Genomic DNA, 144,179 nt, shown 5'->3' with positions numbered 1-144,179 from the left:
GAGGGGGAAGCGGAGATAGTGGTGGCGATGGATGCCGAGAAAGCATTTGATAGAGTGGAGTGGGATTATTTGTGGGAGGTGTTGAGGAGATTTGGCTTTGGAGACGGGTATATCAGGTGGGTACAGTTGCTGTATAGGGCCCCGATGGCGAGCGTGGTCACGAATGGACGGGGGTCTGACTATTTTCGGCTCCATAGAGGGACGAGGCAGGGATGTCCTCTGTCCCCGTTATTGTTTGCATTGGCGATTGAACCCCTGGCCATGGCACTGAGGGGTTCCAGGAAGTGGAGGGGAGTACTTAGGGGGGGAGAAGAACACCGGGTATCTCTGTATACGGATGATTTGTTGCTATATGTGGCGGATCCGGCGGAGGGGATGCCAGAGATAATGCGGATACTTGGGAAGTTTGGGGATTTTTCAGGGTATAAACTGAACATGGGGAAAAGTGAGCTATTTGTGGTGCATCCGGGGGAGCAGAGCAGAGAGATAGAGGATTTACCATTGAGGAAGGTAACAAGGGACGTCCGGTACCTGGGGATCCAGATAGCCAAGAGTTGGGGTACATTACATAGGCTTAATTTAACACGGTTGGTGGAACAGATGGAGGAGGATTTCAAAAGATGGGACATGGTGTCCCTGTCATTGGCAGGTAGGGTGCAGGCGGTTAAAATGGTGGTCCTCCCGAGATTCCTTTTTGTGTTCCAGTGCCTCCCGGTGGTGATCACGAAGGCTTTTTTCAAAAGAATTGAGAAGAGCATTATGAGTTTTGTGTGGGCTGGGAAGACCCCGAGAGTGAGGCGGGGATTCTTGCAGCGTAGTAGGGACAGGGGGGGGCTGGCACTACCGAACCTAAGTGAGTACTACTGGGCCGCCAATGTTTCAATGGTGTGTAAGTGGATGGGAGAAGGGGAGGGAGCGGCGTGGAAGAGATTGGAGAGGGCGTCCTGCAGGGGGACTAGCCTGCAAGCAATGGTGACGGCGCCGTTGCCGTTCTCACCAAAGAAATACACCACAAGCCCGGTGGTGGTGGCTACATTGAAAATTTGGGGGCAGTGGAGACGGCATAGGGGAGGGACGGGAGCTTCGGTGCGGTCCCCGATAAGAAACAATCATAGGTTCGTTCCGGGGAGAATGGATGGGGGTTTTGGAGCATGGCAAAGAGCTGGGGTAGTACAATTAAGAGATCTATTTGTAGATGGGACGTTTGCGAGTCTGGGAGCGCCTACGGAGAAATATGGGTTGCCCCAAGGGAATGCATTTCGGTATATGCAATTGAGGGCTTTTGCGAGGCAACAGGTGAGGGAATTCCCGCAGCTCCCGACGCAGGAAGTGCAGGATAGAGTGATCTCAGAGACATGGGTGGGGGACGGTAAGGTGTCGGACATATACAGGGAGATGAGGGACGAGGGGGCGATCATGGTAGATGAGCAGAAAGGGAAATGGGAAGAAGAACTGGAGTAGGAGATTGAGGAGGGGCTGTGGGCTGATGCCCTACGTAGGGTAAACTCATCGTCCTCGTGTGCCGGCTAAGCCTGATACAATTTAAGGTGCTACACAGGGCGCATATGACTGGAGCACGGCTTAGTAAATTTTTTGGGGTAGAGGATAGGTGTGCGAGATGCTCGAGAGGCCCAGCGAATCACACCCACATGTTCTGGTCATGCCCGGCACTACAGGGGTTCTGGGTGGGGGTGGCAAAGGTGCTTTCGAAGGTGGTGGGGGTCCGGGTCAAACCAAGCTGGGGGTTGGCTACTTTTGGGGTTGCAGAAGAGCCGGGAGTGCAGGAGGCGAGAGAGGCTGACGTGTTGGCCTTTGCGTCCCTTGTAGCCCGTCGCAGGATATTGTTAATGTGGAAGGAAGCCAAACCCCCGGGGGTGGAGACCTGGATAAACGATATGGCAGGGTTCATAAAGTTAGAACGGATTAAGTTTGTGTTAAGGGGTTCGGCTCAGGGGTTCACCAGGCGGTGGCAACCGTTCGTCGACTACCCCACAGGAAGATAGAGGGAATGGAAAAGAAGTAGAAAACAGCAGCAACCCAGGGGGGGGAGGGATCGGACGGTCTCTCAGGGAGGTTATTGTATATTGTATTTGGTATATGTAATTGTATATTGGATTGCTGGATTGTATTTTTGGAGAGTATTTATTTTGGACAAGGCAGTTGCCATTTAGTTTTGTTTTTTGTTTTTGTTTATATATTACTTATTTATTTGTTTAAAACTGGCCACGGTTATTTATATTGCTTTATTGTTGTGTAAAAGAAACACTACGTATTGTTATGTTTGGCCAAAAAACTTGAATAAAATATATTTTAAAAAAACAAAAAACAAATGAGTTGTACAGTTCGAGCGGTTGTGGACCTGCTGCCGTTAGCAACCATGTGATTCACCTATCATCAGGCTGGGCCTGTAGGCCCAAGGCCAAAACATAAAGTTCGAACTGCTGTTTGAACAGCCGCCAATTCTCATCTACATTAACGGCCATCTGAAGCTGGTGGAGGCCCTGAGTCCGTCCATCTTGAGCTGCAGCTTTTTCTTACGCGTTGGGGCACCTCAGGCTGCAGTTCACCAGATCGGTCTTCCAGCCGAATGCCTAATGTTGTCACTGTCGTCGCAATCTTTAAATCTTCAGCACTCATGGTACCATGTTGTGTTTTGTCCTCTATACCTTACGAAGGAATCCACCAAACACCGAGACTTGTCCAAACCAGAATCTTTATTGAGTCTCGTGTGCTAAGATAGCAATCTGTTACAGAGCACATTATCATGGAGTCTGCTTATTACTCCTCTGGAATGTGCACCTAGCACCGTTCCTCCCCTTATATGGGAGGCATTGCTCACATGACCTTGGTTGTGAGACCGCATGCTGTGTCTGCACCGCCATCTGCTGGTTGGAGGTCGCACACCATCCATCAATGATATAGCCCATAGGCATATCACCAAACATATGATAATCTGTACCTGTAATTCAGCAATTGTATTTACCACACTCTGTGAATTCACATACATGCACAGTAACACTGATCGAGACTCTCTTACTTTCTCCTTTACTCTGACCAAACCTATTAACTTACTATTTCCTACTCTAATACTATCTATCCCTCCAAGTAATCTGTTCACCTTGTTATTCCTCTCTGATATTATATCCTAGTTCCCACGCCCTTGCCAAGTTAATTTAAACCCTACCATAACATTAGGAAATTGCCCCACAAGTAACTGAGTCCCGATTCTGTTTGGGTGCAAGCTATCTAGCCTGTCCAGGTACCATCTCCGCAGAACTGGTCCCAATGTCCCAGGAATCTAAAACTCCCACCTGCACTCTCTTTCCAGCCACATCTATTTTATCCTCCTACTTCTGTACTCACCTGCATATGGCACTGGGAGTAATCCAGAGATTACTACTTTGAGGTCCTGTTGGATAATTTCTCACCAAGCTCCCTAAATTCTGACTATAGGACCACATCCCTCTTTCTGCACATGTTGTTGGTACCAATGCGGGCCACAGGCGGCATGGTAGCACAGCGCTTAGTACTGTTGCTTCACAGCGCCAGAGTCCCAGATTCGATTCCCGGCTTGGGTCACTGTCTGTGTGGAGTCTGTACATTCTCCCCATGTCTGCGTGGGTTTCCTCCGGGTGCTCCGGTCCTCCAACAAGTCCCGTGCGGTTAGGTAATTTGGACATTCTGAATTCTCCCTCAGTGTACCCAAACAGGCGCCGGATTGTGGTGACAAGGGGCTTTTCACAGTAAATTCATTGCAATGTTAATGTAAGCCTATTTGTGACAATAAAGATTATCATTATTAACTGCTGGCTGTTCACCCTCCCCCCCTTAGGATTCTCTAAAGCCATTTAGGGGCATCCTTAACCCAGGTACCAAGGAGGCAACACCTCATCCTGGATTCATGTCTGAATGCAAAAAACCCGTCTATGCGTCTAACTATCAAATCTCTATCCAGTTTTCCTTGTACACCCCCTGTACAGCTGAACCACCTGTGAAGCCATGGGTGCACTCCCCAGATCAGTATTCAGAACTGAATACTGGTTGAAGAGTGGGATTTATTCAGTGGACACCAACAGTGTTTTTCCTGACTGTCTGGTGGTCACCCATTCCACCTCTCCCTACCTACTATTATGCTGCAGAGTAACCACATCTAACAATGTGCTATTCACGTAACTCTCAACCTCATGGATGTATCACAGTGATGCCAGCTCCTGTTCAAGTTCCGAATCCCAGAGCTCAAGCTGCTGCACTTCCCACACAGACAGTTATCCAGAATATGGGAAGTGTCCTAGAGTTCCCACATAGCACGGAAGGTGCACTCTACAGTTCGGAGCAACCTTGCCATGTATCTATCTATTAGCTACTAAACATTTTTATTGCTAATAAACTTTATTACTGCTAATAAACAAAATGACTATTGATAACCCTTTTATGTTAATCTTTATTATTATTATCACAAGTAGGTTATTTAACACTGCAATGAAAAGCCCCTAGTCGCCACACTCCATCACCTATTCGGATACACTGAGGGAGAATTTATAAATTACCTAACAAGCACGTCTTTCGTGACTTGTGGGAGGAAACCGGAGGAAACCTACGCAGACACGAGGAGAACGTGTAGACTCTGCACAGACAGTGACCCAAGTGGAAACGAACCCGGGACCTTGGTGCTGTGCAGCAACAGCGCTAACCACTGTGCTACTGCTACCATGTACTACCGTGCCGCCAATACTAATATACCTTACTATTATTAATCAACCTTTACCTCTTCTAATAAACTTTACAACTATTTAAAAAATCTTTACCAACACTAATAATAAGCTTAACCAGTACTGATTCCCGGCTTGGTTCACTGTCTGTGTGGATTCTGCAAATTCTGCTTGAGTCTGCGTGGATTTCCTCCGGGCACTCCTGTTTCCTCCCACAAGTCCTGAAAGTCTCTTGCATTTCTTGGTAGGTCTCCTACCCACCCACCAACTCTACAACCCCATCTCTGTGAGCTACAAGAGCCCAGGTCTGCCTCTTCAACCCAGATCTCTAGTTCAAAGTGCAAAATCCTCACTGTCCACTCTCTCCCATGATCTGCCATTGTTCATTTTGGGGAATAGTGTGCTGTGTCGCGGTCTCAGCATCTGCAGCAAATAGAATGCACTTTCCCTTTTACAAGATGTGGGCTAGGTGTAGGTCGTGCTGAGCACTCACAATATCGGGCCCTCTGTTAATGCGTGCCGCTAATGAACAGTTCAGGAAGTGCTGGCTGCAGGATGAAATCATGGTAATGCATGGGAAGTATGAAGCTGGCATCCTGCCTGCAGTTCAATTAGTGAGTGCAGGATAATCATGCATTACGATCCCTTTGCCCACTTTAGGTCATTATCCAATTTAATCTCCAGTAACTTCAATTGTGAATAATTTGAGTGCTCACCTATTTAATGTTCAAAATGTCCATTTTATCTTTCTTTCATGTAATACTGGAAAAATAATCCCATAACTTCCTGGTTCCCAGCATTGCATTTAAAGGGTTCCCAATGGTGCTCTGGGGAATCCCTCTCGGAGATTCCCATTTAAGGGTTTACCCAGTAATTGTCCAGAAGCGCTAACTTCCCCTGGACAATTCCGTTGGGAACCATAAGACAGAAATGATTTAAATCGCTAACTTCACATGGTTCAGCTATTTTACCCTGATAGTTACTCTGAAAGAATTAGAAGGAAAAAAATTACTTCTAATTCCAGAGTATCTCAAACCAGCCTGGCACAGGACAGCACCCCTCTGTGGATTCCCAACCACCACCCCCTCCCCGCACCAGCTCGATCCTGTCCCCCCCCCCTCCCTCCCCGATTGTCTGAACCACTTACCTTTGAAACTTACCTTCTCACTTTAAATTTAAATTGTCCCTTTAAGCATCTCCTTTACGACAGCTAGTGCTGTACAAAAAAGGAGGGGGGTTCCTTTCTTCTCTGTGCCCCAGTTATTCCACACTGAGGCAGCCAGTGGCGCACTTTGTTGTTCCTGTCTCATCCAGGCTGAATGAGGAAGGTTGGGCGAGCCAGAGGCTTTGAAACATCAATATGGATATATCCATCCAGTCCATTCTGAGGGCGTTATGGGCCTATGTTTGTGTGAGAAACACAATGAAGTGCCGTAGAAATGTAGAGGAAGTGTATTTTTATTTCAAAACATCAGCTTCCATCTAATTTTTATTTCAAAACATCTGTTCACATCTATTTTTTTATGATTAAGTATGCTTAACTGGACTGCTGCGTTCTTTTCAGAAACCTAACCTGTAAAGTTAGGGGCTTTTCACAGTAACTTCATTTGAAGCCTACTTGTGACAATAAGCGATTTTCATTTCATTTCATTTCAAAGTTGAATCCCAGCCAAGCTTATATCAAAGCTCCAAAACCTAAGACTTGGCTCCTCACTCTGCAACTGGATCCTCGACTTTCTAACCAACTGACCACAATCAGTAAGAATAAACAACAACACCTCCTCCACAATAGTACTTAGCCCCCTACTATACTCCCTGTACACACACGACTGCGTTACAAAATTTGGTTCCCACTCCATCTTTAGTTGCTGACGATATGACCATAGTGGGCCGGATCTCGAATAATGATGAGTCAGAATACAGGAGGGTGATTGAGAACCTAGTGGAATGGTGTAACGACAACAATCTATCCCTCAGTGCCAGCAAAACTAAAGTCATTGACTTCAGAAATCAAAGTACTGTAGATACCCCTGTCAGCATTAATGGGGCTAAGGTGGCGATGGTTAGCAGTTTCAAATTCCTCGTACACATCTCCAAAAAATCTGTCCTGGTCCACCCACGTCGACGCTACCACTAAGAAAGCACAACAGCGCCTATACTTCCGCAGGAAACTAAGGAAATTCGGCATGTCCACGTTAACTCTTACCAATTTTTACAGATGCACTATAGAAAGCATCCTATCTGGCTGCATCACAGTCTGGTATGGCAACTGCTCGCAAGAAACTTCAGAGAGTCATGAACACCGCCCAGTCCATCACAAAACCTGCCTCCCATCCATTGACTCCATCTACACCTCCCGCTGCCTGGGGAAAGCGGGCAGCATAATCAAAGACCCCTCCCACCCGGCCTATTCACTCTTCCAACTTCTCCCATCGGGCAGGAGATACGAAAGTCTGAGAACACGCACGGACAGACTCAAAAACAGCTTATTCCCCACTGTCACCAGACTCCTAAACGACCCTCTTATGGACAGAATACATGGGAAGCAGGGCAGTAATGTGGGGGTTGTTTAAGGAGCACTTGCTGCGAGTGCTGGATAGTTTTGTCCCACTGAGACGAGGAAGAAATGGTAAGGTGAAGGAGCCTTGGATGACAAGAGAAGTTGAGCTTCTAGTCAAGAGGAAGAAGGAAGCTTACGTAAGGTTAAGGAAACAAGGATCTGGGAAGGCTCTAGAGGGTTACAAGGTAGCTAGGAAGGAACTCAAAAATGGACTTAGAAGAGCTGGAAGGGGGCACGAAAAAGCCCTGGCGAGAAGGATGAGGGAAAACCCCAAGGCGTTCTACACTTATGTGAGAAATAAGAGGATGATCAGAGTGAGAGTAGGGCCGATCAGGGATTTTGGAGGGAACTTGTGCCTAGAGTCTGTGGACATAGAGGATGCCCTAAATGAATATTTTGCTTCAATATTCACTAGAGAGAGGGACCTTGTTGCTCATGAGAACAGTATGAACCAGGTGAATAGACTCGAACAGGTTGATATTAAGAATGAGGATGTGCTGGAAATTTTGAAAAGCATCAGGATAGATAAGTCCCCTGGGCCTGACGGGATACACCCAAGGTTACTACGGGAAGCGAGGGAGGAGATTGCTGCGCCGTTGGCAATGATCTTTGCGTCCTCACTCTCCACTGGAGTAGTACCGGATGATTGGAGGGAGGTGAATGTTTTTCCCCTGTTCAAGAAAGGGAATAGAGAAATCCCTGGGAATTACAGACCCATCATTCTTACGTCTGTGGTGAGCAAAATATTGGAAAAGATTCTGAGAGATAGGACTTATGATTATTTAGAAAAACATAGTTTGATTCAAGATAGTCAGCATGGCTTTGTGAGGGGCATGTCATGCCTCACAAGCCTCATTGAATTCTTTGAGGATGTGACGAGACACATTGATGAAGGTCGGGCAGTGGATGTGGTGTATACGGATTTCAGTAAGGCATTTGATAAGGTTCCCCATAACAGGTTCATTCAGAAAGTTAGGGGGAATGGGATACAGGGAAATTTAGCTGTCTGGATACAGAATTGGCTGGCCAAAAGAAGACAGTGAGTGGTAGTGGATGGAAAGTATTCCGCCTGGAGGTCGGTGACCAGTGGTGGCCCGCAGGGATCTGTTCTGAGACCTCTGCTCTTTGTGGTTTTTATAAATGACTTGGATGAGGAAGTGGAAGGGTGGGTTAGTAAGTTTGCCGATGACACGAAGGTTGGGGGAGTTGTAGATAGTGTTGAGGGTTGTTGCAGATTACAACAGGACATTGACAGGATGCAGAGCTGGGCTGAGAAGTGGCAGATGGAGTTCAACTTCGATAAATGTGAAGTGATTCATTTTGGAAGGTCGAATTTAAATGCTGAATACAGGGTTAAAGGCAGGATTCTTGGAAGTGTGGAGGAACAGTGGAATCTTGGGGACAACGTACATAGATCCCTCAAAGTTGCCACCCAGGTTGATAGGGTTGTTAAGAAGGCGCATGGTGTGTTGGCTTTCAAAGGGATTGAGTTTAAGAGCCCCGAGGTTTTGCTGCAGCTTTATAAAACTCTAGTTAGACCACACTTGGAATATTGTGTCCAGTTGTGGTCGCTTCATTATAGGAAGGATGTGGATGCTTTGGAGAGGGTACAGAGGAGATTTACCAGGATGCTGCCTGGAATGGAGGGTATGTCTTATGAAGAAAGATTGAGGAAGCTAGGGCTTTTCTCACTGGAACGAATAAGGAAGAGTGGTGACTTGATAGAGGTGTAGAAGGTGATGAGAAGCATGGATAGAGTGGATAGCCAGAGACTTCCCCAGGGTGGAAATGGCTGTCACGAGAGGACATAGTTTTAAGGTGATTGGAGGAAGGTATAGGGGAGATGTCAGAGGTTGGTTCTTTACACAGAGAGTGACGGGTGCATGGAATGCATGGCCAGCGGAGGTGGTGAAGTCTGAGTCATTAGGGACATTTAAGCGACTCTTGGACAGGCACATGGACAGCAGTAAATTGAAGGGGTGGAGGTTAGGTTGACCTTAGATTTGGATAAATGGTCGGCACAACATCGTGGGCAGAAGGGCCTGTACTGTGCTGTACTGCTCTATGTTCTATGCTCTATGGAGTGGCAGTCAGCAATGCCACCGGGGGGTTGCGGCCTGGCTGGGTGACTTATATGACTTTCTTCGGTTGGAAATGATTAAGTCCGAATTAAGGGGTTCAGTGGAGGGCTTCGAGACAAGGTGGGTTTTATTCGTGACTGTGTTTGAGGAATTGTTCGTTGCGGGCTGAGGGGAGGGAGAAGGAGGGTGAAAAAGGGAAAAATTTGTACAAACTGTATAGTTGTGTGTTGGGGAGCTTGTTCCCCGAATTGTTTGTGTTTTGTAACCTTTTGTATAAGTTTGGAATAAAATATATTTTCTTTAAAATTCTGGTCTCAGTGGAGGGGGTGAAGGCCAAATGGGTGCAGGAGATGGGACCCATACTGGAGAAGAGGTGTGGAGTGAGATCCTCCGTAGGGTGAACAACAAGTCATCCTGTGCGAGGCTGAGCTTGGTCCAACTCAAGGTTGTGTTTAGGGCACCAAGGCCAGGATGAGTCGTTTCTTTGTGGAGTTTGAGGATAGGTGCGAGCGCTGTTCAAGAGGGCCCTCGAACCACATGCACATGTTCTTGTCCTGTCCCAAGCTTGTGGGTTTCTGGGTCTCCTTTTTCAGCACGGCAATCCTGAATGTTGAGCTGGAGCCCTGTCCTTTAGCTGCTATATTCGGGGTATTGGACTTGCCGGACCTCTGGACTGGTGCAGGGCAGGTACCCTGGCATTTGTCTTGCTGGTTGCTCGGAGGTAAATCCTCCTGAGGTGGAGACTGGTGACGTCACCTAGTACCTCAGCGTGGCTAGGTGACTTAAGTTTTTGTACCTTGAGAAGGTCAAATATACTGTGAGAAGGTGGATTGAAGGGTTCTACCAGAGATGGCAACTGTTCATGTTATAGTTAAAGGATTGCTCACTGTTAGCTATTGGGGGGGGGGGTGGGGATTAAGGGAATACGGGGGGAGGGGAGGGAGTAAAGCGGGGCTGGTTTACTAGATTATTGTTCTGGTTATTTGATTAACTGTTGTTTGTAATTTTGCACTTCATATGTTTTGGTGTAAAAAGTTGAATAAAAATATATACGAGTCAACCACATTGATGTGGGTCTGGAGTCACATGTAGACCCGCGAAGAGAAGCAGATTTCCTCCCGTGAAGGACATCACTGAACCAACTGTGTTTTTTTACAACAATCCAGTAGCTTCATGAACGTTATTAATTTGCCAATAGGAAATGTAAATGTTTCAGAGATGACTGCATAAATCAAAATTGCATTTAATGTGTAAGTGTTGTGAAAAACTCGAAAGTGTTTGGTTTCTGTGACGTAACCACAGCAGCAGTCACGTTTACCACACCTGACATGTATAGATTCTTACTTATTCACATTTACATGATGGGCAATAAACAGTCTCGTGAAATTATTACATTGTAGACAACTTTGACAATTATCAGTCTGAAAAGCTAACATGAAATTATTTAATTGTTTATACAAGGTGGTAATTAAAATAGCACCTTTCTCTACTCTTTCTCAGGTCAACGACCATATTTTAATGATTTTAAATTTTCTTGTACAAACAGATGCAGCACAATGTAAACAAACTAACCACATGCGAGAACCACAGAACCCGAATCAGTTCGGGGTTTGCTTCAGTTCTAGCTCAATAAGCTTATTTTTTTTAAAAAGCTATTAACCACTTAGTACATAAAGATGTCACAGAAATTACACACTACTGTTTGTCCAAATGAACGGCCTTCTTCTTTGTTTTATACTCGATGTTCCAAATTTATGGATCTCTAGCAGATCTCCTATGGCATTGCTCATAAGCTGGTTTAACACAAGGCGAAAGAGCTGGCTTTTAAAGCAGACCAAGGCAGGCCAGCAGCACGGTTCAATTCCCTTACCAGCCTCCTCGAACAGGCGCCGGAATGTGGCGACTAGGGGCTTTTCACAGCAACTTCACTGAAGCCTACTTGTGACAATACGCGATTTTCATTTCACAAGTTGTGATGAGTGCAGGAATTTCAGATATATTGTATTATATGTAATTGGTGCGGCAAGGGTGCATGAAACACCTGCAGAAAACGTGGAAAACGGCTGGAGAATTGCCGGGTCACGGGCCTCACATGCGTAGGGCTGACAAGCTGCAGCCGCACATGCCTACACCCCCCACATACGCACCGGTCATGCCGGAAAACATGGCACCGGCCGTGCTGGACCGCGTACCCGCCAACCCTATCCCCACAGCCCGCCTCCTGGCCACCCCCAACCACTCCCCCCCCAGCCCTCGCAGAAGCCCCCCGGCCAGCGACATGGATCTTGGTCGAGTGTGGTGGCGCTGGACACTGTCCGCAGCCAACACGCCAGGCACACGACCATTGGGGCCACACGTGATCCGCGTCATTATGGGTTGCGACTGCGAGCGTCTCAATGACGATGATTGCAGGGTGCGGTGCATCGTGAACCGGCGTGAAACTGGCACCTGCCCCGATTTCGGCGTCGGGAGCCATTCTCCACCCGATCACCATTTCGGCGTCGGGCTACAGAGATTCCTGTCCATTGTGTTTCCCTTCGTAAGATAATGTAGTTAATGGGAGGAGCCAGGGACTGAAGCAGTCAGGTGTTGAGTCTTCAGTTTTGAAATTCATTTTTAGATTGGGATGTGGACAGACAAGCAGCTATTCTGAAAACAGTAAGTTTTGATCTGTCTGTGAACAGGACAGTTGCAGTTTCTCAAAGACTGAGGTTAAACAGCAATTTTAGACAGGCAAGAATCTCAAAGCAGGAGTTTTCAAGCCCTCCCTATTAAGCAAGTATTCCTGGGTCTGCTAACTGTATTTAAAAGTGGATTTTGACCTGCGATGGGTGTTGTTTGAGTGGAGATAAAGGTAGCAGTTAAGGGTCATTGTTTCATTGTATTAATATTTTTATGAGAGGCATTTTCAAGTGTATACAAAAGGAAGAAAAGCAACATCAATAATCAAACAGCACCCACATCCTAACTATCCCCATCTCTCCATCCCAGCTCACTCCCACAGACCCCCCCTTTTTAATTACCCCCAAAAGGAAAACCACCCTCCGTCCCCACTGATGTTTTACTACTTCTTAAGGAAGTCGATGAAAAGCCTCTACCTCGAGAAGAGCCCCCCATCCGTACCTCTAATTGCAAACTTTATCTTTTCTAAGTGAAGAAACTCTGCCAAGTCGCTCACCCATACCCCGACTTTAGGTGGCTCTGGATCCTGCCATCCCTGCAATATCTGCCTCTGGACTATCAGGGAGCCAAAGGTCAACACATCAGCCTCTCTTCCCACCTTGTTGCGACTCTTATTTTTCCTTTTAATAAGAATCGGTAGTCCGGTTGGTGGGAGGTGTCAAAAATAGAACTTTATTTTTGGTAATTACTCACTTGAATAAAAACTGAATAAAAACTGAGAAACAAAATATCAAACAATACATACAAAGGTCAAGCACATGGCAAAAAGCATAATGCACAAAAAGAATTCACTTTAACACAAACAGATAGATGATTCAAGAATTCAGGAACAAAGACCTCAACTGCAAGGTCCTACGTTTAAGGGAATGCTTACCTCTGGTTTAACCCCTCTTTTACTTTCATTGGTTTCTAATTCTCACCTGAGACCTCTTGGTTTGTAAAATAAATGAATGTCTGTCACTTGGAGGATGATTTGTTGATCAAACGTTGGACATTACTTAAGATTGGCTGGTGCCGGGCAGCACGGTGGCACAGTGGCATAGTGGTCAGCATTGCTGCCTCACGGTGCCGAGGTCCTCGGTTCGATGCCGGCTCTGGGCTGTGTGTGGAATTTGCACATTCTCCCCGTGTTTGCGTGGGTTTCGCCCCCACAACCCAAAAGATGTGCTGGATTGGACACGCTAAATTGCCCCTTAATTGGAAAAAATGAATTGGGTACACTAAATTTATTAATAAAAGATTGGCTGGTACCTATCAAAACTAGCTTAGCATCTGCGTGCACAGTTTTAGGAAAAGTACTGCAGAGGTTTTCCCACGCTTGCCATGTTACACAGCTCGGCGGAGACCTCTACAACTGATTAGTTGATTAGACAGAGAACAATAAGTTCTCAGTGCTCAATACTCTGGAATACAATTGTTCGTTCATTATATCAGACACTGACTGAGTTCCCACAGTCAAGACACTTTCAATATTTTGTCTCTTCGCTACATTCATTCAACTAGCTCCTCCATGAATAAAACTCTGAATATAACTAGACTCTATCACACCTGCACTTCTGGATCCTCCGAAGGTCCAAATATTGCCATCCGTGGGTTCGGAGCCACCTTCACCCCAAGATCTTTGATATTGTCTCTGCAAAATCTTTCCAGAACTCCTCCAACCTTGGACATGCCCAGATCATTCACCCCCCCCCCTCCCCTGCACACAGCCCACACATATCCTCTACCCTGGGAAGAACTAATTCATCCTTGACACCGTCATGTGTGCCCTGTGCATCACTTTGAACTGAATGAGACTTATCTCGCACATGACGAGGTTGAGTTAACCCTTTGCAGAGCGTCACTCCAGATCCTGGCTTCAAAGGCCCCCCTAGCTCCTCTTTCCATTTGTGTTTGACTTCCTCCATCGGAGATCTCTCTCCATCAGCTCCCTGTATAGGTGCGAGATCTTGCCCTCCACTATCTCGCCCTCTGACCGGAGGTGGCAATTTCAGGAACAAAGCAAGCTCCTTCTTAACAAAGTGCCTAATTTGCAGGTATCGGAACTCATTCCCCCTTGGAAGCAAGCACTGCACCTCCAACTCCACAAATTTTCCCCCTATGACCAGGTCTCTAAAGCATTCTATTCCCGCCTGTCCCAGAGCCTAATCGGAGAGCCTAACTCAGCTGGGATAAACCTATGATTGCCACAAATCAGTGCACACAGCGACATACTTTCAATCTTGAAATGCTATCAGCATTGGTTCCATACCCTCAACCGTGATACTACCACAGGGCCCGTGGAGTACTTAGCCAGTGAGAACGGAAGAGGCACCAGCAACAATGACCTCAAATCCGACCCTCTGCACGAGGCATGTTCCATCCGTCCCCACAGCCACCACTCCTCCACTATTCACTTCCTGACTTTCAAAGTTTTCTGGCCACTAATAATTCAGCAGGCTTTGCAATGCAAACCCCACTCTCCGTTTATCTCCCTCCAGGAACACCCTCCTAGTCTGAGGTACCTTACCCACCCATATGAATTCTGAAATCATTTTGTTAACCCTACTCAAAAAAGACTTGGGCACAATGATCGGGAGGTTCTGGAAGGTGAAGAGAAACTTCGGAAACACCGTCACCTTTACCGTCCGGACCCTTCCAGCTAACGATAACGGCAGAATATGCCACCTCTTAAAATCTTCCTTCATTCCTCTCCACCAAATATGCCAGATTCAACTTGTGCAGCTGGGACCAACCATGCGCCACATATTCTATCGAAGGCTCACCCCTACCAACCAGAATGGCAGTCTCTCCAAGCACTTCCCTTGCCCAGTGTGTTGATCGGAAATACCGTACTCTTCCCCATGTTGAGCTTATACCTCGAAAGCGAACGAAACTCCCCCAGTCGCCCCATAATCCTGTCAAAGCTCTGCACTGGGTGTTTGAAATATGCAGATCGTCTGCATACATGGAGACTCGACGCTCCACCCCCACCTCACCCCTCCACCGCCCACCCCCATTCCACCCCCGAGGCTCTAAGTGCCATTGCCAACAGCTCACCTGCTATAGCGAAGAGCAACAGGGAGAGCGGACATCTCTGCCTCCTCCCCTGGTGCAACCCAAAGTACTCTGAACTAACTTCATTAGTACACTCGCCTTGGGAGCCTAAGCCAATTCACAAATCCCTGCCCAAACCCAAACTGGCCCAACACCTCAAACAAATTCAACTCGGTCAAATGCTTTCTCTGCATCAATTGACATTACTACCTTTGTCTCTTGGCCTCCCTGAGGAATCATAATCACAGTTAATAATCTAATATTTGACGACAGCTGCCACCCTTTCACAAACCCCATTTGGTCCGTCTCGATCACCCCAGGCACACAGTTCTCTATAAATGAAAAATGAAATGAAAATCGCTTATATTCACAAGTAGGCTTCAATGAAGTTACTGTGAAAAGCCCCTAGTCGCCACATTCCGGCGCCTGTTCGGGGAGGCTGGTACGGGAATTGAACCGTGTTGCTGGTCGTCTTTAAAAGCCAGCGATTTAGCCCAGTGTGCTAAACCAGCCCCAGGTTGCCAGCACCTTTGCCAGCACATTTAACAGCGATATCGGGCAGTATGATGCATATTGCATTGCGTCTTTATCCTTTTTTCAAATGAGTGAGATAGAAGCCCGAGACAGCGGGAGCTCTCCCCTACCAACCGATTCATTGTTCATCTCGACCAATAACGGCCCCAATTCCGAACCAAACGTTTTATAAAACTCTGCTGGTATCCTATCCAGGCCTGGGCATTCCCCAACTGCATTGAGCCCAAACACCCCTTTACTTCCCCAAACCAATCGGGGCACCCAACCCCTGCACCTTCCCCATCTGAATCATCCGAAACTCCAGTCCATCGAGAAACCGCCTCATGCCCACATCCCCCGCTGGGGGATCTAATTGCCGGTGAAAGGCCTCAAATATTCCATTTACCTCCCCGACTTAGTAATCATCCTGCTTCCCCGTGTCACTAATTCGCCAATGTCCTTCGCCATCGCCTGCCTCCTCAACTGATGCGCAAGCATCCTGCTAGCCTTTTCCCCACAATCATGCATCGCCCCCTAACCCGGCTCAGTTGACCCACTGCCTTCCCTGTCGACATCAGCTCAAATTCTATTTGGAGCTTCTTCCTTTCTTTTAGCAGCGCCTCCTCAGCGGCCAAGTACCTCAGATCCACCGCCAAAATGGCCGCCATTAACCTCTGTCTCTCTAACCTCTCCACCTTCTCCATATGCGCCCAGATCAAAATAAACTGCCCTTATTACTGCCTTCAATGTCTCCCACACCCTGGAGACTCAGGCCTCGTCGATCTTATTGTGCTCCATTTGGCCTCGAATAGCCACCCCTATCTTTTTGCAAATCCCCTTTGCCACCCGCTAGTCCACCCAATGTGGCGTGTGGTCGGACACCACTATCGCCGAATATTCCAACCCTCACCCCACCAACAAGGTTTTGTCCTGGACAAAGAAACCATTCCGGGAATACACCCGATAGGCATGCGAATAAAACGAAAATTCCTTTGCTCTCGATTCGCTCTATAAACCCCAATAGTTCTTTCGGCATCGTTAACACCTTCAGGGACCTAGGACATGACCGATCCAACCAAGGGTCCAACACTGTATTAAAATCCACCCCCCCCCCCCCCCCCCCCCCCCCCATAACCAGCCAGTGCGTACTCAAGTCCAGAACCTTTGCCAATACCCTCTTCATAAATTCCACATCATCCCAATTTGGGGCATAGATATTCACCAGCACTCCAGGTGCCACCTCCAGCCTCCCATTTACCATTGCAAACCCGCCCTCAGGCTCCATCACTATACCCTCCGCTGCAAAAGCCACCCTCAGTGTGCCACCTTCATTCCCAGCCCCGAACACCTCCTGGTGCCTAGATGTCGCAACGCTAGCGAGTTTCTGCTCCCCGGACCTAGAATACCTGATGCTAAAATGCCGCCACTACTACCTTCCGCGGGAGTTCAGCTCCGTTATCCTGACGGCAGTTTACATCCCACCCCACGCGAACGTGAAAATCGCACTTGACGAAATATTCACCACCACAAATAGCCACGAAATGAAACATCCCGAGGCCTTGTTCACTGTAGCTGGGGACTTCAATCAAGCCAAGCTCAAGAGCGTACTACTAAGTTATCACCAACACGTCACCTGTTCCACCAGAGGCCCAAACAACCTGGACCACTGCTACACAAATATCAAACATGCCTACCGCTCTCTCGCTCGCCCACACTTTGGCAAATCTTACCACAAGGCTGTGCCCCTGCTCCCGGCTTATAAGCAAAAACTAAAGCGGGAGAATCCGTCAAAGAAAGTCGTGCATTGTTGGTCTGAGGAATTGTATGATCTCCTTCGGGACTGCTTAGAGTCAGTGGACTGGTCAGTATTTAAAAACCCTTCGACCAGCCTGAATGAGTACGCCACTACATTAACTGACTTCATTAGTAAGTGTGTAGAAGACTGTGCGCCAAAGAAGCAAACCCGCGTGTTTCCCAACCGGAAACCCTGGATGAACAGGAATATTCACTGCTTGCTGAAGTCTAGGTCTGAGGCGTTCAAGTCAGATGACCCTGACCTCTACAAGAAAGCCATATATGATCTAAAGAAATTCATCAAAGATGCCAAAAGATAGTACTGGACCAAGCTCGAGTGCCAGGCTAGCCACACGGATCCCCGTCGTCTATGGCAAGGTCTGCAAGAATAACGAGCTACAAGATGAAGACATGTAAAATCGTCGGCTCCAACGCACCCCTCCCTGATGAGCTCAACACATTCTATGCCCGCTTTGAGCAAGAGGTCAGCGAGAGCGAGCCCTCCACCCCAGAAGCCGCGACCGAACTTGTATCTGAGATCACCACTGCAGACGTTAGAGCAGCCTTCTCGAAGGTCAACCCATGGAAAGCCATTGGCCCGGATGGGGTACCCGGACGAGCACTCAGGTCTTGCGCGGATCAGCTGGCGGGGGTATTCGCAGACATCTTCAACCTCTCTTTACAACAATCTGAGGTCCCTATCTACTTCAAGAAGACAACCATCATCCCTGTACCCAAAAAATGTCAAGCAGCGTACCTTAATGACTATCATCCAGTGGCTCTGACATCCATCATCATGAAGTGCTTCGAAATGTTAGTCATGGCACAAATCAACTCCAACCTCCCGGATTGCCTTGATCCACTACAGTGCGCCTACCGCTGCAACAGGTCCACAGCAGACACCATCTCCATGGCCCTGCACTCTACCCTGGAACACCTAGATAACAAAGACACCCATGTCAGACTCCTATTTATCGACTACAGCTCAGCCTTCAACACCATTATTCCTACTAAACTCATCTCCAAACTCCGTGGCCTTGGCCTCGGCTCCTCACTCTGCGACTGGATCCTGAACTTTCTAACCCGCAGGCCATAATCAGTAAAGATAGGCAACAACACCTCCTCCACGATCATCCTCAACAACGGTGCCCCAAAAGGCTGTGTCCTCAGCCCCCTTCTATACTCCTTATACACCTATGACTGTGTGGCCAAATTCCCCTCCAACTCGATTTTCAAATTTGCTGATGACACCACCGTAGTGGGTCGGATTTCAAACAATGACAAAACAGAGTACAGGAATGAGATAGAGAATCTGGTGCGACAACAATAATCTCTCCCTCAATGTCAATAAAACGAAGGAGATTGTCATCGACTTCAAGAAGCGTAGTAGAGAACGTGCCCCTGTCTACATCAATGGGAACGAAGTAGAAAGGGTCGAGAGCTTCAAGTGTTTAGGTGTACAGATCACCAACGGAAGAAAGCCCACCAACGACTACTTCCTCAGAAGACTAATGAAATTTGGCATGTAAGCTACGACCCTCACTACGAGCCTCCTTTCTGATTGTATCACAGCTTGGTATGGAGCCTGCTCTGCCCAAGACCGCAGTAAACTACAATAGATCATGAATGTAGCCCAGTCCATCACTCAAACCAGCCTCCCATCCATTGACTCCATCTATAATTCCCGCTGCCTCAGAAAGGCAGCCAGCATAATTAAGGACCCCACGTACCCTGTACATACTCTCTTCCACCTTCTTCCATCAGGAGAAAGATACCAACGTTTGAGGTCACGTACCAACAACTCAAAAACAGCTTCTTCCCTACTGCCATCAGACCTCGTATTAAGTTGAACTTTTCTCTACACCTTGCTATAACTGTAACATTATATTCTGCACTCTCTCCTTCCTTCCCTATGTACGGTATGCATTGTTTGTACAGCATGCAAGAAACAATACTTTTCACTGTATACTAATACGTGACAATAATAAATCAAATCAAATCAAATCAGAATGTAATACCTGTCCCATCCAACCTTTCCTCAACCTTGTCTGATTCATGATCTTCAAATGGGACTCTTGAAGGAACACTGTCTGCCTTCTTACTCTTCAAATGAGCAAAGACGTGCAACGTTTTAATCGGCACATTTAACCCCCTCAAGTTCCAAGAGACGGGGGGGTCGAGGAGCTCCACACGTGCCCCCCCCTCTTGATCAGCCATACCCTCTTTAATGGGGTCCTCCACGTCCACGCCTCACACATCCCCAGTGCTTCCCCAATTTGACCGCCACCATCCCCCCTTAACCAACTGTGCCACACCAACTCCATCCACATCAGCAGCCCGCCCCTCCTCCAACCCAGTCACCAAACAACCTGCCCTCCTAAATCTGTTCTCCAACCCCAGCCACAAACAACAAAAACCATCCTAACCCAGCCCCCCTCCACAACTCTACCCTCCACTTTGCTTCCGTTGACTAGCCTACTTTCTAGCATGACCCCATCCAAGGCAACCACTTCCTCCATCCCAAAGCACCTCTCGGTCCCTTCTGTCCAACCCGGCCTTTGTACCCTCCCAAGTTTCTCATCTCCACCTCTCTCTCTCCTTCCCTCCCCGCCCCCGCATTACCCACCGAACGCACCACATGTGAATACATAGCTAACACAACTCCCACTACAGGGAAGGTAAAAAGAAATACAACATATTCTATTTTAACACATAACTAATTAAACATAGTAGGTAGAACAGCAACATCAAATATTATGAACCGACATAAATGTAAACAGTCTCCTTCCTCCCGAGCCCAGCACCTCTAGTCCATCCATTTCACAGGTGAATGCACCCAAATGTTTGCATCAGTCCCCCAGTCCGTTGTCCGTCAAAAACGTACTCGTCTCCACCAGTGTGTCAAAATATTGCTCTTGGCCCTCATATGTGACCCACAAACGAGCAGATGCGACACCCCAAACTGCATGCTGATTCTGAATAGGGCCGGTTTGACCCTATTGAACCCGGCCCATCATTTGACCAACTCCACTCCCAAGTCCTGGTGAACCACGTGGCCCTTCCTAGGTACACTCGCTCATCTTTTTTGCCCACCACAAAATCTTCTCTTTATCCAGGCATCGGTGCAGCCACACAATGATCGCCCTCAGAAGCTCTTTTTCTTTTGTCCTCCTCCTCAGTGACCCGTGCACCAGTCCACTTCAATAGGTTGGGAGACCCCCTTCCCCTCCCAACATCTCTAACATCCTCACTACATACTTTGTGATATGCGTTACCTCGGTCCCTTCAGCAGCCCCACGATCCTGAGATTGTGCCTCCTCGAGCAATTCTCCAGTCATCCACCTTCTCTCTCAACTTCTTCTGGCCTTCCACCATCAGCAGCATTTCTGCCTCCAACGAGGTCAACTGATCTTCATGGCCAGCCAACTTGTGGAGCAACACATTCTGTGCCTCCAGCCTTTGCTCCACTCTCTCTATGGTTTCCGAATCGGCTCAGCCAACTTGGCCAGGTCTTCGGAGGCCTCCTTTCTCTGCTGCTGAAATTTAGCCGTCAGAAACTCCACCAATTGTTCCGTTGACCATTGTGTGGGCAACAACGTCACAGAGCTCTCCGCCATCTTTCCCTCTGTCACACTTCAAAAGTCCTCCTGGTCTGACTGTTGCCCCTTATTTATTGCACTCCTGATTTGACAGATCCTATGCATTGACTACCGAAGGAGACTTCTCCATCGCTGAAGTTTTACACTTTCCACCCGTGTAACCCCCCCCCGCCCCCCCGTGAAAAGGTAAAAGGTCCAAAACAATTGCACCTTGGACAGGAGCCACCTTACATGCGTCAACTTACTCCGCGGTAACCACCGGAAGTCACTGTTCCATTGTATTGTTATCATTGTTCAACTGGTAATTGTAAGCTATTGTCTTTATATTAAAGTTAGTAATAAAGTTTGTTTTAATATACCCTATCCCTATTTGTGTGGCATCACTGGTGGGAGTAATTTAATTGAAACACCCCCCAACAGTAGCTACATTTTAGGACAGTAGAAATAGTGAGCGCTTGTTAGAAAAGTACTGCAGACTTCCGGGTGCGGCGATGACCAGCTGAGTCGCACGTTTCGGCAGCTCCCGGTGAAACGGACTTTTGGGCTCTTGATAGGAGCCCCAATGGCAATTTTGACGGCTAAAAACACTGTGCGGTAAACCAGAAGGGAATCCCCCCTGGATACGGATGAAAAAAGGAGAAAGTGGCCGGATTGCAGTGGATCCTTTAGAACAGCGGCAAGGAAGGCAAGCAAAAACCAAGATGGTGTCGGAAGGTGGCAGTTTAACATGGGGCCCTGAACAACAAGAGTTCTTGAAATGCTGTGTGGAAGAGCTCAAAAAGGAAATGAAGAAAGAGCTGTTGGCCCCGATACTACAGGCGATCGAAGGGCTAAAGGAGGAACAAAAGACCCAGGAGCGGGAGCTTCGGGTCGTGAAGGCAAAGGCAGCCGAGAATGAGGACGACATACAGGGCCTGGTGGTGAAGACGGAGACGCATGAGGCACATCAGAAACGATGTGTGGTGTGGTGTTGGGTGTTCTGACACACAGATGAGCCAACACGGTTGTATATGGTACAACGCTATTTTATTTAAACTTACTATGTACAGTTTTGTCTTGACACTCTGCACGTGGGGATTCCCTGTTTGTGATTTTGTAACAGCTCTTCTCCGTGTCTTTGTCCCCAGACCTACTGACCACCAGGTGTCGTGCTCGTGCTTTTTATGTGGTTGGTGTTCTTGTGTGTGATTGGTTGTGGTGTTGTGCGCTCTGATTTGCCTGTTGGTGTGTCCATCATGATGTGTGTGTTTGAATATCATGACATCCCCCCTTTTTACAAAGATATGTGCCTACGGGGTAATAAATATGATCGCGTCGTGAGTGCATCTAAGAGTGTGTGTGTGTCGTGTACAGCATGTGCATATGACGGAACTATTTACATGGGGCGATGTCGGGTGCGTCACATGAACCAAGTTGTACCATAACATAACATGAATGCGAACGAGAGAAAAAAAAACTTGAACAGTTGTCCAGTCAGACGATATCTGGAACGATAAACAACAACAGGTTATCATGTAAAATTGTGCAACTTGTTAGACATATGAACGGTATTATAAGTCCAGTCTAATGGGCTTGTGACGAGTTCGGGTTGACCGCCTCAAGGGTGGATCAAGAACCACCGGCTGCTGTGCAGGCATGGCCATGGGTGGCGATGGAAAGGGCGTGATGTGCGGCAGCTCCACAAAGTCATCCTCGGAAGCCTGTTGAGGATCTGGCGTGTGCGTACTGTGTGGCTGTGAGCGTGGAAGTCGGCGAAGGGCGCGCCGATTGCGGCGACGCACTGAACCATCCGGCATGCGAACCAGGAACGAGCGGGGAGCCACTTGTCGGAGGACTTCGGCCGATGCTGACCAGCCACCATACGGTTGATGGACGCGTACTTTGTCTCCGGAGGACAGGGGGGGCAGGTCCGTCGCTCGTGTGTCATACCGACTTTTCTGGCGATCACGCTGCATTTGCATGTTCCGAAGAACCGTCTCATGGTCTGTTGTTGGTGCCAGGATGGAAGGTACCGTCGTCCTGAGGGAGCGACCCATTAGTAGCTGCGCTGGCGAGAGACCCGTGGATAGCGGGGCCGATCGATAGGCCAGCAAGGCGAGGTTAAAGTCCGATCCGGCAGCAGCCGCCTTGCACAGGAGCCGCTTGGCGATGTGGACACCCTTTTCAGCCTTCCCGTTCGATTGTGGATGTAGAGGGCTGGATGTCACATGAGTAAAACCATATGCTGCGGCAAAGGACGACCATTCACGGCTGGCGAAACAGGGTCCATTGTCTGACATGACAGTCCTTGGAATGCCATGGCGAGCAAATGTTTCCTTGCAGGCCCCAATGACTGCGGACGACGTCAGATCATGGAGAGGCATGACTTCCGGGTAGTTTGAGAAGTAGTCTATAATAACGATGTAATCTCTGCCGAGCGCGTGAAATAGGTCAACACCCAACTTCGCCCAGGGGGACGCCACCATCTCGTGTGGTAGAAGCGTCTCCGGAGGATGCGCCGGCTGAAACCTCTGACAGGTTGTGCAGTTGAGCACCATGTTGGCTATGTCTTCATTAATACCCGGCCAATATACCGCCTCTCGGGCCCTTCGTCTGCATTTTTCGACGCCCAAGTGGCCTTCGTGTAGTTGATGAAGAATCATCTGGCGCATGCTGTGCGGAATAACGATCCTGTCTAATTTCATAAGGACCCCGTCTATGTTGGTAAGGTCATCTCGCACATTATAAAACTGGGGGCACTGCCCTTTGAGCCACCCTTCCGTCATGTGGCGCATCACTCGCTGCAGAAGGGGGTCAGTCGCCGTCTCTGCGCGTATATGGGCCAGACTAGGATCATCAGCTGGCAGATTTGCTGCTGTCAGAGTTACGTGTGCCTCAATTTGACGCACGAACCCCTCCGCATCTGGTGGTGTGCTCACTGCTCGGGAGAGAGTGTCCGCCATGATGAGATCCTTCCCCGGAGTGTAGATCAGTTCGAAATCATACCTCCTGAGTTTAAGTAAGATGCGCTGGAGGCGAGGGGTCATGTCGTTCAGGTCTTTGTTAATGATGTTGACCAGGGGGCGGTGGTCAGTTTCAACCGTAAATCGTGGCAGGCCATACACATAGTCGTGGAACTTGTCCAGTCCAGTTAACAAGCCCAGGCATTCTTTTTCTATTTGCGCGTAGCGCTGTTCGGTAGGGGTCATGGCTCGTGAAGCATATGCAACCGGGGCCCATGACGACGTGCTGTCTTTTTGCAGGAGTACCGCTCCAATACCAGATTGGCTGGCGTCTGTTGAGATCTTTGTAGGGCGAGTCGTGTCAAAGAACGCCAGCACTGGTGCCGTGACCAGTTTGTGCTTGAGCTCCTCCCATTCCCGCTGATGCGATTGGTGCCAGTTGAATTCTGTCGATTTTTTTACGAAATGGCGCATATTCGTTGTATGAGAAGCCAGGTTGGGAATGAACTTCCCAAGGAAGTTGACCATGCCCAGGAATCTTAGGACAGCCTTCTTGTCAGCCGGCCGTGGCATGGCTGTGATGGCGCTAACTTTGTCTGCATCGGGACGGACCCCTGACCGTGAGATGTGGTCCCCGAGGAATTTCAGCTCTGTCTGGCCGAAGGCACACTTCGCACGGTTGAGACGCAGGCCATTTTGTCGTATGCGGGTGAAGACACGTCGTAGACGATGCATGTGTTCCTGCGGAGTGGTGGACCAAATGATGATATCGTCCACATATACACGTACCCCTTCGATGCCTTCCATCATCTGCTCCATAATGCGGTGGAAAACTTCAGATGCTGAAATGATGCCGAATGGCATCCGGTTGTAGCAGAATCTGCCAAAAGGGGTGTTGAATGTGCATAGTCTTCGGCTGGCCGGGTCCAATTGGATCTGCCAAAATCCTTTGGACGCATCCAATTTGGTGAATATTTTGGCTTGCGCCATCTCGCTGGTGAGGTCCTCTCGTTTCGGGATGGGATAGTGTTCCCGCATGATGTTGTTATTCAGATCTTTAGGATCTATACATATGCGGAGCTCGCCAGAGGGCTTCTTTACACAGACCATGGAGCTGACCCATGGCGTGGGCTCCGTGACCCTGGATAGGACCCCTTGGTCCTGAAGATCCTGCAGTTGTAACTTGAGGCGGTCTTTGAGTGGCGCAGGAACCCTGCGAGGTGCGTGAACGACAGGGATGGCGTCCGGTTTGAGTCGAATCTTGTACGTGTATGGCAATTTCCCCATGCCTTCAAAAACCTCCTGGTTGTGAGCAAGGAGGGAATGGAGATTTGCGTGGAACTCAGCATCCGGGAAGTCGGATATCTCATCTGGAGAGAGAGACATAATGCGCTGTACCAGGTGAAGGACCTTACACGCCTGTGCGCCCAGTAACGAGTCTTTTGATGAGCCGACAACTTCGAAGGGGAGTGTGGCCATGTGCATCTTGTGAGTTATCTGTAGCTGGCAAGATCCTATGGACGGGATGACGTTCCCGTTATAGTCAACCATCTTGAGCCGGGATGGCGTGATGGGTGGTTTGACGTTCATGGCCTGGACTGCAGAATATGCAATCAGGTTGGCGGATGCGCCGGTGTCCAGACGGAAGGTGACGCGCGATCGGTTGACCGTCAGGGTGGCACACCACTCATCGGCTGGATTGATGGCATTGACCTTGTTGACATCGATGACGGAAACGCGGAAGGCATCCTGGTCATCTGCATCACTTAACTGGAAGTCTTGATGCGTGGGCTGGACGGTCCTGACTTGTCTGCGGGATTGTCGGGGATGTGCCGGATCCATGGGTTGAGCCGAACGACAGTGGGCAGCGTAGTGGCCCATCTTGCCACATCTGAGGCACTGTCGGTTTTTTGCAGGACATTGCCCTTTTAAATGTAGAGCTCCACAATTGCCGCATGTCATGACGTCACGGCGTTCGTTGCGCCACTGCGCATGCGCAGTGCGATCTTGCGGTGGGCGCGCCTGCACAGTGTGTCCCTCGATGTGGCCGTTATTTTTGGCGCGCACCAGCGCGGGAGACCGCGAAAAGCGCGGGAAGCGGCCGCTGTCGTCCGGGCCGTGGGTCGGGAAGTAATCGACGGCCTGGATGCGTTCGACGTCGTGGGCGGCCTGGCTTGCCGATTCGACGGCTGGGGACCCCCTCCGTGCCAACTCGGACGCCTGAAATCGGGCAAAACGGCAGGTAGCATTTTCGTGGAGGACACAGGCTTCCACAGCAGATGCAAAGGTGAGGCTTTTTATTTTAAGAAGCTGCTGGCGTAGGCCACTGGAGGCAACGCCAAAAACAATCTGGTCCCTGATCATGGACTCTGTGGTGGTGCCGTAACCGCAGGACTGCGCTAGAATCCGGAGGTGCGTCAAAAAGGGTTGAAAAAGCTCCTCCTTACCTTGCAGGCGTTGCTGAAAGAGGTATCTTTCAAAACTTTCATTTACTTCAACTTTAAAGTGCTGGTCCAGTTTGAGGATGACCGTGTCATATTTGGATTGGTTTTCGCCTTCTTCGAACACCAGTGAGTTGAAGACGTCGAGGGCGTGCTGACCTGCGTAGAAGAGGAGCATTGCAATCTTCGTTTTATCCGAGGCACTCTGTTTTTCGGTGGCACGGATGTACAGGTCAAATCGCTGCCTGAAGAGCTTCCAATTGGTACCTAGGTTCCCCGCGACTTGCAACGGCTGCGGTTTGTCGGTGCGGTCCATGTCCAGAATGGCAGGTTAGTTGGCAGGTATCGATCCACTCGTGTACCATGTGGTGTTGGGTGTTCTGACACACAGATGAGCCAACACGGTTGTATATGGTACAACGCTATTTTATTTAAACTTACTATGTACAGTTTTGTCTTGACACTCTGCACGTGGGGATTCCCTGTTTGTGATTTTGTAACAGCTCTTCTCCGTGTCTTTGCCCCCAGACCTACTGACCACCAGGTGTCGTGCTCGTGCTTTTTATGTGGTTGGTGTTCTTGTGTGTGATTGGTTGTGGTGTTGTGTGCTCTGATTTGCCTGTTGGTGTGTCCATCATGATGTGTGTGTTTGAATATCATGACATGTGGAAAGGTTGGAGGCACTGGAGAACAACGTAAGGAGGAACAACCTGAGGATTCTTGGTCTTCCTAAAGGTGCGGAGGGAGCGGACGTCGGGGCATATGTGAGCACGATGCTGCACTCGTTAATGGGAGCGGAGGCCCCGGCGGGTCCGTTGGAGGTGGAGGGAGCATACCGAGTGATGGCGCGAGGACCGAGAGCAGGAGAAATTCCCAGAGCCATAGTGGTGAGATTCCTCCGTTTTAAGGATAGAGAAATGGTCCTTAGATGGGCAAAGAAAACTCGGAGCAGTAAATGGGAGAACGCGGTGATCCGCGTTTATCAAGACTGGAGTGCGGAGGTGGCGAGAAGGAGGGCGAGCTTTAATCGGGCCAAGGCGGTGCTTCATAAAAAGAAGATAAAATTTGGAATGCTGCAACCGGCAAGACTGTGGGTCACATATCGAGGGAGGCACCACTACTTTGAGACGGCGGATGAAGCGTGGACTTTTATTGTGGAAGAAAAACTGGAATGAGCGGGTTATTAAAAAGAACGTTTGAACAAAGTGGTGGGGCGAATGTGGGGGGCGAAGAGGGGGGTAAAAAGGGGGGAAAGAGGAGTTTTATGTACTAATCCTGCGATGTGGTAACTTTTCTCTCTTCCACAGGTGGTGATGGGGGGAGGAGGGGAGGTGGAGGAGATGGAGCGTTGGCCATTGGGGGCGGGGCCAAGGGAGAAGCGCGGGCTTGGTTCCCACGCTATGATAATCATGGCGGGAATAGAGAAGCAGGAAGGAGGGGGCGTCGCACGGTGCAAGCCGAGGTCACGGGGGGAAGCCGAGGTCGGCCAGAGTTTGCTGACTTCTGGGAGCAACATGGGGGGAGTAATTACGCTAGCGGGGGATCTAGCGGGAGGGGGGTGGGAGGAGGGAATTACTGGGTTGCTGCTGCTGGGGAGAGGGGGGAGCTGGTATGGGATGGGATGGGCGGGGGGGCACCGCCTGGGGGAGATACAGCTGCGTGGGAACCGGGTGAGGAGCTGGAAAAAGGAGATGGCTAATCGACAAGGGGGGGGGTAGGAAGCCCCCCAACCCGGCTGATCACGTGGAACGTGAGAGGGCTGAATGGGCCGATAAAGAGGGCACGGGTACTCGCACACCTTAAGAAACTTAAGGCAGATGTGGTTATGTTACAGGAAACGCACCTGAAACTGATAGACCAGGTTAGGCTACGCAAAGGATGGGTGGGGCAGGTGTTCCATTCGGGGCTAGATGCGAAAAACAGGGGGGTGGCTATATTAGTGGGGAAGCAGGTAATGTTCGAGGCAAAGACTATAGTGGCGGATAACGGGGGCAGATACGTGATGGTGAGTGGCAAACTACAGGGGGAGATGGTGGTTTTGGTAAACGTATATGCCCCGAACTGGGATGATGCCAATTTTATGAGGCGGATGCTAGGACGCATTCCGGACCTAGAGATGGGAAAGCTGATAATGGGGGGAGATTTTAATACGGTGTTGGAACCAGGGCTGGATAGGTCGAAGTCCAGGACTGGAAGGAGGCCGGCAGCAGCCAAGGTACTTAAAGATTTTATGGAGCAGATGGGAGGTGTAGACCCGTGGAGATTTAGCAGACCTAGGAGTAAGGAGTTCTCGTTTTTCTCCTATGTCCATAAAGTCTACTCGCGAATAGACTTTTTTGTGCTGGGAAGGGCGTTGATCCCGAAGGTGAGGGGAACGGAGTATACGGCTATAGCCATTTCGGATCACGCTCCACACTGGGTGGACTTGGAGATAGGGGAGGAAACAGGAGGGCGCCCACCCTGGAGAATGGACATGGGACTAATGGCAGATGAGGGGGTGTGTCTGAGGGTGAGGGGGTGCATTGAAAAGTACTTGGAACTCAATGATAATGGGGAGGTCCAGGTGGGAGTGGTCTGGGAGGCGCTGAAGGCGGTGGTTAGAGGGGAGCTGATATCAATAAGGGCACATAAAGGGAAGCAGGAGAGTAAGGAACGGGAGCGGTTGCTGCAAGAACTTTTGAGGGTGGACAGACAATATGCGGAAGCACCGGAGGAGGGACTGTACAGGGAAAGGCAAAGGCTACATGTAGAATTTGACTTGCTGACTACGGGCACTGCAGAGGCACAATGGAGGAAGTCACAGGGTGTACAGTACGAATATGGGGAGAAGGCGAGCAGGTTGCTGGCACACCAATTGAGGAAAAGGGGAGCAGCGAGGGAAATAGGGGCAGTGAGGGATGAGGAAGGAGAGATGGAGCGGGGAGCGGAGAGAGTGAATGGAGTGTTCAAGACATTTTATAAAAAATTATATGAAGCTCAACCCCCGGATGGGAGGGAGAGAATGATGGGCTTCTTGGATCGGCTGGAATTTCCCAAGGTGGAAGAGCAGGAAAGGGTGGGACTGGGAGCACAGATCGAGGTAGAAGAAGTGGTGAAAGGAATTAGGAGCATGCAGGCGGGAAAGGCCCCGGGACCGGATGGATTCCCAGTCGAATTCTATAGAAAATATGTGGACTTGCTCGCCCCGGTATTGACGAGGACCTTTAATGAGGCAAAGGAAAGGGGACAACTGCCCCCGACTATGTCTGAAGCAACGATATCGCTTCTCTTAAAGAAGGAAAAGGACCCGCTACAATGCAGGTCCTATAGACCTATTTCCCTCCTAAATGTAGATGCCAAGATCCTGGCCAAGGTAATGGCAATGAGAATAGAGGAATGTGTCCCGGGGGTGGTCCACGAGGACCAAACTGGGTTTGTGAAGGGGAGACAGCTGAACACGAATATACGGAGGCTGTTAGGGGTAATGATGATGGCCCCACCAGAGGGGGAAACGGAGATAGTAGTGGCGATGGATGCGGAGAAAGCATTTGATAGAGTGGAGTGGGATTATTTGTGGGAGGTGTTGAGGAGATTTGGTTTTGGAGAGGGGTATGTTAGATGGGTGCAGCTGTTGTATAGGGCCCCGATGGCGAGCGTGGTCACGAATGGACGGGGATCTGCATATTTTCGGCTCCATAGAGGGACAAGGCAGGGATGCACTCTGTCCCCATTATTGTTTGCACTGGCGATTGAGCCCCTGGCGATAGCGTTGAGGGGTTCCAAGAAGTGGAGGGGAGCACTTAGAGGAGGAGAAGAACACCGGGTATCTTTGTATGCGGACGATTTGCTACTATACGTGGCAGACCCGACGGAGGGGATGCCAGAAATAATGCGGATACTTGGGGAGTTTGGGGATTTTTCAGGGTATAAATTGAACATGGGGGAAAAGTGAGTTGTTTGTGGTGCATCCAGGGGAGCAGAGTAGAGAAATAGAGGACCTACCGTTGAGAAAGGTAACAAGGGACTTTCGTTACCTGGGGATCCAGATAGCCAAGAATTGGGGCACATTGCATCGGTTAAATTTAACGCGGTTGGTGGAACAAATGGAGGAGGATTTCAAGAGATTAGGAGAAAGACTGGAGCCTTGGGGGGGTCCCCGATAAGAAACAACCATAGGTTTGCCCCGGGGGGAATGGATGGGGGATATGGAATGTGGCAAAGAGCAGGAATAACGCAACTGAAAGATCTGTTTGTGGATGGGAAGTTCGCGAGTCTGGGAGCGCTGACCGAGAAATATGGGTTGCGCAAGGGAATGCATTCAGGTATATGCAACTGAGGGCTTTTGCGAGGCAACAGGTGAGGGAATTCCCGCAGCTCCCGACACAAGAGGTGCAGGACAGAGTGATCTCAAAGACATGGGTGGGGGATGGTAAGGTGTCAGATATATATAGGGAAATGAGGGACGAGGGGGAGACTATGGTAGATGAACTAAAAGGGAAATGGGAAGAAGAGCTGGGGGAGGAGATCGAGGAGGGGCTGTGGGCAGATGCCCTCAGCAGGGTAAACTCGTCGTCCTCGTGCGCCAGGCTAAGCCTGATTCAATTTAAGGTATTACACAGGGCGCATATGACTGGAGCACAGCTCAGTAAATTTTTTGGGGTGGAGGATAGGTGTGCGAGGTGCTCGAGAAGCCCAGCGAATCATACCCATATGTTTTGGTCATGCCCGGCACTACAGGGGTTTTGGATGGGGGTGACAAAGGTGCTTTCAAAAGTAGTGGGGGTCCGGGTCGAACCAAGCTGGGGGTTGGCTATATTTGGGGTTGCACAAGAGCCGGGAGTGCAGGAGGCGAGAGAGGCCGATGTTTTGGCCTTTGCGTCCCTAGTAGCCTGGCGCAGGATATTGTTAATGTGGAAAGAAGCCAAGCCCCCGGGGGTGGAGACCTGGATAAATGACATGGCAGGGTTTATAAAGCTAGATTAAGTTTGTTCTAAGGGGGTCGGCTCAAGGGTTCACCAGGCGGTGGAAACCGTTCGTCGAATACCTCGCAGAAAGATAGATGGAATGGAAAAACGAAGGCAGCAGCAGCAGCCCAGGATCGGGGGGGGGGGGGGAAGATGGGGGGGGGGGGGGGGGGGGGGGAGGAGGAACCAGAAGGACTCTCAGGGTTGTTAATATATACTGTATAATATGTATAGGTCGTTGCGACAGATAATTATATATTGGACTGTTAAATTATATTTTTGGAGAGTGTTACTTGTGATAAGGCAGTTGCCAATTAGGGTTAGTTTTCATTTTTGTTATTTATTATTTATTCATTTTTTGTTTATAAAATAGGTCATTGTTATTTGTGTTGTTATAATATTGTGTAAAGGATGCACAATGTACTGTGTTGGTTGACCAAAAATTTTCAATAAAATATTTATAAAAAAAAAAGAAAAGTACTGCAATAATCCTGGGCGATTGCAACCCCATATAGTTCAAATCAAAATGGCAACGGTTGCCTCGAGGACAAGTTCATCTCATAACGAAGAATCCTTGAGGGAAGAGTGATCACAACATAATGAATTTCACATTCAGTTTGAGGGTGAGAGACTTGCGTCTTAAACTTAGACAATTACAAATATACGAAGCCAAAATTGGCTAAAGTGGGCATGGAAAATAGGTTACAAGGTAAGACAATGGATAAGCAGGAGCTAACATTTAAGGAGATATTCCATAACTCTCAAAGATATATTCCACTCAGAAAAAAAAGAGTATTCAAAGGATGAACCATTCCTAACTGACTCATTTAAGGATGGTGTCAAATTGAAAGAAAGGGCAGACAATGCTGCTATGATTAGGAATAGGCCAAAGATTGGGAAAAAATTCAAAACCAAAGGATAACTAAAAATATCGGAGGGAGAGTCAATGAGCAAGAAATATAAAAACAGACAGTAAGAGCTTCTACAAGTGTATAAAAAGATAAAGGAGTAACTACAGTAAATGTTGGTCTCTTGTATGATGAGACTGAGGAATTCATGGGAAACAAGGAAATGGCAGAAAACAAGTATTTTGTATCTGTCTTCATGGAGGACGACACTAAAAGCAGCCCAAAAGGATTAGACCTAAAACAGTCACTATCACTCGAGAAAAAGTACTGAGAAAACTCAATGGACTAAAGGCCAACAAGTCCCCTCGATCTGACATTCTGCATCCAAGGATGTTAAAAGCAAGCAGCTGCATAGATAGTGGGAGTATTGGTTGTGATGTTCCAAAATATCTTAGATTCAAGGAATGTCCCAGTGGATTGGAAAACTGCAAAACGTAACACCTAATCAAGAAAGAAGAGGGAAAACAGGATATTTTAGGCCTGTAAGCCTAACAACTGTCATTGGGAAAATGCTAAAATTGATTCTTATGGAAATAGTAGGACAGTTAGAATTGTCATGGGAGTGTCCCTTTAAGAAAGGTTTTTGTCTTATCACATGGCTTCAGTAATGTAATTTTGTGGGTGGAGCTGAGCTTTGGTTGAGGTTTTTTTAAGTTTCATTTTCAGTTTGACTTCTGTGGACTACAGACGGAGAAAAGAAGTGTTTTGGCCTGTCTCTCCCTATTTTCATTTTACATATCTGTTCCAATAAAAATCACCTTGGTGGTGGCTTTGGATATATAATTGCTTTCCGGAACGAGTTGAATCTGCTGGTTAAAAATTGTATCAGAATTTCAGTAACAAGACCAGTCTCATTCAAGTGAGAATACAGAGGGGACTTCCGGTTGCGGCTTTGCCTAGGTAGGGCGCACGTTCGGAAGCTCCCACCGGGAACGGACTTTTGGGCTCTCTAGAGGGGGCCCAACGGCAATTGTTCGACGGCTTCCAGTGCGGGAAGGTGACAGAAAGGTCCCCCCGACATTATATGGATTGGACCAGGAGTGGAGCGGTGAAAAAAGTGATCTTGGAGCAGCGAAAAGTGAGAGGGAGAAAAAACAAGATGGCGGCGGGTGGAGACCAAGCAGCATGGGCGCAGTGGTCGCAGGAGCAGCAGGGGTTTCTTAGACGCTGTTTTGAGGAGCTGAAAAATGAAAGGCTGGCGCCAATGAAGGCAGCGATTGAGGAGCTAGTGGAGACCCAGAAGGCCCAAGGGGCGGCGATCCTGGAGGTGCGGAAAAAAGCCTCGGAGAACGAGGACGAGATCTTGGGCCTGGCGGTGAAGGTGGAGGCGCACGAGGCGCTGCACAAGAGGTGGGCGGAAAGATTTGAGGGCCTGGAGAATAGGTCGAGGAGGAAGAATCTTCGGATTCTGGGTCTCCCCGAAGGAGTGGAGGGGCCCGATGCTGGGGCATATGTGAGCACGATGCTCAATTCGCTGATGGGCGCGGGAGCCTTCCCGAGGCCTCTGGAGCGAGATGGGGCTCACCGGGTCCTAGCAAGGAGACCCAAGGCCCACGAGCCGCCAAGGGCTGTAGTGGTGAGGTTTCACCGCTTTATGGACAGAGAGTCTGTCCTGAGATGGGCCAAGAAAGAGCGGAGCAGCAGGTGGGAGAACACGGAGATTAGAATCTATCAGGACTGGAGTGCAGAGGTGGCTAAGAAGAGAGCGGGTTTTAATCGGGCTAAGGCAGTGCTCCATCGAAAGGGGGTGAAGTTCGGTATGCTGCAGCCAGCGCGATTGTGGGTCACGTTCCAGGATCGGCACCACTATTTCGAAACGCCTGATGAGGCGTGGAGTTTTCTACGGACTGAAAAGTTGGACTCAAATTGAGGGTTTGTTGTGGGGGGATGTTTACTGTGTATATAGTGTTTGTTCCGTTTAGAGAATGTTCCTCTGGTTTGGGTGCTGGATGGGGATGGGTGAAGGGATTGGATGGGGACACTGTGGGAGAGTGTGGGTGTCGGTGTTGGAGGGGCAGACCCCCACGAAGGAAGAGGGGGAGTGGAGGCCCGGGGATGGGGAATTGGGGTAAGGCCGCAAAAGGAGCTGCGCCAGAGGGGGCGGGGCCGGCTCAGGAAAGCGCGGGCTTTTCTACGCGCTCGGGAAGGACGGGGGTGGGGGCCAGGCGGGGGGGATGGGCGGTGCTGGAGAGGAGTGCACACTGACTGCCAGGGAGGGGAGGGGGGATTCTCACACTGGAGGGGGTCGATGGAATGGCGGGAGAGGCCGGGGTCAGCACAGGAGTCAGCTGACTTACGGTAGTGTTATGGGGGGAGCGAAAGGGCTAGATGTGGATCTAGCGGGGGGAGGGGGGGTAGAGGGGGGTATAGGGTTGCTGCTGCATTGGCCAAAGGGGAGCTGAAAGCAGGAGAGGTGGTCGGGGCGGGGGTCCGCCGTCTTGTGGACTGGGTGGTGCGGGAGGCGCGGGCACGTGGCTGGCCTAGAAAAGGAGATGGCTAGTCAGCGGGGGGGGGGGGGGGGGGGGGGGGGGGGGAGCAGCCCCCCGATCCAGCTGATAACTTGGAATGTGAGGGGCCGGTCAAGAGGGCCTGGGTGTTCGCGCACTTAAAGATACTGAAGGCAGACGTGGTTATGCTCCAGGAGACATTTGAAGGTGGCAGATCAGGTTAGGCTGAGAAAGGGATCGGTAGGACAGGTATTCCATTCAGGGTTGGATGCGAAGAACAGAGGGGTTGCAATACTGGTGGGAAAGTGGGTGTCGTTTGAGGCAATAAATATTGTAGTAGATAATGGAGGTCGATATTTGATGGAGAGCGGTAGGTTGCAGAGGGTGCGGGTGGTACTGGTGAACGTATATGCCCCGAACTGGGATGATGCCAGATTTATGAAACACATGCTGGGTCGGATCCCGGATCTGGAGGTAGGAAGCTTGATAATGGGGGGGGATTTCAACACGGTGCTGGACCCAGCACTGGATCGCTCTAGGTCCAGGACGGGTAAGAGGCCGGCTGCGGCCAAGGTGCTCAGGGGGTTTATGGACCAGATGGGGGGAGTGGATCCATGGGGGTTTGTCAGGCCCCAAGCCAGGGAATTTTCATTCTTTTCCCACGTCCACAGAGCCTACTCCCGGATAGATTTCTTTATTTTGAGTAGGGCGCTAATCCCGAAAGTGGAGGGAACGGAGTATTCGGCCATAGCCATCTCAGACCACACCCCGCATTGGGTGGAGCTGGAGTTAGGAGAGGAGAGGGACCAGTGCCCGCTGTGGCGTCTAGATGTGGGATTATTGGCGGATGAGGTGTACGGGCGGGTGCGGGGATGCATTGAAAGATATTTGGAGGCCAATGACAACGGGGAGGTGCAGGTGCGGGTAGTCTGGGAGGCGCTGAAGGCGGTGGTCAGGGGAGAGCCAATCTCCATCAGGGCCCACAGGGAGAAGAGAGAGAGCAGGGAGAGAGAGAGGTTGGTGGGGGAGATCTTAAGGGTGGACAGGAGATATGTAGAGGCCCCCCGAGGAGGGACTACTCAGGGAGCGGCGGAACCTCCAGACGGAGTTCGACCTGTTGACTACAGGGAAAGCAGAGGCACAGTGGAGGAAAGCGCAGGGGGCGACGTATGAGTATGGGGAGAAGGCGAGTCGGATGCTGGCACACCAGCTTCGTAAGAGGGAAGCAGCGAGGGAGATAGGTGGAGTTAAGGATAACGGGGGGAATACGGTGCGGAGTGCGGTGAGAATAAATGAGGTATTTAGGGACTTCTATGGGGATCTGTACAGACCTGAGCCCCCAGCGGGGGAAAGAGGGGATGCGACGATTTTTGGATCAGCTGAGGTTCCCGAGGGTGGAGGGGCAGGAGGTGGCTGGTTTAGGGGCACCAATTGGGCTGGAGGAGATGGTTAAAGGATTGGGGAGCATGCAGGCGGGGAAGGCCCCGGGGCCAGATGGGTTCCCGGTCGAGTTTTACAGGAAATACGTGGACCTGCTAGGCCTGTTGCTAGTGAGGACTTTCAATAAGGCAAGGGAGGGGGGGATCTTGCCCCCGACAATGTCCGAGGCGCTGATCTCTCTGATCCTGAAGCGGGACAAGGACCCACTGCAGTGTGGGTCGTATAGACCAATCTCGCTCCTCAATGTGGATGCTAAGTTGCTGGCAAAAGTGCTAGCTACGAGAATTGAGGACTGTGTCCCGGGGGTGATTCATGAGGACCAGACGGGACTTGTGAGGGGCAGGCAGCTAAACACTAATGTGCGGAGGCTCCTCAATGTGATTATGATGCCCTCGGTGGAGGGAGAAGCGGTGGTAGTGGTAGCTATGGACGCGGAGAAGGCCTTCGACCGGGTGGAGTGGGAGTATCTTTGGGAAGTGTTGCGGAGGTTTGGGTTCGGGGAGGGGTTCATCAGCTGGGTCAGATTGCTATATAGAGCCCCGGTGGCGAGTGTGGCTACGAATCGGCGGAGGTCGGAGTACTTTCGGCTGTACCGAGGGACGAGGCAGGGGTGCCCCCTGTCCCCCTTGCTGTTTGCATTGGCAATTGAGCCTCTGGCCATGGCACTAAGGGAGTCCAGGAAATGGAGGGGACTGGTCCGAGGGGGAGAGGAACATCGGGTGTCGCTGTATGCGGACGACCTGTTGCTGTATGTGGCAGATCCAGTGGAGGGGATGGCGGAGGTCATGCGGATCTTAGGGAGTTTGGGGACTTCTCGGGGTATAAGCTTAATGTAGGGAAAAGTGAGCTCTTTGTGGTGCATCCAGGGGACCAGGGCAGGGGGATAGACGACCTGCCGTTGAAGAGGAGAATTTTGGGTTACCCCTGGGAAATGCTTTCAGGTATATGCAAGTGAGGGTGTTTGTGAGGCGGCAGCCGAGGGAATTCCCACTGCTCCCGGCACAGGGGACTCAGGACAGGGTGATTTTGGGTGTATGGGTTGGAGAAGGCAGGGTTTTGACGATCTACCAGGAGCTGAAAGAAGAGGAGGAGGCCTCGGTAGAGGAGGTAAAGGGCAAGTGGGAGGAGGAGCTTGGGGAGGAGATAGATGAGGGTCTGTGGGCTGATGCCCTGAGTAGGGTTAATTCTTCCTCCTCTTGCGCCAGGCTCAGCCTAATACAATTCAAGGTTATTCACGGAGCGCATATGACAGGGGCGAGGTTGAGTAGGTTCTTAGAGGTGGAGGATAGATGCGGGAGGTGCTCGGGAAGCCCGGCGAATCACGTCCACATGTTCTGGTCGTGCCCGGCATTGGATGGGTTTTGGAGGGGTTTCGCGAGGACTATGTCCAAGGTGGTGAAAGTCCAGGTCAAGCCGAGTTGGGGGTTGGCACTATTTGGGGTAACGGACGAGCCGGGAGTGCAGGAGGCGAAAGAGGCCGGTATGCTGGCCTTTGCGTCCCTGGTAGCCCGGCGGAGGATCTTGCTATTATGGAAGGACGCAAAGCCCCCCAGTGTGGAAGCCTGGATAAATGACATGGTTGGGTTCATTAAGCTGGAGAGGATAAAGTTTGCCTTACGAGGGTCTGTGCAGGGGTTCTTCAGGCAGTGGCAACTGTTCCTAGACTATCTCGCGGAGCGTTAGGAGGAGGTCAGCAGCAGCAACCCAAGGGTGGGGGGGGGGGGGGGCTTCCCTACGGGTATCTTTGAATGTCATGGGGGGGGGGGGGTTACTGTATACGGGGAAACCCAATGTAAAAGTTATGTATAATTTTTGACTGTTGTGTTTGCGTTTCTTTCTTTTTGTTATTGGGGGGGGGGGGTGGTTTGTTAAAAATTGTGTTGGAAAATTGAATAAACATTTTTTTAAAAATAAAACAAAAAAAAAGTGAGAATACAGAGTAAAAGCAAATTACTGCGGATGCTGGAATCTGAAACGAAAGAGAAAATGCTGGAAAATCTCAGCAAGTCTGGCAGCATCTGTAGGGAGAGAAAAGAGCTGACGTTTCGAGTCCGATGACTCTTTGTCAAAGCTAACAGGCAGAGAAAATGGAAAATATTTATACTGTGGAGTGAGAATGAAAGATGAGTCATAGCCACAGAAACCTAGGGAAACCTGGTTCTAATGGCCACAGAAACAAAGGGGAAAGAGTGCTAATGGCAATCCCCAGAGAGGACAAAATATGTGAAAGGTCAAACAGCAGGGAAACGATCAGAGGATGAACTGTTGATGTGGGGGAGGGGGGGAAGCAAAGAGGAGAAAAGTGAAGGAAAGGTGGATAAGTTGGGGGAGGGAAATTAAATGTATATTAAGAAAGAAAGAAATGGTAAAAGACAGTTAAAATTAAATGAAAACAAATGGGTCGAGTTGGGGTAGAGCTGGTCATCTGAAGTTGTTCAATTCGATGTTCAGGCCGAAAGGCTGTAGCGTGCCTAACCGGAAGATGAGATGTTGTTCCTCCAGTTTGCGCTGCGCTTCACTGGAACATTGCAGCAGGCCAAGAACAGACATGTGTGCATGGGAGCAGGGTCTTTTGTTAAAATGGCAAGCAATAGGAAGGTCAGGGTCCTGAATGCGCACAGACCGAAGATGCTCAGCAAAGCGATCACCCAGAATGCAGAGTGCTGGGCCACACCCTTGAAAAGGAGTTTTTGGTTTATTGGATTTTGTTTTTGAATTGGAACAGTTAAGGGGGAATTCATTCATAGATCGGTATAGCTGTGTGGCATCTTTGTGTTTGTAATTGATAAGAATTCTTGCTGTGTGTTTATATATATATATATATATATATATGGGTTAGCTAAGTTCTTACAATAAAGCTTGTTTTGATCTTGTGTCTCGGAAGACTGATGAATCACACCTGAAGGGAAGGCTCTTGTGCTCATCCTAGCCAAATTCGACATAAAGGTTGTAGGTCAGATGGACGTCACAATATACATTGGAGCTTCTAAGCCCTGGCCCATAACAGAATATCGTAATACAATCAAACAGAATTAACATGGTTTTATTAAAGGGAAAGTGTTTGACAAATTTAGGATGTAATAAGTAGGTGGATAAACAGGAAATCCATAGGTATAGTGCATTTGGATTTCCAAACTGCATTCAATAAGGTAAAGAGATTACGACATAAGAGCTTATTATGGTGGGGTAATATATTAGCTTGGATAGAGAATTGGCTAACTAAGAAACAAAATGGTGGGGTAATATATTAGCTTGGATAGAGAATTGGCTAACTAAGAAACAAAGGATCAGGACAAATGGATCATTTTCAGGTTGGCAAATTTCAACATGGGGTATCCCAAGGATTAGTGCTAGGCTCAACTATTTAAAATCCAAATTAATGACTTGATTTAAGGAACAGAGTTCATTACAGCCAAGTTTGCTGGCAACCAAAAGATAGATGGGAAAACAAGTTAGGAGGATACAAAGTAGCTGCAAAGGAATATAGGTAGGTTAAGTGGACAAACATTTGGCAGATTGAGATTAATGTAGGAAAATGTGAGGTTGTTCGCCTTTTGTTAAAGCAGATTATTTAAATGGAGAGACTGCAGAACTTCATGGACAAAGGCATCTGGGTGTCTTTGCACAGGAATCAAAAGAAGGTTAGCATGTAGGTGTAGCAAGTTATTATGAAGGTAAACTGAATGTTGGCCTTTATTTCAAGAGGGATGGAGTATAAAAGTACAGAATTCTTGGCAGAACTGCACAAAGTATTTGTGAAACGACCCCAAGAGTACCACATTGTGTTCACCTCCTTCTCTTTTTAAAAAAAAATACTTTTATTCTCCTTTTTCACATTTTCTCCCACATTTACACCCATCAACAATAAACAATAATCAGCAAGATATGTCAGTCCCCATAACAACAATCCCATCCGCCCACCAACCCCCAAACCTCAGCCCGCATGTTTACATAAACAAATGACAAAAAGGAATCAGGGATTACCCGTAATCACCCTTAATCTACACAGCCCCCCTCCCCCCCACCCCACCCTCCCCCCCAACTAATGTTCGATGTTATCCAGTTCTTGAAAGTGCATAATAAATAGTGCCCATGACTTGTAGAGCCCCTCCGAGCTTCCCCTCAGTTCGAACTTAACCTTCTCACGGGTCAAGTATTCCAACAGGTCCCCCCGCCACGGCACTGGGTGGAGAGGCTGCTCTCCATTCCAGCAGGATCCGCCTTCGGGCGATCAACGAGGCAAAAGCTATGATATCTGCCTCCGCTCCAGTTTCCAACCCTGGCTGGTCCGACACCCAGAATATGGCCTCCTGGGGACCCGGGTCCAGTTTCACACGCACCACCTTGGAAATTACCATAAACACCTCCTTCCAGTACTCCCCTAGCTTTGGACAGGACCAAAACATTTGAACGTGATTTGCGCGCCCCCCCCCCCCACCCCCCCACCTCCGCAACGCTCACACACATTCTCTACTCCTTCAAAAAATCGGCTCATCCTCGCCCTCGTGTGGTGTGCTCTGTATACCACCTTCAGCTGTATCAGCCCCAACCTCGCACATGAGGTGGAGGCATTCACTCTCCGGGGCACCTCACACCAGACCCCCTCCTCTATAACCTCTCCCAGCTCTTCCTCCCACTTTGCTTTGATCCCTTCCAGTGGTGCCTTATCCTCTTCCAGAATAGCTCCGTACACCGCTGACACTGCCCCCTTCTCCAGTCCCCTTATCGTCAACGCCTCCTCCAGCAATGTGGAGGCCGGTTCCTCTGGGAAGCTCTGTATCTCCTTCCTGGCAAAATCCCGAACCTGCATGTACCTAAACGCTTCTCCCTGCTCTAGCCCATACTTCGCTTCCAGCTCCCTCAATCCGGCAAACCGACCCCGAAGAAACAAATCTTTTAGCGTCTTAATCCCCTTCTCTTCCCATTTCCTAAAACATCCATCCCACCTCCCTGGCTCAAATCTGTGGTTCCCCCGTATCGGCATTTCCCTTGACCCTAAACCCAACCCAAAGTGTTGGCGAAACTGCCTCCAGATTTTCAATGAAGCTATTATTACCGGACTCTCTGAATATTTCCCCGGAACTAACGGGAGCGGCGCTGTTGCTAGTACCTTCAGCCCCGACCCCCTGCACAAACTCTCCTCCATTCTGACACACTGAGAATCAACCCCTCTGACCCAGCTCTGCGCTTTCTCCACGTTCGCCGCCCAGTAGTAGTACAACAGGTTTGGGAGACCCAAACCCCCTACCTGCCTTCCCCTCTGTAGCAGCACCTTTCTCACTCTGGCCACCTTTCCTCCCCATATCAATGAGGTAATCCTTCCCTCAATCTCCCTGAAAAAAGACTTTGGCAGGAAAATCGGTAGGCATTGAAAAATAAATAGGAATTGTTTCATAGATTCATAGAATTTACAGTGCAGAAGGAGGCCATTCGGCCCATCGAGTCTGCACCGGCTCTTGGAAAGAGCACCCTACCCAAGGTCAACACCGCCACCCTATCTCCATAACCCAGTAACCTCACCCAACACTAAGGGCAATTTTGGACACTAAGGGCAATTATCATGGCCAATCCACCTAACCTGCACATCTTTGGACTGTGGGAGGAAACCGGAGCACCCGGAGGAAACCCACGCACACACGGGGAGGATGTGCAGACTCCGCACAGACAGTGACCCAAGCCGGAATCGAACCTGGGACCCTGGAGCTGTGAAGCAATTGTGCTATCCACAAGGCTACCGTGCTGCGAATTGTGGCAACACATTCATTTTAACCGTCTGTACCCGACCCGCCAGTGACAGAGGAAGGCCATCCCACCTTGCCAGATCGGCTTTCACTCTCCCCACCAAACTAGTGATGTTGTACCTGCGAAGCCTCCCCCACTCGCAGGCAACCTGCACCCCCAGATACCTAAAATGAGTCCCTGCCCCCACCCCCGGCCGAGACACCACAAAGTACTCACTCTTGTCCAGGTTCAACTTGTACCCCGAGAAAGACCCAAATACCCGCAGTAGCTCCAATATTCCTCCTATCGACGCACTCGGCTCCGACACATACAGCAGCAAGTCGTCGGCATATAAGGACACCCTATGCTCTATCCCCCCCCCCCACACTATTCCTTTCCATGCTCCCGAACTTCTCAATGCGATGGCCAACGGCTCAATTGCAAGTGCAAACAGCAGGGGGGGGACATAGGACATCCCTGTCTCGTCCCACGGTGGAGAGAAAAGTATCTCGAACTGATATTATTTGTGCGGACACTCGCCTTCGGTTCCTTATATAATAGCTTTACCCAGTTCACAAACCTTGGTCCAATCCCAAACCGATCCAGCACTCCCATCAGGTACCCTCATTCTACCCGGTCAAACGCTTTCTCGGCGTCCAATGCCACAACTACCTCTGTTTTCTTTCTTTCCGCCGGTGCCATAACAACGATCAAAACCCTCCTAATGTCCGAAAACCGCTGCCTCCCTTTCACGAACCCTGTCTGATCCTCCCCTATCACCTTCGGAAGGCACTCCTCCAGCCTACCTGCCAGAACCTTCGCCAACACTTTTACGTCCACATTCAGAAGTGATATGGGCCGATACGACCCACACTCCGTCGGATCCTTATCTTTTTTTAATAACAGGGAAATCGATGCCTGCCCCAAGGTTTGCGGCAACACCCCCTTCCCTATCGCCTCCTCAAACATCCCCCACCATCAGGGGTGCCAACCTATCCTTACATTTTTTTATAATATTCCACCGGAAACCCATCCGGCCCTGCCACCTTCCCCGGCTGCATCCTCCCAATCGCATCCTTTATCTCCTGCTCCACTATTGCTCCTTCTAATGTAGCCCTGTCCCCCTCCCTTAGCCTCGGGTACTCGAACCCATCTAGAAATTCCTGCATCTCACGGTCTCCCCCGAGTGGCTCTGACGTGTACAACCTCTCATAAAACTCCTCAAAAACCTTGTTAATCAGCACTGGGGCCACCACCAACTTCCCTGCCCTATCCTTCACCTGAAGAATTTCCCTTGCCGCTGCCTCCCTCCGGAGCTGACCTGCTAACATACCTTATCTCCATGTTCATAAACTGCACCCCTTGCTCGTCTCAGTTGGCGCACCGTCTTCCTGGTGGACAGTCGGTCGAAGCTCGCCTGTAGTTCATTCCTCTTTTCCAGCTTTGCCAGGTCCCCATCCTCTGCATACCTCCTGTCTACCTCCAACATCTCATCTATTACCCTCTGCCGCTCCAACCTCTCCTCTTTATCCACCCTGGCCTTAAAACGAAATTACCTCACCTCTCACCACCGCCTTTTGAGCCTCCCAGACGACTGCCTTCGACACCTCACCCGTACTATTGAAACTTACATATTCCTTAATTACCTTTTCAATTTTCTCACAGAACACTTGGTTCCCCAAAAGCCCCACAGCCAGTTTCCATCCCGGTCTCTGCGCTGCCCCCTTCTCCAGCACCATATCCACCCAATGTGGAGCGTGATCTGACACTGCAATTGCAGAGTATTCCGACCCCTTGACTCCAGCCAGCAAAGCCTTCCCCACCACAAAAAAGTCGATCCGCGAGTATACCTTATGGACCGCTGAGAAAAACGAATACTCCTGTTCCCTTGGGTGCAGGAACCTCCAAGGGTCCACCCCTCCCATTTCCACCATTAGCCCAGCCAGCGCCTTCGCCCCCCCTGATGGGACCAGCGAGCGCGGCCGTGATCTGTCCAACCTTGGCTCCTGCACCAAGTTTCAGTCCCCCCCACAATCAGCTCATGCGTGTCCAAGTCGGGAATAGCCCCAAACACCTTCTTCGCGAATCCCACATCGTCCCAATTGGGACCGTATACACTTAACAGCGCCACTAATCTCCCCTCCAGTGCCCCTGTCACAATCACATATCTACCCCCCGCCACCACGTTCTCCATCTGGAAGCGTACCCTTTTGCTGACCAGCACCGCTACTCCTCGAGCCCTTCCATCAAATCCGGAGTGAAACATTTGGCTAACCCAGCCCTTTTTAAGTCTCACCTGGTCCTTCACCCTCAAGTGAGTCTCCTGCAAGCATTGCTACATCGGCTTTCAAACTTTTAAAATGTGCAAGCACCATTGACCTTTTGACCGGCCCTCCTAGCCCTCTCACGTTCCATGTGATTATCCTTACTGGGGGTCTCTCACACTCCCCCCCCCCCCCCCCCCCCCCCCCCCAACCTTTCTTATCCACCATCACCATACGCCCGGGCCCTGCCCCATAAGCCTGACCCGCCCCTGTCCATTGTTAACATCGAACCCCTTCCCCCCCCACCCAAGAACCCCCCCTACAAGAACATCCCCCAACATCCATCCCTCCACCTCCTCTTGCTCGCCGCGTAGGCCCATTGAAGCCTGCTATCCAGGCTCCAACGTCCGCAGTTCTCCTCTCACCTCACCACCGTTCACTAACTGACTTTAGTTAGCTAGCGCGGGTGGCACCCCCCGCCAAGACCTCTCGCCCCCTTCCGCCCAGTCCCAGAGAAAGAAACACTAAAACAAACCCAACAATCCAACCCCTACAATTCACTAACATAACATTTAACCGTCGCAACACAGAACGCCATTAACTTGAACTCTGTAACAATGCGAAGAGAAGTAGATTTCAATACAAATCAGTAAAAAGAAAGTTGTAACATTTGTACATTTTCCAGCCGCTCAAACACAGTCCACAGCCTCTCTTCCAGTTCCGCTCTTCACGTCTGTCCCAAGCCTTCACGAACGTCTCAGCCGCCTCTGCTGTCTCAAAATAAAAGTCTTTGCCGTTATATGTTACTCTCAACATCGCCGGGTGCACCACACCAAATCGCACCCCTTCTTGTACAAAGCCGCCTTCACTCGACCAAACGCCGCTCGTCTTTTTGCCAACTCCACCGTCCAGTCCTGGTAGATCCGAACAGCAGTACCATCCCACAGCACCTCACGCTCCTGCTTCGCCCAGCTTAATACTTTCTCCTTCATGCAAAACTTATGGAAGCAGATAATTACTGCCCTTGGCGGCTCGCTGACTTTGGGCTTCGGCCTTAATGACCGATGAGCTCGGTCTAGCTCGTACAGGGTGGGGCTCTCACCCTCCCCCATCAGCTCCGCCAACTTCTTAGCAAAGTATTGCGTGGGCCTTGGGCCCTCTGCCCCTTCGGGCAAGCCCACAATTCTCACATTGTGCCGCCTTGAGCGGTTTTCCAAGTCTTCCAGCTTTGCTCGGAGTCCTCTGTTAACCTCCACCAACCTCCGCAGCTCATCCCCCATCGAGGTGACCTGGTCGCTGTGTCGTGCCACGGCCTCCTCCACCTCCTTCATCTTCTCGCCCTGCCCTCTCACCTCGGCCGATACCTTTGCCACCTCCACCCTCATCGGGCGATTGCCTCCTCCAACAATGACCTCAACACGACCGCCATCTCTTTCCTCAGGACCTCCATGTGCCTCACCAAACGTTGTTCCAGTTCCACCACCATCACCTCGGTCATCTTCTCCACCGTAAGTAGTGCGGCCCCGACTTGCAGTTTGGCTTCCGCCATCCTGTCAACACTTTTGCTCGTCTTCTCCTTCGGCGGCGAACCCGCGTTTCCTCCTTTCTTCAACGCTGCTTTTCGCATCCTTTAGCGGCTTATTGTATTTTATCTTCTTTCCTTTCTCCTCTCTCCCCCTTCACCCTCCTGCCCTTCATCAATCTGACATTCTTTTTTGGAAAAAAAAAACTTTTACCAAACTTCCTTAAATCTTTTTTCTTTCTCCTCTGCATTCCCCTGGGACCAGGCTTCAACCTTCTTTCTTCTTCCTAGGTGGGAGCCATCCGACGTGGAGCACCCTCCCTACATGGTGCCCTGGCCTCGGGCCTGCCGCCTCGGCCTCCTCGTAGCTCCGCCCCCGCTGCTACGACCTGCCGGGCCCGGCGCCTCAGCCCCCGCCGCCTGACACCCGCGCGGGGGATCTTCGCCGGTTTTTAAACCGGCCCCGCTGGCTGCTCGTGGCGGCCCCAAAGGCCGACGATAGTCGGGGGGCGCATGAAGACTCGGGGATTTCCCCGAAATCTCCGCGAATCGCGGCCACCGGCGGGAGCTCTTTTTATTGCGGCCACCCTGCTCGCCCACGCCACCGGAAGTCCTCACCTCCTTCTCAAAGGATGAATATTCCTGCATACAAAGCAGTTCAGAGAAGGTTTACTCGGTTGATTCCTGGGATGAAGTTGTCATCTTGTAGGGAAGGTTGATCCTTGGAGTTTAGAAAAATAACAGGTGATGTGATTCTGTGGGGGTGCCTGACAGGGTATATGCTGAGAGGATGCTTTCCTTCATGGGGGAATCTAAAATTCGGGGACACAGTTTCAAAATAAGGAGTCTCCAATTTGAGGTGAAGGTGAGGAGGAATTTCTTCTGAGGGTTGTTATTTTGGAATCTGCTCCCACAGAGAGCAGTGGTGCTGGGAAATTGAAAATATTTGAAGCCGAGTTCGACATATTTTGGACCTCCAAAGGAGCCAGTGTGTGGGTAGGCAGGCAAGTAGAGTGGGGCCGCAATCAGATCATCCATGACCGTATTGTGAGGTGGAGCAGGCCCGTGGGGCTGAATGGACTACTCCTGCTCCTATTTCTTAAGTTCTTTTGTTCTTCTGGAAAAAGCATTTTCCTATATTATCAAGACATTAATTTCCACAGGTAATTTGGGTATGAACACCTTCCTTTAACAGCCATTATGGTAACCATATAATTCCAGAAATCACAATTATTTGTATTTCAATTAAAATTCCACAAATCACATTTATTTGCATTTCATTTAAAATTAAACTGCATATGCAAACTTCGCTCAATCCCAATTATCAATACACAGACATGACAAGATAAACACAGAACACTTTCAGAATTTTGTATCTTTATTATAATTGATAAACTTTAGTGTAAAACAAGGGACTTCTGAATCTCTGGAGCAAGATAAAGACAAAAGGAAAGAGTTCTATAGTCTTTTGAAATGTATAACAGAAGCTTGATTTCATGGAAAGCTCAACAAAATCACAAGCTCTCTTCAACATACTCAACATTTATGATCTTTTGTTTATAAGTAAACATAGGATATTGCTGAATTAAACTAATATTACTTTAAGCCAAGATGGATATTTGAAAAAGCCACTATGCTTTCACTTTCTTCTGGGACAGGTTGATCTTGTCACCCAAACTGAGAGCCATTCCCTGTAAGATAACAGAAACATAGTAAAGGGGAGATGTCATTCAAGGCAATTGCTGTGTTTATATTTTAAACACAAATGCAGTTTAAGATTCAGTGCTTATAAAAACAAGCGTCTTCTGACAAAAACTATTACAGTTACCTATTGTGGATAATGTAGTCACCACTTACCTGACTCTTTGCCCTAATGCGTATGTGACCAGTCACGGGAGCATCAGGCCCAAGGTGAACTGGTTTTTCTATGCTGACATTTGCAAGTGCATCTTCTCCAAATATGGAACGAGCATAGAGATTGGCAGCCATAAAACCACAATAACCAGAAAGAGCCTGAAATACAAGAAAAACTCACATGAAGTTGTCAAGTTGTGCATAACCCAAGACTGATTTATTTACTTGCCTTCAAGAATCTGAAAACAAACGAATACAGGAAAAATCCCTGAACAAAAAAATTTTCTGAAACACAAATGTGATGCTATGAGGCATGCCAAAGGTGCAAGAAATGGAGAAGTTAATGTCAGATGAAGGAAAAGTTGAGATCCTAAACTGTCAAAAATTTGCAAACAAAGGTTCCCCAAAAATATTGTATTCACAGAATTTTTTTTTTTTTTTTAAATTTAAGAGTGTCCAATTTTTTTTTCCAATTAAAGGGCAATTTAATGTGGCCAATCCATCTACCCTGCACATCTATTGGGTGGTGGGGGTGAGACCCACGCAGACACAGGGAGAATGTACAAACTCCACACGGACAGCAGTGACCCAGAGCCGGAATCGAACCTAGGACCTCGGCGCCGTGAGGCAGCAGTGCTAACCACTGCGCCACCATGACGCCCAAGTACTCATTAATTACTCAGAATTAAAGAAATCCTTTAGAAACTGTGATTCAGTTTGAGTAAAGAAGCAACCCATCTTATCCTCAGTAGATTCTCAAGGCTAAATATGAAGCAGAGATCATTCCTCAATGAGAATGTGATTGCCTCATATACAAAAGCAAATAAATAACATTGATGACTCACAAGAATAATGCACTGCTGTACATTCCAAATGTAAATAACGGTTTCTTAATGAAGGGGTTAGTTAACTCAGTAATTTTCAAAGTGGGGATTGCAACCCGGGCGTGGGTCGCAGGCGGGTGTCGGGAGGGGTGCGGAGCCATCCATCGCAGCGTTCCCGATCATGGAAATTTGTGAGCAACAGCCGCAGTAAACGGCTTTTAAAAATGCCGGCCACAACCGGCTTTCAGAATGCAGGCTTGCTGAGCAAACGTGCCCGATCATCAGTGCACATGCCCGGAGCCCAGAGAGGAACAGCACCTCCTCGTCACCTGACGTCAGTGCGCTGACCCAGGAGATTTTGTTTTTAAAATTCTATTCAGTCTTCCTGCCTGAAGAGATGGCAGAGTGAGGGTCACGCGCCCCAAACGCTGACGTCACGTGCTCTGGGCGCGACTGAGATTCCTCCATTTTGTCAGCAGCAAACAAGCAACAGGGCTCTAAAATTTAAAATGGATCGTATTGTAATAAGGAAGAGAGGGCCAGAGACACAAACAGGCCAGGATCTCACAACTAAACCTGCTGGAGAGAGTGGCTCAGGAGAATCCACAGCAGGACAAAGCAGTGGTGATGTGAGCTGTTCAGTAGAGTCCACAATAGGACAAAGCAGTGGTGGTGTGAGCTGTTCAGGAGGGTCCACAACAGGAAAAAGCAGTGCTGGTGTGAACAGCCTATTAAGAAGCTGAAATCAGGCGCAAAGCAGTATAAAGATGATTTTTTAAGATATGGATTTATTAATTGTGCCAATGCAAATCAGGATGCGAAGCCCATGTGTGATAAATGCAGGGACGTACTGGCAAAAGAAAGTTTAAAACCCTCAAAACTTCAAACGCATTTGAAGACTAAGCATGGAACTAAGTTCTGGGACAAACCTCTTGATTTTTTTTCCAAAGGATGCAACGAGGACTTCAATCGTCAGCTGAAGTCCTCAGCAGAAATGTTATAATGAACGACAAAATGCAATTAGCCTCTTACAAGGTAGATTACCATGTAACTAAAGAGAAAATGTCCCACATTGATTAATTCTCCCTGTGGCATTAGATATAGTTCCTAGGGTCCTAGATGAGGGGTTTGTTGAAAAAGTGAAATGCATCCCACGGAGTGATAACACAGTGGCTCGCCGAATTTGTGATATTGCTGAGAATTTAGACGTCCAGCTTATTTTTCATTTAAAATCAGCACAGGAGTACTCAATAAAATTGGATGAAAGTACAGACATTTCATATTGTGCAACCTTGCTAGTTTATGTTCAGTATGTTTGGCATGATGAATTTGTTGAGGATTTGCTGTGCTCCCTGACTTTATCAACCCACACGACTGGCACAGAGATTTTTGAAGCATTGAATAGTTTAGTGGTTGGAAAGTGCGGGCTTGATTGGGTTTGTTGCAGAGGAATCACAGCGATGGAGCAGCTAACATGACTTGGAAAAACAGCCGAGTTATAATAAGGATTAAGGAGACAGCTGGTCAGGACATTGTTTGGAATCATTGTTTTATTCACCGTGAGGCACTGGCATCGAAAGGAATTCTATCTGAGCTTGAAGTAGTGTTAAAAGGAATTGTGAAAGTTGTGAATTTCATTAAATGCAGCGCACTCAATGCCATACTTTTTGAGGCTCTGTGTTCCGATATGGGGGCCAAGCACACACATTTATTGGTCCACACAGAAGTACGTTGGCTGTCAAGCGATCGGGTGCTGCTCAGAGTTTACAAACTGAGGTACGAAATCCACACTTTCCTCCTCGAGAATTTGTCCACTCTGGCTGATTCGGTTGCTGATGGAACTTGGATGCTAACTATGTCTTACCTTGCAGACATCCTTTCAATTCCAAATCAATTGAACATCACATTGCAAGGGAAGGATGATGATTGCTTTCGGCACTGTGAAGAAATCTAAGCTTTCCAAGAGCCATTGAAAGTTTGGCAATTGCGAGTGCAAAGCCAAAATTACTACATGTTCCCCACACTGCTACGACACATCGAAGAAAACAGCATTTGTAAGGAAACTGCAAATGGACTGGCAAGCCTTATTCAGTCGCATCTGGCTGAGCTAATTAACAATTTTGGTTGCTACTTTCCAAAGGAGAAGTTTAAGACTTTGAGAGAGAAGAGGTGGCTGAATGATCCCTTTGAGTTTGAGACCCCAGAATCATTGTTAACTTGCAGATGACTCCATCAAAGGCGCTCAAACCACAGATTTGAGCCAGGGAAGTGGGACGGAAATTTTCAGAAATGAGAGAAGGGGATTAAGACACTAAAAGAATGAACCAAACAGAAGTATGTGCAGCAATTTTACCTGACGTACATAGATACATACATGGAAAAAAGCAGGAGGAGGCCATTCAGCCCTTCGAGTCTGCTCCGTCATTCATTATGATCATGGCTGATCATCAAGTTCAAACCCCGATCCTTCCTTTTCCCCGATATCTCTTCATCGCTTTAGACCCAAGAGCTACATCTAATGAAATTACACAATGTTTCTTGGGGGTCGGTTTGCAGGATTGAAGGAGTTGGGAGCGAAGTATGGGCTGGAGCAGGGGAAGTGTTTAGATACAGGCAGGTTCAAGATTTTGCCAGGAAAGAGATAGAGCTTCCTGCTGGAGCCGGCCTCCGCATTGCTGGAGGAGGTGCTGACGACAGGGGGACTGGAAAAGGGGTAGTGTCGGCGGTTTACGGGGCTATTTTGGAAGAGGAGAAAGCACCACCGAAAGGGATGAAAGCAAAGTGGGAGGAAGAGTTGGGAGAGGGTATGGTGGAGGGGTTCTGGTGTGAGGTGCTCCGGACAGTGAACACCTCCACCTTGTGCGTGAGGTTAGGGCTGATACAGCTGAAGGTGGTATATAGAGCGCACCTCACGAGGGCGAGGATGAGCCGATTTTTTGAAGTAGTAGAGGATGTGTGTGAGCGTTTGGGGGGGGGGGCGCGCAAATCACGTTCATATGTTTTGGTCCTGTCCAAAGCTAGGGGAGTACTGGAAGGAGGTGTTTAGGGTGATTTCCAAGGTGGTGCATGTGAAACTGGACCCGGGTCCCCAGGAGGCCATATTCTGGGTGTCGGACCAGCTAGGGTTGGAAACGGGTGCGGAGGCAGATATCGTAGCCTTCGCCTCGTTGATCGCCCGAAGGCGGATCCTGCTGTGATGGAGAGCAGCTTCTCCACCCAGTGCCCTGGCGTGGCGGGGGGACCTGTTGGAATACTTGACCCTTGAGAAGGTTAAGTTCGAACTGAGGGGAAGCTCGGAGGGGTTCTACAAGTCATGGGCACTATTTATTATGCACTTTCAAGAACTGGATAACATCGAACATTAGTTGGGGGGCTGTGTAGATTAAGGGTGACTATGGGTAATCCCGGATTTGTTTTTGTCATTTGTTTACGTAAACATGTGGGCTGAGGTTTGGGGGTTGGTGGGCGGATGGGATCGTTGTTATTATGGGGATTGACATATCTTGCTGATTATTGTTTATTGTTGATGGGTGTAAATGTGGGAGAAAATGTGAAAAAGGAGAATTTAAAAAAAAAAATCTTTTAAAAATAATAGCTTCCTTGATAATTTGGAGGCAGTTTCGCCAACACTTCGGGTTGGGGGCAGGGTAAAGGGAAATGCCGATTCGGGGGAACCACAGATTTGAGCCAGGGAAGTGGGACGGAAATTTTCGGAAATGAGAGAAGGGGATTAAGACACTAAAAGAATGAACCAAACAGAAGTATGTGCAGCAATTTTACCTGACGTACATAGATACATGCACAGAAAAAAGCAGGAGGAGGCCATTCAGCCCTTCGAGTCTGCTCCGTCATTCATTATGATCATGGCTGATCATCAAGTTCAAACCCCGATCCCTCCTTTTCCCCGATATCTCTTCATCGCTTTAGACCCAAGAGCTACATCTAATGAAATTACACAATGTTTCTTGGGGGTCGGTTTGCAGGATTGAAGGAGTTGGGAGCGAAGTATGGGCTGGAGCAGGGGGAAGTGTTTACATACAGGCAGGTTCAAGATTTTGCCAGGAAAGAGATAGAGCTTCCTGCTGGAGCCGGCCTCCGCATTGCTGGAGGAGGTGCTGACGACAGAGAGACTGGAGAAGGGGTAGTGTCGGCGGTTTACAGGGTTATTTTGGAAAAGGAGAAAGCACCACCGAAAGGGATGAAAGCAAAGTGGGAGGAAGAGTTGGGAGAATGTATGGAGGAGGGGTTCTGGTGTGAGGTGCTTCGGAGAGTGAATGCCTCCACTTTGTGCGAGAGGTTGGGGCTGATACAGCTGAAGGTGGTATATAGAGCACACCTCACGAGGGCGAGGATAAGCAGATTCTTTGAGTGGGTAGAAGATGTGTGAATGTTGCGGGGGGGGGGGGGGGGGGGGGGGGCCGCAAATCACAATCATATGTTTTGGTCCTGTCCAAAGCTGGAGGGTTACTGGAAGGAGGTTTTTAGGGTAATTTCTAAAGTGGTGCACGTGAAACTGGACCCGGGCCCTCAGGAGGCCATATTCGGGATGTCGGACCAGCCAGAGTTGGAAACGGGCGCGGAGGCAGATGTTGTAGCCTTTGCCTCGTTGATCGCCTGATGGCGGATCCTGTTGGGATGGAGAGTAACCTCTCCACCCTGTGCCCTGGCGTGAAGGGGGGAATTCTTCAGAAGGTTAAGTTTGAACTGAGGGGAAGGATGGAGGGGTTCTACAATTCATGGATTTTATTCATTATGTACTTTTAAGAATTGGATAACATCGAACATTAGTTAGGGGGGGTGGAGGGGGACCGTAAGTGTTAATGGTGACCATGGGTGATTCCCGATTCCTTTTTGTTATTTGTTTATGTTAACATGTGGGCAGCTGTTTGGGGGTTGGTGGGAGGATGGAATTGTTGATATGGGGATTGACATTCTATTCGTTACTGCTTATTGTTTATTGTTGGTGGGTGCAAAGTTGGGAGAAAATGTGAAAAAGGAGAATCAAAATATATTTGTTAAAAACTTGCAGCTGACTCCAAAATGAAGAAACTGAACTCCTCCACCTCAGCTGTGACAGCACATTAAAAACACGGCATAAGTCAATGAGGCGGTCAGAATTCTGGAGTAGCTTCTCCGAGGAGTATCCGGAGCGGAGTTAAATCAAGCATTTTGTTGCTTTTGCCTTTCACAACCATGTACATGTGCGAGTTTGGATTTTCTGTCCTCACAAAGATGAATATGGCACAAATGAACCGGCTGAATCCTGCACCCAATATGCGCATAGCCCTCACCCCCTGTGAACCTGATTGGAGTGAGATCATGAGGCTCACCTCTCACATTAAAGATCAGAGAAAATGGTGGGTAGCGAAGGTCGGACGGCATGGGTCGTGAAGGATGACCGGTTGGCAAAAATGGGTCCCAGGCAAAAAAGTTTGAAAAACACTGCCTTAGTTCATCATATCGTGTCTCAGATGTGAATACTCTACATCTATAATAATTTAAGTCTTGCCTGCAAAGAGTGTACAATTTGTTTCCTGTAGAGAAATGGTTTCAGGGAACTTAATGGGATTGAAGGTGGATAAATCTCAAGGCCCTGATAATCTTCATCCTAGAGTACTTTAGGAAGTAGCCCTAGAAATAGTGGATCCATTGGCGGTCAGTTTCCTAAATTCTTTGGACTCTGGAATGGTTCCTACAGATTGGAGGGTAGCTAATATAACCCCACTATTCAAAAAGGGAGGCAGAGAGAAAACAGGGAACTATAGATCAGTGAGCCTAACGTCAAAAGTAGGGAAGATGCTAGAGTCCACTATCAAGGATTTCACAGCACAGCATTGGAAAGCAGTGGTATAATCACACAAAGTCAGCATGGATTTCAGAAAGAGAAATCATGTGAGACAAATCTACTGGAATGCTTTGAAAATGTAATTACTAGAGTTGATCAGGGAGACCTGGTGGATGTGGCTTATTATTCAAGAGGCTTTCGACAAGGTCTCACATAGCAGATTTCTATGTAAAGTTAAAGCGCATGGGATTGCGGGTAGTGTCTTGAGATGGATAGAAAGCTGGTTGGCAGACAGGAAGCAAAATTTTGGAATAAATGGGTCTTTTTCCAATTGACAGGCAGTGACAAGTGAAGTACCACAGGGAAGTACCTCGGACTCCAAATGCTCACATTATATATTAATGATTTAGACCAAGGAACTAAATGTAATCTTTCCAAATTTGCAGATGATACAAAGTTGGGTGCGTGAGCTGGGAGGAGGATGCAGAGATACTTCAGTGGGATTTGGACAGACTGAGTGAGTGAGCATATTCCAAAATTCTAAGAGGATTAGACAGGGTAGATTCAGAAAGAATGTTCCCAATGGTGGGGGGAGTCCAGAACCAGGCATCATAGTTTGAGGATAAAGGGTAAACCTTTTAGGGCTGAGGTGAGGATTAATTTCTTCACCCAGAGTGGTGAATTTGGGGAACTCACGACCACAAAAGTAGTTGAGGTGAAAACATTGTGTAATTTCATTAGATGTAGCTCTTGGGTCTAAAGCGATGAAGAGATATCGGGGAAAAGGAGGGATCGGGGTTTGAACTTGATGATCAGCCATGATCATAATGAATGACGAAGCAGACTCGAAGGGCTGAATGGCCTCCTCCTGCTTTTTTCCATGTATGTTTCTATGTACGTCAGGTAAAATTGCTGCACATACTTCTGTTTGGTTCATTCTCCGAACGCAACTCACCTGGACTTGTAGTTATCAATTTGCAATACTGAGCTGGGCAATACTGTCCTGAGTAGCATCATTGTTCTCAGGCTTGATGTTCTCTGAAGTGCTTTTACTGTGCCTGTACATTTGCATAATTTTTTAAAGCTGCAGAAAGGGAGGAGAGCTGGACATATCAGTCTCACTACCTGTACTTGAGACATACACCTGTAATTGTTTAGTTTGGCACCTGATATGAGGCAAAGGGAAGGAATGGGTGTTGGGTCTGGTCCCCAAGGACATGCAGAGTCCATATTTACCTGCCCAGGTACACAATCCATTGCTGATTTCCCCAACTCTCTTCCCAACCTGTGGCAGGTCATCAGGGGTGTTTAGCACAGGGCTAAATTGCTGGCTTTGAAAGCAGACCAAGACAGGCAGCAGCACGGTTCAATTCCCGTAACAGCCTCCCCGAACAGGCGCCGGAATGTGGCGACTCGGGGCTTTTCACAGTAACTTCATTTGAAGCCTACTTGTGACAATAAGCGATTTTCATTTTCATTTTCATTTCATTTCATTTCATTCAAATGCAACTCATGAAACAGAAGCCTGGATCCTAGACAGAAGTTTTTTTGTGAAAACATTTCCATCAAGGAATAGGTCTGGTCACATTTTTTTGAGCTCAATGTTGCTGTGCCACAATATCCAGCTCTTTCCTCTCACAACTAGGAGCATAAGGTTCCTGGTCCAATGAGATCCTGGATATGCTTCCCATTTTGCTGCTAGGTCCACTTCCCTCTTGGCCCTTTTATCTAAAGCAGAGTAATACCCAAGGTCTTTAATGCAGCAAAACCCTTAAACACCTACACCCATCTTCAATCAATTATAGTTTGCTTACAATTTTTATGTATTCCATGTTTTTAAAAAAACAGAAATTTAACATATAAAGGATATGATATTAAGGTTTTCAGAGAAGGTTGAGTCAATAAATTATTTCGATAATAATCTTTATTAGTGTCACAAGTGAGCTTGCATTAACACTGCAATGAAGTCACTGTGAAAATCCCCTAGTCGCCACATTCCGGCACCTGTTCGGGTACACCGAGGTAGAATTCAGAACGTCCAAATGACCTAACAAGCACATCTTTCAGGACTTGTGGGTGGAAACCGGAGCAGGCACAGGGAGAACGTGCAGACTCCGCACAATGACCCATGTCGGGAATCGAACCCGGGTCCCTGGCGCTGTGAAGCAACAGTGTTAACCACTGTGCTACCGTGCCACCCCAAAACATCATTATAAATCCTGAAGTCGTATTATCAAAATCAGATAATGACTTATTCAGCCAGTGCAATCAACAGACAGGACAATATGATTTACCAATACAAAAGCAAAGTCCTTTCATGTAACATTGCCTTAAACTCCACCACTCTACCTACCTCTATTCTTGTTGTTAAACTCACTAGATCTCGAAGGTAGCTCTGTGACAGTTCCACTAGGTGGCAGTGCACAATAAAGCACATATAAAATATATTCAATTATCTGGTTTCTTTACAACGATGTGCTCTTCAGAGCCTTCTCCTCATACACAGGTTTACATAGAACACCACCCATCAGAATAGATTCTTTCCCACAACCATCCAGAAACTGCAGTTCACAAATTAACTTGTGTATCATCCAGATCTCACTATCAAACTGCTGAGATTATTCCGAGGCGGATCTCTGGGACACCTAACCAGTCAACAGTCCTATCACATGAAGACCCACCTTCTCAACCTTGTCCCTTGCCTGAGGTGGTGGTCCTCAGGTTAAACCACCACCAGTCAGGCCTCAAAGGGGAAAGCAGCCTATGGTCATCCCGTGGGTGACACGGTAGCACAGTGGTTAGCACTGTTGCTTGGGTGACTGTGCGGAATCTGCACGTTCTCCCCATGTCTGCGTGGGTTTCCTCCAGGTGCTCCGATTTCTTCCCACAGTTCAAAGATGTGCGGGTTAGGTGGCTCGGTCACGCTAAGTTGCCCCGTAGTGCCCAAAGGTTAGGTGGGGTTGCTGGGTTACGGGAATAGAGTGGAGGTAAGGGCTTAGGTCGGGTGCTTTTTCAGGGGCTGGTGTGGACTCGATGGGCCAAATGGCCTCCTTCTGCACTGTAAATTCTATGATCTGGGACTTATGGTGACTTTATCTTTAGCTTATTTCTCTGCTGTATAGAAAATGACAACAAGACTCACCTGTAGCTGCGTAACATTATCAGTTATTCACAGTCCTCTCAAGCCCATCCATCCACATTCTCCACCTCTCCTTCAGCTCATCCAACCACCCTGTCCAACCTCCCGATCAATCCTCATGGCCCAGTTGCCCCTCAGCCCAGTGCAACCTACCCAACCTCGCCCCTGCACTCTGCTTGAACTGAATATTTTATATGCAATGCCTAGTGTAAAATATCGCAAGACATTTTTTAAAAAACTCATTGAACTCCAAATGTCATACCTTATCTAATGCAACCTTCTGTAGCACAGCTGGTATCAGAACCAGAACATCTGAAGCATTCTAACTGACCTCTCCGCAAGATAAGTGCTGCAGCCTGACCTTTAACTGACCCTAAACCTAAAAGAACGCAGAGCGATTATACCATGTCGTTAAAAAATGTACACACCAAGATTTCAACAGAATATGTTGCGTTCCACAGTGCACAACATTCCTGACTTTATAAAACAGCACATGCTCTGACTTGACATTCTGTATTACCCTCTTCTCTGCACTGCCTCCATAACTTGACTGTTACCCTTGAACCTCAGTGACAAAAATGACCACAATATTAAAGATTCAGTGAGGCCGGGGCACAATGAAGTTTAATTAAAGATTTCCGAACTTTATGAAACCGAATAAACTCGGTTTGTTCTCACTGGAACGAAGGAGGTTGAGGGGCGACCTGATAGAGGTATACAAAATTATGAGGGGCATAGACAGAGTGGATAGTCAGAGGCTTTTCCCCAGGGTAGAGGGGTCAATTACTAGGGGGCATAGGTTTAAGGTGAGAGGGGCAAAGTTTAGAGTAGATGTACGAGGCAAGTTTTTTACGCAGAGGGTAGTGGGTGCCTGGAACTCACTACCGGAGGAGGTAGTGGAGGCAGGGACGATAGGGACATTTAAGGGGCATCTTGACAAATATATGAATAGGATGGGAATAGAAGGATACGGACCCAGGAAGTGTAGAAGATTGTAGTTTAGTCGGGCAGTATGGTCGGCACGGGCTTGGAGGGCCGAAGGGCCTGTTCCTGTGCTGTACATTTCTTTGTTCTTTGTTCTTTGTACTATTACAGCTAAACAGTTCAACATTCATTGACTTTGCTGATTCCAACTCTGCATTGCTGAATATGTTGAGCAGAGTTTGTCAAGACTTTGTCTTTATCCTCAATTACTTTAACACACAGGCGACATATGTGTTGCTTTTTCCTTCCTGAATGCAATACAGCTACAGTCTTGGATTTGTCTCCATTTAGGTCTTTTCATTCAAATTTTCAGGAATCTGACTCAGATTTGCAAATTAAAACCAGCAGTCGTCCCAGTACTGAATTCCAGAATAAATCCTTTCTACCAGAAGGCCATATCTGCATGTTGGGCAGCACGGTGGCGCAGTGGGTTAGCACTGCGGTCTCACGCCGCTGAGGTCCCAGGTTCGATCCCGGCTCTCAGTCACTGTCCGTGTGGAGTTTGCACATTTTCCCTGTGTTTGCATGGGTTTCGCCCCCACAACGCAAAAATGTGCAAGCTAGGTGGATTGGCCACGCTAAATTGCCCCTTAATTGGAAAAAATGAATTGGGTAAAATTCTCTAAAAAATTTTTATCTGCATGTTGCATAACAATACATTACAATTCAATGTCCTCCATTTTGAGCTTCCCTTGTTGAATTTTGAGTTATTTTTTTTAAAATATGAAACGTTCAATGCTATAAAAAAAATTGTTCAGCAAAAAGTTTTTTTGTTAACTTGTCCCTTCACGTCCAGGGATGTGCACGTTAGGGTACAGGAATAGGGGTAGGTGGATAAGAATAGAGTGCTCATTTGAGGGGTTGGTGCAAAAACCTTTCAAAGATTCTTTTCTAGTTTTTCTTATAGAAATTTGAAATGCTTGTCTGATGCACTTGAAAAGAGAAATTGTTAAGCTGTCGCCATGTGAATCTTATGAGATTTATATAAATAGAAGATTTGGGGCAAGTGTATGGATCGAGAAGTTGCCAATTTTTGGATGGGCAGAAAAATACTTAACGGATTTTGATGAGTTGACAGTAGAAATGCAGAAAATGGAAAAAACTTGAAAGGTTGACGATCTCCTGTGACATTGTATTCATGGTGAATCACAGGATACATTGGTTTGAAAGAATTAACAATGGGAAGTTTCAGTACCAATCAGCGCTCACTGCTGGGAAAACACACAGCAGAAATAGCTGGTCGGTTGGTACAGCATTTATCACAATGAAATTAGGTGAACGGTTAACGGGCAGTGGTTAGCACTGAAGCTTCACAGCTCCAGGGACTCGGATTCAATTCCAGCTTGGGTCACTGTCTGTGTGGAATTTGTGCGTCCCCCCTATGTCGGCATGGATTTCCTCCGGGTCCTCCGATTTCCTCCCACAGTCCAAAGACGTGCAGGTTAGGTGGATTGGCCATGTTAACTTGTCCCTTCACGTCCAGGGATGTGCAGGTTAGGGTACAGGAATAGGGGGTAGGTGGATAAGAATAGAGTGCTCATTTGAGGGGTTGGTGCAGACTTTGTAGGGATTCTATGATTCTGTGAAAGTGGTCTTACTTTCTGAAATCTGAATGGTCCAAGGACAGTACACTGAATTTGTAATCTGATGCTTGAATTGAGAATTCCCATTCTAATGTTAAAATCCCTTCATGGTCTCAACCCTCTCCATCTCGATATCCTGCTTCAGCTCTAAAGGATCCCCCAAAACTATCCCTTTCTCAGACTTGGGTCTTTTGTGCATCTCAACCCCACCCTGCCTTCAGCCCCATGGTCTAGAAATTCCTCACTATGTATATCCCCGTGAGATCTCCCTTACCTCCTTTAAAAACCCCTAAAACTCGATGAACTAGCCTAGGATCCATTTTTGTCTGGTGAAATCTTGGAAGTGCCTTGAGATGTTTTTCTACCTTTAATGCGTCACATAAATGTGAGGTGTCACTGCTGTGTTGATTGGTTAAAGGGACACAGATCAGACACATGTCCATACAGGTCCTAAACAACACAAGTTTATTTAAAGCCAATCAAGTACCATCTTCCGGCAAATACCACTCCAACAGACTAGAATTACAGCAATTTGCTTCCATGCTGGCAAACTATGACACTCAAGTGAGCAAAATAGATCAGTAAGTTCCCAAGTTTGATCATGGGTTTGTCCAAAATTAGCTCAGATTGGATAGAAATGTTCAACTAAGGGTCTGACTCTTGCTTCCACAGCAGTGCAGAGATTGCATCCAGTGATTCACTCCATGTAGAATGCCAAGATACTGGATGGATACATGCATACACTTTGGACAAAGATGACCTCCTTCTGTGCTGTAACGTTTCTATGATTCTATCAGATCTGGCCGAATTATGGTATTCCTTTGACCGAATAGTCTGCCAACACTCAGTGTTGAGGGTCATAATTGAGTGATTTGATTTATATTGCCTCCCAGCAATGACCTTCCTTCCATCATAAGGTCAGAAGTGGGGATGTTTGCTGATGATTGTAGACTGTTGAGCAGCATTTGCGACTCCTCAGGTACTGAAGCAGTCCATGCTCAAATGAAGCAAGACCTGGACAATATCCAGGCTTGGGCTGACAAGTGGCAAGTAACAATCATGCCACACAAGTGCCTAGCAATGAGCATCCCCAACAGGAGAAAATCTACCATCGCCCCATGGCATTCAATGACATTACCACTGCTGAAACTCTTACTATCAACATCCTAAGCGTTACCATTGGCCAGAAATTTAATGGACTTACCAGATAATTATTGTGGCTACAAGAGTAGGTCAGAGGCCAATAGTCCTGCAGTGAGTAACTCACATCCTGAATCCCCAACGCCTGTCCACCATCTACCTGACACGAGTCAGAAGTATGATGGAGTACTCTCCATTTGCTTAGTGGAGTGCAGCTTCAACAACACTCTCGATGCAATCCAGGACAAAGCAGCCCGCTTGGTTGGCACGCCACCCACAAACATTCACTCCCTCCACCACGGATGAACAGTAGCAGCAGTGTGTACCATCTACAAGATACACTGCAGCGAACTCACCAAGGTTTCTTAGACAGCACCCTTCCAAACCGCCATGACAATCTAGAACAGCGTTTTTGTTTTCTTCATAAATTTTGAATACCCTATTTTATTTTTAAAAGGGCCAATTCTACGCTGCACATCTTTGGGTTGTGGGGGTGAGACCCACGCAGACACGGGGAGAATATGCAAATTCCACATGGACAGTGACCTGAAGCCGGGATCGAACCCAGGGTTCGCCGCCTTGAGGCAGCAGTGCTAACCACTGCGCCGCCCTAGAACAGAGTTTTTCAAAGTGCAGGTCGCGACCTGCAGGTGGGGTGAGGGCGGGTGTCGAGAGCAGCGTCGGTCGCGGTGTTCTCGATCGCGGGAGAAGCAGCCAACAGCCGTGACCAGCATTTAAATATCCCGCTGCTACCAGCTTTTAAGTTGAGAATGCCAGCCGCAAATGGTCATTAAATGCGAACGATGGGAGACTTCCGGTGACGGCATGTAGGTGGAGGTCGCATGTGGAGTGGCTCCTGCTCAAGGCTCTGATTTTTGGATTTTAATGCCCGATTTTAGGGGCAGTTTTTGAATAATCTGTTGCAAGAAGGCATAAGGAAGGTGGGGGATGTCGAAGACCCAGAGGAAAGTCACTGGAAAGAAGGGGATGGGCGAAATTTCGCCCTTGAGTGGACAGGTGAGCCCGACAGGAGGAAAGATGGCAGAAGCTGGATCTCTGGGTGGGGCCACTCCCCTTACAGTGGAGACTCTGACCAAGGTGATGGCCGAGGAACTCGAGAGGCAGTTAACTAAGCATATGGAGATTCTGCGAAAGGAGATGATGGCTGCGATGAAAGAGTGGGTGGAGGAGATGACTGCCCCGGTGAAGGCAGCAGTGATGAAGATATCGGCCGACGTATGGGAGCAAGGAAAGAAGTTGAAGTGGATGGAGGAGGCTCTGTCGCAGCACAGTGACCAGTTCACCTCGATGGGTGAGGAGCTGCAGAGGGTGGCTGAGGCTAACAAAGGACTCAGAGCTAAGGTGCAGGACCTGGGGAACAGATCGAGGCAGCAGAACTTACGAATCGTGGGCCTGCCTGAGGAGATGGAGGGTCCGAGGCCGACTGCGAAGATGATGGCGGAGCTGTATGGGAAGGGGGAAGAACACTCCGAATATCAGTCACTCAGGCCCAAGCCAAAAGCAATCGAGCCACCAAGGGCGGTTATAATTTGCTTCCATAAGTTTTGCATCACGGAAAAGGTCCCGAGTTCGGCAAAGCAAAGGCGTGAGGTGAAGTGGGAAGGCCTTGGTATTCGGAAATGTGAACGATGCAGTCATCTCGCCAGATGCGGCAGCAAAGAGCAGGTCACGCAATCGGGATGTACACAGACGTCACACCCTCTGTACGTCTGTGCTTTTGGCACTAAATCACTGATGAGATTCGAACTGTCAGAAAGTAAGGCAACAAGGCTGGGAAGAATCGAAGATGGATTGATTTGTTATAAGCAAGAGGGCTTTGTTAGAAGGACAAGACAAACAGATCAGGATCTCACAACTGAATCTCTGGAGCTTCTCAGCAAAGACCACAGCAGGACAACGCAGTGCTAGTGTGAGCTGCACAGGAGAGTCCCTGGCAGGACAACGCAGTGCTAGTGTGAGCTGCATAGGAGAGTCCCTGGCAGGACAACGCAGTGCTAGTGTGAGCTGCACAGTAGAGTCCCTGGCAGGACAACGCAGTGTTAGTGTGAGCTGCTCAGGAGAGTCCCTGGCAGGACAACGCAGTGTTAATGTGAGCTGCACAGGAGAGTCCCTGGCAGGACAACGCAGTGTTAGTGTGAGCTGCTCAGGAGAGTCCCTGGCAGGACAACGCAGTGTTAGTGTGAGCTGCATAGGAGACTCCCTGGCAGGACAACGCAGTGCTAGTGTGAGCTGCACAGTAGAGTCCCTGGCAGGACAACGCAGTGCTAGTGTGAGCTGCACAGGAGAGTCCCTGGCAGGACAACGCAGTACTAGTGTGAGCTGCACAGGAGAGTCCCTGGGAAAGTCCCTGGCAGGACAACACAGTGTTAGTGTGAGCTGCACAGGAAGGTCCCTGGCAGGACAAAGCAGTGCTAGTGTGAGCTGTACAGGAAAGTCCCTGGCAGGACAACACAGTGTTAGTGTGAGCTGCACAGGAAAGTCCCTGGCAGGACAAAGCAGTGCTAGTGTGAGCTGCATAGGAGAGTCCCTGGCAGGACAACGCAGTGTTAGTGTGAGCTGCATAGGAGAGTCCCTGGCAGGACAAAGCAGTGCTAGTGTGAGCTGCTCAGGAAAGTCCCTGGCAGGACAAAGCAGTGCTAGTGTGAACTGCTCAGGAAAGTCCATGGCAGGACAAAGCTGAGCTGTTCAGCAGAGCTGTATCCAGAGCTCTGCTGAACAGACTACTAAGAAACTGAAATTGGGAGCAAAGCAGTATAAAAATGATTTATTGAGGTATGGCTTTGTTAATTGTGCCATGCAAGTCAGGATGCAAAGCCCCATGTATGTTATATGCAAGGAAGTACTGGAAAATGAGGGTTGGATGCTAACTATGCCTTACCTTGCAGACACCTTTTCAATTCTAAATGAACTGAACCTCAAATTGCAAGGGAAGGATGATGATTGCTTTTGGCACTGAAGAAATAGATGCTTTCCAAAAGTCAATGAAAGTTTGGCAAGTGCAAGTACATGCCAAAACTACTACATGTTCCCCACACTGCTACAACGCATTAGAAAAAACACATGTTCGTAAGGGAACTGTCAATAGACTGGCAAGCCTTATGCAGTCGTCTCTGGCTGCACAGATCAATAGCTTTTGTCACTACTTTTCAGAGGCGAAGTTTCAGATTTTGAAAGAGAAGTGGTGGGTGAAAAATCCTTTTGAATTTGAGACCCAAAGTTAATTATTAACTTGCAGCTGATTCTAAAATGAAGCGACTAACTTCTGTGAATCACCTGTTAAAAACATGCCACAAGTCTATGAGGCTGTCAGCATTTTGGAGTAGCATCTCCAAACTCTACCCCAAAGAATCTACTCAACCTCGCCCCCGTCAAGTGCGATCTGTGGACCTCCTTAAATTGTATCAGGCTGAGCCTGGCACACGAGGAGGAGGAATTAACCCTACCTAGGGCATCAGCCCACAGACCTTCCTCGATCTCCTCCCCCAGCTCCTCCTCCCATTTACCCTTCAACTCTTCTACCAGCGCTTCCCCCTCTTCTTTCAACTACCGGCGCTTCCCCCCTCTTCTTTCAACTTGAAACTTCATTATCAAAGCAGTACACACCTTCTCTGGGGTCAAACACTTCATGTTGGTAGATTTAAGGATGTGCTGCAAGTATTCATTTAGGTCAGTGATGTTTGTGTTTACTGTAACCTTAAACAGAAAATAAAACAAATTAGAATAATTCAATCGTTCATTTATGAAAACTTACTTTAATCTAGAAAAGAGAATTTTTTAAAAAATAAATGTTTTATTAAAGCTTTTCCAACCAACATTTTTACATAACAAAGATAGAAGTACAAATAATAAAAAATAAACAAGAATTATTAAACAAAACAAGGTGGGTGTTGTCTTCCTATAAAACTTACATTATATCAACAGTTCCCGCCCCCCCAGGATGCTGCTGCTGCTGACCATTACTGCTCCCCTAGAAAGTCAAGGAAAGGTTGCCACCGCCGGGAGAACCCCATCAAGTACCCTCTCAAGGCGAACTTTATTCGCTCCAGGCTGAGGAACCCCGCCGTATCGCTAACCCAGGTCGCCACACTCGGGGGTTTCGAGTCCTTCCACATTAACAAGATCCGTCTCCGGGCTACCAGGGAGGCAAAGGCCAGTACCTCGGCCTCTTTCGCTTCCTGCACTCCCGAATTCTCCGACACCCCAAATATCGCTACTGTTGGACTTGCCTTCACCCGAGTGTCCAAAATCTTGGACATCACCCTCGCAAACCCCTGCCAGAATTCTTTAAGCGCCGGGCATGCCCAAAACATATGGGCATGGTTCGCCGGACCCCCTGCACATCTTGGGCACCTGTCCTCCACCCCAAAAAACTTACACATCCTTGCCGCCGTTATGTGCGCCGGATGCACCACCTTAAACTGAATTAAGCTAATCCTGGCACATGATAAGGAGGAGTTCACCCAGAAAAGAGAATTATTAATTTGGTAAATTGATTCTCTACCTTGTTCTCCCATTCGAATTCTGCCCACATCTGACGAAACTCTGCATCGGTGCACAAGGCAGGCTGAATATAGTCCATGATATCAATGTGAATATCACTCAGCACCACGCAGTTTCTATCACTGGCAGCCCCAGATATATCATACACTGCAAGCACAGAAATGAGACACAACTATCAGTTAACTAGTTGGTCCAATTCTTCCATAGGGAAAAGTAATTTAATAAGTGTGAATTAAAAACTATATTCAACTTTCAATTTACCATTGCAGAGAATATTAAAACATATTAGCTTAAGGCTTCGCATAGCCCACTCTTTTCAATGGCGAAAAGAAGACGTGTTGCTGGTTCAAATGTCTCGTCTCAATTTAACGAGGCAGAAAGTAACAATTCCAAGAATGCCGTTTCTTCAGCAATAACACAAAGAACTGTTTTTGACTCAACATAACTCCAACTCACCTATATTACCAAAAATGATACCATTTTCTGTTGAGGCTACTTTCACATTCGCCTTAATGTTAGCAAAATCATGAGGTGCTAGAGTTAGAGGTGATGGTTTCTCGACCAGTTTAAGATCACCTGTTGAAAACAAAGCAAACACAATTCACAGTTCGCACCTGCTGACCCCATTTCTTTATCAAAGGGTATCCCTTATGGAATGATCAACGTGGTCAAAAATCAAATACAGGGCATAAAACTTGTCCAAGCGGACTTTGGTGAAACACTCAGGACTTTGAGTCAGAAGATTGAGAGCTTAAAGCCCATTTGAACTTAACACAATCTTCCAGCATTACATTTCAGTGCAGTATGAAGGGAACTGTTTTCTTTCAGATGAAACATTGAAATGAAGCTTATCTGCTATTATTAACTAGATGTAAAAAATCCAATGGTGTTACCTATGGAAGAGCAGTTGGCTGTGAAACACTTCAGGACATTCCAAAAACATGAAAGGTATAAAATCAGAACCACTGGTTTCTTCTCTGGACTCAAAACATTAACTCTGTTTTTCTCTCCACACATTCTACCAGACCTGTTGCATCTTTTTCCAGCACTCTTCTTATTTAAGTCAATGGACTATATTGACACAGTGTAGGGGCTGGAGTGTCACATGTCTTTAAGGAAAATATGACAAATAGGTTTAAAAGGAGGAATATCACAAAGCATTAATACCTGTAATTTGAATATTTGAGCAAAAGAAGAAACCAAGGGTCCTGAATTTATATGAGGAATTTCTTCTCTCAAAGGGTGGTGAATCTGTGAAATTATTTACCGCAGAGAGCTGTAGAGGCTGGTTCAAGTATTTTCAAGGCTGGGAGAGACAGATTTTTAAGCAAAGATTCTGGGGATAGGTGAGAAAGTAGAGTTGAGGATTGTATCAGATCAGCCATGATCTCATTGAATGGCAGAACAAGCGAGATGGGCTGAATGGTCTACTTCTGCTCCTACGTCTTATGTCTTTAGAATGTCCTCGGCAACCAACTGCTCTTCTACATAATATCATGGTACTTTTTATACCTGGTTAATAATAGCAGATGTTTCATTTCTGAAGAACAGCTACATTGGACTTGAAACATTAACTCTGTTTCTCTCTCCACAGATGCTGTCAGAGCTGCTGAGGTTTTCTAGCACTTTGTTGTTATTTCATATCTCAATCAACCATAGTATTCTGCTTTTATTTTGGCGTCTCAGGTTTCTTCAGTAATGCATTATCCCATTTACAGCTGACATTCAACTCTGTTGAAAAAGCAATCGAATTAAGGTTTGTTTTTTATTGGTTCAGAGGATGTGGGCATCGCTGGCTGGGCCAGCATTTAATGTCCATTCCGAATTGCCCAATAATTGGCCATTTAAGAGAGCATTTAAGAGTCAACAACATTGCTGTGGGTCTGATGTCACATGTGGGCCAAACCAGGTATGGATGACTGATTTCCTCCCCCAAAGGACATTAGTACACAGAAGGATTTTTAACAGTCATCATGAGACTTTTAATTCCATATTTTTATTGGAAGTCAAATTTCATCCGTTACTGCTGTGGTGGGATTTGAATACGGGACGCTGAGTCGCTGGATTACTAGTCCCAATAACAATTCTACTGCACCACCACCTCCACTAAACGACCCCTCACTCACAGGTCTGTGAACATAACTGAAGATCAAAATCTGAAATTCAGACCGTTGCGATCTGCCGCACACTTAGTTCATTTATCTTTCGAGCCAAGAAGGTTGAGGAAACAGGTTTTAATAACGTATATCAGTTTTCTCCCTTCCTCCACCCCTCAGAAAGCAATGGACAGAATTTTACAATCCACCGCCGGCGAATTTGCAGGCAGAGTGAGTTGCGGGGCTGCCATGATCAGCAAGGATGTGTTTCCACCCGACTCTTCAGGTGGCTGGGCGGGAAACACTGCCACTCAGTAATCCTGCCTGGCATCTAGGATTTAACTGTTAAAACGTACCCAATGTGGCTAATTCCAGAGTGCAGTTCTGAAGTGTGTCGCTGGTTTGATTGACCACAAGTACATCAAGTACAATATCATATTGATTAACATGTACATAGGCTTCTGCATACACTGGATCAGAGAAACCAGTTAGCTGCGTAACCTGCAAGGGACAATAATATAATTAGCAGAATAGTCCTTTTGAGTAGAAAACCAAAAATAAACTAGCATAACACAGAATTGGCTGTACCATGAATGAAATAGTATTCGCTTAATATCAGTTTATGATTTAGCCAATTTGGAAATACTCGAGCTCCCATCATGTACGGTAGATGATTCATTCCCAATTACTGAATGCAGTGGGCATTACATACCTTATGGATTTGACTGTATAATCATGGTTTACTATCAGAAAGAAAAAATACTGAAGATGCAGTCGGGTTTTGCACAATGGCCTGTAGTTTGCTGTCATAATAATGGCAAGACTAATAACGCTCCCCGTTATTTATTAGCAAATTCTGCAGCAACTTCAAGCAAGGGCAAAAGTGAGGCTAAACACATATCAAAAACCTTTGACCCAGAAGTGCTCGTCTACTGTTAACTTTGCGAAAACTGCATCTCACTGACTGCCTCACTATTGAAATGCATGCAGCAGTGTGAAGCTGTGCATTTTGGTGTTAGATATGAACTAATCTCACCACAGGCAAGTTAAATCAATGAATTTCTTGTCCAAGAACCCTTTTAATCATGCCAGTCAATGCCTCTGGCAGTGCAAAATGTCATTTTTAAAACTTTTCCAATTAAGGGGCAATTTAGCATGGCAATTCCACCTACCCTGCACATCTTTTGGGTGAAAATTAACTGTTATTTATCTGCAGCCTCAATTCTTCAGGTTTTATATTTATTTTCATGGAGATGTTAAAAAATGTAAACGTAATTTTTTTTTTTTAAACTTCCCATTTTTTCTTTATTTTTCTCTTCTTGATTTGGCATTGAATTTGCTTCTCCTACAATTCTTATTTAATCCTTGAGCTGTCAACTTCAATCTACCCATCTGATTGGCTGCCTTCATTTACATTCCAGATGTCTCATTTCCTTGCTGCACCGTTATCAGCTCATACTTCCAGCAGCAAGCAAAATTCGTAAAAACTTAATCATGCAAGGGTAAATCTAACTATGGCAGACACCGTTAGTTTGCCTTGATACTTCAAATTATGGCCCACTGAAGTAAAACTGTTTCGGATAAATATTCTACCCCTCAGAAAATTCCGGCCCATTCGTCTTTGGTCAACTGCACAGTATCTTCTTTTTTAAAAAAAAATTATTTTTTAAATTTAGAGTACCCAATTCATTTTTTCCAATTAAGGGGCAATTTAACGTGGCCGATTTAACGTGACCTGCACATCTTTTGGGTTGTGGGGGCGAAACCCACGCAAACACGAGGAGAATGTGCAAACTCCACACGAACAGTGACCCAGAGCCGGGATCGAACCTGGGACCTCAGCGTCGTGAGGCAGCAGCACTAACCACTGTACCAACGTGCTGCCCTACTGCACAGTATCACTTGGCACAGAGGGCCAAAGCAACTTCAAATGACTGTTGTAAGTTCAAGAAGTCATTATGAGGATAATCATTGGTGCAAGCATTCAGTTACAGTATATTAGTGCAGCAATACACAACATCATAAGGCATCATAAGTAGCTTCAGCACAAACCTGTTCAAATATTCAAAAAGAATCAGGGATGGAAAAAACAGCAAAAATGCTCATAATTCAAACAAAGAAAATGAGAAGGCTTCTGATGCATTTTCACAGAATATTTCTCAGCCCTGAGATGACAAACCTAGCTTAATGATAGCAAAAGGTCATGCATTTTCACAGCACCTTGCTGAGCTTGGATGTCAAGGGATCAGAAGCTTCCTTTCGTTGTGTGTTACCCATTGCAGCCAATAAGCTGAGCTGAAACTGGTCCTCCTTAGAGGTCATATCATTCTTCGCCATCAACTGCATGAAGGAAATGGGATCGTCTGCCTGTACCATTACATTCCTTTTTTCGGACTGTTTCTAAATAGCACAAAGAAAATAATTTGAAGTGGTCAGTACCCAAATAAATTTAAACAAACAAGTAGGCATACATACAGTAGTAAAGTGAACATGAGGTTTCCCATTTCTCTGTTCAAAAAGTTAATTGTCAGCATTTATCAAAATTCCCAAATATCCATCTTAGTGGACTAGTTTTTTCTAACCCAATCTAATCCAACACACGCATCAGAGAAGATGAGGGACCATATTTCACCAGGTCCTTTGGAATGCAGTGCAATCAGAAATGAAGAATAACCCCTTTTCAAAACCATTCAAAAGCACACTTAATTCTGCATTAACTAACACGTTGGAACACCTACAAGGATATGCACACTAATTAATTACACCGGCAGAGCACCTATAATGTAGTAAAACATCACACGGTAGGATGTGTAGAAAGAGGTGTTATTTTTAAAAACCTGAAACAGTGCTACATATGAGAATATTAGGACAGGAGAGGTAGGTTCTCCAGAGCATTTTAAAGGAGGAAGAAAGAAGAGAGGTGGAGAGACTTAGGAGACAATTGCAGTAACTTATTGTTTAGCACACCTAATATGTGTTCCTGGAACATGGCATGCTAAATGAAAACACGAAACAAAATAAAATTCCCATATGACAAACAAGTTATAGGGGTGAATTATATTTTGGATCTGTCATTTGTAGATTAAGTGGTGAGCTGACTGTCTCTGGCTGCTCGACATAAGGGTCTGCTATTCTTTCACTCAACAGTGGAAAAATGACGGCGTGTTACCACGTGTCAGCTTCCACCTCAGCTGTGGCAACACGCTGCTGGCTGGTGGCAACACAGACAGGGGTACGGTGAGGATTGAGCGCCGGGTCCAGAGTCCGGGATTGGCATCTGACCTATAGTTCAGAGCAGCACGGTAGCACAGTGGTTAGCACTGTTGCTTCAGAGCGCCAGGGTCCCAGGTTCCCAGATTCGATTCCCGGCTTGGGTCACTGTCTATGCAGAGTTTGCACATTCTTCCCGTGTCTGTGTGGGTTTCCTCCGGGTACTCCGGTTTCCTCCCACAAGTCCCGAAAGACGTGCTTGTTAGGTGAATTGGACATTCTGAATTCTCCCTCAGTGTACCCGAACAGGCGCCGGAATGTGGTGCCTAGGGACTTTTCACATTGCAGTGTTAATGTAAGCCTACTTGTTGGTTTTTGCGTATTTCTTTTCTGATAATGCATAATTCATAATTTGTTGATATAAAATATGAAAACTCAACAAAGAACATTTCCCCAAAAAGAAATAAGTTATTTGAAACTGTAGTTTCATGGGTCCCTTCATTACATAGTCACTGGGTGTTTGGCAGCAATGTTACAATTACTCAACATTCAACACAACTGTTATGTGATATATGATTGACTTTCATACAAATATTACCTTCTGAGAAAGCTTTTCCTCTTCCAGTTTGGCTGCTAGCATTTGAGAGAGTGATTTCCTGCATTCTTTGTTAAAAATGTTGCTCATCAGTGGGGAACACTCTGAAAGGACTTTAAGGCATAGCGAGATACGGTCCACATCATCATCTGTGATTGATTTCTTTGGGAGTGATGATTTACCAAGGTGTAAAATGGTGGCCATGATCAGCATAGCCTCTGCAGCAAAACTCTATTTTAGAAAAAAGGGGAAAAAACATAAGAAATAGGAGTAGGCCACACCGCACATGGAGCCACCATTCAATATCACAGTTGAACTTCTATGTCAAGTCCACCTCCCCAACCTATCCTCATATCTCTTGATACCCTTCCTGATGAAAAATCTATCAATTTCAGTCTTGAATATACTCAGGGGCTGAGCACCAAGACCCTCCAGGTTAGAGAATTCCATAGATTCGCAAACATTTCAGTGAAGAAATTTCTCCTCATCTCAATCTGGAGTTTCCTGTACAGACCAGAAGCCAACCACTTTTGTGCATGTTGTCACAAAAGAAAGGCAGAGTCTGCACACAACAAAATTTAAAAAGACAGAATGTTGTTCCCAGCATTATAGTCCTTCCACCACCACCTCCTAGACCCATCAATTCACCAGTTCATAACGATTTGCAGATCTTTTTTTGAATAAATTTTAGAGCAGCCAATTAACTTTTTCCAATTAAGGGGCAATTTAGCGTGGCCAATCCACCTAGCCTGCACATCTTTGGGTTATGGGGGGCAAAACCCACGCAAACACGGGGAGAATGTGCAAACGCCACACCGACAGTGACCCAGAGCCGAGGTCAAACCTGGGACCTCGGCGCCATGAGGCAGCAAGGCTAACCCACTGCGCCACCATGCTGCGTGCAATTTGCAAATGTGTCCTTCTCATGACCTATGTTCCCATCTAGCTCAGTAACATCAGAAAACCTGAATCTATTACATTCAGTCCCACATCTAAGTCACTGTTGTAGATGGCATGTGCTCAGGCCCAAACATTGATTCTTGTGGCACTTTACTCATTCCATTCTACTGTTGGTTTATTCTTCCTCTGATCTTCATCCAGTAACCAATCCAAGTTAAAATATCATCACCAGGGTCATGAGCCCTAAACATGTGCACCAACCTCTTCTCTGGTACCTGATAAAATGCCTTCTGAAAATTCAAATATACTATATATTCTGGTGTCCCTTATCTACCCTGCACCCTCAAAGATGCCCAAACTGCCAATAACTTATCACAACTTTACAACAGCAAAGTTATTCCCTTTAAAAAATGTTGAATACTTAGTTTGAATAACAACAAACGCCACTTTTAGCAACTTGAATTAATCAATTTGATGACATTGCTGTATCTGTCAAATAAAATTATTGCCAACTTAGCTTTGTGTGTTGCATCAAGTCTGCAACATAGACGTAGGCCATAGAGTTCCAAATAGAAATTATAATAGTTCTAAGTCAGGATGATGTATGGTTTGGGTCACGGGTTTTGAAGGTGCTGTCGAAGGAGCCTTAGTCAGTTGCTGCAGAGCATCTTGTAGATGGTACATAAGGTGGCCACTGTGCATCGGTGGTGGATGGAATATATGTTTAAGGTGGTGGATGGGATGACAATTAAATGAACTGCTTTGTCCTGGATTGTGTTGAGCATCAGTGTTGTTGGAACTGCACTCATCCAGGTAAGTGGAGAGTATTCCGTCACACTCCTTGTAGATGATGGACAGGCTTTGGGGAGTCAGGAGGTGAGTTACTCACTGCAGAATTCACAGCCTGTGACATACTCTTGTAGTCACGGTATTTATATGGTTGATCCAGTTCAGTTTCTGGTCAATGGTAACCCCCGGATTGTTGATAGTGGGGGATTCAGCAATGTTAACGCCATTGAATGTCAAAGGGGTTTAGTCATTGCTTGGACCTCATGTGGTTCGAATGTTACTTTTCATTTATTAGACCAAGTCTCAATGTTGCTCAGTCTTGCTGCACATTAACTTAGAGTGCTTTACTATCTGAATCTTGAACTGTGCTGAACATTGTGTAATCATCTGCAAGCAGCTCCACTTCTGACCTAATGATACATGGCAGGTCACTGATAAAACAGCCAAGATGGTTTAGCCCAGGACATTACCGAGGAACTTCTGCAGCGATGTTCCTGGACTGAGATGATTCACCTCCAACAACCTCAACCATCTTCTTTTGTGCCAAGTGTGACTCCAACTGGTTGAGAGTGTTCCCTCCAATTCCTAATGATTTCAATTTTACTCGAACACCTTGATAACATGCACAGTCAAATGCTGCCGTGCTGTCAACGGCAGACACTCTCAGCTCATCTCTTGAGTTCAGATCTTTTGGGTTTTTTTGGACCCAGGCTGTAATGAGGACAGGAGCAGAATGACCCTGGAAGACCTCAATCTGGGCACCAGTGAGTAGGTTATTGCTGCATAAATGTCACTTGATAGCACTGTTGACAACACCGTCTATCAGTTTGCTGATGATCAAAGAGTAATCTGCTGAGACTGTAATTGGCCAGGTTGGATTTGCCAACCTTTTGTTCACATAATGCGCCTGGGATGTTTACCACATTGTCGGGTAGTTGCCAATGCTGTAGCTGTATTAGAACAGCTTGGCTAGGAGCACAGTTATTTCTGGAGCGCAAGTCTTCAGTATTATTGCTAGAATGCTCTCAGAGCATGGAGCTCTTACCAACTTTTACAGATGCACCATAGAAAGCATCCTATCGGGCTGCATCACAGCCTGGTATGGCAACTGCTTGGCCCAGGACCGCAAGAAACTTCAGAGAGTCGTGAACACCGCCCAGTCCATCACACAAACCTGCCTCCCATCCATTGACTCCTTCTACACCTCCCGCTGCCTGGGGAAAGCGGGCAGTATAATCAAAGATCCCTCCCACCCGGCTTACTCACTCTTCCAACTTCTTCCATCGGGCAGGAGATACAGAAGTCTGAGAACACACACGAACAGACTCAAAAACAGCTTCTTCCCCACTGTTACCAGACTCCTAAATGACCCTCTTATGGACTGACTTCATTAACACTACACCCTGTATGCTTCATCCGATGCCAGTGCTTATGTAGTTACATTGTATATGTTGTGGTGCCCTATTATGTATTTTCTTGAATTCCCTTTTCTTCTCATGTGCTTAATGATCCGTTGAGCTGCTTGCAGAAAAATACTTTTCACTGTACCTCGGTACACGTGACAATAAACAAATTCAATCCAATCCAATCTAATCCTTTGCATTAACTAGTGCCGTCAGTCATTTCTTCATACCGCATGGAATGAATCAAATAGCCTCAAGACTGGCATCTGTGATGCTGGGGACATCAGGAGGAGGCAGTGACGGATCATGCACCTGGCACAGATGGATCATCCACTGTTGTAAATGCTTCAGCCTTGCCTTTTGCACTGATATGCTGGGCTTCCCCATCAGTGAGGGTAGAGATATTTATGGAGCCTCTTTCTCCAGTGAGTTGTCCAGTACCATTCATGACTGGTGTAGCAAAACTGGAGAGCTTAGATCTGATCCGTCAGTTGTGGGATCGCTTAGCTAATCACAGGTTGCCTCCTCTGTTTGGGATGCAATATCTGTGCCAACATTTATATCTGTGCACCCCCAGAGTTTCCTCCCACCCTTCATCTATCCCTAACAGCATACCCTGCTATTCCTTTCTCCCTCATTTGCTTATCTAGTTTCTCTTAAATGTGTCGATGCTATTTGCCTCAATTGCTCCATGAGAGTTCAACATTCAAACCACTCTTTAGATAAAATCCCAGAATATTTACAGCTCAGGAGTCAGCCATTCAACCAGTCCTATATGTGCCAGCTCTTTGGAAGAACTCAGCTAGTGTCTCTCCTCCACCTTATCCCCACTGCCCTGCAAATTTATCTGGTCAGATAATTATTCTTTCAAAAGCCATGATTGAATCTGTCACCACCACAATTTCAGGCAGTGCATTCCATAGACCAGTTACACACTGCATAAAAGAAGCTTTTTCTCATGTCGCTTCTGGTTCTTTTGCCATTTACCTTAAAGCAGTGCCCTCTAGCTTTTGACCGTCCTTCCAATGGGAAGTTTCTCCCTAGCTAATCTGTTCAGACCCGACTTGATTTTGGGCACCTCTATCAAAATCTTCTCTCAATCTTACTTTCTCTTGGGAGATGAACCCCAGATTCTGCAACCTACCCTTGTAACCAAGACCGTCATCCCTGGAACCATCCACTGGAGTCGAACAAACCATCGCAATTTGTATTAGGAAGAGATAAGCTCGGGGCTATGCCACATTCATAACTTAAGCTTCTGCATGCACCTTGAACATGAATCAGTGCAAGCCTAATACAACTTTTCAAAAGCATTAACAATCCTAAATTAACTGATGTATTTTGCCAATAACTTTGACGTGGATAAATGTCACTGAACAGCCGAGAATTTTCTTCTATTTTTAAACTTGTTTCAGTTTACTGTCCTTCTCATTTATACACAGACACTGGAAATTAAGTGTCCCATTTTCAAATTATTAAGATCCCGGACCAGACCCCAACAGTGGCTCGGATTCTGGGCAGAAGCCCCAATATTTTGTTTTAATTTTGTAAGACAGTGAGGAAAGGATACCTTGTTCCAAGAGTGATTTCACTCAAAATAAGGATATGGTATATCAAAACAAACTTTATTACTAACACAGTATTAAAATATCTGCAACATCACACAAGAAAAATAACTTACAATTACCCCTTAAACAACGCTAATCATTATAATGGCATAACAACCCTTAACAGCTATTTTTATTCCCAATCAAACCAAATCCATCTCAGCTCTCAATCCATTTTCAAATACAGTTAAACTCAGGATTACCTGCTGTACAGAGATGTCTGGATACTCTACTTTTAGAAAGAAAGATCTTTTGACACTGCATAAGGAAAAGTTCTGAATCATGTCAGAACCATGCAGAAACTCTGGTTGTATTTCTTCGGAATCAGCTTCTAAGCAATTTTCAGCTCACCTTTCAGCTACACAATTTTGAACTGCTTGGAAACAAACTGCTAATCTTCCTCCAGACATATCTTTAACCAAACTGCAGTGAGAGCAGATTGCTCACGCAATCTTCTCAACTTAACTGCTTTTCCGCAAAGTGCCTGGCACCTCAGCTCCTCCCATTGATTACATCATCTTAACAAGCTGAACACAATATATTTAATTAACTCCATGGGGGACCCCCTTAATCCAAACAAAACTGCATTTGCCCAAGCCTTCTAATTGTACCACTGGCTCCCCTGTCCTTTCAAACCAGGATTTTTAAAAACACTACTGCAGCAATCATATACTTACTCAGATTTTTAACCCTTACTGCACCAAATACTTATAATACAATACATCAAAAATTCCTTCATTGATCACAAAATATAATCCTAATTATGACTTACATTCTGTTTCTTCTTCTCTTGTACCAGTGCCACATAACGCAGAGCTATTTTAGTCAGTGTAGTTGCAAGGGCACCAGCCACAAAGAAATCCCCATCCAACAGGAATTTGCGCAGAGGTGGTCTTGAAGAAAGCAGAACAGTATATTTAAAACTGAGCTAATTTGACCAGAATACCAAGAACTGCAGTGTGGATGCATTTGTTCAATATAGGGCGCATGAAGATGTAATTAATTTCTCTAATTTTCCCTGTGCCATAAAAAAAATTAAAGACTCACTATGAATCACTAAAACACATATCATGAATGCAGTACCTACCTTCTAAAATTATCTTTGCTTCCTTCAAAACTATATTGTTTCGGCAAAACGGCTGCTTAATATTAAGTTGAAATGCAGGCATTTTGGGATCTCGAGGTCCAAGTGCATGAATCACAAACGGCCAGCTTGTAGATGCAGCAAGTAATTAGGAAAACTAATGGAATGTTATCATTTATTGTGAGGGGAGGTGAATACAAAAGCAGGGAGGTTATGCTACAGTTGTACAGGGTACTAGTGAGACCACATCTGGAGTACTGTGGACAGTATTGCTCACCTTATTTAAGGGAAAATATAAATTTATTGGAAGCAGTTCCGAGAAGGTTTAGCAGACTAAGACCTGGCATGGGCGGGTTGTCTGAAGAAGAAAGATTGGACATGCTAAGCTTAGAACCGCTGGAGTTTAGAAGAGTGAAAGGCGACTTGATTGAAACAGACAAGATGCTGATGGTTGTTGACAAGGTGGATGAGGAGATTATGTTTCTTCTCGTGGGAGAACCTAGAACTAGGGTTCACTGTTTAAAAATAACGGGTTGCCCACTTAAAACAAATGAGGAGACAGTTTTTCACTCAGAGGGCCATGAGTCTTTGGAACTCTCTTCCTGAAAAAGGTTGTGGAAGCAGAGTCTTTGAATATTTTTAAGGCAGAGGGGGATAAATTCTTTGTAACAAGGGGCAAATAGTTTATCCGCTGAGTTCAAATTTGAGTTTACTATCAGATCAGTCATGATCTTATTCAATGGTAGAGCAGGCTCGAGAGGCTGAATGGTCCATTCCTGCTCCTTGTTCAAATGCTATGCCTTCAGGAAATGTATGCATGTAGTGCAAGTAGTCAAGGAAATTCAGCAGTGAAAATATAAAATTAACTCATCATCATCTACTATCGTTCGTTTTAAGATTATTACATTTTTGTTCCCAAAACTTGGGCCATAAAAATCCTTGCTGTGAGCACCTATTTCTTTAAAAATCAAAAATATAACATTTTGTAATTTAGTAGTTCAATTCGCAAACTAATTTTAAAAGGAAATAAATGCAATAATTAAATGTATAAGCGCTTACAACTGTGTTCACAAAGTTTGACGCTAAATGTTCATTTTATTATTATAACTGAATTTTCAACATCTCTCCCATCATGGAATTTAACTCACTGTACATGACAGAAGTTAAAATGATACACTGCATATCGAACGACCATTTAGCAGAGGGAGGATGAAGTGCTCAATAGGGAAACCACCCATGTTAAACGAGGAGTGTGTACATATTCCTATGTTTTATTTCTTTGTGTCCAATTGTGCAAATGTTTCTTTTGGGATGGAGGCTATTTTCGGTTCAGTCCCCAGATCACTATTGGTCTCTATCCTTTTCACAAAACGTCAGTTCTTAAATCCAGATAGAAAAATTCTAATATTACCTATCTTCTTCCTTTTTGGAAGGTCTTGTGCTCAGGGCGCTCTGGGTTGCATATGTCCCCATCTCAGTCACCAGCTTTTGTGTTGGAATCACCTGAACATCATCATCAATCTTTATCTCACCAGTTTCTTTCCTTATCTCAGACTCAACTATCGGAATCTATCAACATGAGTCAGGGAAATACAAAGTACAGAATTTATAGTTTTAAAAGGTGTCCACGTCATAATTCAAAAAAATCAATCTGCCATTTCTTGAATGATCAAGTTTCTTTTGAGTACTACAAGAATCATATTGTCACTTTAATGAAATAACATTTCTTCATTGGCATCCTTCAGGTTACTTTCTTCAATATCAGCTCCTCTCCCAGGGAACATTAAAACCATAATTTTTATGGATGTTGGATGAAATTTCTTAAAGCAGTTTCAATATGTGCGAGTCCTACAAGGATGACTTTTCTTGTATAATTAACATTTAAATTACTGATCAGAACAAGTTAACTTTTACACTAAATATACAATTAAATGTGTTTCAATTGACTTTGTTAGCATTACTCTAAATTGCTATTTATAGACATTACTCAACAAAAACCAGTCTCCGAATTGTTAAGAAAACCTTGCCTGATTCATACATTCCTTTCATTGCAAATTTAGGTTGAGATAACTAGGGAACTGAACCATGAGGTACGTGCAGTATCTTTAACGGAGACATGGTTGTGAACCTCCTATGGAACTGGTCAAAACAATCTAGAAGAGAGAGAAAGAAAATACAAATATTCCATACATACCTCGCCCAAGGATCGGCGAACCTCAGTCATTACACTCTGAATGTCATCCTTGGAGCTACAGTACTCTCCCAAAATCCAAAGAGCTCCCCGGAATATCCTGTGGCAAAGATGAAAATACATAAAATGCACCGAGAACTCTCAGGTGCTATTGTTTATGTTCAATCTGATCAAATTCACAGGATTTTTATTTCATTATGAATCCTACTTCTCGTTAGCAGAAAATCTAATCTTACTTTCATGCTTATAATTTAGTAACTTCAATGAGGAGATGAACTGAAATCAAAACCCAAAATGGCAGCACAGTGGGGATTGTAAAAATCAACATGAACAGCAATGAGAATATCACAGATTCAAATAATGTTTGAATTTTAAGCTTCTATGATCTTCGTAAATGATTACACTCACTGCTTGTTCAATTTCTATTATTCCAAATCAAATAAACCATCTTAATTCATTAAAAACTGCCATGTTTCTATATGTATACTGAGCAGTACTTCTCGAAGTAAAAAGCCACCTATTCTTTCCAACGACATTTCCATCTCACTAGATCCTGCAATTGGCACGTTGCATACTCCAGTTACGATATTAAGATCTCATAAAGCCCAACTTCCTTTGATGATTTCTACCAATCCAATTCCAAGATGAATTGTAATACATTGAAGTAGCACATTTAGGCCTCCCAACTTCCCTAGCTCGCACAGACAATTGCACGCATGTTGAGAGAATTTGGACCATGAAGTCCCCACAAGGGAAGTCAGCATAAACAGCCACAACAACCAGCCCTTTTAAAACAGTGGTGAACACGCATGTACATTAATTCAAACAAATACTTGGGTGAAGGGGATCAAAGGCTATTGGGGGGGGGGGGGGGGGGGGGAGCAGAGAGGGATTAGGCAATTTAGTTGGATGATCAGCCATGATCAGAATGAATGGCGGAGCAGGCTCAAAAGGCTGAATGGCCTCCTCCTGCTCCAATTTCTACCTTTCTGAACCTAGTATGGTAGCTGCACATTTTCAGAAATACCCTTCAGATCAGTTTCCCCTATTGAATACAGAAAACCCAAGATTACACTTCTGTCCAACCACAACTTACTTGCAAATGCAGGATACACGAAGAGTTAGTACATACTGCAAGAATAAAATTAAAAGCTTACACAAAGGAAAATCAAGCATACAAGAACTGCAAAGATTGTTTTGCAGCTAAGCTGGGGTGTCTAAAATGCTTCAGTGCTTACTTGACAGATTTGATGGCATGGAACACCTCCAACATCTTCTCAATAATGACTGGCCGAAGGCTATCAAAACTCTGAACAGCTTCGCGCACAAACTCCAGAACATCAGCAGCAGCTGCCTCATTGCTGTCACTGAGGAATTCCATCAGCTGTGGAGAGGTCGTGCAGGTATTATTAAAACACAAAAAAACAAAAGAAAAAAATTACAACCGTAAATGACTGCACCTACAACATTCAACAAATATATTTGGAAATTCATTGTTATTTACACAGCATACAATACCAACTGCTGTTGCATTATCAAAATTGTTCAGGCATTGTTTCAACAACCAATAAATGCAACCAAAGGGACTTGTTATCACAATGCTCTTTGAATTATTTGCACCCAAATTGAAGAATTCAATGGGACTACGAAGTGATATTTAGAGTTAGATCCAAAATCAATGCACAAACAAAAGTAGAAAACAGGAGTCCGCAGGCTAACAAAACGCATAACAACATGGCTGCATGAAAGACCAGCGAGTGAGGAGTGTCGGATACATGCTTTCACACAACTTGTTACAATCTTTTTATGAGGAATGCCACGAAAAGTCCTCAAAATAAGAGTTCATCCATATTGGCTCAGTTGAAAATGCACCATTTCAAATAGCCCAGGCACAAAGGCCAGAAGAGGTCTGCGTTGAGGTAGCAGATTTCAGCATTGCCTGGACTCTGGGACAGCAGAAGCAAAATCAGCCAAGCTTCATTTTCCTGACTGATATTAAGCCAACTGTACAGCACATTGACAGTGATGAGGATAAGAGTAGGCTCAGCAACACCTACCGCCAGTTCTCTTTTTCTATATAAATTTAGAGTACCCAATTCTTTTTTCCCTCCAATTAAGGGGCAATTTACCGTGCCCAATTTACCTACCGTGCCCATCTTTTGGGTTGTGGGGGAGAATGTGCAACTCCACATGGACCGGGATCGAACCAGGGTCCTTGGCGCTGTGAGGCAGCAGTGCTAACAACCACTGTCCCACCATGCATTTCCCCTCAGTTTCTACCATTACACACACAAGATTGCTCGTCAACACAACATCTAGGCTCACACATGAAACCTAAATCATTTGCATTTTTGTACTGGAGGATAATAATAATAACCTTGATTGTCGCAAGTAGGCTTACATTAACACTGCAATGAAGTTACTGTGAAAATCCCCTAGTCGCCACATTCTGGCGCCTGTTCAGGTACACGGAGGGAGAATTCAGAATGTCCAAATTATCTAACAGCACATCTTTCAGGACTTGTGACAGGAAACCGGAGCACCCGGAGGAAACCCACGTAGACACAATAATATATGCAAACACACCCCAGCATGAGTCAAAGCATTAAGTGCAGGAGGGTGGGAAAATTAATAGATTATGCTCACTTACCACTGGGATAACATTTCCAGCCATGTCTGGAAAACGGACACTGCATGAATGTAATGTTCTGACCAGAAGCTGTCGGTATTTGTCTGTGTCTTCATGTTCTGATACATTGTTTGTTTTAATGACTTCCTTTTTGAGAACTATGACAAGCTGTGAGACACAGACATTCAGTTAACTTGTTGCCAAGTACCAATTTGAGATTAGAAGCTAACAAACAAAATTACTCAGATGAAAGGTGGTCATACCTCTTCAACATTGCGAGAAGAGACAAGATCCAACGCTAAATGCAATGTCTTCTTGCGTACCTCCAAATCTGGTGTGGTCAAAACTCGCAGGACGTCCATTACCAAATCCTGAAAGGGACAGTTTCAAATTCAACCTCAGTTCATGAAGAGAAAAACAGATTATATTTTTATTTTAAAATTTCCAACCTCTACCTGCCTCCTCCAAAGATGTTAGTCATTAAATCTCTTCTAGTCAGCTTTATGTTTCCTTTCCAAAAACATCCAGGATAGGACTAATTCTTTAGGCAGCAAAATGGGCAGTATATACCTATATACCTGATTAATTGTCAGCAACTTTATCCAAATTAAATAGTCAAGTTCCAATCCAAATGCAAGCAAATGCGCAAAGATGGAACCTCTTAGAAAATAAATTGCATGACTGGGATTATCAAGCCTTCATGTGAGGAGTTTTTCTTCTTTCTGGATAACTAAGAAAATGAGAAATTTCACATTTGAAACTAAATATTGTAACATGAAAGCTTTTATACTGCAGCTTCAAAAATAATAGCTTTAAATAGGATAGAACTGTCGTTTACTTGTCCCATCCATTTTCCGATTCTTTCCTCACACATTTATATTTCCTTTTTCCAAACATTTTGGATTTCAAGTTATCACTGATTCGGTCTCTTTGCTCTTTATTACTATAGCCCTGCTCACTTGTTATCATCCCAGTAAATCTCCACTGTACCATCACTATGGCCTTGGTTTCCTTCCCACAGTAATGACAATAGATGACAACGACCATCGAACTGTAGCCTGATCCAAGTCTAAATGTTTGGCACTGCTTCTGTCCTTTTCTATTTTATTCATAAAACCAAGTAAAAATTCAGGTTTTGCTTGGAAACAACTTTTAGCAAGTAGTTGTGCAAAGCATTTGAGCAGCTAAACACAGAAAACAAGTTGACCATGCCGCTTCTTGAGCTATTTGTGCATGGCTAATCTAGTGTCCAAGTTCCTAACCTTCACCGATCAAAAATGTATACATTCAATTGATACCCTCTGCTTTTCTACCCCTTTTAAAACTTTTGGCCGCTTTGCGAATATTTCGTTCTTAATTTGCGCAGTTAAAATACACCACCACATGGTTAAGAGGGAAAAAAGAGGAGAGAGATGGAGCGTAAAAGAAGAGGGAACAGGTGGGTTTGAACAACCCAGATCTTCTTCAGGATGTTCAAGGCAAAACAAAAGGCAATGGTCACAATTTCAAGTCACCAGTTCTGGGTTTATTACCTGCAACACTCTCTCATGTGTCGGATGCTCCCTCAGTTCAATAAGACGATCCAAAACAATTAGCTTCACATTGTTATCACTCTCCTTAATAATCAAATCTATGTAGCACTGAGCAGCAGCCTAGAGACAGACAAAGCAAATGCCCATAACATTTTCATTTCAAAAGTACATCAAAGTTGAGACACATCTGCATATTACATTTCCAAAAATAGTTTATATACCAATATGTATATACACATATTGCTTGAAAAGTAATTCTGTGGTTTGAAAAGGGTCTGGTCAGGTAACATACAACTGTCAACAGCTAGCTGAAGAACATATTACAAAATAGCCTATTTTGACACTGGGGATCTGGACATATTTTGAAATTTATAAATGTATTTAAGACCATGCATTTGTCAAACTTTTAATGCTGATTACCAAACTCATGTTAAACTTTGGCACATTTGGACAGGAACAGAACCTTCCTAGAATTGTTTTTGTTTATTGACAAGGGGATGCATTTGTTTTTATATCTCTCTCCCATGACATGGAAATAGTACACAATTGTTACAACTGGAATAACATTCTGTTGCATCAATAAAGAATGATTATTTTAATTTTCACAAGTTTCAGATTTTGGGATCTTTGATATGGGCCTTCATTTTCGAACATAATACAAGTGCTTCAGAAGTTTCTAAAATCATAAAATTCATAAAATCAGTACCTTGACGGCTGTTGGAGCACTTGAGAGTGTAACTAAAGTGCCAGCAGCTTCATATTTTACAGCAGGGCTTGAAGACTGGAGAAGGTTGTAGATGCAACGGATAAATCTGGCTCTTTCTGTTGGATTGGCGTGACAAACCTAACACAACATATATAGATAATTCAATGAATATTCAATTAAAATGGGCAGCACGGTGGCGCAGTGGGTTAGCCGTGTTGCCTCACGGCGCCGAGGTCCCAGGTTCGATCTCAGCTCGGGGTCACTGTCCTTGTGGAGTTTGCACATTATCCCCGTGTTTGCGTGAGTTTCGCCCCCACAACTCAAAAGATGTGCAGGGTAGGTGGATTGGCCAAGCTAAATTGCCCCTTAATTGGAAAAAATTAATTGGGTACTCTAAATTTAAAAAAAAAAGAATATTCAATTAAATATCAAGTTCTTCCCATTCATTACTTTAAAGCGCTCTTTCTTGGCTATCACATTTTGAACTGTTCAGTGACAAACTCTCCCAGGTTTTCCAATTCACATATACAGCACTCAAGCCAACCTGGATTATTGGTGCCAACTAGCAATACATAATTCCCAGGCAATTAGTTAAAAATATAAGCACAGAAGAGAAATTCATCAAAACTCATCCATGCATTCTGTTTTTTTAATTCTTGCATGGGAAGTGGCCGTTGCTGGCTGGGCCAGCATTTACTGTCCATCTCTAATTGCCCTTGAAATGAGTGACTTGCCATGTCATTTCAGAGGGCGGTTAAGATTGTTGAGAGAAGGCCAGACCAGGTAATGACAGCAGATTTCCTTCCGTAAAGGGCATTAAATGGGTTCTCACAACAATTGACGATGGTTTCATGGTCATCATTATAATTCCAGATTTTTATTTAAATCAAACTTCACCGTTTGCCATGCTGGGATTCAAACCCAGGTCCCCAGAGTATTACCCTGGGTGTCTGGATTACTTGGCCAGTGGTAATGCCAGAGCACCACCCTTCTGTTAACACACCAATTCCCTCATCCTGTTTACACTGTATATGAGCACACACAATGAACTGAAGATGAATTTCTGTCACTTCACCTTATAAATCAGCTCAACTATGACCAGCTGCAGAATGTCTCCAAAAGTATGAACTTGATCAATACATGTACTCAGATAATCCAGAGCTCGGTCCTGGAGAAAAATTAAGAAACAGTATTAAAAAGAATTAATTACCTTAAAATGACAATTTCTAACCTAGTTCTGTTCACAAGTTACTTTGATTAAGGATGAAATTCATATAGATTAAGTCTGATCTGTATCTCAACTCTATTGACCACTTTGATCCCAGATGTTAGTCCTCCTTACTTACATATGGGGGCCTGTGCCGAAGTTGGGAGAGCTGTCTCACAGACGATTAAAACAACAGCCTGACAGTCATAGTCACAGAATCATATCTTACAGACAATGTCCCAGACACCACTATCACCATTCCTGGGTACATCCTGTCTCACCGGCAGGGTGGACCCAGCAGAGGTGGCAGCACAGTGGTATACAATCGGGAGGGAGTTGCCCTGGGAGTCCTCAACATCGACTCTGGGCCCCATAAAGTCTCATGGCTTCAGGTTAAACATGGCCAAGGAAACCTCCTGCTGATTACCACGTTCCAGCCACCATCAGCTGATGAATCAGTACTCCTCCATGTTGAACACCACTTGGAGGAAGCACTGAGGGTAGCAAGGGCGCAGAGTATGTTCTGAGTGGGGGACTTCAATGTCCATCACCAAGAGTGGCTCGCTAGTACCACCACAAACCGAGCTGGCCAGGTCCTAAAGAACTTGTGCTCCAGAACTGGCCGCACCACTAGTCAAGCTGTTCCAGTACAGCTACAACACTGGCATCTACCCGGCAATGTGGAAAATTGCCCAGGTGTGTCCTTTACACAAGAAACAGGACAAATCCAACCCAGCCAATTATCGTCCCATCAGTCTGTTCTCCAAAATCAGCAAAGTGATGGAAGGAGTCATCAACAATGCTATCAAGCGGCACTTACTCAGCAATAACCTGCTCACAGACACTCAGTTTACATTCCACCAGGGTCACTCAGCTCCTGACCGCAATACAACCTTGGTTCACACACGGGCAGAAGAGCTGAATGCCAGAGGTGAGGTGAGAGTGACTGCCCTTGACTTCAAGATAGCATTTGAGTATGGCATCAAGGAGTCCTAGCTAAACTGGAGTCAATGGAAATCATTTTCCCAAGGGGAAAACTCTCCACTGGTTGGAGTCATACTGGTTGTGGTGCCAAAGAGAAAATGTTGGAAAATCTCAGCAGGTCTGGCAGCATCTGTAGGGAGAGAAAACAGTTAATGTTTCGAGTCCAGATGACCCTTCGTCAAAGCGACGCCCATATCCCGTAAATGAATTTTTTTTAAAATTCCGAATACTTACTGCATGTCTTACTGCATCTATACGGGGCCTTGGTGAGACCACACGTGGAGCATTTTGTGCAATTTTGATCTCCTGACCTAAGAAATGATATACTTGCCGTAGAGAGAGTGCAGCAGAGATTCACTGGGCTGATACCTGGGTTGATGGGACGGTCCTATGAGGAGAGGTTGATTCGACTGGGCCTGAAGTCACTAGTTTTGAAGGATGAGAGAAAATCTCATTGAGACGTATAAAATTCTAACAGGGTTTGGTAGACTAGATGTAGGAAGGATGTTTTCCCTTGTTGGGGAATGTAGAATCAGGGGACAGTCTTAGAATTTGTGGTAGACCATTTCGGATTGAGATGAGGAAAACTTTCTTCACTGTAAGGGTAGTGAACCTGTGGACTTTTCTGTCACAGAAAGCTGCGGAGGGCATGTCACTGAATGTATTCAAGAAAGAGACAGATAATTTTTAGATTTTAATGACATCAAGGGGTATGGGGTGAAAACGGGAATATGGCATTGGGATAGTCCATCAGCCATGACCATATTGAATGGCACAGCAGGCTCAAATGTCTGAATGGTCTCTTCCTGCCTTATCTAATTTAAAACCTATAAATCTCAGTTGAATTGATTATCCCTTTATATTTGGAGCTGTGCATCCAACACTGATTTTTTTTAACTTCTCCTCTTCCAATAAACAATGCTGCTATAAATCTCACATATCTCAAGTATTTTCGATTAACATGGGAGTGAAAATATGATTAGCCAGCATTGTATGGCTACAACTGATGCGGAGTTTATGGCTCCTGATCAAAATTTGTAAAAGCAAGCATTTTACCTGATCTGCGTGAATAAGCATCATGAAAGCATTCCGTTTACAACTTGCATCTTTTTCATTCACCAAGAAATCATGGATCAACTCAGGAGCATCAGGAATAAGGTTCTCAAAGTTCCTGCAAGGAAAACAAACAGCGAAGTGACATCCTCAAGCAATTGCACTAAAGCACTCCAACCAAAATCCGGTGATGGTTTTCCAAAATTCTTTTTAAAAATCATCACAGGTGTTCAAGTTCAGCAGCTTGTGAAGCTGTATTTTAGAATCAAATCAGTAGATCTTTCAGCTAAAGCAGCAAATTAAAAGCACTTAGTAATCAATGCCTTGATCTGAATGCTGACAATTTTGGTTTACGTCTTTAAATAAACTAAATTTTAACAGATGTTCAAAATTAGTCTGGACTGTTGACCAAGTTGCTTTACGGATATCGTTACAGTATTTTGTTCTATTTCAGTGCCCATTATCATACCCAAAGGCAGAAATCTTTAGTAATTTCACTGTTTTTAAAAATAAATTTAGAGTACCCAATTCATATTTTCCAATTAAGGGGCAATTTAGCATGGCCAATCCACCTAGCCTGCACATCTTTGGGTTGTGGGGGCGAAACCCACACAAATACGGGGAGAATGTGCAAACTCCACACTGACAGCGACCCAGAGCCGGGATCGAACCTGGGACCTCGGTGCCGTGATGCAACAGGGCTAACCCACTGCGCCACCGTGCTGCCCCGTAATTTCATTGTTAAAACATTTAAATGGTTGCACTGTTGCTTCACATCGCCAGGGACCTGGTTTCGATTCCCGGCTTGGGTCACAGGCTGTGCGGAGTTTGCACGTTCTCCCCGTGCCTGAGTTGGTTTCCTCATGGTGCTCGGGTTTCCTCCCACAAGTCCCGAAAGACATGCTCATTAGGTGAATTGAACATTCTGAATTCCCCTCTGTGCACCAGAATAGGCGCCGGAGTGTGGCGACTCCGGGATTTTCACAGTAACTTTATTGCAGTGTGAATGTCAGTCTACTTGTGACAATAATAAAGATTATTATATACTGTATTCTTGAACAATTACAATGTGGTTGTCGAAGAAGAAAAATAGAGGGGGGGGGGGGTCAGAAATTCCTTTAAAATTGATCATCAGGAACCCTTTCCATAGTTTTAGTCTCCTGACAGCAGGCCACTAAAATGAAAAATGTCACATTTTATTGAACTAATGCTCCTCTTCCCCCTCTATCTTCCACCATAAAACTGCCAAATCCCCAGTAGTCTTACCACCCACCATCAGTTAACGGTCTAGCAAAAATCCTACATTGGTAATCGCGTTGTGCAAACATGACGTGTAAATTCATAACGGCATTCTTTTTTCAAAATAAATTTTGAGTACCCAATTCTTTTTTTCCCAATTAAGAGGCAATTTAGCATGGCCAATTCATCTACCCTGCACATCTTTGGGTTGTGGGGGTGAGGTCCACACAGACACAGGGAGAATGTGCAAACTCCACATGAACAGTGACCTGGGACCCGGATCAAACCCGGGTCCTCGGCGCCGTTAGGCAGCAATGCTAACCACTGCGCACCGTGCTACACAACGAACATCATTCTTAAGCTGCTCTTCCAAGACCTGTTCTATAGAATAAAGTACTTTAGAACAAAATGCCCTCCCAAACTGTACTGTTTTACTGCACTGCTACCCACAAAAATATTACACCAGTACAAATCAGAAAGCAGCTAATGTTGCCCAATCAAAAGAAAGCAGCTGCGTTGAATGTACTTGATTTCATCCAAGCTATTGGTCCAAGCAGGCAACAGGTTGCTGACTAATATGATAAAACACACATCAAATGTTTATTACCAGTCGGATAGCAAGGTCAATCCATCCTCAATTCAACTGAAATCATTGAGAGGGTTATCTGCTGAACTATGTAGATTAACAAGTCTTTCCTGGTTTGATATATTACATGTGGAGTCCCCACAGTGTTGCTTCCAACCTCCATAGGTTTGAAACGAGCAGCACGGTGACACAGTTGTTAGCACTGCTGCCTTACAGTGACATGGACCCGGGTTTAATTCCAGCTTTGGAAGACTGTGTGGAGTTTTCACTTTCTCCCCAATGCTAAAAGGTTGTCAACAGAAGGGCGGTTCCAATTCTGGGCAAACAAGCAGATATTCTTGGGGAGGCTGAGGGCATAGCTCTGGTGCTAAATAAGCACACTTCGCAACCAACCTCAGAGGAGGAAGTAGTAATAATACTGGATAGGATAAAAATAAAGGGGGGATATTTAAAAGATGAGTAATTCTTAAAACAGAAAGATCACCCGATCAGATGCGTTGGATCCTGAGAATTAAAAGGAGTTTAAATTGCAGGAGTTCTAGCCATAATCTTCCCTTCCTCCTTAGATATGTTCCAGCGGGCTTGAGAATTGCAAATCTTACTCCTTTGTTTAGAAAAAGGGGACAAACCGAGAAATGATAAGCTTAACAACAGCAGTGCAAAGAGTCGGAGACAGCCAGTAGCATGGTGGTTAGCACAATTGCTTCACAGCTCCAGGGTCCCAGGTTCGATTCCCGGCTTGGTTCACTGTCTGTGCGGAGTCAGCACATTCTCCCAGTGTGTGCGTGGGTTTCCTCCGGGTGCTCCGGTTTCCTCCCACAGCCCAAAGATGTGCATGTTAGGTGGATTGGTCATGCTAAAATTACCCTTAGTGTCCAAAATTGCCCTTAGTGTTGGGTCGGGTTACTGGGTTATGGGGATAGGATGGCGGTGTGGGATTGGGTAGATTGCTCTTTCAAAGAGCCGGTGCAGACTCGATGGGCCGAATGGCCTCCTTCTGCACTGTAAATTCTATGATTCTAATAATACAGGACAAAACTAATTGGCATTTGGAAAAGTATGGCTAATAAATTCAGCATTGATGTTAAAGGATGTTAAAACATGTTTGACTCAAATGAATCTTTGGTTAGATAATGGAAAGGGTTGAGGCGTGTAGCAGTGTTAACATTGAACATTTGAACTTTCAAAAGTTGTTTGATAGTACCACAGAATAGGTTTGATGGCAAAACTGAAGTGCGTGGATTGAAGGAAAAGTGGAAATGTGGATACAAAATTGGTTAAGGAAGCAGAGAATCGTGCAAAGGATTGCTGGAAGGAAATATAAAGTTGTGGCCCCATGGCTCAGCATTAGAAAAACTGCTCTTTTTGATATACATGTCAATTCCCTTGGCTTGGATATACAGGGCATAATTTCAAAGTTTGTGGATGCTTGAAAGAAGTGGGCAGATGAAATGTAGCAAAGAAGTATGAAGTGATACATTACTGCAGGAAGCATGAGAAAAGGCAATATGAAATTAATGGTACAATTTTCAAGCAGGTTGCAAGAGCAGGGGGATAGATTCTCCTGACAAATCCTTGAAGGTGACAGGGATCCTTGCTTTTAAAATAGAGGCATTGAATACAAAAGCAATGAAGACATGCTAAACTTTTATACAACACTGCTGAGGCCTCAGTTGGAGCATTTTGTTCAATTCTGGGAACCACAGAAGAGCCTTATGAGAAATTTAATGGAATAATCATCATTGTTATAATCACAATTATTAGAATTATTAGGTTATGTGGAGATTGGAAATACTTGGGTTCTTCTCCCCAGAGCAGAAGTTAACGAGATTTTATGGAGATGTTCAAAATCCTGAACTGTGCTGCTCAATCATGGAAGTTTTGATAAAATAAGAAGCTTCCCAGTGCCAGAAGGGTTATCAGAGGACACAAATTTAACGTGACTGACAGAAGAACCAGAGGTGACAAGAGGGAACATTTCAAAAAGACACAGCCAGTTGTTATGGTTTGGATGCTGAAAGGGTGGTGGAATCAGATTCAGTAGTAATTTTAAAATGGAAATTACTAAGTAGGAAAAGGAAATATTTACAGGGCTGTGGGAATAAAGAGTGATGCATGGCACAATGGTTGATACTGTTAGTGGGACTTATTGAATAGTTGGCACTGGCATGGTTGGCCAAATGGCCTCTTCATCTTCTGCTATATCATTCTATGAGTCTACCTGTAAATGGTGTAGATGGCCAGAACAGCATTTCTGCGGACATAACTGTGCCGGTGTTCCAGGCACCCACGTATGGCTGGCATCAATGGCTCTAAAAGTTCTGGCTCCTTCAGCTTGCACAAAAAACGCAGAGTGGACCCTCGAATGAACTCATTTGGGTGCTGCAGGTCCTAAGAAAATTCAAACAAGATCTTATTAATACTTTTTATGCTTCAAGCAGCATATATATTCACCAATCATACACATGGGGACCTGCCATTCTCCTGACAGCCATTCGCTCAAAATAGGCTAACCCCAGGAAAAAAGATACAGTAGCTGTAAGTGCAAACGACATCGAGCAAAGTCAAGTTTAAGCAGTCTTTTGTGCTCATTTACATTAACGTTGCGCTGAAATCTGGTCCGGCTCACAGAACTGACCACATCCCCAGATCAATATTGGAACTTGTTCAAGGAACAGGTGCTACGTGTCCTTGATATGTATGTCCCTGTCAGGCAGGGAAGAGATGGTCGAGTGAGGGAACCATGGTTGACAAGAGAGGTTGAATGTCTTGTTAAGAGGAAAAAGGTGACTTATGTAAGGCTGAGGAAACAAGGTTCAGACAGGGCATTGGAGGGATACAAGATAGCCAGGAGGGAACTGAAGAAAGGGATTAGGAGAGCTAAGAGAGGGCATGAACAATCTTTGGCGGGTAGGATCAAGGAAAACCCCAAGGCCTTTTACACATATGTGAGAAATATGAGAATGACTAGAGCGAGGGTAGGTCCGATCAAGGACAGTAGCGGGAGATTGTGTATTGAGTCTGAAGAGATAGGAGAGGTCTTGAATGAGTATTTTTCTTCTGTATTTACAAATGAGAGGGGCGATATTGTTGGAGAGGACAGTGTGAAACAGATTGGTAAGCTCGAGGAAATACTTGTCAGGAAGGAAGATGTGTTGGGCATTTTGAAAAACTTGAGGATAGACAAGTCCCCCGGGCCTGACGGGATATATCCAAGGATTCTATGGGAAGCAAGAGATGAAATTGCAGAGCCGTTGGCAATGATCTTTTCGTCCTCACTGTCAACAGGGGTGGTACCAGGGGATTGGAGAGTGGCGAATGTCGTGCCCCTGTTCAAAAAAGGAACTAGGGATAACCCTGGGAATTACAGGCCAGTTAGTCTTACTTCGGTGGTAGGCAAAGTAATGGAAAGGGTACTGAAGGATAGGATTTCTGAGCATCTGGAAAGACACTGCTTGATTAGGGATAGTCAGCACGGATTTGTGAGGTGTAGGTCTTGCCTTACAAATCTTATTGAATTCTTTGAGGAGGTGACCAAGCATGTGGATGAAGGTAAAGCAGTGGATGTAGTGTACATGGATTTTAGTAAGGCATTTGATAAAGTTCCCCATGGTAGGCTTATGCAGAAAGTAAGGAGGCATGGGATAGTGGGAAATTTGGCCAGTTGGATAACGAACTGGCTAACCGATAGAAGTCAGAGAGTGGTGGTGGATGGCAAATATTCAGCCTGGATCCCAGTTACCAGTGGCGTACCGCAGGGATCAGTTCTGGGTCCTCTGCTGTTTGTGATTTTCATTAATGACTTGGATGAGGGAGTTGAAGGGTGGGTCAGTAAATTTGCAGACGATACGAAGATTGGTGGAGTTGTGGATAGTAAGGAGGGCTGATGTCGGCTGCAAAGAGACATAGATAGGATGCAGAGCTGGGCTGAGAAGTGGCAGATGGAGTTTAACCCTGAAAAGTGTGAGGTTGTCCATTTTGGAAGGACAAATATGAATGCGGAATATAGGGTTAACGGTAGAGTTCTTGGCAATGTGGAGGAGCAGAGAGATCTTGGGGTCTATGTTCATACATCTTTGAAAGTTGCCACTCAAGTGGATATAGCTGTGAAGAAGGCCTATGGTGTGCTCGCGTTCATTAACAGAGGGATTGAATTTAAGAGCCGTGAGGTGATGATGCAGCTGTACAAAACTTTGGTAAGGCCACATTTGGAGTACTGTGTACAGTTCTGGTCGCCTCATTTTAGGAAGGATGTGGAAGCTCTGGAAAAGGTGCAAAGAAGATTTACCAGGATGTTGCCTGGAATGGAGAGTAGGTCTTACGAGGAAAGGTTGAGGGTGCTAGGCCTTTTCTCATTAGAACGGAGAAGGATGAGGGGCGACTTGATAGAGGTTTATAAGGTGATCAGGGGAATAGATAGAGTAGACAGTCAGAGACTTTTTCCCCGGGTGGAACACACCATTACAAGGGGACATAAATTTAAGGTGAAAGGTGGAAGATATAGGAGGGATATCAGAGGTAGGTTCTTTACCCAGAGAGTAGTGGGGGCATGGAATGCACTGCCTGTGGAAGTAGTTGAGTCGGAAACATTAGGGACCTTCAAGCATCTATTGGATAGGTACATGGATGACGGTAAAATGATATAGTGTAGATTTATTTGTTCTTAAGGGCAGCACGGTAGCATTGTGGATAGCACAATTGCTTCACAGCTCCATGGTCCCAGGTTCGATTCCGGCTTGGGTCATTGTCTGTGCGGAGTCTGCACGTCCTCCCCGTGTCTGCGTGGGATTCCTCCGGGTGCTCCGGTTTCCTCCCACAGTCCAAAGATGTGCGGGTTAGGTGAATTGGCCAATGATAAATTGCCCTTAATGTCCAAATTGCCCTTGGTGTTGGGTGGAGGTGTTGAGTTTGGGTATGGTGCTCTTTCCAAGAGCCGGTGCAGACTCAAAGGGCCAAATGGCCTCCTTCTGCACTGTAAATTCAATGATAATCTATGATTAATCTAGGACAAAGGTTCGGCACAACATCGTGGGCCGAAGGGCCTGTTCTGTGCTGTATTTTCTATGTTCTATGTTCTATGTTCAATGTTCACATGTCCATTTCTGCCAATTACACCAATTTGCAGGCCCTCAAAGCGTTTCTTCAAATTATCATAGAATTTACAGTGCAGAAGGAGGAGGCCATTCGGCCCATCGAGTCTGCATCGGCTCTTGGAAAGAGCACCCTACCCAAGGTCAACACCTCCATCCTATCCCCACAACCCAGCCACCCCACCCAACACTAAGGGCAATTTTGAACACTAAGGGCAATTTATCATGGCCAATCCACCTAACCTGCACATCTTTGGACTGTGGGAGGAAACCGGAGCACCCGGAGGAAACCCACGCACACACGGGGCGGATGTGCAGACTCCGCACAGACAGTGACCCAAGCCGGAATCGAACCTGGGACCCTGGAGCTGTGAAGCAATTGTGCTATCCACAATGCTACCGTGCCAGGTTTTTATTTCAAGTCAGGGGCACAAAGCAATAACTTTTCAATTTATTCTAATATACTATGAACTTGATATCTGCACATCCTTATAACCTGTAAATGGAAGCAAAATACTGTGGATGTTAGAATTACAAAATAAAAACAGAAAATGCTGGGAAAACACAGCGGGTCTGGCAGCATCAGTAGAGAAAATCAAAGTTAAATATTTCAAGTCCAATTTGACTCTTCTTCAGAACCCGAAGAATCATACTGGACTCGAAACGTTAACTCTGTTTCTCTCTCCATCGATGCTGCCAGACCTGTTGGCAGTTTTCCCATCAATTTTTGTTTTTGTAATTTGTGAATGGCTGTTTAATTTATTAAAGTCATTTTCAGTTTTTTTTAAAATTTGGGTAACTCACAGGTGGTGAATAAGATATTCGGAATAAAAAGGGGTTAATTTGTGATAAATCCATTTTCAGCTGCATTAAAAACTGCACCAGGTTACTGTTCTGTGCCTCTTAAATACATCAATGAAAGCTTGAAATGCAAATTTCTTTACGCTGTAAAATATTGCCCTCTTGCAATAGTTCAGAACGGATTTTAAGTTTGGTTAGGTGCAAATTAATGAGCAAAAACCTGCTATTAAAAAAATTACCCCTAAAGTGTCCAAAGGTTAGGTGGGGTTACAGGGAGTGGACGGGTGGGGTTACAGGGAGAGGGCAAAGGAAGTGCCTCTGGGTAGGGTGCTCTTTCTGAGGGGCAGTGCTGACGCGATGGGCCAAATGGTCTTCTTCTGCACTGTAGGTCAGGCATTGTCAAACTCGGGGGCGCGACCCGCGGGTGGGTGTTGGGAGGGTCGCGCAGCCATCCGTCGCGGCGCTCCCGATCACACAAATTTGCGCGCAACAGTCGCAGCAGCCGGCTGTTAATAACGCCGGCTGCAAGCGGCCTTCAAAATGGCCGCGAACATGTAAAAAGAATGTGACCGCACTGCATATGCGTGCCAGATCTGCGCGCATGTGCAAAACTATGCGCATGCGCGCCGTTGATCGGGCACGCATGTGCAGTGCGGCTGCTTTTTTTTTTTAAACGGAAGCAGCTTTTTTTTTTTTTTAAACAAAATAAATTTATTTTATTCATCTAATTTTTATTTTTTTCATTTATTTTATTCATTTTTTTTTTTACAAGTTCGGAGGGGGGGTTTTATTTGATAAAATTTTACAGGAAAAAAATACAGAACTTTGGACAGATGGAGACTCCATACTTTCCGACACCGGAAGGCTTCACCTTCATCCAACAGGTTCCATTGGAGGAGCGTGTTCGAGGGCCAAAGGGTCCCAAAACCATTTCCTTTATTTTTGTCAGCAGCAAACAAGGCAAGAGTAAATGGTGGGTCGCGCAGGTCGGCCGGCGTGGGTCGCAATGGTTGGCCGGATTGGGTCCCAAAGGTTGGCCGGTTGGTAAAAATGGGTCCCATTAATTCCAGAACAGTAACCTGGTGCAGTTTTTAATGCAGCTGAAAAAATGTTTGACGAACACTGCTGTAGGTATTCTATGATTCTAATCCAGAAAGATCTAACGGCCAATTTCCTCAAAAAAGAAATTAAAATATTTTTGCTAAAATCTCATTGCTTTCGGGACCTATCCTTCCAAATGGCCTCAGAAAGGAGACTTCAATCTCTCTGGTGAAAAGTTAATTCAGGTTGCAGTTTTTTTGAACCAGATTGATTGCAGTGTGAAATGCCAAAGCTACCTTTTGGTGAGTCAGCATTTGAAATGTGCATCTACTGTATGTTTCAACAATTACTTTCAATTCACATATTAAATTCAGTCTGTTCTTTTTCATTTTAATTTAATTCCATTAAATTATATATATTTGTGCTAACAAGCCATTTGTACTGATATTTTAGCAGTTCCATTCTAATTATTGGATACTGCAAAAACAATTCTGTTAAAAATGAATTTTATATTAACAAGAGTAAACCGATATCGCACCACAACATTTTCCTTCTTCAAACTTGCTTTTGGAAGATGACGCACTGCTGTTCTGTTTTGGAGAAAGTCACCCAAATGCTTTCAAACTGAAAAGCATTTTGCACTGAAGAGGTTTTTAGTAAAACATTTTTTGAACAGAAGACTGAGACAGTGGGTCATATGGCAGAAACAAAATGGCGCATTCAAGGGTTTACTGTTCAAAATGATCTTGTACTTAAATCATTTCCCAATCAATAAATTATTCAAACGACATTTCCTTTACCTTTCTGTAGGCATCACACACGAGAATCATCTCCTGCAGCAACTTGCCATCAGGGGTGGTTTTAGGGACAATCTCCCAAAACACAAGAAGCAGCTTTTTGATTGTGTGATCCTGCTGTGGCAACACAAAACGAATGATCGTCATCAGGAGTCCGGGGAGCTTCTCTCCATTCAGAATCATGATGATCACTTTCTTCAATGCATCAGTCTTAGTCTTCACATCTCCCTTTTCTGAAATGGGGGTTGGGCGGGGGGCGGGGGGGGGGGGGGGGGGGGGTGTAGAGAGAGACACTACATTTAGTTTTGGTAAAAATATGAGATCACATCATTTAGAATCACTGGACTAGAAGGAGGCCAGTTAATCCATCATGCCTGTGCCAGTTATTTGCTTTCCCCCCCATAGACCTGCAAATGCTTTCTCTTCAAGTACTTGCCCACCAGCCTTTGCTCAGTTTACAGATGATGTGGAGATGCTGCCGCTGGACTGGGGTGGGCACAGTAAGAAGTCTCACAACACCAAACTGATGAAGGAGCAGCGCTCAGAAAGCTTGTGATTTCAAATAAACCTGTTGGACCTTAACCTGGTGTTGTGAGACTTCTTACTCAGTTTTCAGAGATCAAGAGAAAGAGAAAGCAAGAAACATTGATCTACCCACGATGAATGACTATATACTTAGTTCTATGAAAAATGATAAGATATGCACCCTCACACAATGTCACCCGAAACACTAAATACCCTAAATATGTTGTCATTGGTCAAAATTTTAATTGTTAACTGTTCTGCATGATGGAACATTTTACATAGCCTTATCAGTTCACATTCCCATCAATTTTTGTTTGGCTAATTCACCAATAAAGAAAATAAACACACAGACACAGAGCCCATTTTTGACTCCATCCTTAAAATTACTTTAAAACCCAAAGCTTGAACACAACCACATTTTCCAGAATGATATATATATGAAAGGGTCATAAAGCATGGTTTGCTCAGCTCAAAAATTCTAACTTTTGTAAACGGATTTTCTCCATTTTTATTTCTAGCGACCACAATTATGTTTTATTGAGCTGTCTGATGCAAATCTAATTTCCTTTCATATAAAATGTAGGAATTTGTACAATGAAATTTGTTTAAAACCATGAAGAAAAATTATTCTTGATGGAGAAGCTCAATATTGATGAAATCTGGAACTAAGGGCAGCACGGTGGGGTAGTGGTTAGCACTGCTGCCTCACAGCGCCGAGGACCTGGGTTCAATCCCGGCTCCTGGCCACTGTCCCTGTGGAGTTTGCACATTCCTCCCCCACCCCCCCCTCCCCCGCCCCCCCATGTCTGCATTGGTCTCACCCCCACAACCCAAAGATGTGCATTGTAGGTGGATTGGTCACGTTAAACTACCCCTTAATTGGAAAAAAATAATTGGATACTCTAAATTTATATTTTTAGAAGAAATCTGGAACTAAAACAGAAAATCCTCAGCATGTTGGTGGCATCTTGGAGAAAAAAGACAAATTTATGTTTCAGATGTAAACTTTTCAACAAACAGGAAGATATTGAAAGGAAAACAGCATTTAGTAACTGAGTCATTATGGCACAGGAGGGCAGCCAGTCCAAGGCAGAAAGAAAAAGGAAAAAAGGGAACAGGCAAAGGTAAAAATAACAGAATGCCTATAAAGTGCTATCCTCTTAAATACAAGAGTGAATTTCCACTCATCCTTCACTTAGTTCTGTTCCTTTTAATCCTCTGTTCTTCTATTATATCTTCTAATGCAAATGAAGGTTCCACACTCCAAGATGTTCCATGTTCCAAGATGGCTCCGGAGCGAGGCGACTCTCTGCGAGCTCTCCCAAACAGATCCACTTTTTACTTAACCTATACTCATTCTAATCTTTTAAAAATTAACTCTAAGACTAACATTATTACTAACCTCTCTCTCTTCTCTTATTTTCTTTTATTCCCTTGTACTTAATGATCTGTTGAGCTGCTCGCAGAAAAATACTTTTCACTGTACCTCGGTACACGTGACAATAAACAAATCCAATCCAATCCACTCTTAAACATTAATTTCTCGCTTCCCTCCAGAGACGGTGCCTGCATTTTATGCTTTTATTTCAGATTTCCACAATCTTTTTATCAACACAGATGAAATCTTGCCCAACATCAATGAAATCCTTCATCAATTCAATATCCCAAAGTCGTCTGCATATCACAGTAACAGTGTCTTTTATTTTGGAGGTAATAATGTACGCCTGCTTAGTAATTACTAGGCATCACTTGTAGCTCAAACGTCAGCCAAACAGATCGTATATTTTATCAGCCTAAAAATGGCAATTGATATTGGAGCTGCAATTTCACTTCCCAGTGGAAATGTTCCCAACAAGATTTGTTTCTGCTTTTGCTGACATAGAAAAGAAGCTGATACGGTCAATCATGATATCCAGGAGCAGCACTGGCATCCTTCTGTGGGGCTGACAGGGCTCCCAAAACTACCAGTCACCAAACACAAAACCAAGGGTACAATGGGATTAAAAATACAAGAGTAACTTACCCAAGTCAATTTTCAGACTAATTTCATTTGGTGGTTCAGAGTCCAAGGACACATTTATGAGCGTATAGCATACATTTTCTGCAGCTGTCATGATGCCGGTTCTTAAAGGCAATTTAAAGTCAGAAAGTGGGTAATTTAAGAGTGCAGGTAACCTGTGGGTGGGAAAATAAATAAACTGATTATTGGTTCAAAGTTCTCGAAACAAATTTCAGAAAAAAGAAAACAATAGATGCTACACCATCTTACTGACACAGATTTTGCAGTCCGTAGCAAAGTGACTAATTCACTGCTGACCTCAAAGAGGCAGGCATTTCACATTTACCAATGTGAAATTACATTTGCCACAATTGAAGGAATCTCTCATGTCGAGCAATAGTGAGGTAATCAAGCAGCCAAACATGCTGAAGAATCCTCACAGCGAGAAAATCAGGAAGTGCTAATTATCCTTCACTTATTAATCATTTTACAAAGAGCAAAATAAAGATTACACCAAATCAGAGATTAAGGTAAATGAAATTGCAATCCTAAAAAATCTTCACTATAAAATCGATTAGATTTTTAAAATAAATATCAGTGGAGAAACTTGACATTCCAGAAACATTAAAGCAGTTTTTAAGGCTTAGAGGGGCTGTTTGGAGTAATTACGACTTGGTATGCTGTTAAAAACCCAGCTGCACCTCATTCATAAGAACATAAGAACTAGGAGCAGGAGTAGGCCGCCTGGCCCCTCGAGCCTGCTCCGCCATTCAATGAGATCATGGCTGATCTTTTGTGGACTCAGCTCCACTTTCCGGCCCCAACACCATAACCCTTATCCCTTTATTCTTCAAAAAACTATCTATCTTTATCTTAAAAACATTTAACGAAGGAGCCTCTACTGCTTCACTGGGCAAGGAATTCCATAGATTCACAACCCTTTGGGTGAAGAAGTTCCTCCTAAACTCAGTCCTAAATCTACTTCCCCTTATTTTGAGGCTATGCCCCCTAGTTCTGCTTTCACCCGCCAGTGGAAACAACCTGCCCGCATCAATCCTATCTATTCCCTTCATAATTTTATATGTTTCTGTAAGATCCCCCCTCATCCTTCTAAATTGCAATGAGTACAGTCCCAGTCTACTCAACCTCTCCTCGTAATCCAACCCCTTCAGCTCTGGGATTAACCTAGTGAATCTCCTCTGCACACCCTCCAGTGCCAGTACGTCCTTTCTCAAGTAAGGAGACCAAAACTGAACACAATACTCCAGGTGCGGCCTCACCAACACCCTATACAATTGCAGTAAAACCTCCCTAATCTTAAACTCCATCCCTCTAGCAATGAAGAACAAAATTCCATTCGCCTTCTTAAACACCTGTTGCACTTGTAAACCAACTTTTTGCGACTCATGCACTAGCACACCCAGGTCTCTCTGCACAGCAGCATGTTTTAGTATTTTTTCATTTAAATAATAATCCCTTTTGCTGTTATTCCTACCAAAATGGATAACCTCACATTTGTCAACATTGTATTCCATCTGCCAGACCCTAGCCCATTCACTTAGCCTATCCAAATCCCTCTGCAGACTTCCAGTATCCTCTACCCCTTTTGCTTTACCACTCATTACGGTGTCGATTGCAAACTTGGACACATTGCCCTTGGTCCCCAACTCCAAATCATCTATGTAAATTGTGAACAATTGTGGGCCCAACACTGATCCCGGAGGGACACCACTAGCTACTGATTGCCAACCAGAGAAACACCCATTAATCCCCACTCTTTGCTTTCTATTAATTAACCAATCCTCTATCCATTCTACTACTTTACCCTTAATGCCATGCATCTTTATGTTATGCAGCAACCTTTTGTGTGGCACCTTGTCAAAGGCTTTCTGGAAATCCAGATATACCACATCCATTGGCTCCCTGTTATCTACCGCACTGGTAATGTCCTCAAAAACTCCACTAAATTAGTTAGGCACGACCTGCCCTTTATGAACCCATGCTGCATCTGCCCAATGGGACAATTTCCATCCAGATGCCTCGCTATTTCTTCCTTGATGATAGATCCCAGTATCTTCCCTACTACCGAAGTTAAGCTCACTGGCCTATAATTACCCGCTTTCTGCCTACCTCCTTTTTTAAACAGTGGTGTCACGTTTGCTAATTTCCAATCCGCCGGGACCACCCCAGCGTCTAGTGAATTTTGGTAAATTATCACTAGTGAATTTGCAATTTCCCTAGCCATCTCTTTTAGCACTCTGGGATGCATTCCATCAGGGCCAGGAGACTGGTCTACCTTTAGCCCCATTAGCTTGCTCATCACTGCCTCCTTAGTGATAACAATCATCTCAAGGTCCTTACCTGTCATAGCCTCATTTCTATCAGTCACTGGCATGTTATTTGTGTCTTCCACTGTGAAGACCGACCCAAAAAACCTGTTCAGTTCCTCAGCCATTTCCTCATCTCCCATTATTAAATCTCCCTTCTCATCCTCTAATGGACCAATATTTACCTTAGCCACTCTTTTTTGTTTTATAGATTTGTAGAACCTTTTACTATCTGTTTTTATATTCTGAGCAAGTTTACTCTCATAATCTATCATGCTCTTCTTTATAGCTTTTTGAGTAGCTTTCTGTTGCCCCCTAAAGATTTCCCAGTCCTCTAGTCTCCCACTAATCTTTGCCACTTTGTATGCTTTTTCCTTCAATTTGATACTCTCTATTTCCTTAGATATCCACAGTCGATTTTCCCTCTTTTTACCGTCCTTCCTTTTTGTTGGTATAAATCTTTGCTGAGCACTGTGAAAAATCGCTTGGAACCACTGTTCCTCAACTGTTTCACCATAAATTCAACAAAGCATAATCTTTTCAAGGGTTTTACACCAAGATTAACAGCATAAATAGCAGATGTCCATATTACTGAGTGATTTCTAAAATGTTCATCTGCATGGCAGTCTACTTGGACTTCAGCAAGGCTTTTGATAATGACCCACATGGGAGACTGATAGCGCAGGTAGAGGAAATTTGGCAAATTGGACCCAAAATTGGCTGAGTACCAGGAAGCAGAGGGTGATGGTCGAGGTGTGTTTTTCTGACTGGAAGCCTGCGTCCAGTGGGGTCCCGCAGGGATCAGTGTTGGGGCCCATGCTGTGTGGTTTATGTAAATGATTTAAATATGAATGTAGGAGGGTTGATCAGTAAGTTTGCAGACTATACAAAAATTGATGGGGTGGTAAATAGTGAGGAGGATAGCCTTTGATTACAGGCGGATAAAGACAGGCTGGTCAGATGGGCTGATCAGTAACAAATGGAATTCAATCCAGATAAGTGTGAGGTGATGCACTTGGGCAGGTCAAACAAAGCAAGGATTACATAATAAACGGCAGGACTCTGGGAAGCACCGAGGATCAGAGGGATCTTGTACGTTAACAGAGCAGGTGGATGCAGTGGTTAAGAGGGCGTATGGTATACTTGCCTTTATTAGCCGAGGTAGAGGTTAAGAGCAGGGAGGTTGCTGGAACTGTATAAAACATTGGTTAGGCCACAGCTAGAGTATTGTGCGCAGTTCTGGAATCCACATTATAGGAGAGGTGTGATCGCACTGGAAAGGGTGCAGAGGAGATTTAACGGGAGAGTGTTAGTTCTGAAGTGAGATTGGATAGACTTGGATTGTTTTCCTTGGAGCAGAGGAGACTTGAGGGGGAACATGATTGAGATGTATAAACTTATGAGAGGCATAGATAAGAGTGGCCAGGAACAACCTTTGCCTCTTAGTGGAAGGCTCAAGGACCAGGGGGCATAGATTTATGCTAAGGGGCAGGAAGTTTAGAGGGGATGTGAGGAAAAACCTTTTTACCCAAAGGGTGGTGGGAGTTTGGGATTCACTGCCTGAAAGTGGTAGAGGCAGAGACCCTCATAATATTCAATAAGTATTTAGATGTGCACTTGTGATTCCTGGGCATATACAAGGCTATGGGCCAGGTGCTGGAAAATGGGACTGGAATGGTTCGGTGGTTGTTTTTGACCGGCACAGACACAATGGGCCGAAGGGCCTTTTCTGTGCTGTATGACTCTATGACTTCCTAAGTTCAGTCAGTGGCAGAGCAGAGAATTTCTGACAGCATCTTCTGGATTTCTGCATTTAACTGCACATGTGTGGATTCCAGAAGTCAGAGGTAGCTTCACTAATGGTAATTGTCAGTGACTGTTTTGACATAATTAAAAATGCCAAATCTGAGCCATTCTGTATAAAACCTGGCTTAATGTGCAGGACATAGCAGTGAATATTGAGCAGACACAAACAACCCTTTATCCAAAATCAAAAAGGAATACTTGGTGGTTCGCATTTTTTCAATGCAAATTACTTCTACCAGTATCAACTGGTACCAGACAACTTACATTTACAAGTATCAAAGCACTTCAAAGAAACATGGTCAAAAAACAGAACCCTGTATCAAAGATATTGGCAAGTGCGACCAAATGTTTGGTGAAAGATATTGGTTTTAAAGGGATGTTAAAAGAGACGTAAGAGTTGGACAAGGTGAGATGTTCAGAGAGATCATCACAGAGCACCAGACCAAGACTGCTAAAGGCAAGATCACCATAGAGCATGAAGAGTTGGGAGCAAAATACGCAAGAGGAGCAGATTACTCAGGAGAGACAATTGATGAAGTCTACAGAGATAAAGTTTCAAGCTGTGGAGAAATTTAAACATGCAAAAGAGAATTTGAAATCCAGAGCTTTGGGAGATAGGGAGCCAATCCAGCAGTCATGACTGACTGAACCAGATGTGAAAAAGAATACAGGCAGCTGTCTTAGTTTGAGGTGAAGTTCAGAGTGAAGGATAGGAGGCCAGGCAGGAGAGCATTCAAATAGTTGGAGGCAACAAAGGACTGGACGAAGGCTTTAGCAGATATAGTGGAGAGCCATATTACTGAAACGGAAATCAACACTTTTTGTTCTGCAAAGGATTCGGGGCAGAGTTCGACTTGAGGTCATATAATTCAGAGGGGGGCAGCACGGTGCGCAGTGGTCAGCACTGCTGCCTCACACAGGCGAAGACCCAGGTTTGATTCCGGCCTCAAGTCACTGGCCGTATGGAGTTTGTACATTCTCCCCATGTCTGCATGGGTCTCACCCCCACAACTCAAAAAGATGTGCAGGGTAGGTGAATTGCCCATGCGAAATTGCCCATTAATTGGAAAAAAAGAATTATAGAATTTACAGTGCAGAAGGCGGCCATTCGGCCCATCGAGTCTGCACTGGCCCTTACAAAGAGCACACTACTGATGCATACGTATCTATCCTATCCCCGTAACCCCCACTTAACATTTTTCGGACACTAAGAGAAATTTAGCATGGCCAATCCACCTAACCCGCACATCTTTGGACTGTGGGAGGAAACCGGAGCACCCGGAGGAAACCCACGCAGCCACAGGTAGAACGTGCAGACTCCGCACAGACAGTGACCCAGCCGGGAATCGAACCTGGGACCCTAGAGCTGTGAAGCAACTGTGCTAACCACTATGTTACTGTGCTGGATACTTTACATTTATTTTAAAATAAAGAATAGGACATAGAATCCCTACAGTGCGGACGGTAATCATTTGGCCCATTGAGTCTGCACCGACTCTCTGAAAAGCACCCTGCCTATGCCCATTATTCCACCCTTTCCCTGTAACCCCACCGAACCTACACCGTGAGCTGTGGAAGGAACCTGGAGCACCCGGAGGAAACCCATGCAGACCGGGGAGAATGCCACCCAAGACCAGAATTGAACCCGGGTCCCTGGCGCTGTGAGACAGCAGTGCTAACCACTGTGCCACTCGCTTGTTCAGGGAAAAAGGGATCGAGATAGTCGTGAGTGGGGGCCAGATGATAGCTTTGATCTTCTCAATGTTTAACTGGAGGAAATTGAAGCTCAACCAGGCAGAATGAAGTGATCAGACAACAGAGACAGTGACGAGAGGTGAAATTGGAAAGAAAAGTAATTCAAACAAAAAGAAATCCAAAGCAAAACTTGCGGTCTTGTGCAAACACTGCCAACAGTAAAATTATGGCTGTTTAAAAAAAACCTCACTCTCAGTTGAGATGAAAGTCACAGAAATGTATTTTATTTGCCTTTTGATGTCAATTGAAAGGGTAATGGATTTGTACAATAATTATTTTCACAATTTTACTCCAAAAGTGCATTACCTGTAACTGCACAGCTCTTTTGCCCACTTTTGTTTTAATAGTGTTCTGGCAAGCTATACGAATCAACTTTAGCAAGGGTAAATGTGATTTTGACACACAAATCAATTCTTGTGTCATAATACTTCGCAACAAAGTGCTACCATGGGTCAATATCTCAGCCCCGTACGCGAGGCTGGGGTTGATTCAATTAAAAGTGGTGCACAGGGCGCACTTAACGAAGGCCAGGATAAGCCAGTTGTTTGAGGGGGTGGAGGATAGCTGCGTGCAGTGTGGGAGGGGCCGAGCCAATCATGTCCATATGTTCCGGTCCTGCCCGAAGCTGGAGAAATTTTGGGGGTCATTTTTCAGCACCAAGTCTGAGGTTCTACAAGTGGGTTTGGAGCCGGGTCCCCTAGAGGCCATATTCGGGGAGTCAGACCGCCTGGAGTTGCAGATGGGTGCGGGGGCAGATGCCTTAACGTTCGCCTCGTTAATTGCTCGCAGGGGGTCCTGTTGAGGTGGAGGTCAGCTTCTGCCCCTTGTGCCTCGATGTGGCTGGGGAATCTAATGGAGTTCCTGTGTTTGGGGAAGGTGAAATTTGCACTGAGAGGGGCAGATGAGGCGTTCCACAAGAGATGGGGTTTGTTTATCTTACACTTTATGGATCTGGTAACCGTCAATGGTTTTTTGGGGGGTTGGGGGGGGGGATTGGGGTTATGTTTATTTTTGTAAAAATGTAAAAATGTTTTAAACTTGATTCCAAATCTTTTTCAAAAGATAATACTTAGCAACAAAATAATCAAGTATAGGTTTGTGAGAAACGTACAAGTTTACATGGTATCCATGATAAATTCTACACAGCCATATGTTAGGAAAACAAAGGCAGTTTTAAGGGATTTGTACTGGTAAACATTAGAAGGCACAATTTGAGATGTGTTTACTGTAATGCTTCTGTGCTTGGAATGGTAAAACCTCTAGCTGAATACATGTTGGACAAAGGTGTTTGTATGTGCGGGGTAAGTTCCAACTATGTTTCTATTGTGCTCAACTGGGGCTACAGCGTGAAGAATAAATAGTAGTAGCGGAGGCGTTGCTTGGCAATGGGAGGCCACCTTCCTTGGTTCTTAGTTTTAACTGGAAGCCAGAACAGTTGTATCCAGGTCACTGAGGAATGAACAGCCTTCAACCCCTCCAGGAGAAGCTGGACAGGACAAGGCAGTTGCATAGATGCAGGCTTCCGGAGGAAAAGATACAGTTCAGATAACCAGAAAATTGGGAGAGAAAGACGATCTAAGAAATCTGGAGTTATGTGACCAGGGACCAAGGTATTGCTCAGAAGAATGTAAAGAGTAACCAAAGTGATCAAAGTTAAAGAGACAATTGCAGTAACCAGATTTGAAGTGGACCAGCAGACTTCAGAAGTAGATGAAACGTTTGATGTCATTTTAATAGTCTGGGGATCAAGCATTTAACTAATTGTGAGCAGTTTGCACAGCAGTCAAGACCAAGAAATTCTGAAGAGGTGGGTGTGAAATCCTGGACAGAATTCGCTGTTAGAAGTGGAGCGGAAGCGTTGATTGAAAGTGACATTTTCAAATCTTGGGACTGGATTTCAGAATGCAAACTGCCAAGGGAAAGTATTATTATGAGAGAAGATTTTAAAGCCTGTTTTTGGGAGTGGAGTTTGGAAACTGTGACAATCTTCTCCAATCGGCTGCTCTCCACCAGGTTTACTCACTCTGGCCTCTGGTCCTTACAGCGCTGCGTTTAAAGAGTCCCCGCCACTCCAATCAGCTGCTCCTCACCAAGTCCGCTCTCTTCAACCTACAGTGCTCTGATCTAACCGCTTCACAAGTCAAACTTAATTACCTTCATTTTATCAGTTTCCCTTTTAGATGGCAAATGGAAAATTCACACCTTGCCTCCTCCTTTGAACATCTTAAACCTTCTGTTCCGCATTGTTACCAGCTTGCCTTCGGTAAATATCTGTTTGCAGGGTTGCTATGCTCATCAACATCTCAAAAGCACCAATTCCATTAGTATAACCAAACTGCCCCTGCCTTTAAGCAGCTCACATTTTCCAATAGTTTTCAAAAAATATATATACCAGCAGAAAACATGCAAACTTACTGGATTTCCCTGATATTTTCAAAGCAACACTATTTTTCCTGGCACAGGTATGGGCTCAGAAATACGTCACTAGATAATGCAAATGCTATAGGCCCTGACAACATTCTGGCAGGTGTACTGGAGATTAGTGTGCCAGAAGTGGCCGTGCCCTGAACCAAGCTGTTCCAATACAGCTGCAGCTCTGGCATCTACCTGACAATGTGGAAAATTTCCCAGGTAAGCCCTGCCCATAAATAAGCAGGACAAATCTAAACTGGCAAATTAACGCCACAAAAGTCTATTCTCGATTATCAACAACATGATGAATGGTGTCATCGTCAACAGCGCTTTCAAGCAGCACTTTAACAGAAAAAGCTTGCTCATTAATGTTCAGTTTGGATTTTGCCAGGGTCACTCAGTTCCTTACCTCATTACAGCCTTGGTTCAAATTTTTCCTCTTTAAGTTCAACTTTTCAGTGAGAGTGACTGCCTTTGACATCAAGGCAGCATTTGATCAAATGTGACACCAAGAAGCTCTGGCAAAACCGAAGTCAATGAAAATCAGGAAGAAAATTTTCTCCCAGGTGCAATCATACATAGCACAAAGATGATTATATTTGTTTGATGACAATCATCTCAGTCTCAGGACATTCCCACGGGAGTTCAACTGGGGCAGCCAACTTCAGCTTCTTCACCAATTAACTTCCCAGCATCAAAAGGTCAGAAGTGAGCATGTTTGATTGCGCAGTTGTGGCTGTTACCATTTGCAACTCCTCGGGTACTGTCGCAGGCCAGGACCATATGCAGCAAGGCCTGGGAAACATTCAGGCTTCGGCTGGAAAGTAACATCACAACTGCCAGGCAATGACCATCACTTTTTTACTATCTTATGGGATGTGAGCGTCACTTGCAAAGGCAGCATTTGGTGCACATCCCTTTCTGCCCTTTAAGTGAATTAACCACATTTTGGTCTGAAGTCGAATAAAGACAAGACCTGACAAGGATGGAAGATTCCCTTCTCCAAAGGGTATTGGTGAAGCTGACTTCTTTACAACAATCGATGATACTTGTCATGGTCACTATTACTAAGATTAGCTTTATTTTTGAGAGTTTTATACTGATTTTAATTTCCACCAGCCAGTGTGGTGGGATTTGAACCCATGACCCAAGGAATTAGCCAGAGCCTCAGGATTACTAGTTCAAATATTGCCACTAAACCAGGGTTTTCTAAACTCAGGGTCGCGACGGGTATCGGGAAGGTCGCGAGGGTGGGGACTGAGACTGATGGGCGTCCACGTGGGCGCATGATGCTAGAAGTGGTGGCCCCAGCTTGGAGCTCCGCTCTGATTCTACTGCTCTGCGCATCCCCCGCCACCAATCAGCAATATATGACCTGCGGCTCCATGGTCAAGCTGTTCAACGGCCGGCACACGTTCGCTAGCACTCCCATGACGTGAAGTACTGGTCGTGAAGTGGTCAGCAGTCAGTGACTAGGGTGGATGCATTGAGAGGGAAGCCAGGCCAGCTTTGTCGGCAAAGAATATCGATCAAACGAGGCCAGTCAATATGGCTGACACATGTCACACTGGAAAAAACCTACGGTCTTCACTTTGTGCTCCACTCTCTGGAAACCAGGAAGTAAGTGAGAACGGAGCAGGGGATTACTTGCAAGTTTGGATAGTGCAATGTAGTTGAACCAGTAAGAAATATTGTGACATTGTATGTGTTTGCAAGTAAGTTCATCTCGTCTAAAGTCAGAATTTGCAAAGTAAAAACAAGATTGTATTTTTTTCTATACTTGTTTGAATTTCCAAAGAAATGGGACTATATTTGAAGCAAAGTGTGTGTGTAAATGCAAGGACACGCACGTTCAACTGAAATTTTAATTTTCAGGAGTAAAAAGTCATAAACTTGGAAAAATCAGACATTGGAAATAAAGTTTCAAGGTTTGTAAAAAAGACCGGCCTTTGAATATGAACGATGGAGTCATTCCGCCAGAGGCAGAGAGAAGTTCACGTGCCCAGCACGTACACTGGTGCCATGCACCCTGTACTTTCATGCTTTGGGCACAAAATCATGGAGGAGAAATTCCTCCATTTTGTAGCTGCCAGCAAGCAAGCAACAGGACTGTGTGAAGAACTGAAGGTGCATCATTTTGTAATAAGGAAGAGAGGACCCGATGCACAAACAGGCCAGGATCTCACAATTGAATCTGCTGGAGAGCACTTCTCAGGAGAATCTATGGCAGGACAAAGCAGTACTGATGTGAGCTGTATCCAGAGCTCCAGGGCCTCTGGTGAACAAATAATTAAGAAAAAAATGAAATCGGGAACAAGCAGTATAAAGATGATTTCTTGAGGTATGTTTTTAATTGTGCCAATGCAAATCAGGATGCAAAGCCCATTTGTGTTGTATGCAGGGAAGTATTGGCAAATGAGAGTTTAAAACCCTCACATCTTCAAAGGTATTTGAAGACTAAACATGGCGAGGTCGAGGACAAACCTCTTGATTTTTTTCAAGGGATGCAGCGAGAACTCAGCTGAAGTCCTTTGCAGGAATGTAACATTGATTGTCAAAGCAAGTGAGATCTTGGGGACCAAGCAGGCTCATCTGCCGCATTAAAGGTGAGCAATAATGGTGTGTCGTGAAGGTCGGCCGGCCTGAATTGAGAATGTCGGCCAGTGTGGGTCCTGAACAGTTGGTAAAAGTGGGTCCCGGGAAAAAAGTTTGAAAAATACTGCACTACACCATCATCTCCCCTTGCTTTTCATTGGCATTACCATCTCTGAATTTCCACTATCAACACCCTGGGGGTTACCACTGACCAGAAACTGGACCAACCATATGAATACTATAGCTGCAACAGCAAGTCAAAGGTAGGAATTCTGCAATGAGTAACTCACTTTCAGACTCACCAAAGCCTGTAAAGGTACAATTCAGGAGCTTAACTGAATACTCTCCACTTGCCTGGACAAGCGCAGCTCCAACAACACTCAAGAAGCTTAGAACCAAAGCAACCACCTGATACCTGATTGGCACGCCATCCATTGAGCAGTCACCCCTCCCCCACGCTCAGTGGCAGCAGTGTGCACCATCTACAAGATGCACTGCAACAACTCCCAAGGGCTCCTTCGAAAGTACTTTCCAAATCTGCATCCTCTACCACCTAGAATGACGCGGGCAGCAGATGAATGGGAACAGCACCATGTGCAAGTTCCCCTCTCAAGACAACCACCATCCTGACTTGGAAATATATTGCAGTTCCTTCACTATCGCTGGATCAAAATCCTGGAACTCTGTCCGACACCACATGGAATGCAGTGGTTTAAGAAGGTAGCTCATTAACATCTTCTCAAGGGCAATTCAGACTGGCAACAAATGGTGGCGACACCCACATCCTGTGAAATAATTTTTTTTTAAAGAACCACCCCCCATCAAATAAACACAGGTCATGAGTAGTTTGAGTTTTCAGGGAGTGTGATAGAGTCAGTGGAAGCAAAGAAAAAAAGCAATGCTTGCTTTTATACAGTGCCTTTCATGGCCACAAGATGCCCCAAAGCACTTGACAGCAATGAAGTACTTTTGAAGTGCAGTCCAAGGGCTCCTATGGGTAATACAGCAGCCAATTTGCACACAGTAAGCTCCCATACACAGCAATATTGTGAGATGTTTTATGAAGTCGACTGATGGATAAATATTGGCCAGAACACCGAGGATCACGACCTTGTGGCAGGTACCGAAGAGTATATTTAGTACAAGGAAGTTTCTGCTCATCCAGTACTGGATGTCAGAGAAGCAGCCTGACAAATCAGAATCAGTGAAGGTGGTGAAGTAGAGCTGAACGTGGTACCTGACATGACGTTTTCAATTATGTCAAAGAGAAGCAGAATGCAGGTGAGAATTAGGAGGTGGTTAAGAATAGATCTTTCCGGGACTCCTGTTGTGACATCTGAGAGCAGAAAGAGAAGCCATTGCAAGCAATTCTCTGGTTCTGCCTGGCCAGATAAGGATAGAACCAACCAAAGGCAGCCCATCCAGCTGGCTGTGCTGCAGAGGTTCTGGAGGGGGATGCTATGGTCAACCATGTCAAAGGTTCAGAAGGATAAGGAGTGATTGTTTACCATGATCACAGTCATTGGCAATATAATTCAAGACTTTAAGAAGGGCTGTTTCTATACCATGGCAGGAGTGGAAGGCTGATTGCTAAGTTTCTTTTTTTGTTATTTAGAGTACCCAATTTATTTTCCCAATTAAGGGGCAATTTAGCGTGGCCAATCCACCAACCCTGCACATCTTTTTGGGTTGTGGGAGTGGGACCCACGCAGACATGGTTAGAACATGCAAACTCCACACGGACAGTGACCCAGGGCTGGGATCAAACCCGGGTCCTCAGCGCCATGAGGCAGCAGTGCTAACCACTGCACCACCCCAATTGATAAGTTTCCAACATGGAATTGGAGGAGATGGGTATGGATTAGGGAGGCAACAACACATTCACGGACTTTGCAGAGGAACAGTGGGTTGGAGGTTATGCAGTAGGCTGCATGGGCAAAGGTTGTTATTCAGGAAAGAGGCGTGATGGCAGGCTTAAAGGGGACAGGACAGTATCTGAGCAAAGAGTACCATCAACAGTATGAGTGAACCAAGGGGACATGGAAAAAAGCTGGGCTGTCAGCAGTTAATAGTACCCTACGAATAAGACTGGGAGAGCAGGAGGTGCATCTCATGAACAAGATGAGCTCAGATAGGACATATGGAGATCTGCAATCAGGCAGAGGAAATCTTTGGGGAAGTTTGGCTTGGTGGGAGAGAGGAAGAAAAGGAAGCGGCAGAGATAGCTGGAGAAGATGGCCTCAATCCATTGTTGTTGGAGGAGGGGATTTCAAAAGGACACTTTGTCGTGGAGCAGAGATGCCAGGGTTAGCTTTGAATGACAAGAAGAGAGGGCAGTTGTGGCAGAGAACACCCAGCAAGTGCCGAGGAAAGCCACTCGCATTTTAGCAATCACCCATTGGTTCACAGAATTATTACAGTGCAGAATAGGCCATTGGGCCCATCGCGTCAACATCAGCTCAATTACCAGTTTCAAAACCATATTGTTTATGTAGTGACTTTCAATAACCTCTGCCATTTGTTCATGACAGGCTGGAACCAAAAGGAATGAAGCAGAGGCCAATAGCGGGTCACATCTTCCTTCTTAAGGACTATCCATGAAAATATAAATATTTAAACAGAGATTAACAAAAGCATTTTTCCATTTAACATGTAACAGTTAATGAAATAATTTAGCTTAGAACATAGAACATTAGAACATAGAACATTACAGCGCAGTATAGGCCCTTCGGCCCTCGATGTTGCGCCGACTGTGAAACCACTCTAAAGCCCATCTACACTATTCCCTTATTGTCCATATGTCTATCCAATGACCATTTGAATGTCCTTAGTGTTGCCGAGTCCACTACTGTTGCAGGCAGGGCATTCGACGCCCTTACTACTCTCTGAGTAAAGAACCTACCACTGACATCTGTCTTATATCTATCTCCCCTCAATTTAAAGGTATGTCTCCTCGTGCTAGACATCACCATCCGAGGAAAAAGGCTCTCACTGTCCACCCTATCCAATCCTCTGATCATCTTGTATGCCTCACTTAAGTCACCTCTTAACCTTCCTCTCTCTAACGAAAACAGCCTCAAGTCCCTCAGCCTTTCCTCATAAGATCTTCCCTCCATACCAGGCAACATTCTGGTAAATCTCCTCTGCACCCTTTCCAATGCTTCAACATCCTTCCTATAATGCGGCGACCAGAATTGCACGCAATACTCCAAATGCGGCCGCACCAGAGTGTTGTACAGCTGCAACATGACCTCATGGCTCCTAAACTCAATCCCTCTACCAATAAAAGCTAACACACCGTACGCCTTCTTAACAACCTTCTCAACCTGGGTGACAACTTTCAGGGATCTATGTACATGGACACCGAGATCTCTCTGCTCAACCACACTGCCAAGAATCTTACCATTAGCCCAGTACTCTGTCTTCCTGTTACTCCTTCCAAAATGAATCACCTCACACTTTTCTGCATTAAACTCCATTTGCCACCTCTCAGCCCAGCGCTGCATCTTATCTATGTCCCTCTGTAACTTGTAACATCCTTCCGCACTGTCCACAACTCCACCGACTTTGGTGTCATCTGCAAATTTACTCACCCATCCTTCTACGCCCTCCTCCAGGTCATTTATAAAAATGACAAACAGCAGTGGCCCCAAAACAGATCCTTGTGGTACACCACTAGTAACTGGGCTCCAGTCTGAACATTTCCCATCACCCACCACCCCTTTGTCTTCTTCCAGCTAGCCAATTTCTGATCCAAACTGCTAAATCACCCTGAATCCCATGCGTCTGTATTTTCTGCAGTAGCCTACCATGGGGAACCTTATCAAACACTTTACTGAAATCCATATACACCACATCAACTGCTTTACCCTCATCCACCTGTTTGGTCACCTTCTCAAAGAACTCTATAAGGTTTGTGAGGCACGACCTACCCTTCACAAAACCGTGTTGACTATCTCTAATCAAATTATTCCTTTCCAGATGTTTTACAGCCTATCTCTTATAAACCTTTCCAAGTTTTTTCCCACAACAGAAGTAAGGCTCACTGGTCTATAGTTACCGGGGTTATCTCTACGCCCCTTCTTGAACAAGGGGACAACATTTGCTATCCTCCAATCTTCTGGCACTATTCCTGTAGACAAAGATGACTTAAAGATCAAGGCCAAAGGCTCAGCAATCTCCTCCCTAGCTTCCCAGAGAATCCTAGGATAAATCCCATCCGGCCCAGGTGACTTATCTATTTTCACACTTTCCAGAATTGCTAACACCTCCTCCTTATGAACCTCAAGCCCTTCTAGTCTAGTAGCCTGAATCTCAGTATTCTCCTCGACAACATTGTCTTTTTCCTGTGTGAATATTGACGAAAAATATTCATTTAGCACCTCTCCTATCTCCTCGGACTCCAAGCACTACTTCCCACTACTGTCCTTGACTGGCCCTACTCTTACCCTAGTCATTCTTTTATTCCTGACATATCTATAGAAAACTTCAGGGTTATCCTTGATCCTACCTGCCAAAGACTTCTCATGTCCCCTCCTGGCTCTTCTTGGCTCTCTCTTTAGGTCCTTCCTAGCTAACTTGTAACTCTCGAGTGCCCTAACTGAACCTTCATGTCTCATCTTTACATAAGTCTCCTTTTTCCTCTTGACAAGTGTTTCGACTGCTTTAGTAAACCACGGTTCCCTCACTCGACCACTTCCTCCCTGCCTGACAGGTACATACTTATCAAGGACACGCAGTAGCTGTTCCTTGAACAAGCTCCACATTTCCATTGTGCCCATCCCCTGCAGTTTTCCTCTCCATCCGATGTATCCTAAGCCTCATCGCATCATAATTGCCTTTCCCCCAGATATAACTCTTGCCCTGCGGGATATACCTATACCTTTCCATTACTAACGTAAACGTAATCGAATTGTGGTCACTATCACCAAAGTGCTCACCTACCTCCAAATCTAACACCTGTCCTGGTTCATTACCCAGTACCAAATCCAATATGGCCTCGCCTCTCGTTGGCCTATCTACATACTGTGTCAGGAAACCCTCCTGCACACATTGGACAAAAACGGACCCATCTAAAGTACTCGAACTATAGCGTTTCCAGTCAATATTTGGAAAGTTAAAATCCCCCATAACAACTACCCTGTTGCTTTCGTTCCTATCCAGAATCATCTTTGCAATCCTCTCCTCTACATCTCTGGAACTTTTCGGAGGCCTATAGAAAACCCTCTCCTTTCCTGTTTCTAACCTTAGCCCATACTACCTCAGTAGACGAGTCCTCATCAAACGTCCTTTCTGCCACCGTAATACTGTCCTTGACTAACAATGCAACCCCTCCCCCCTCTTTTACCACCTTCCCTGAGCTTCCTGAAATATCTAAATCCCGGCACCTGCAACAACCATTCCTGTCTCTGCTCTATCCATGTCTTCAAAATGGCCACAACATTGAAGTCCCAGGTACCAACCCATGCCGCAAGTTCACCCACCTTATTCCGGATGCTCCTGGCATTGAAGAAGACACACTTTAAACCACCTTCCTGCCTTCCGGTACACTCCTGCAACTTTGAAACCCTCCTCATGACCTCAGTACTCTCAACCTCCTGTATACTGGAGCTACAATTCAGGTTCCCAAGCCCCTGCTGAACTAGTTTAAACCTTCCCGAAGAGCATTAGCAAATCCCCCCCCCCCCCCCCCCCCAGAATATTGGTACCCCTCTGGTCCAGGTGCAGACCATCCCGTTTGTAGAGGTCCCACCGACCCCAGAATGAGCCCCAATTATCCAGAAATCTGAAACCCTCCCTCCTGCACCATCCCTGTAGCCACGTGTTCAAAACAGCTTGGATTCTGTTTCTATCTAATTTCAAAAAGGGCATCTCATGCTAAAAGCAACTGATACCACAATAAATGTTAAATGTTGGACTCACCAAGCACATTATATTCATACAAGTAGTTTGTTAAATTCACAATATTTTACATTTATGAAATGTAATTCTTTTCAGCTATTTTGCATCAATGCAGTTTCATCTGATATTTAAATAGCTAGTACTAAATTTCATTTGCTAGTCAATATTCTATTGACAGAAGCAAATGAAATTTAGTACTAGCTATTTAAATATTCTATTGACAGTTGAGGAATAAGGATTTGTCCACATTGTCAAAATATACAGTATATTTAAATGAATGGTATAATTTGAAGCCAATGTAAGAAGAGGACTTGATTATTGGTTGACAAGATTTAGATCCAGCATTTCAATGTACATTGCTCACATTTGCAAATGTTAAATTAGAAGGGACAGCAAAATCAGGGGAAGCAGCTCAGAAATGACAAAATGAGTGACACAAAATATCCAAATGAGCAAAATAACGGTATATGATACTTAATATAAACATGAAATGGAAAATCAGGAACACACATTCTCCATGAATGACACAAAAGCTGAATGTGACCAAGGATTCTTCATGGAGCTGATACCCAACATGGCCAATCAAATGCAAAGTTTAATCTAAAGGCCAATAAAATGTGAAGTACTGTAGGTACAAATCAGAGGAAGTCATGATCTAACTGTCAGCTGTTTGATCAGACCCAGCTCTCATTACCAAGACACAAAGGAGATATTCAGCAAAAAGAAGTGACACTAATCCATGTCATTCATGGAGAATGTGTGTTCCTGATTTTCCACTTCATGTTTATATTAAGTATCATATACTGTTGTTTTGCTCATTAAGGAGATCTGAATTACAAGGAAGTACCAGGATTTCAGTCTTGAAAGGAGGAATGTGAAGAGATTCAGAAAAGCAACCAATTTGGAAATGTTAAAAGATTAGGAGACTCAAGTCCCGAAGATCAACACTCTTATTGGTTAGAGATGGAATCCTTCGAACAGTGGAGAAAAATTATAATTCAATTTTAAAAATGCATGCAACAACAATGAATGAAAGAAAGATGGGCTGTTCTGGCCAGTACTATCTTGTGCACAACTTGCTGGCAAAGTTCACAAAAATAACTTGCAGAAATAAGCCCCTTCCCCATCATATTTAATGCAACAAGTTTTCTCCGGCTTCGTCCCCAAGGCAGATTCCTTAACAGCTCACCTGGCCATATTGACCACTTGTCACTTTGGAGAGCAAAGCAAGTTTTACTTGATTAAAAAGTCACTGGATTTGCAAAACCCATTTTTCAAATGCTCATAAGGAGCGAGCGAAGCTCAAAGCTGGACCCACTCAGTGTCGTGGGAATATTGGGCTGCTTTAGGTATCAAGTTAATATTTTTAAATGCATCGGCTTCTCGAGAGCTATTTGTCATTTAAATCGGTTTAACTGCAGCCCGATGCCAAACAGCGGCTGCACTGAGAGCAAGTCCACTCCCGGTGGTGGTTTCAGGGAGATCTCCGGCTCCTGGAGCGGTGTGAGGCCGGGATTGTCTCCTAGGCCTCGGGCCGCGAGCTGACAGCCTCTGCTCACCGGGCGCTGGGAGAGGGGAGGGTTATACCGCACCTGGTGTCCGAGGGAAGGCAGCGAAGTTCGGAGGCCGTGTCCCGGTCAGCAGCAGTGGCGGCGGTGCCGCTGGCTCGGTCTCTCTCGCTCGGTCTTCCTGTCGCTCCCGCAACCGGCTGACGTGGAAGTGCGGACCCAGCGGCGACGGAGGCCGAGCGCGACCAGCAGGAGCGCAAACGCCTTCCTCGCAGCCACGTCACACAGCCAGGGACTGCCTGCCTCTCACTCACTCACTCTGCAAATCCACAACCTGCTACCCTGCCACATCCCAGGCCAGCGCACATCAATTCCCCCCCCCCCCCCCCCCCAATTCGCTGCATTGGTGTTTTCTCCAATTTTGTTTTTTTTTGGGAGGGGGTAAAAGAAATGCCAGGTCTGCACATCTGATTTCCTTTTTTTTAAAAGATGTTTTTATTCAGGTATTTCATTTTATACAACACAAAATAAACACGTTTGTGCAGACAATTTACAAAAGTCACACATTGGAAATAACTTCCAAGACCCTAACCAGCCCCCCCCCCCCCCCCGACACACACACACGTGTCCTTTTTGTTATTTTAATTTAAAATACTTTTGTTAAAATTTTACATCTGTACACTATACAATCTGTGAGCAAGACAGTTTGTATGTAAAATTTGCCCTTTAATCGGCCTGCCCCCCCCCTTTTATTTTGTTGTTCAGTCTCCATCTTGGGCCCTTCTGTTGTAGATGCTGTCTTAGCACAGGGCTAAATCGCTGGCTTTGAAAGCAGGTCAAGGCATGCCAGCAGCACGGTTTAATTCCCGTACCAGCCTCCCCGAACAGGTGCTGGAATGTGGCGACTGGGGGCCCTGTGATTTTGGATTTGTTACTGTTACCCCTTTATTGTGGGAGGGGGCTCTGGCCCTCTCCCTCTCCTTGGTCTTTTCCTGTGTCACCTCCTGATGTTTCCCTGGGTTTCTCCCTCGCTATCCCCTCCTCCCGCCCCCCATGTTCCTGTCTGCTCTGTGTGGTCCTCCTTGCCCTCCCTTTTTAAAAAAAATGTTATTACCAACATGTACCATCTCTGTAGGTCCGTTTTAACATCCTCAGCCAGACTGGCCAAATTCCATTTATGGATCCCTGTCCAGTCGTGGGCTATTTGAATCACCAGCGAGCAGAATTTGTTTTGGGTTAGTTTGAATGGTCGGCCCTCGAGCTCCGCCCCTCCCCTGTTCGGGTTCACTGGGAATACCTCGCTCTTGCCCAGGTTGAGTTTGTAGCCCAAGAAGCCTCGAACACTTCCAGGAGCTTCATGATTTCCTTCAAGTCGTTCCGCGGGTCTGAGATGTAGAGGAGCAGGTCATGTGCATAGAGTGAGACTCTGTGCTCTCTGCCTCCTGTTTGGATATTCTTCCAGTCTTTTGACTCTCGCAGAGCAATCACCAGGGGTTTAATTGACAGGGCGAACAGCAGCGGGGACAGCGGGCATCCCTGTCTGGTGCCGCTGTGCAACTGGAAGTATTCAGAGCTGGTGGTGGTGGTCTGAACATTCACCTTGGGGGCGTTGTACAGGAGTTTCACCCAGTGAAACCTTCCCTAGCCTAAACCGCTCCAGTATTTCTATGAGATACTTCCATTCGACTCTGTCGAAGGCCTTCTCTGTGTCCAAGGAGTCGATAACCTCTAATGTTCACTCCCCGGATGGGGTTAGTATCAAATTCAACAGCCATCTGAAATGAAATGAAAATCGCTTATTGTCACAGGTAGGCTTCAAATGAAGTTACTGTGAAAAGCCCCCAGTCGCCACATTCCAGCACCTGTTCGGGGAGGCTGGTACGGGAATTGAACCGTGTTGCTGGCCTGCCTTGATCTGCTTTCAAAGCCAGCGATTTAGCCCTGTGCTAAACCAGCCCCTCTGGTCCTGATGTTCGCAGTTAGCTGTCTACCCTTGACAAAGCCCATCTGGTCCTCTGCGACCACTTCCGATACAGTCTTCCAGTCCCTTGGCCAGGACTCACTTATATTTTCACATTTACGTTAAGCAGCGAAATGGGTCTATATGATCTGCATTCCATCGGGTCTTTGTCTTTCTTGGGTATCAGCGATATGGTGGTCTGTGTTTGGCGCAGGAGGCAGGGAGCTCCTTGCTAGCGAGTCTGCGAACATCTCCCGTAAGTGCGGGGCCAGAGCTGGTGCAAATATTTTATAGAAGTCCGCCGTGGCAGGGATGTCCTATGTCCCCCTGCTGTTTGCACTCGCGATTGAGCCATTGGCCATCGCGTTAAGAAGTTCGGGGGTCTGGAAAGGGATAGTGCTGGGGGAATAGAGCATAGGGTGTCCTTATATGCTGATGACTTGTTATTATACGTGTCGGAACCGAGTGTGTCAATAGGGGAATACTGGAGCTGCTTTGGGTCCTTCTCTGGGTACAAATTAAATTTAGACAAGGGTGAATATTTTGTGGTGTCTCAGTCGGGGGTGGGGGCAGGGGTGGGAGGGGCTGCCATTCCGTAGGGCAGGAACTCACTTTAGATACCTGGGGGTGCAGGTTGCTCGGGATTGTGGGGGAGGCTCCTTAGGTACAACATTTCTAGTTTGGTGGGGAGGGTGAAAGCTGATCTGGCAAGGTGGTAAGATCAAGCATACCACTGCTTGGCCTTTTGGCTAAGATGAGTGTGGGATCAGGTGTAATGCCTGGATCTGGTATGTCTCTCTTGTGGAGATCATCAATTGGATTCAATTTGAATTGGTTTTTGGAGCAGGCAAGGAGCTGGATTAGAGGTTCACCCCTGTCCACACTCTGAGCTCTGGCTTTGTAACTCTGATAAAGCAATGGATAAAAAAATTTATTTTTAAAAAATGAATGTGTTGCCGCGATTCCTGGTTTTTTTCCAATGCCTGCCAATTTTCCTGCCAAAGGCATTTTTTGGAGAGATTGAAGGGATGATTAGCTTCTTCCTATGGGGAGGGAAGGTGGCCAGAATTAGAAAGGTACTATTACAGAGGGGAAGGCAGGCAGGGGGCTTTGGTCTTCCGAACCTGGTGTATTATTACTGGGTGGCGAATGTGGAGAAGGTACGGAGCTGGGTCAGAGGGGTTGACTCCCAATGGGTCAGAATGGAGGAGAGTTTGTGTTGGGGTCAGGATTAAAGGCGCTAGCAACAGCACCGCTCCAGGCGGCCCCAGGGAGATACTCGGGGAGTCAGGTAGTAATAGCTTTGTTGAGAATTTGGAGGCAGTTTCGCCAGCACTTCGGGTTTTGGGCAGGGTCAAGGGAAATGCCGATTCGGGGGAACCATTGATTTGAGCCAGGGAAGTGGGATGGAAATGTTTGGAGATGGGAGGAGAAAGGAATTAGGACACTAAAAGATTTGTTTCTTGGGGGTCGGTTTGCAGGATTGAAGGAGCATTGAGCGAAGTATGGGCTGGAGCAGGGGGAAATATTTAGTTACATGCAGGTTCGAGATTTTGCCAGAAAGCAGATATAGAGCTTCCCAGTGGAGCCAGCTTCCACATTGCTGGAGGAGGTGCTGACGACAGGGGGACTGGAGAAGGGAGTAGTATCGGTGTCTTACGGGGCTATTTTGGAAGAGGAGAAGGCACCGCTGGAAGGGATCAAGGCAAAGGGAGGAAGAGTTGGGAGAGGGTATGGAGGAGGAGTTCTGGTGTGAGATGCTCCGGAGGCCTCCACCTCATGTACAAGGTTGGGACTGATACAGCTGAAGGTGGTACATAGAGCACACCTTACAAGGGCAAGGATGAGCCGGCTCTTTGAACATAGAACATACAGTGCAGAAGGAGGCCATTCGGCCCATCGAGTCTGCACCACCCCACTTAAGCCCTCACTTCCACCCTATTCCCGTAACCCAATAACCCCTCCTAACCTTTTTTGGACACTAAGGGTAATTTATCATGGCCAATCCACCTAACTTGCACATCTTTGGACTGTGGGAGGAAACCGGAGCACACGGAGGAAACCTACACAGACTCCGCACAGACAGTGACCCAGCAGGGAATCGAACCTGGGGCCCTGGCCCTGTGAAGCCACAATGCTCGCCACTTGTGCGACCGTGCTGTCCTAAAGCAGGTAGAAGATGTGTGTGAACGTTGCCGGGGCGGGGGGGGGGGCAAACTACTGTTATGGGCCAGGGTTTAGAGAACCCCAAAGTGTATCATGGAGTTCACCTGACCCACAACTTTTAATAGATTGTGGTACGGGGAGCACATGGCCCATTCTACAGGTGTGGTACAGCAGAAATGGAAAAGTATTTTTAAAAGCAAAACAACGTTTATTCTATGAACTCAAGTTAACCTTTTTAAAACATACAGTGAACATCTTAGCAACCATTAATTCAAATACAACCCCCAAAGACTACAACACTAAGTCATCCTTTAAATTTTCTTTTTACATCCATAAGACTTAAAAACACCTCTTTACAGAAAGACATCAGGCTTAACTTCACAACTAAGAACAATTACCTCATTGAAATCAGCAAATGGACTCTCATAAGCTTGCAGAGATTCATACACATCCTGCTGTGATTGCATCTTCTCCAGAACTAAAATGAAACAAACACACCCTGCAGCAAAAAGCCTAAAGCAAAATTAAAAAGTTGGCAGACAGCCCAGCTCCACCCACTCTTTGACATCACTGCAGTAATAAACACCCATTTCTTAAAGGTACACCCACTATAGTTATTCTATAAAACACTCATTTCTTACAGGTACTCTCACATGACACCTCCCCCCAAAAAAAAAAAACCATCAACTTCAAGATGGTTTAATTTTTCACCTTTTCACTATCCTTTAAGCAATGCACACAGTAAATACACTTTTTCGTTTCAAAAAATAACACACGCAAACAGGTATAATAATATAGTCCATTTTTGTTCTTCTTTCTCCCACTGGAATCCTTCTCGATTGACATCTCTTTGAACAAGAAGGTCTTTGCACGAACAATCCATTTCTCTACGCCTCAGCATTTTTCTTTAAAGTCAGATACTTTAGTTCAATCTGATCACAGAGTCCCTTGTAATTCTCCAACACAGGAGCATTGGTTACCAAAGCTTTCAGGCAGTCAAATGCCTGTTGAAAATCCGCTGTCCACTGAAATTTTCGACGTTTTTTCAGCAAGTCCATCAGTGGAGCAATCACGCTACAAAATTTTTCACATATGTTCGATTAAATCCACTCATGTCAAGAAATCGCATTATTTCCCTTCGTGTTGAGGGTATCGGAAACTCCTCAATAACTGTTGGTTTCACATCCCGTGTGACCATTCAACCCTGTCCAATTGTATGGCCAAGGAAAGTGACTTGGGCTTTTCCAAATTCACTTTTGACTAGGTTTATCAGCAAACCCGCTTCCTGAAGTCGATCAAATAACTCCATCAGATGTTTTTTTTGTAAAATATTTTTTATTCTCTGTTTTTACATTTTCTCCCAAATTTACACCCACCAACAAGACAATAATCAGTAACAAATATGTCAATCCCCATATCAATAACAACGATCCCATCCTCCCACTAAACCCCAAACATTAGCCCGCATGTTCACACAAACAAATGACAAAAAGGAATTAGGGATCACCCATAGACGCCATTAACAGACACAGCCCCCTCCCCCCAACCCTCCCACCCACCCGCCCCAACTAATGTTCGATGTTATCCAGTTATTGAAAGTGCATAATGAATAATGCCCATGAATTGTAGAACCGCTCCATCCTTCTCAAGAGTCAAGAATTCCAACAGGTCCCCCCGCCACGTGAGGGCACAGGGTGGAGAGGTTGCTCTCCAACCTATCAGGATCCGCCTTCGGGCGATCAACGAGGCGAAGACTACAGCATCTGCCTCCGCACCCATTTCCAACCCTGGCTGGTCCAGCATCCCGAATATGGCCTCCCAGTTGCACGTGCACCACTTTAGAAATTACCCTAAAAACCTCCTTCCAGTAATCCTCTACTTTAGCTTTGGACAGGACCAAAACATATGAACATGATTAGCGGGGCCCACCCGGCAACGTTCACACACATCATCTACTCCTTCAAAGAATTGGCTCATCCTCGCCCTCATGAGGTGTGCTCTGTATAACCACCTTCAGCTGTATCAGCCCCAACCTTGCGCACGAGGTGGAGGCATTCACTCTCCGGAGCACCTCACACCAGAAAACCTCCTCCATATCCTCTCCCAACTCTTCCTCCCACTTTGCTTTGATCCCTTCCAGTGGTGCCTTCTCCTCTTCCAAAATAGCTCCATAAACCGCCGACACTATCCGCTTCTCCAGTCCCCCTGTCGTCAGCACCTCCTCCAGCAATGTGGAGGCCTGCTCCACCGGGAAGCTCTGTATCTCCTTTCTGGCAAAATCTCGAACCTGCATGTAGCTCAACATTTCCCCCTGCTCCAGCCCATACTTCGCTTCCAGCTCCTTCAATCCTGCAAACCGACCCCTCAGAAACAAATCTTTTAGTGTCTCCATCAGATAGAACATAGAACGATACAGCGCAGTACAGGCCCTTCGGCCCACGATGTTGCACCTAAACAAAAGCCATCTAACCTACACTATGCCATTATCATCCATATGTTTATCCAATAAACTTTTAAATGCCCTCAATGTTGGCGAGTTCACTACTGTAGCAGGTAGGGCATTCCACGGCATCACTACTCTTTGCGTAAAGAACCTACCTCTGACCTCTGTCCTATATCTATTACCCCTCAGTTTAAAGCTATGTCCCCTCGTGCCAGCCATTTCCATCCACGGGAGAAGGCTCTCACTGTCCACCCTATCTAACCCCCTGATCATTTTGTATGCCTCTATTAAGTCTCCTCTTAACCTTCTTCTCTCCAACGAAAACAACCTCAAGTCCATCAGCCTTTCCTCATAAGATTTTCCCTCCATACCAGGCAACATCCTGGTAAATCTCCTCTGCACCCGCTCCAAAGCCTCCACGTCCTTCCTATAATGCGGTGACCAGAACTGTACGCAATACTCCAAATGCGGCCGTACCAGAGTTCTGTACAGCTGCAACATGACCTCCTGACTCCGGAACTCAATCCCTCTACCAATAAAGGCCAACACTCCATAGGCCTTCTTCACAACCCTATCAACCTGGGTGGCAACTTTCAGGGATCTATGTACATGGACACCTAGATCCCTCTGCTCATCCACACTTCCAAGAACTTTACCATTCGCCAAATATTCCGCATTCCTGTTATTCCTTCCAAAGTGAATCACCTCACACTTCTCTACATTAAACTCCATTTGCCACCTCTCAGCCCAGCTCTGCAGCTTATCTATATCCCTCTGTAACCTGCTACATCCTTCCACACTATCGACAACACCACCGACTTTAGTATCGTCTGCAAATTTACTCACCCACCCTTCTGCGCCTTCCTCTAGGTCATTGATAAAAATGACGAACAGCAACGGCCCCAGAACAGATCCTTGTGGTACTCCACTTGTAACTGAACTCCATTCTGAACATTTCCCATCAACCACCACCCTCTGTCTTCTTTCAGCTAGCCAATTTCTGATCCACATCTCTAAATCACCCTCAATCCCCAGCCTCCGTATTTTCTGCAATAGCCTACCGTGGGGAACCTTATCAAACGCTTTGCTGAAATCCATATACACCACATCAACTGCTCTACCCTCGTCTACCTGTTCAGTCACCTTCTCAAAGAACTCGATAAGGTTTGTGAGGCATGACCTACCCTTCACAAAGCCATGCTGACTATCCCTGATCATATTATTCCTATCTAGATGATTATAAATCTTGTCTCTTATAATCCCTTCCAAGACTTTACCCACTACAGACGTGAGGCTCACCGGTCTATAGTTGCCGGGGTTGTCTCTGCTCCCCTTTTTGAACAAAGGGACCACATTTGCTATCCTCCAGTCCTCTGGCACTATTCCTGTAGCCAATGATGACATAAAAATCAAAGCCAAAGGTCCAGCAATCTCTTCCCTGGCCTCCCAGAGAATCCTAGGATAAATCCCATCAGGACCCGGGGACTTATCTATTTTCAGCCTGTCCAGAATTGCCAACACCTCTTCCCTACGTACCTCAATGCCATCTATTCTATTAGCCTGGGTCTCAGCATTCTCCTCCACAACATTATCTTTTTCCTGAGTGAATACTGACGAAAAATATTCATTTAGTATCTCGCCTATCTCTTCAGACACCACACACAACTTCCCATCCCTGTCCTTGACTGGTCCTACTCTTTCCCTAGTCATTCACTTATTCCTGACATACCTATAGAAAGCTTTTGGGTTTTCCTTGATCCTACCTGCTAAACACTTCTCATGTCCCCTCCTTGCTCGTCTTAGCTCTCTCTTTAGATCCTTCCTCGCTACCTTGTAACTATCCATCGCCCCAACTGAAACTTCACACCTCATCTTCACATAGGCCTCCTTCTTCCTCTTAACAAGAGATTCCACTTCTTTGGTAAACCACGGTTCCCTCGCTCGACGCCTTCCTCCCTGCCTGACCGGTACATACTTATCAAGAACACGTAGTAGCTGATCCTTGAACAAGCCCCACTTATCCAGTGTGCCCAACACTTGCAGCCTACTTCTCCACCTTATCCCCCCCAAGTCACATCTAATGGCATCATAATTGCCCTTCCCCCAGCTATAACTCTTGCCCTGCGGTGTATACTTATCCCTTTCCATCATTAACGTAAACGTCACCGAATTGTGGTCACTGTCCCCAAAGTGCTCTCCTACCTCCAAATCCAACACCTGGCCTGGTTCATTACCCAAAAGATGTTTTCAATGTCCTTTCCATGTCTGGCTGAAAATTACCAGATCGTCGATGTATACCGCACAATTGGGTAATCCTGAAACGACTTTGTTAGTTAACTGTTGAAATGTGGCTGGAGCGTTTTTCATGCCAAATGGCATAACTTTGAATTGGTATATACCATCTGGAGTCACAAAAGCTGAAAACCGCTTTGCCCTTTTGGATAAAGGTACCTGCCCTTTAAGTAAATCCAGTTTGGAAATAAAAGTTGATTGTCCCACTTTCTCAATGCAATTCTCCCACTTTCTCAATGCAATCCTCCAAACGTGGGATAGGATAAGAGTCCGTTCTTGTAAATGTATTAACCTTTCTATAGTCCACACCACAACCATTGGGTACCGTCTCGTTTAGGTACCATCACTATGGGTGAGCTCCAATGGCTGCAACCCACTTCAATTATGCCAATTTTAAGCATACTCTCCATCTCTTTGTTAACCTGTGCCAATTTTAAAGGGTTAAGTCTATATGGATGTTATTCGATTGGAACAGCATTTCCCACACCTACATCATGTATAGCCTTTTTGGTACTTCCAAATTTATCTCTACAAACTTGCCCACGTGATATCAATAACTCTTTCAGGTCAGTTCGTTTTTCCTCTGGAAGGTAACTGTGATGAATGGTTACTGTGTTACTGTACCCTTATCATCATGTAAGGTGATGTCCCCTTTAAGACTGGGCTTGGAACCCTGGGGACTCCTCCTCTGGCTCCACCCACCAGGGAGTTGTATATAAGGGGTCGCTCTGTAGGCAGCACCCAGTAAGCACCCGTCTCGGCATCAGGCTAGTTCTCAGCTTATTAAAACCTTCTTCACCATTCTACTCTCTTGCGTCATTATTGAGGGTACTACAATTTAATAAGCTGAACTACGTTAGGATGGACGCATGTCTCAAGCCAGAGAACCTCAACCTGGAAGCACGGACACTGGAGGCAAAATAAATTTTTAAATACTGCCTCCGCTGCTTCGAGGCCTACCTGGACTCCTCGGAGACTCCTGTCCTAGGGCCACGCAAGCTGCGCCTACTCCACGCCCGGGTGGGTCACAGAATCTCTGCCATGATCGAGAAGGCGACTACTTACGACGAGTAAGTAGTGGTCAAGATCCTACACAAGTGGTTCGTCAAACCCATAAACGAAGTACATGCCCGGCATCTGCTCTCCACCTGCCAGCAGCGCTCAAGGGAAACGCTAGACGAATTTGTGGAAAAGCTCACCGCGCTCGCCAGGAACTGCAATCATCAGGATGTGACGGGGTAAGTCCATATGAACCTGCACATCCGAGACGCTTTTGTGTCCGGCATCCATTCGACCTATATCCAGCAGCGACTCCTCGAAAATGGAGCAAAAGACCTCTAGGACATGGTAATGCTCGCCACCTCGCTGGAAGTGGCCCGCCACAATTTAGACACGTACCCCGCGGACCCTGCGAGCCCCCCTCGGACGTCCCCAGACTCGGCCACGCTACGGGCCTCGCGGCGATACGCCCAGACTGGGGGCACACCGTGCTATTTCTGTGGGCAGGGCCAGCACCCACTTCCACGCTGCCCAGCCTGCTCCGCCACCTGCAGTGACTGAGGGAAGAAGGGGAATTTCGCCAGGGTCTGCCTGCCCAGGCCCAAGGCCCAGAAACAAAAAGATCACCAGGCCCGAAAATCAGGCTCACAGGCCCGCATGCCTCGCAACATGGCTGCGCACTGACCGGACACGCCTCCTTCTGACGTGCCATCTGCCTCGTGCGAATCATGGGTGCGGCCATCTTGGCAGCGGCCATCTTCTCGACCCGACAGGTGCGACCGACGGTGGTGGCCATTTTGTGAATCCGACTCGGCTGAGGACTCGGACTACCCGCAACTGGGAGCAATAACCCTCGACCAAACGCGGCCAAAGCACTTGCAGAATTCCATGATGCCGGTCCAGGTCAACGGGCGCGACACTCCCTGCCTCTTCAACTCCGGGAGCACGGAGAGCTTTATCCACCCAGAAACGGTAAGGCGCTGCTCCTTGCGCACCCATCCCACGTCCCAAACCATAGCCCTCGCCTCCGGGTCCCACTCAGTCCAAATCAAGGGGTATTGTATTGCGGACCTCTCGATACAGGGCGCCGAATATGCTCATTTCAAACTTTATATCCTCCCTCACCTCTGCCTCCCCCTGCTGCTCGGGCTGGATTTCCAATGCAGTCACCGAAGCCTGACACTGAAGTTCGGCAGACCCTTCTCCTCCCTCACGGTATGCAGCCTTGCGACAGTGAAAGACGCACCCCCCTCTCTATTCGCGAACCTCACTCCCGACTGTAAGCCCATCGCTACCAGGAGCCGGCGGTACAGTGCCCAAGACATGACTTTTATCAAATCAGAGGTCCAGCGTTTACTGGGAGAGGGGGTCATCGAGGCTAGCAACAGCCCCTGGAGAGTACAAGTGGTGGAAGTACGGTCCGCGGAAAAGAAACGGATGGTCATGGACTATAGCCAGACTATAAACCGCTTCATGCAGCTCGATGCGTCCCCCCTTCCTCGCATAGCAGAAATGGTCAATCGGATTGCCGGGTATTTTTCACTGTCGATCTCAAATCCGCCTACCACCAGCTCCCTATCCGTCCGAAAGACCACCCGTATACTGCTTTCGAAGCAGCCGGCCGGCTCTTCCACTTCCTCAGGGTCCCCTTTGGCGTCACAAATGTCTCCGTCTTCCAGAGGGCGATGGACCAAATGGTGGACAAGTACAGCTTGCGGGCTACATACCCGTACTTGGACAATGTCACCATCTGCGGCCATGACCAGCAGGACCATGACGCGAACCTTGAAAAGTTCCTCCAGACCGCCCGAGCCCTCAACCTGACCTATCACAAGGGAAAATGCGTTTTTCACACAACCCGACTAGCCATCATCGGCTACGTCGTGGAAAACGGGGTCCTAGGTCCCGGTCCCGACCGCAGGTGCCCCCTTAAGGAACTTCCCCTCCCCCGTAGCCTCAACCCTCAAACGGTGCTTGGGGCTTTTCTCCTATTACGCCCAGTGGGTCCCCAAATATGCGGACAAAGCCTGCTCACTCATAAAGACCATGGCATTTCCCCTGACGGCTGAGGCCCGGTCGGCCTTCAGCTGTATCAAGGCCGACATCATCAAGGCCACTATGCACGCGGTGGATGAAACCATCCCTTTCCAGGTAGAGAGCGATGTGTCAGGCATCACCCTGGCTGCTCCCCTCAACCAGGCAGGCAGGCCAGTAGCTTTCTTCTCCCGGACCCTCACCACCTCCGAGATTTGGCACTCTGCAGTCGAAAAGGAGGCACAAGCCATTGTGAAGGCCGTGCGGCACTGGAGGCACTACCTAGCCGGCAGGAGGTTCACCCTCATTACCGACCAACGATCGATAGCCTTCATGTTTGATAACGCACAACGGAGCAAAATTAAAAATGATAAAATCTTGACGTGGAGGATCGAACTCTCCATCTACACGTACGATATCAAGTATCGTCCAGGGGAGCTCAACAAGCCCCCAGATGCCCTGTCCCGCGGCACGTGCACCAACGCGCAGGAGAACCTCCTGCAAGCCATCCACAATGACCTCTGTCACCCGGGGGTTACCCGGCTCGTCCATTTTATCAAGTCCCGCAACCTACCTTACTCCACGAAGGAGGTCGAGGCCATGACCAGGGCTTGCCAGATCTGCGCGGATCTGACCGCACTTCTACCGGCCAGACAAGGCTCGCCTCGAAAAGGCCTCGGGGCCCTTTGAGCGACGAAGTGTGGACTTCAAAGGTCCCCTCCAGTCCACCAACTGCAATACCTACTTCCTAACCGTCATCGACGAGTTCTCCCGCTTCCCATTCGCCGTCCCCTGTCCCGACATGACCTCGGCCACCGTGATTATGGGACTGTACAGCATCTTCACCCTGTTTGGTTTCCCCGCTTATATCCACAGCGACCGGGGTACAACGTTCATGAGCGATGAGCTGCGTCAGTATCTGCTCAACAAGGGCATCGCCTCGAGCAGAACGACCAGTTATAATCCGTGGGGAATCAGGCAGGTGGAGAGGGAGAACGCGACAGTTTGGAAGGCTGTCCTCCTGGCCCTACGGTTGAGAAGTCTCCCAACCACCCGCTGGCAGGAGGTCCTACACGATGCCCTACACTCCATTAGGTCGCTCCTCTGCATGGCCACGAATGAGACCCCTCACAACCGCTTGTTTGTCTTCCCCAGGATGTCCACCTCCGGGGTTTCGCTTCCACCTTGGCTGACGACTCCGGGGCCTGTTTTTCTTCGGAGGCACGCGAGGAGCCATAAAACAGACCCCTCTGGTCGAGAGGGTCCGACTACTACATGCGAACCCCCGATACGCCTACGTCGAGTACCCCGACGGCAGGCAAGACACGGTTTCCCTCCGGGATCTGGCACCCACTGGTTCCCCCACTACAGACTCTCACGGTTTCTCTGTGGGACCTGGCACCAATTGATGCCCTCCCCTGGTTCCCCTCTCCATCGGTGGACACCGACCGCACGTGCCCCCTAGCGCCCCCCCTCCACACTCCCCGCCAGCATTGTCACCCCCCAGCCCCAGCTATCCACCCTGCGCCCCGACCCCCTACTCCGACCCGGATCAAAGCTCCGACCACCGTGCTCCCAGATGTACCCTCACCTAAGACGTCCGTGTCCGCCGCACCACCGCCCAAGCTGAGGAGGTCAACGAGGACAATCAGGCCACCGAAATGAACAGACTTGTGATTCCACTTCACCCCCACTGGACTTTGCATTTTTTTAAAACAGGGGTGAATGTGATGAATGGTTACTGTGTTACTGTACCCTTATCATCATGTAAAGTGATGTCTTCTTTAAGATCGGGCTTGGAATCCTGGGGGACTCCGCCTCTGGCTCCGCCCACCAGGGAGTCATACATAAGGGGCCGCTCTGTAGGCGGCACCCAGTAAGCACCCGTCTCGGCATCAGGCTAGTTCTCAGCTTATGAAAGCCTTCTTTACCATTCTACTCTCTTGCGTCGTTATTGAGGGTACTACAGTAACTCACCAATTTATCCCAATTTTTAAGAACATCCTCCTTTTCATATTTAATTTGAGGTATGTCAAATTCACAGCCATCTGGATTTGGTTCGTCACTTTGGGTTAGAATCATTAAAACCTCCTTTTTCTCTTCTTCCGTTTCAACGTACCTTTTAAGCATATTCACATGACACACTCGGTGAGTCTTCCTTCTGTCTGGTGTTTTTACCACATAATTCACCTCACTTAATTTCTTTTCAATCTGATACGGTCCACAAAACCTAGCTTTTAAAGGCTCACCTGCCACTGGTAACAACACTAAAACTTTATCTCCACTGGCAAAACTACGAACTTCGGATTTCTTGTCCGCTACCCGTTTCATTAAATTTTGTGCAACTTTTAAATGTTGTCTAGCCAATTCACCTGCTCAATTTAATCGTTCCCTAAAATTTGACACGTAATCCAAAAATGTAATTTCCGATTTCTCACTCACCAATTTTTCCTTAATCAATTTAAGTGGTCCTCTTACCTCGTGACCAAAAATTAGTTCAAAAGGACTGAATTTGGTTGCATCCCTAATTGCAAACAGTACAAATGGAATTCCTTTATCCCGATCCTCTGGATAACTGCGATTCTGGATGGTACGCAGTTGATTTAAATTGTTTTATTCCTCAGCTATCCATAACTTCTTTGAATAACCTCGAGGTAAAATGTGATCCTTGATCCGATTGTATTTCTGTGGGTAGTCCATATCTAGTAAAGACTTTAAGTAACTCCTCCACAATCTTTTAAGCTGTAAATGGAATGGCCTCTGGAAACCTAGTAGACACATCCATTATCGTCAAAAGATATTGATTCCCACTTTTCGTTTTAGGAAGCGGTCCTATGCAATCAATTAGGACCCTTGTGAAAGGTTCCTCAAATGTTGGAATGGGTATTAAGGGCGCTGGTTTTATCACTGCTTGAGGTTTCCCTATCACTTGACATGTGTGACATGATTGACAAAATTTAACTGCATCTTTATGTAGTCCAGGCCAATAAAAATGTTTTTGTATGTTAGCTTGAGTTTTCCTTATTCCCAAATGACTTCCCACTGGTACTTCATGTGCAACTCGCAACACATCCTTTCTATACCCTACCGGCAATATTACTTCATGAACTTCTGCCCACTTTTCATCCACCTCCATTTTCTCATCAAGACATCACTTTTACGGTAATAACACTCTGGTATACACTCAAATTCCTCTTCCGTATATGATTTCTGATACATCTGTTTTATTTCTATATCTTTCTGTTGTAACTCCGCCAATTTTCCTGAACTAAAAATATCCACCTCATCCTCCACCTGTTCTTGTTCTTCTTCAACCATCCGATCAAAAATCGTTTCTGATAATTGCACTTCAACGTCATCTTCACTCTTTGATTTCTCCTCTTGTCTTAACCTGTGACTTTGCGACCTTGTTGCTACACAATCCGGAAAAATCCCAGGATATTCGTCCTTCAACACTTCAGTTGTCTGATTTTCCACTGGCTTATCAACCACAGTAGGCATCACTCCCACCTGCGATCCAGCTATATCATTACCCAAGATAAACTGTATTCCTGGACAAGATAGTTTCTCTATTACTCCAACTACAACTTCACCACTCTTCACTGGACTTTCCCAGCTTACCTTATATAATGGAACACTACTCCTCTCTGAATTCCACATATTACCACCTTTTCTGGCAACATTCTTCCCAAACTACATAACTCCTCATCTCTCACCATTAAAGATTGACTAGCTCCCGTATCTCTTAAAATTGTGACTTCTTTACCTGTTCCTCCTGATACACATGAGTAAACTTTACCCACACAAGTAAATTCTTTAAAGAGATCTGGCACCTTCTTATCAATCACCTCTTGATCAGGCTGTACAATCTTTTGCACCTCCTTCGCTTCACTTGGGCTTTCCTTTACCACTTTAACAAACCCCACTGTCTTATCTTGTGTTACCACATCAGCCTTCCCAGTGCTTTTCTTCAACTACCAACACTATGACTTTACATGGCCTAGTTTATTACAGTGAAAACATTTGAAACTTTTAATTTCTCTTCCACCCTCCTGGATTTCTTTTTTAATCAGAGGTACACTCTCCTTATTATCTCCCATCAGATCACCGTTACCGTTACCACTTGAGTATTTCTCATGTCCCCAGTTTCTATCCCTCATAGGCTGAAACTGATGTTGGAAACCAAGCTTTGATTTATGAACTAATTCATAATCATCTGCCATTTATGCTGCTAATCCCGCAGTTTTAACCCTCTGCTCTTCCACATGAATTCTCACTACATCAGGAATTGAACTTTTAAACTCCTCCAAAAGTATAATTTCTCTGCTCTTCATACATTTGGTCTATTTTCAAAGCCCTTATCCATCTATCAAAATTACTCTGTTTGAGCCTTTAAAGCTCCATTTGAGTTGACCAAATTCTTTCCTTAACTTACTAAACCTTTGTCTGTAGGCTTTAGGCACCAGTCCATATGCACCTAAGATGGATTTTTTTCACTCTTCACACATCCCAGACACCTCCTCCAGTAGCTTCACAAGCCCTACCTACCAGCTTTGTTTGAATCAGTAATACCCACAGGTCCTGTGGCCATTTCATTTGTTTAGCCACCTGGCTAAGTGATCTTTAAGTCATCTTTGTCGACAGGAATAGTGTCAGAAGACTGGAGGATAGCAAATGTTGTCCCCTTGTTCAAGAAGGGGAGTAGAGACAACCCCGGTAACTATAGACCAGTGAGCCTTACTTCTGTTATGGGCAAAATCTTGGAAAGATTTATAAGAGATAGGATGTATAATCATCTGGAAAGGAATAATTTGATTAGAGATAGTCAACACGGTTTTGTGAAGGGTAGGTCGTGCCTCACAAACCTTATTGAGTTCTTTGCGAAGGTGACCAAACAGGTGGATGAGGGTAAAGCAGTTGATGTGGTGTATATGGATTTCAGTAAAGCGTTTGATAAGGTTCCCCACGGTAGGCTACTGCAGAAAATATGGAGGCATGGGATTCAGGGTCATTTAGAAGTTTGGATCAGAAATTGGCTAGCTGGAAGAAGACATAGGGTGGTGGTTGATGGGAAATGTTCAGACTGGAGTCTAGTTACTAGTGGTGTACCACAAGGATCTGTTTTGGGGCCACTGCTGTTTGTCATTTTTATAAATGACCTGCAGGAGGGCGTAGAAGGATGGGTGAGCAAATTTGCAGATGATACTAAAGTCGGTGGAGTTGTGGACAGTGCGGAAGGATGCTACAAGTTACAGAGGGACATAGATAAGCTGCAGCGCTGGGCTGAGAGGTGGCAAATGGAGTTTAATGCAGAAAAGTGTGAGGTGATTCATTTTGGAAGGAATAACAGGAAGACAGAGTACTGGGCTAATGTGGATGAGTACTTGGCAGTGTGGATGAGCAGAGAGATCTCGGAGTCCATGTACATAGATCCCTGAAAGTTGCCACCCAGGTTGAGAGGGTTGTTAAGAAGGCTTATGGTGTGTTAGCTTTTATTGGTAGAGGGATTGAGTTTAGGAGCCATGAGGTCATGTTGCAGCTGTACAAAACTCTGGTGCGGCCGCATTTGGAGTATTGCGTGCAATTCTGGTCGCCACATTATAGGAAGGATGTGGAAGCATTGGAAAGGGTGCAGAGGAGATTTACCAGAATGTTGCCTGGTATGGAGGGAAGATCTTATGAGGAAAGGCTGAGGGACTTGACGCTGTTTTCGTTAGAGAGAAGAAGGTTAAGAGGTGACTTAATTGAGGCATACAAGATGATCAGAGGATTGGAAAGGGTGTACAGTGAGAGCCTTTTTCCTCGGATGGTGATGTCTAGCACGAGGGGACATAGCTTTAAGTTGAGGGGAGATAGATACAAGACAGATGTCAGTGGTAGGTTCTTTACTCAGAGAGTAGTAAGGGCGTGGAATGCCCTGCCTGCAACAGTAGTGGACTCGCCAACACTAAGGGTATTCAAATGGTAATTGGATAGACATATGGACGATAAGGGAATAGTGTAGATGGGCTTTAGAGTGGTTTCACAGGTCGGCGCAACATTGAGGGCCGAAGGGCCTGTACTGCGCTGTAATGTTCTATGTTCTGAAATGAAATGAAAAAGGCTTCTACCTCCTTCTCGTCAAACCTTGGCAATGCTTCGACATATTTAAATAGATCCCCACCAAGCCTTTGACTATGATGCCCTTTCTCACTATCCTCATCACTATCATCCAGCTGTGCGTTTCCCTTTATGTCTGCCAATTTTAACTGATTGTTATGTTTCATAGCCATTTTCTGAAGTTCAAACTCGCTCTCTTTTTCCCTTTCCACTCTATCTCTTGCTTTGTTTCTTCTCTCTCCTTTTCTTTTTCTATGATCTGTATCTCCCTTTCTCTTTCTTTTTCTCTCATTGCATATTCAAGCTGCTTTAATTCTTTTTCATGTTCAAGTTGCTTAATCTGCAACTGGATCTTTGCCATTTCTAATGAGTCAGACTGTATCTCAGGCAACTTTAAATGCTAAGCCACTGCCATAACGACCTCATCTTTTTGCATTTTGTCAGGTAATGTTAACTGCAATGTTTTTGCCAAATCCAGCAGTCTGCTTTTAGCCTCTGCCCGTAAGGCACTATGTGTGACTGTCTCCACCCCTAAAAACCTCAGAGCCTCTGAAAGAGCCATTGTCCACAACACACTCCCTACTTAAACTAAAATACCACACCTGAAAAACAACCACAATATGCTCACCCCTCACTGTCTTTACGTTCACTAAGCCAATCCAATAGATTGACTTTTATCCCGGATGAGCCCCCAATTTGTTATGGGCCAGAGTTTAGAGAACCCCAAAGTGTATCATGGAGTTCACCTGACCCACAACTTTTAATAAATTGTGGTATGGGGAGCACACAGCCCAGTCTACAGGTGTGGTACAGCAGAAATGGAAAAGTACTTTTTAAAGGAAAACAATGTTTATTCTATGAACTCAAGTTAACCTTTTTAAAACATACAGTGAACATCTTAGCAACCATTAATTCAAATACAACCCCCAAAGACTACAACACTAAGTAATCCTTTAAGCTTTTCTTTTAACATCCATAAGACTTAAAAACACCTTTTTACAGAAAGACATCAGGCTTAACTTCACTACTGAGAACAGTGACCACGTTGAAATCAGCAAATAGACACTCATAAGCATGCAGAGATTCACACACATCCTGCTGTGATTGCAGCTTCTCCAAAACTAAAATGAAACCAAACCCACCCTGCAGCAAAAAGCCTAAAGCGAAAGTAAAATGTTGACAGACAGCCCAGCTCCATCCACTCTCTGACATTACTGCAGTAATAAACACCTATTTCCTAAAGGTACACCCACTACAGTTATTCTATAAAAACACCCATTTCTTAAAGTTACTCTCACATGACACCACGTTCATATGTTTTGGTCCTGTCCAAAGCTGGAGGATTACTGGAAGGAGGTTTGTAGGGTAATCTCTAAGGTGGTGCACGTGAAACTGAACCCAGGCCTTCAGGAGGCCATATTTGGGGTGTCAGACCAGTCGGGGTTGGAAACGGGTACGGAGGCAGATGTCGTGGCCGTCGCCTCGTTGATCGACCGAAGGCAGATCCTGTGAGGGTGGAGATCGATTTCTCCACCCTGTGCCTTGGCGTGGCAGGGGGACCTGTTGGAATTCTTGACTCTTCAGAAGGTCAAATTTGAACTGAGGGAAAGGATGGAGGGGTTCTACAATTCATGGGCGTTATTCATTATGCACTTTTGAAAATTGGATTACATCGAACATGAGGGGGTGGGTTGGGAGGGTTGGCGGGGGGTGGGGGGGGGGGGGTTTGTGAGCGGCCACAAAGAATCCAGCATGAGTTGTAGAATAGAAAAAAATAACATTTATTTACAATTACATATATATACAACAGCAGCAGCAGTACTCTCTTGCTGCTCACTCCTCTCTAGCTGGTTCCATACTGGCCAGCTCTATTTATACAGGGACTCTGCTAATGATTTCTCTGGCCCCCTCATTGGGGAAGCTCATACTCCCTAAGGATTGTGGGATTGCCATTAGTCCCCAGCCAGTGGTAAGCAGGCAGGTTATAACATCCCTCCTCCCCAAAGTCCAAGGAATCCACCGAAGACCCTGGCGAAGGAGGGCATCAGCATTCGCTATCTGGGTCCCTGGTTTATGCTCCAGAGAATACTTGTATGCAGCGAGCAACAAAGCCCAGCGCTGGATCCGTGTGGAATCAATGGGCGGTACTGGCTTATCCTCTCGGAAAAGTGCCAGCAGAGGCTTATGATCAGTCACGATAGTGAAGTGGTGGCCATACACATCCTGGTGGAAGCGATTCACCGCAAAGACCACCGCCAGGCCCTCCTTCTCAATCTGCGTGTACTTCTTTTCCGCTGCACTCAATTTGCGGGAGGCGAAAGCTATCGGCCACTCGGTCCCATTCTCCATCTTGTGGGACAGGACGGGCCAAATACCATACGGGGATGCATCACACGTGATAAGCAAAGGCTTTCCAGGATCATAGTGGGTTAGTAACCCAGACAACGACAATTGTTGTTTTACCCCCCTGGAAAGCGGTTCCTGCGGCTGACCCCAAACCCAGGTGTGATTCTTCTTTAGCAGAAGGTGCAACGGGGCCAGCATAGTTGCCAGATTAGGGAGGAACCTCCCGTAATAGTTTCCGAGAAAAGAATGAAGATGTGAAGTGTCAGTCGGGGCGCGGGCCTGTTGAATCGCGCGCACCTTCTCTGCGACGGGGTGCAAACCTTCGCGGTCCATCCGATAACCTAGGGAGACAAATTCCTTCGCCTGAAGGGTTCACTTTATATGACGTAAACAGACTCCAGCCTCTGAAAAGCATCTGAGGACAGCCTCAAAATTTTCCAAATGTTCCTGCTCCGACGTCCCTGTAATCAAAACGTTGTCTAAGTAGACAGCGACAAGCGGTAAACCTCTCAAGATGCCCTCCATGATGCGTTGAAAGATAGCGCAGGCAGAGGATACCCCAAAGGGCAACCGTGTATATTCATACAGGCCCCGGTGTGTATTAATAGTTACATATGGCCAGGAGGCTGGGTCCAGCTCCAACTGTAGGTAGGCGTGACTCATATCTAATCTCGTGAACGAGAGTCCACCTGCAAGCTTCGCATGGAGATCTTCTATGCGGGGCATTGGATATCGGTCGAGCCAAGAAGCCGTATTCACTGTAAGTTTATAGTCGTCGCACAAGCGAACTGTGGCATCTGGCTTCATTACAGGTACAATTGGCGCTGCCCAGTCAGCGAAACGGACGGGCTTGATAATACCCAAGGACTCCAAACGAGTGAGCTCCCCTTCTACCTTCTCGAGCAAGACATAAGGCGCCCGGAAATAGAATGGCGTGGCTCCTGGTTCGACTTGGATATGGGCTACAACCCCTTTTATTTTCCACAAACCGAGCTGAAATACGTCTGGGTACCGTCCTAGTACCTCCGTCAACCCTCCAGAACCTGTTTGGAGGATGTGCTGCCACTGCAGCTGCAAATGGCGCAACCAGTCCCGACCCAACAGGCTGGGCCCATGGCCGCGCACCACGATAAGTGGGAAACGCCCCTCCAGGCGTCCATAAACAACAGGGGTCATCGTAGTTCCTGCAATGTCCAATGGTTCCCCCGTGTTGATGTCCAACCTGGCCTGTGTATCAGTTAATGCAAGGGTCTGTATACCCTGCTTGATGTGGGCGAATGTTCTCTGGGCGATCACGGAGACCCCTGCGCCACTGTCCAACTCCATCTCAAGCGGGTGACCATTGACCCGTACTGTCACCTTAATGGGGGCCACACAGGGAGCTGCCACACAATGCAGCTGCAGGCAGTCATCTTCCGTCTCCACGTCCTCGGGAGTAGTCTCCGCAGGTTCATCCAAATGGAAGATACGGCCCCTGGGCTGGCCCCAGTTTCTGTCGGAATGACGGCGCCTCTGGTTCCCCCAGGACCGCCGTCCGCGATGGGGTCGGCGCCCACAAGTCCGAAACTGACATGACTCCTCATCCATCGGTTCTGGAGAAGGCTCCCTTCGGGGAGGAACGTCCAGCGGCCACTGGCGTCGATCCAGACCCCGCCCCGCCCGAGGTACCGCAGGGGTGCAGAGAGACGCTTTTGGACGGAAGGGGTTGTGTCCCAAGGCATGCACTTCCATTCCCTGTAGCTCCTGCACTCCCCGTTCTGTGCTCTCTCGGGACAATACTATTTGAATGGCCTGTTGAAAAGTCAATGTTGGCTCGGCTAACAACTTTCTCTGAGTGGCCGCGTTGTTAATACCGCAAACCAAACGGTCGTGTAACATTTCTGACAAGGTCTCACCATAGTCACAGTACTCCGCAATCCTGCGCAGTCTGGATAGAAACTCTGCAAGGGATTCTCCTGGGGTCCTCTCAGCATTATTAAACTGGTAACGCTGGACTATCGTGGACGGGGTTGGGTTAAAATGTTGCCCCACTAAGGTCACAAGTTCATCAAAAGTCTTGGTGTCCGGCGCAGCTGGGTACGTAAGGCTCCTAATCACCCCAAATGTATGCGGGCCGCAGGCAGTGAGCAAAATGACCACCTGGCGCTCATTTTCGGTGATGTTATTTGACCGGAAATAGTAACGCATCCATTGTGCGAACTGGTTCCAACTTTCCAGCGCAGCATCAAAGACATCCAAACGTCCTCACAGAGGCATGGTGTAATAGAAAAAAAACTTCAAAGCTGTATCCAACAAAAATCCAGGGAGGTGGCTTCAGCAGCGTAGACAGCTATCCACTCTAACCCTCGTCGCCAGTTTTGTGAGGGCCACGAAGAATCCAGCACGGGTTGTAGAATAGAAAGAAATAACATTTATTTACAATTACATATACATACAACAGCAGCAGTACTCTCTGGCTGCTCACGCCTCTCTAGCTGGTTCCATACTGGCCAGCTCTATTTATGCAGGGACTCTGCTGATGATTTCTCCGCCCCCCTCATTGGGGAAGCTCATACTCCCTAAGGATTGTGGGATTGCCATTAGTCCCCAGCCAGTGGTAAACAGGTTATAACAGGGGGGCACTGTATGTGTCAATGGTGACTATGGGTGATTCCTGATTCCTTTTTGTCATTTGTTTATGTTGACATGCGAGCTTATGTCTGGGGTTTGGTGGGAGAGTGGGATCGTTGTTATTGATATGGGGATTGACATTGCATTCGTTACTGATTGTTTATTGTTGGGTGTAAATTTGGAAGAAAATGTGAAAAAGGAGGTGAACAGAAATATATATTTTTTAAAGTCTGCTGGGAACCCATCAGTTCCCGACGCCTTCCCCACCTTCATGGAGCTGATGCTCTCCATGACCTCTCCCACTCCTGTTGGTGCTTCCAGCTCCTTCCATCTATCGTCCTCCACGACAGGCATGTCCAGTCTATCAAGGAACCATTTCATACCCGAGTCCCCATCGGGGGTCTCAGAGGTGCACTGTTCCTGGTAGAAGGCCCCAAATGCTTTGTTGACCTTTTTTGGTTCAGCTACCAGTCCACCTCTGCTATCCTTCACCTCTGCTATCCTTTATCTCTGCTATCCTTCACCTCTGCTATCCTTCACCTCTGCCATCCTTCACCTCTGCTATCCTTCACCTCTGCTATCCTTCACCTCTGCTATCCTTCACCTCTGCTATCCTTCACCTCTGCTATCCTTTATCTCTGCTATCCTTCACCTCTGCTATCCTTCACCTCTGCTATCCTTCACCTCTGCTATCCTTCACCTCTGCTATCCTTCACCTGCGCTATCTCCATCGTGGCTACCTGCTTTCTCAACTGGTGAGCCAACAGGTGGCTAGCTTTCTCTCCGTGTTCATAAAAGGTTCCCTGTGCCTGGCGGAGTTGGTGCACTGCTTTTCTGGTGGACAGCAGGTTAAAGTCCATTTGTAGCTTTTTCCTCGCCACCAGAAGCTTTACGGTTGGGGCTTGGGAGTACCTTCTGTCGACCTCCAGGATGGAGTTTTGATCAGTTATTGCCTGGCTGCCCTCTCTTCCCTATCCTTAAGTGCCTTGTAGGCTATAATCTCTCCCCTAATCATCGCTGTCAGTGCCAATATGTGGTCCGATCCCGTATATCTAAGTTTATTTGGATTTGATTATACCACTCTACTGTGTGACTAGTTTAGTGGTTAAAAACTGGGTAGCATGGCCAAGTTGGGCCTCAGGGCCTGTTTTCATGCTGTAAACCTCTATGACTTTAACCTGCTCATTCGGGTTCTTGTCAGGTGCGCTCTGTGCACCACTTTTAGCTGCACGAGGCTGAGCCTTGTGCATGAGGTGGAATTTGCCGTGTTCAGTATTTCGCCCCAGAGTCCCCTATTTCCATCCCTAGTTCTTCCTCCCATGTTTCCCGTGTTTCATCCAGTGGAGAGCGTGTTCTTTCTAATAGCTGTCTGTACAGGTCCCTGCAGTTTTCCCTCCCCAGACTGCCCGTGTCCAATTCTTCGGTTCACAGAGAATACCTCGCTCTTGCTCAGGTTCAGTTTGTAGCCAGAAAAGGCTCCAAACTCTTTCATGAGCTTCATGATCCCTTCCATGCCGCTTTGCGGGTCTGAGATGTAGAGGAGCAGCTCATCCCCATAGAGCGAGACTCTGTGCTATTTGCCTCCTCTTCAGACTCTCTGTGTGTCTCAGGTCCGTGGGTATGCTGTCATCTCCTTGTGGAGGAAGTTCTTAACCTGTAGATGTCCGAGTTCATTTCTGCTAGATAGCTGCAGTTTCTCCGTCAGTTCCTTTGGGGTCGCTGGTATGTCTTCTGTGTAAAAGTCCCTCACAGTCAGTGAACCCGCCGTCCTGTCTCCACCTCTTAAAGGTGACGTCAAGAGTGGCTGATGCGAACTTATGGTTGCTGCAGATGGGGGCCATAGTGGACATTTCGGTCGAGCCGAAGTGCTGCCTCATCTTGTCCCAGGTTCTGAAGGTGGTGACCACCACTGGGTTCGTCGAGTGTTTTTTTGGCGGGGATGGGAGCGCTGCTGTGGCGAGGGCCCGGAGGGTTCTCTCTGTACAGGAGCTCACCTCTATCCTCACTGCTTCTTTCACCCATCCCCTCACTGTGTCTCCCTCCCCCCTCCCCCCCGCCACACATACACACACACACACACACACACACACACAAATGCCAGCCCCCCCCCCCCCCCCCCACACACACACACACACAAATGCCAGAATCATCTTATCGAACATGTTGAAAAAGGCCTTAGGGATGGAGACTGGTATGGACCTGAAAAGGAAGAGGTACCTGGGCAGTACGTTCATCTTGATCGTCTGTACCATTCCCGCCAGTGAGAGTGGGAATGTGCCCTATCTCTGTCAGTCCTTTTTCACTTCCTCTGCCAAACTGGTCAGGTTCCACTTGCGGATCCATGTCCAGTCATGAGCAATCTGGATCCCCAGGTAGCAGAATTTGTTTTCGGCTAGTTTGAATAGTAGTTCCTCCAGCTCTGCCCCTCACCCTCTCGGGTTCACAGAGAATACCTTGCTCTAGCTCAGGTTGAGTTTGTAGCCCAAGAAGGCTCCCTCAGGAGCTTCATGATCCCTTCCATGCCGCATTGCGGGTCCGAGATGTAGAGGAGCAGCTCATCCCCATAGAGCGAGACTCTGTGCTCTCTGGCTCCTCTTCAGACTCTCTTCCAGCTTTTCTCCACTTTGAGGGCGATCGCCAGCAATTCGATTGCCAAGGTGAATAAGAGTGGGGACAGCAGGCATCCCTGCCTTGTGCCTCTGTGTGGTTGGAAGTACTCAGAGCTGATGGTGTTGGTCCATATGCTTGCCTTGGGGACGTTGTACAGCAGTATCACCCATGAGGTGAACCCTGTCCCCAGCCTAAACCACTCTTTTATCTCAATGAGGTACTTCCACTCGACTCTGTCGAAGGTCTTCTCTGCATCCAAGGAGACAATCACCTCTGGTGTTCTCTTCGCAGATGGGTTCAGCATGTTCAGCAGTCGTCTGATGTTCGCTGTTAGCTGTCTACCCTTAACAAAGCCCGTCCGGTCCTCTGCGACCACCTCTAGTATGCAGTTCTCCAGCCACTTAGCCCAGACTTTTACGAGTATTTTTGCATCCACATTGAGCAGCGAACTAGGTCTGTATGATGCGCATTCCATTGGATCTTTATCCTTTTTGGGTATCAGCAATATGGTTACTTGTGTTAGCGTTGGAGGCAAGGTGCCCCTCGCTAGCGAGTCTGTGAACATCTCCCGCAGGTGTGGGGCCAGTGCCGTCGCAAATTTTTTGTAAAAGTCCACTGGGAACCCTTTGGGTCCCGGCACCTTCCCCACCTGCATGGAGTTGCTGCTCCCCATGACCTCTCCCATTCCTAGTGGTGCTTCCAGCCCCTCCATCTATCATCCCCAATGACTGGCATGTCCAATCCGTTGAGGAACTGTTTCATTCCCGAGTCCCTGTTGGAGGGCTCGGAGGTGGACAGCCCCTGATAGAAGGCCTTGACC

General features: G+C 46.2%; 1 protein-coding gene across 1 annotated transcript; it reads right to left on the bottom strand.

Annotated features, from left to right (window-relative positions):
- Positions 1-46,962: 46,962 nt before the first annotated feature.
- copb1 (COPI coat complex subunit beta 1) lies at positions 46,963-118,061 on the bottom strand. Its single transcript, XM_072466427.1, has 22 exons — positions 117,885-118,061; positions 99,521-99,672; positions 96,976-97,205; positions 91,465-91,634; positions 87,422-87,536; positions 85,250-85,342; positions 84,175-84,312; positions 83,469-83,588; positions 82,200-82,307; positions 81,958-82,104; positions 80,546-80,691; positions 79,311-79,407; positions 78,528-78,685; positions 76,805-76,925; positions 71,337-71,564; positions 69,749-69,928; positions 67,885-68,029; positions 65,889-66,008; positions 65,434-65,579; positions 64,536-64,625; positions 47,460-47,615; positions 46,963-47,293 (listed from the first exon to the last, which is right to left on the bottom strand). Exons 2-22 carry the CDS (start codon positions 99,609-99,611, stop codon positions 47,234-47,236), a joined length of 2,859 nt encoding a protein of 952 aa, XP_072322528.1. The 5' UTR covers positions 99,612-99,672; positions 117,885-118,061; the 3' UTR covers positions 46,963-47,233.
- Positions 118,062-144,179: the final 26,118 nt, after the last annotated feature.

The sequence above is a fragment of the Scyliorhinus torazame genome, chromosome 10, assembly GCF_047496885.1.
Source record: "Scyliorhinus torazame isolate Kashiwa2021f chromosome 10, sScyTor2.1, whole genome shotgun sequence".
NCBI classification, from domain to species: Eukaryota; Metazoa; Chordata; class Chondrichthyes; order Carcharhiniformes; family Scyliorhinidae; genus Scyliorhinus; species Scyliorhinus torazame.
This window is presented reverse-complemented; position numbering and strand designations above follow the sequence as displayed.

Coding starts and splice junctions, on each gene's coding strand:
- copb1 (XM_072466427.1), bottom strand. CDS start 99,611: ATGACAGCTGCAGAAAATGTATGCTATACGCTCATAAATGTGTCCTTG. Junction 85,343..87,421: donor TGCTTATTCACGCAGATCAG/GTAAAATGCTTG, acceptor ATTTTTCTCCAG/GACCGAGCTCTGGATTATCT. Junction 82,105..82,199: donor CTTCTCGCAATGTTGAAGAG/GTATGACCACCT, acceptor TGTGTCTCACAG/CTTGTCATAGTTCTCAAAAA.